Below are 144,179 nucleotides of genomic sequence, written 5' to 3'. Positions count from 1 at the left end.
TAATACGTTACCCTCCTCCATGATAGGCCCTACTAAAACTGAAAATTTTGATTACCCTTTCAGTGACAAGAGAAGAACATTTTCAGCTCAGTTTTAGAGCAGAACTTTACTCAATGGAGAACAATGTTGTTGTGGTCTTCAGTCCTGAGACTGGTTTGATGCAGCTCTCCATGCTACTCTATCCTGTGCAAGCTTCTTCATCTCCCAGTACCTACTGCAACCTACATCCTTCTGAATCTGCTTAGTGTATTCATCTCTTGGTCTCCTTCTACGTTTTTTACCCTCCGCACTGCCCTCCAATGCTAAATTTGTGATCCCTTGATGCCTCAAAACATGTCCTACCAACCGATCCCTTCTTGTAGTCAAGTTGTGCCACAAACTTCTCTTCTCCCCAATGCTATTTAATACCTCCTCAGACCGAGCGAGGTGGCGCAGTGGTTAGACACTGGACTCGCATTCGGGAGGACGACCGTTCAAGCCCGCGTCCGGCCATCCTGATTTAGGTTTTCCGTGATTTCCCTAAATCGCTCCAGGCAAATGCCGGGATGGTTCCTTTCAAAGGGCACGGCCGACTTCCTTCCCCGTCCTTCCCTAATCCGACGAGACCGCTGACCTCGCTGTCTGGTCTCCTTCCCCAAACCAACCAACCAACCAATACCTCCTCATTAGTTACGTGATCTACCCACCTTCCCCCCCCCCCCCCCCCCCATGAACCATGGACCTTGCCGTTGGTGGGGAGGCTTGCGTGCCTCAGCAATACAGATAGCCGTACCGTAGGTGCAACCACAACGGAGGGGTTTCTGTTGAGAGGCCAGACAAACGTGTGGTTCCTGAATAGGGGCAGCAGCCTTTTCAGTAGTTGCAAGGGCAACAGTCTGGATGATTGACTGATGTGGCCTTGTAACAATAACCAAAACGGCCATGCTGTGCTGGTACTGCGAACGGCTGAAAGCAAGGGGAAACTACAGCCGTAATTTTTCCCGAGGGCATGCAGCTTTACTGTATGATTAAATGATGATGGCGTCCTCTTCGGTAAAATATTCCGGAGGTAAAATAGTCCCCCATTCGGATCTCCGGGCGGGGACTACTCAAGAGGATGTCGTTATCAGGAGAAAGAAAACTGGCGTTCTATGGATCGGAGCGTGGAATGTCAGATCCCTTAATCGGGCAGGTAGGTTAGAAAATTTAAAAAGGGAAATGGATAGGTTGAAGTTAGATATAGTGGGAATTAGTGAAGTTCGGTGACAGGAGGAACAAGACTTCTGGTCAGGTGACTACAGGGTTAAAAACACAAAATCAAATAGGGGTAATGCAGGAGTAGGTTTAATAATGAATAGGAAAATAGAAATGCGGGTAAGCTACTACAAACAGCATAGTGAACGCATTATTGTGGCCAAGATAGATACGAAGCCCACACCTACTACAGTATTACAAATTTATATGCCAACTAGCTCTGCAGATGACGAAGAAATTGAAGAAATGTATGATGAAATAAAATAAATTATTCAGATAGTGAAGGGAGAAGAAAATTTAATAGTCATGTGTGACTGGAATTCGAGTGTAGGAAAAGGGAGAGAAGGAAACATAGTAGGTGAATATGGATTGGGGGAGAGAAATGAAAGAGCAAACCGTCTGGTAGAATTTTGCACAGAGCACAACATAATCATAGCTAACACTTGGTTTAAGAATCGTGAAAGAAGGTTGTATACATGGAAGAACCCTGGAGATACTAAAAGGTATCAGATAGATTATATAATGGTAAGACAGAGATTTAGGAACCAGGTTATAATTGTAAGACATTTCCAGGGGCAGATGTGGACTCTGACCACAATCTATTGGTTATGACCTGTAGATTAAAACTGAAGAAACTGCAAAAAGGTGGGAATTTAATTGATGAAAGGAGAAAATATAAAAATGCAGTAAATGAAGCAGGCAAAAAGGAATACAAACGTCTCAAAAATGAGATCGACAGGAAGTGCAAAATGGCTAAGCAGGGATGGCTAGAGGACAAATGTAAGGATGTAGAGGCGCATATCACTAGGGGTAAGATAGATACTGCCTACAGGAAAATTAAAGAGACCTTTGGAAGTAAGAGAACGACTTGTATGAATATCAAGAGCTCAGATGGAAACCCAGTTCTAAGCAAAGAAGGGAAAGCAGAAAGGTGGAAGGAGTATATAGAGGGTCTATACAAGGGCGATGTACTTGAGGACAATATTATGGAAATTGAAGAGGATGTAGATGAAGATGAAATGGGAGATACGATACTGCGTGAAGAGTTTGACAGAGCACTGAAAGACCTGAGTCGAAACAAGGCCCCGGGAGTAGACAACATTCCATTGGAACTACTGACGGCCTTGGGAGAGCCAGTCCTGACAAAACTCTACCATCTGGTGAGCAAGATGTATGAAACAGGCGAAATACCCTCAGACTTCAAGAAGAATATAATAATTCCAATCCCAAAGAAAGCAGGTGTTGACAGATGTGAAAATTACCGAACTATCAGTTTAATAAGTCACAGCTGCAAAATTCTAACACGAATTCTTTACAGACGAATAGAAAAACTAGTAGAAGCCAACCTCGGGGAAGATCAGTTTGGATTCCGTAGAAACACTGGAACACGTGAGGCAATACTGACCTTACGACTTATCTTAGAAGAAAGATTAAGGAAAGGCAAACCTACGTTTCTAGCATTTGTAGACTTAGAGAAAGCTTTTGACAATGTTGACTGGAATACTCTCTTTCAAATTCTAAAGGTGGCAGGGGTAAAATACAGGGAGCGAAAGGCTATTTACAATTTGTACAGAAACCAGATGGCAGTTATAAGAGTCGAGGGACATGAAAGGGAAGCAGTGGTTGGGAAGGGAGTAAAACAGGGTTGTAGCCTCTCTCCGATGTTGTTCAATCTGTATATTGAGCAAGCAGTAAAGGAAACAAAAGAAAAATTCGGAGTAGGTATTAAAATTCATGGAGAAGAAATAAAAACTTTGAGGTTCGCCGATGACATTGTAATTCTGTCACAGACAGCAAAGGACTTGGAAGAACAGTTGAATGGAATGGACAGTGTCTTGACAGGAGGATATAAGATGAACATCAACAAAAGCAAAACGAGGATAATGGAATGTAGTCTAATTAAGTCGGGTGATGCTGAGAGAATTAGATTAGGAAATGAGACACTTAAAGTAGTAAAGGAGTTTTGCTATTTGGGGAGCAAAATAACTGATGATGGTCGAAGTAGAGAGGATATAAAATGTAGACTGGCAATGGCAAGGAAAGCGTTTCTGAAGAAGAGAGATTTGTTAACATCGAGTATAGATTTAAGTGTCAGGAAGTCATTTCTGAAAGTATTTGTATGGAGTGTAGCCATGTATGGAAGTGAAACATGGACGATAAATAGTTTGCACAAGAAGAGAATAGAAGCTTTCGAAATGTGGTGCTACAGAAGAATGCTGAAGATTAGATGGGTAGATCACATAACTAATGAGGAAGTATTGAATAGGATTGGGGAGAAGAGAAGTTTGTGGCACAACTTGACCAGAAGAAGGGATCGGTTGGCAGGACATGTTCTGAGGCATCAAGGGATCACCAATTTAGTATTGGAGGGCAGCGTGGAGGGTAAAAATCGTAGAGGGAGACCAAGAGATGAATACACTAAGCAGATTCAGAAGGATGTAGGTTGCAGTAGGTACTGGGAGATGAAAAAGCTTGCACAGGATAGAGTAGCATGGAGAGCTGCATCAAACCAGTCTCAGGACTGAAGACCACAACAACAACAACAACAACCCACGTTATCTTCAGCATTCTTCTGTAGCACCACATTTCGAAAGCTTCTATTCTCTTCTTGTCCAAACTGGTTATCGTCCATGTTTCACTTCCATACATGGCTACACTCCATACAAATACTTTCAGAAACGACTTCCTCACACTTAAATCTATACTAGATGTTAACAAATTTCTCTTCTTCAGAAACGATTTCCTTGCCATTGCCAGTCTACATTTTATATCCTCTCTATTTCGACCATCATCAGTTATTTTACTCCCTAAATAGCAAAACTCCTTTACTGCTTTAAGTGTCTCATTTCCTAATCTAATCCCCTCAGCATCACCCGATTTAATTTGACTACATTCCATTATCCTTGCTGTGTTGGCAGAAGAGCCAACAGCGTGTTGCTAGAGGAGGCCGAAATGCACGCGTTTAATTACACGCAGACTGGCGTGAGGTCTGGAACAGGTCAGAGAAATAAGACTAGCAAAACAGGAGGTAACTGGTACAATACTTAACTTTAATCCATAATTAGTGTACATCGCTCTTGACGGTACATGCTTCACATAATAATTATCAATTGAATACGGCGCCTTGCTAGGCCGTAGCAAATGACGTAGCTGAAGGCTGTGCTAACTATCGTCTCGGCAAATGAGAGCGTAATTTGTCAGTGTAGCATCGCTAGCAAAGTCGGCTGTACAACTGGGGCGAGTGCTAGGAAGTCTCTCTAGACCTGTCGTGTGGTGGCGCTCGGTCTGCAATCACTGACAGTGGCGACAAGCGAGTCCGACGTATACTAGCGGACCGCGGCCGATTTAAAGGCTACCACCTAGCAAGTGTGGTGTCTGGCGGTGACACCACAATCCCTGTTTTGCTTTTGTTGATGTTCATCTTATATCCTCCTTTCAAGACACTGTCCATTCCGTTCAACTGCTCTTCCAAGTCCTTTGCTGTCTCTGACAGAATTACAATGTCATCGGCGAACCTCAAAGTTTTTACTTCTTCTCTATGAATTTTAATACCTACTCTGGATTTTTCTTTTGTTTCCTTTACTGCTTGCTCAATATACAGATTGAATAACATCGGGGAGAGGCTACAACCCTGTGTCACTCCTTTCCCAACCACTGCTTCCCTTTCATGCCCTCGACTCTTATAACTGCCATCTGGTTTCTGTACAAATTGTAAATACCCTTTCGCTCCTTGTATTTTACCCCTGCCACCTTCAGAATTTGAAAGAGAGTATTCCAGTTAACGTTGTCGAAAGCTTTCTTTAAGTCTACAAATGCTAGAAACGTAGGTTTGCCTTTCCTTAATCTATTTTCTAAGATAAGTCGTAGGGTCAGTATTGCCCCACGTGTTCCAACATTTGTGCGGAATCCAAACTGATCTTCCCCGAGGTCGGCTTCTACCAGTTTTTCCATTCGTCTGTAAAGAATTCGCGTTTGTATTTTGCATCTGTGACTTATTAAACTGATAGTTCGGTAATTTTCACATCTGTCAACACCTGCTTTCTTTGGGAATGGAATTATTATATTCTTCTTGAAGTCTGAGGGTATTTCGCCTGTCTCATACATCTTGCTCACCAGATGGTAGAGTTTTGTCATGACTGGCTCTCCCAAGGCCATCAGTGGTTCTAATGGAATGTTGTCTACTCCCGGGGCCTTGTTTCGACTCAGGTCTTTTAGTGCTCTGTCAAACTCTTCACGCAGTACCGTATCTCCCATTTCATCTTCATCTACATCCTCTTCCATTTCCATAATATTGTCCTCAAGTACATGGAGAACAAAGCGATGTAAAATGGCTTTTGTATTCGACATCTACCGACAAATGTTTTTTTCTGTTTTGTTAACTTTGTAGATCTCTTTCTAACAAGCTGTCAAATGATGGACAATTTAATTTGGTTCACTTAGGAAATCGGCTTCAAGAACGTGAACAATGATTTAATTACATACACTGCTCGCCATTAAAATTGCTACACCAAGAAGAAATGCAGATGATAAACGGGTATTCATTGGACAAATATACTAGAACTGACATGTGATTACATTTTCCCGGGTTCGATTCCCGGCGGGGTCAGGGATTTTCTCTGCCTCGTGATGACTGGGTGTTGTGTGATGTCCTTAGGTTAGTTAGCTTTAAGTAATTCTAAGTTATAGGGGACTGATGACCATAGCTGTTAAGTCCCATAGTGCTCAGAGCTATTTGAACCATTTTTTTTTTTTTTTTTTTTTTTTGTGATTACATTTTCACGCAATTTGGGTGAATAGATCCTGAGAAATCAGTACCCATAACAACAACCTCTGGCCGTAATAACAGCCTTCATACGCCTGGGCAATGAGTCAAACAGATCTTGGATGGCGTGTACAGGTATAGCTGCCCATGCAGCTTCAACACGATACCACACTTCATCAAGAGTAGTGACAGGCGTATTGTGACGGGCCAGTTGCTCGGCCACCATTGACCAGACGTTTTCAATTGGTGAGAGATCTGGAGCATGTGCTGGCCAGAGCAACAGTCGAACATTTTCTGTATCCAGAAAGGCCCGTACAGGACCTGCAACTTGCGGTCGTGCATTATCCTACTGAAATGTAGGGTTTCGCAAGGATCGAATGAAGGGTAGAGCCACGGGTCGTAACACATCTGAAATGTAACGTCCACTGTTCAAAGTGCCGTCAATGCGAACAAGATGTGACCGAGACGTGTAAACACTAGCACCCCATACAATCACACATGGTGGTACGCCAGTATGGCGATGACGAATACACACTTCCAATGTGCGTTCACCGCGATGTCGCCAAACACGGATGCGACCATCATGATGCTGTAAACAGAACCTGGATTCATCCGAAAAAATGACGTTTTGCCATTCGTGCACCCAGGTTCATCGTTGAGTACACCATCGCAGGCGCTCCTGTCTGTGATGCAGCGACAAGGGTAACCGCAGCCACGGTATCCGAGCTGATAGTTCATGCTTTTGCAAACGTCGTCGAACTGTTCGTGCAGATGGTTGTTGTCTTGCAAACGTCCCCCCATCCGTTGACTCAGGGATCGAGACGTGGCTGCACGATCCGTTACACCCATGCGGATAAGATGCCTGTCATCTCGACTGCTAGTAATACGAGGCTGCTGGGATTCAGCACGGCGTTCCGTATTACCCTCCTGAACCCACCGATTCTATATTCTGCTAACAGTCGTTGGATCTCAACCCATGCGAACAGCAATGTCGCGATACGATAAACCGCAATCGCGATAGGTTACAATCCGACCTTTATCAAAGTCGGAAACGTGATGGTACGCATTTCTCTTCCTTACACGAGGCATCACAACAACGTTTCACCAGGCAACGCTGGTCTACTGTTGTTTGTGTATGAGAAATCGGTTGGAAACTTTCCTCATGTCAGCACGTTGTAGGTGTCGCCACCGGCGCCAGCCTTGTGTGAATGCTCTGAAAAGCTAATCATTTGCATATCACAGCATCTTCTTCCTGTCTGTTAAATTTCGCGTGTGCAGCACCCCATCTTCGCGGTGTAGCAATTTTAATGGCCAGTAGTGTAGATTGTACAAAAAATGGATAGACTGCGAGATAAGGTTGAAACAAAAAAAATGGTATTGATCGAATTGATCTCGAACAACTGGCAGAAGGGAAGGAACATTGGGGTCAGGTACTTCGCTCAGCATAATACGGCTGGCTCAAAAAGCGAGAAGCACTATCAAAATAATATTGGTGATTTTCGTTGTTTGATTGAAATGATAGCAGAATTTGACCCTGTCTTGCAGGAATATTGATGGAGGATAAAAACTCAAGAAATCATTACTATTGTTTTGGAAAAAATATTCAGAATGAAATTATAAATATGCTTGCCTACAAAGACAAAAACAGCATTGTTAATTTTGCAAAAGAAAGTAAATAATTCTCAGTCGTACTTGAGTGTACTCCTGATACGAGCCATAATGAAAACGTGACATTGATTGTTAGGTTTGTGAATGTATCAGAAGGCGCAGTGATCATAGAAGAACACTTTCTCAACTTTCTGGACGTCACTTCAACAATAGAAGAAACTTTGATTGAAATCCTTTTGTCGAAACTAAATCAACTAGGTCTCGATATTCATGATTTCAGAGACCAAAGTTATGATAATGGCGCAAATATGGAAGGTCATCGAAGTGGTGATCAGTGCCGAATCCTAAAATGTAATCCAAGACTATTATGCTATGCGCTAACCAGCGTGCTAATCTTGTGTTATCAGATGCGGCAAAATCTACAGCAAAAACAGTCAGACTTTTGGTGTAAGTCATAGAATATACATTGCTTTTGGTGAATCCAGTCAGAAATCTGAAATCTTATTGAACAGGGTACCAATTTTAACAGTGAAGGAGCTTTCAAATACTCAATGGAAAAGTATGGTGGAGAGTGTCAAAGCTACAAGATGCCAGGCAAGAGAAGTAACAAATGCCCTTCTTGAGGTGAGCAAATCGGAAACAAAGAGCGAAGCACACTCGCTTGCTGTGAACGAATGAGGAAACTTAAGAGCCCATTGTAGGTGTTATCATATGGTGCAATCTTCTCCTTGCCTTAACGCAGTAAAGCACTCCAAGCAGAAAACATGGACGTGAAAGTAACAAGTAAATCCTTCGGAAGTTTAGTGACTTTTGGGGATCTCCGTGCAGAAGGTACTGATTAACGCGCAGATAGCTGCGAGAGTTTACAGATTGCGCTAAAATTTCAAGCAAAGAGAATTGGCGAGAAGACGAAGCAATCTGATTACGAAAGTGACGACATGGTTTGCAGGGCACAACTTATGAAACAGAAATACATTATTGATTTTTTTTACCATTTCGTTGACGCAGTATTAAAAAGTTTGAAAGAAAGGTTTGCGTAATTTGCTAAGTATTCCGAAAATTCGGATTTCTGTTTTCTCCAGGGTATTTAAGGTACATACTGGACGAAGAACTGAAAATGCTATGTAAAAAATCCGAGAAAGAGCTAAGTATAAACATAAATAGTGAATGTTCAAAAGACATGGTTGTATCAGAACTTTTGACAGAGAAATTGAAGTATTCAGAGAAAGGGCGCGCAAGCATATGAAAACTGCAGTGTTAATATTTAAATGAAATTGGAAACCTTTTTCCCAACATTTATATTGCCTGCAGAATTTTGTTGCCTACAATGTTTACTGAAATACACCCTTTCAAATTCTAAAGGTGGCATGGGTAAAATATAGGGAGCAAAAGGCCATTTACAATTAGTACAGTAACCAGATGGCAGTTATAAGAGTCGAGGGGTACGAAAGAGAAGCAGTGGATGAGAAGCGAATGAGACAGGGTTGCAGCCTATCCCCGATGTTATTCAAACCGTATATTAAGCAAGGAAACAAAAGAAAAATTTGGAGTAGGAATTTAAGTTCAGGGAGAAACAATAAAAACTTTGAGGTTTGCCGATGACATTGTAATTCTGTCAGACCAGTTGAACGGAATGGACAGTGTCTTGAAAGGAGGATATCAGATGAATATCAACAAAAGCAAAGCGAGGATAATGAACGTAGTCGAACTAAATCAAGTGATGCTGAGCGAATTAGATTAGGAAATGAAACACTTAAAGTAGTAGATGTATTTTGTTATTTGAGAAACAAAATAACTGATGATGGTCGAAGTTGTTGTTGTTGTTATTGTCTTCAGTCCTGAGACTGGTTTGATGCAGCTCTCCATGCTACCCTATCCTTGCAAGCTTCTTCATCTCCCAGTACTTACTGCAACCTACATCCTTCTTAATCTGCTTAGTGTATTCATCTCTTGGTCTCCCTCTACGATTTTTACCCTCCACGCTGCCCTCCAGTGCTAAATTTGTGATCCATTGATGCCTCAGAACATGTCCTACCAACCGATCCCTTCTTCTGGTCAAGTTGTGCCACAAACTCCTCTTCTTCCCAATTCTGTTCAATATCTCCTCATTAGTTATGTGATCTACCCATCTAATCTTCAGCATTCTTCCGTAGCACCACATTTCGAAAGCTTCTATTCTCTTCTTGTGCAAACTATTTATCGTCCATGTTTCACTTCCATACATGGCTACACTCCATACAAATACTTTCAGAAACGACTTCCTGACACTTAAATCTATACTCGATGTTAACAAATTTCTCTTCTTCCGAAACGATTTCCTTGCCATTGCCAGTCTACATTTTATATCCTCTCTACTTCGACCATCACCAGTTATTTTGCTCCCCAAATAGCAAAACTCCTGTACAACTTTAAGTGTCTCATTTCCTAATCTAATTCCCTCAGCATCACCCGACTTAATTAGACTACATTCCATTATCCTTGTTTTGCTTTTGTTGATGTTCATCTTATACCCTCCTTTCAAGACACTGTCCATTCCGTTCAACTGCTCTTCCTAGTCCTTCGCTGTCTGTAACAGAATTACAATGTCATCGGCGAACCTCAAAGTTTTTACTTCTTCTCCATGAATTTTAATGCCTACTCCGAATTTTTCTTTTGTTTCCTTTACTGCTTGCTCAAAATACAGATTAAATAACATCGGGGACAGGCTACAACCCTGTCTCACTCCCTTCCCAACCGCTGCTTCCCTTTCATGCCCCTCCACTCTTGTAACTGCCGTCTGATTTCTGTACAAATTACAAATAGCCTTTCGCTCCCTGTATTTTACCCCAGCCATCTTTAGAATTTGAAAGAGAGTATTCCAGTCATCATTGTCGAAAGCTCTCTCTAAGTCTACAAATGCTAGAAACGTAGGTTTGCCTTTCCTTAATCTATTTTCTATGATAAGTCGTAGGGTCAGTATTGCCCCACGTGTTCCAACATTTGTGCGGAATCCAAACTGATCTTCCCCGAGGTCGGCTTCTACCAGTTTTTCCATTCGTCTGTAAAGAATTCGCGTTAGTATTTTGCATCTGTGACTTATTAAACTGATAGTTCGGTAATTTTCACATCTGTCAACACCTGCTTTCTTTGGGACTGGAATTATTATATTCTTCTTGAAGTATGAGGGTATTTCGCCTGTCTCATACATCTTGCTCACTAGATGGTAGAGTTTTGTCAGGACTGGCTCTCCCAAGGCCGTCAGTAGTTCCAATGGAATGTTGTCTACTCCGGGGGCCTTGTTTCGACTCAGGTCTTTCAGTGCTCTGTCAAACTCTTCACGCAGTACCGTATCTCCCATTTCATCTTCATCTACATCCTCTTCCATTTCCATAATATTGTCCTCAAGCACATCGCCCTTGTATAGACCCTCTATATACTCCTTCCACCTTTCTTGCTTTCCCTTCTTTGCTTAGAACTGGGTTTCCATCTGAGCTCTTGATATTCATACAAGTCGTTCTCTTATCTCCAAAGGTCTCTTTAATTTTCCTGTAGGCAGTATCTATCTTACCCCTAGTGAGATAGGCCTCTACATCCTTACATTTGTCCTCCAGCCATCCCTGCTTAGCCATTTTGCACTTCCTGCCGATCTCATTTTTGAGACGTTTGTATTCCTTTTTGCCTGCTTCATTTACTGCATTTTTATATTTTCTGCTTTCATCAATTAAATTCAATATCTCATCTGTTACCCAAGGATTTTATACTAGCCCTCGTCTTTTTACCTACTTGATCTTCTGCTGGCTTCACTACTTCATCCCTCAGAGGTACCCATTCTTCTTCTACTGTAGTTCTTTCCCCCATTTCTGTCAATTGTTCCCTTATGCTCTCCCTGAAACTCTGTACAACCTCTGGTTCTTTCAGTTTATCCAGGTCTCATCTCCTTAAATTCCCACCTTTTTGCAGTTTCTTCAGTTTTAATCTACAGTTCATAACCAATAGATTGTGGTCAGAGTCCACATCTGCCCCTGGAAATGTCTTACAATTTAAAACCTGGTTCCTATATCTCTGTCTTACCGTTAGATAATCTATCTGATACCTTTTAGTATCTCCAGGATTCTTCCAGGTATACAACCTTCTTTTATGATTCTTGAACCTAGTGTTAGCTATGATTAAGTTATGCTCTGTGCAAAATTCTACCAGACGGTTTGCTCTTTCATTTCTCTCCCCCAATCCGTATTCACCCACTATGTTTCCTTCTCTCCCTTTTCCTACTCTCGAATTCCAGTCACCCATGACTATTAAATCTTCGTCTCCCTTCCCTACCCGAATAATTTCTTTTATCTCATCATACATTTCATCAATTTCTTCATCATCTGCAGAGCCAGTTGGCATATAAACTTGAACTACCGTAATAGGCATGGGCTTCGTGTCAATCTTGGCCACAATAATGCGTTCAGTATGCTGTTTGTAGTAGCTTACCCGCACTCCTATTTTTTTTTTATTCAATGTTTAAACCTACTCCTGCATTACCCCTATTTGATTTTGTATTTATAACCCTGTATTCACCTGACCAAAAGTCTTGTTCCTCCTGCCACCGAACTTCACTAATTTCCACTATATCTAACTTTAACATATCCATTTCCCTTTTCAAATTTTCTAACCTACCTGCCCGATTAATGGATTTGACATTCCACGCTCCGATCCGTAGAACGCCAGTTTTCTTTCTCCTGATAACGACATCCTCTTGAGTAGTCCCCGCCCGGAGATCCGAATGGAGGACTATTTTACCCAAGAAGACGTCATCATCATTTAACCATACAGTAAAGCTGCATACCCTCGGGAAAAATTACGGCTGTAGTTTCGCCTTGCTTTCAGCCGTTCGCAGTACCAGCACAGCAAGCCCATTTTGGTCAGTGTTACAAGGCCAGATCAGTCAATCATCCAGACTGTTGCTCCTGCAACTACTGAAAAGGCTGCTGTCTCTCTTCAGGAACCACACGTTTGTCTGGCGTCTCAACAGATACCCCTCCGTTGTGGTTGCAGCTACGGTACGGCCATCTGGATCGCTGAGGCATGCAAACCTCCCCACCCAACGGCAAGGTACATGGTTCATGGGGGGAAGGATGGTCGAAGTAGAGAGGATATAAAATGTAGACTGGCAATGCCAAAGAAAGCGTTTCTGAGGAAGGGGAATTTGTTAACATCGAGTATAGATTTAAGTGTCAGGAAGTCCTTTCAGAAAGTATTTGTACGGAGTGTAGCCTTGTATGGAAGTGAAACATGGACGATAAACAGTTTAGACAAGAAGAGAATGGAAGCTTTTGAGATGTGGTGCTACAGAAGATTGCTGAAGATTAGCTGGGTAGATTATATAACTAATGAGGAGGTACTGGAGAGATATTTGTGGTACACCCTAACTAAAAGAAGAGATCGGTAGGTAGGACACATTCTGAGGCATCAAGGGATCACCAATTTAGTACTGGAGGGAGACGGGGTGGGGGTGGGGGGGTAAAACGCGGAGGAAGACCAAGAGATGAATACAGTAAACAGATTCAGAAGGATGTAGGATGCATTGTTACTCGGAGATGAAAAAGCATGCACAGGGTAGAGTAGCATGGAGAGCTGCGTCAAACCAGTCTTTGGACTAAAGACCAAAACAAACAACAATAGAATTTTGCCAAAAGTGCCAGTGACCGTTGCCTCCGCTATGAGCCAAACACGTTTGAAGTTGATCAAGAATTATTTCAGGAGCAACATCTCGCAGAACGTCCGCCTGCTCTTGCGATGTTGACAGTGAAATAGGATGTAGTTTTAAAACTGAGTTTTCACGATATTGTTGATGAATTTGTTCGTAAGAAAGCAAGAAAAAGGTGTTCTGTATAAAGTGTGAAAAGCAGAAAACCCGTAATGTCCGCAACTTACAAATCATTTATGTCATGTGAATCTAGAGCATAGTGAAGTGATGAATACGTTTGAGAGTGTATCCTAAGCAATATCTGTAAACAATATTTGAGTTCGAATTCGAAGGATTAGTAAAATTTTATTAACTAGCATACCTATTAAGATTCATTCTTCCATGAATTATTTTATTATCACATGGCCTGCTGTAGTAATTGTCTTTTGATTTATTAGTAGTAAGTCAGCGACGAAACTTAGCTGTTTTAAACGTGGCACAAGTGTATCATCTGTATTGGTGTATGGGCCGGGAGGGGGGACAGGATACTTAGATGAAGAGCGCCGCGGAGGAATTTTGCACAAGGCCCCGCGCAACGTCTGCGGCATTTCACCGCGTTGCAGCAGCAACATGGCCCACACGAATCAATTGGGGAGTTCAAACGGGCGATGCAGTGGGTGTACAAAGGACCAGCTGACGGCAGTCGACTCTGGGGACGCGGTGGCCAGCTGGCAGACACCGAACAGTGTTGTGTTCTCCGTTCTGTGTCCGTCACTACGAAGTGTGTTTCACAATGAGTCCTCTGGACATAGAGAAAATCGACACAGAGATTCTAATAACGGAGGTGGACAAGAGGCCTCGTGTTCGGGACGAAAGAACCGAGAAACAAAAGTATAGAAACAAGAAAGACACAGCATGACATGACATTTTCTGTGAATTATTTCCTGATTTCGCAGTGAATTCACGTAGAGAGAGAAAATTTGTCGGTAACTTTTTTCACTTCTTCATTATTTTAATAATACTTTGGTACGGAGGACCAGTCGGAATTGCAACGCAATTGGCGGTTTACTTCTCCGGAACTCGTTAAGAATTTTTATTCAGAGACTCGTCAACAGTCACAAGTTTTGAGAGACCGTACATTTCTCGTATTGTAGGCATGTTAAAATCTTGCTTCTTCCGACAGAACCTAGCGAAAAGCCTATTTCAGTTGCAGTTATTATGGAATCCAGTAACGAGTTTATTTTTTACGAAGACTTGCAAGGACAAGGCAGATCAAATAATTCCCAAAATTCGCCATAGTATGTATGATTTGTGAAGTATTCCCGGTCTAAATAATAGGTTAGATAGCGGGAAACATGTCTGCTTCACCCATTGTTGGTATAAATATGAGCGTGTAGTTTGTTAATTATTTTGTTGTGAAGTTGTACAACACCTGCAATGGATGACCGATTACAATGAAACATCGATGGCAGCATGCATTAAAATTTCGTACGGTCGTTTCATAAAGAATCTGCAATAACGGTACCGATTCTTTTGCACTGCATGAAATTAAGGCACATGATCGCCTTGGTCACTTACGTCATTAGGAAGACTGATACATCACTAAAAATAGAACCTTAAACAAACCACTTTCAGTATTCACTGCCCTAAAACGGGTTTCTGGATAGTGTGAGATGGTCAACAGTATCAGATTAATTTTTTATGTTTGAAATGAATTACAAGTATGCCTACCGAAAGTAACAATCAGTATACAACAATCAAATTACCGAAATGGTACCTATGAAGGGAAATGCGTATGACAGCTCATATTCTGCCATATATGTACCTTCAATTCTGTTGTCCTGTCAAGCCATTTTACTTGCCTCTCTTACAAAATAATTTGATATTACTTCTCTGTTTCTTATTGCTGAAATATTGCTTCCTTCACCCAAGTTTGTGACACACTCAAATCTTCTCACAACAATTGTGTCTACAATTTTGTGATTATCTCTCTTTCTCTCTCTCTCTGATTCATAATTATGCAGAAGACAACTTGCTTTCGTTATATCAGTAGCAAACCCAAATGTCACATTCGTTGGTCGCTGGTTCACGTGTCATTTGTACGACAATACGCCAAAGGAGTGTACAACGTACCTAAGAGCTCACAACAACGATAGTTTGGAAATTCTTTCCTTACCCAACATTTTATTCCCATGTGGTCGTAGTACCTGTTCTCAGAGTGCAAATGCTTCGTTACCTACAAACACCTAAGGCGCAACTATCTAACTGGCATTTGACAAGCCAGATGGCTCTGGTATATAAAACGTATTTTCGTTCATTTCCACAGTGTTGATTTTTTAACAATTGTGCTGTCTGAAACTTTTCCACTCCTCATCTGTGACTAAGGCAGACACTTGCCTCACAGGTAAAATCGCGCAGCACACTGTTCTCCCTATATCACTGCTGTTGACTTGCTAGATTTGTGTAAGTAGCGCAGCTCAACTATGTGACAACCAGGAGTCAAATACATAAAACAACTTACGGTCAATATCTAGTCATTAATTAATGAATTTAAGTTGATGTTAATCTATCGTTTTTCTATTGTACACCAGAAGGCTCAATGAAACTAGCGCAATTAGGAACTGTAACCGGATATACACAAAGAAAGTGGAGACGTCTGGTTCAGAATCAGTAAAAAGTTTGAAATACATTTACGCTGACCAAGTGGTGTTTTTGGCATCTGTTTAGAAACAAGTGATTCAGTTTCGAGTCTATGCGAAGACGGAATATGACTCTTGGGATATCCCCTGGAATTATCCTTAGCCGAAGACAACACCGGTAATCCAGCAACACACGAGCAGATTTCAATAGCGTCATTAGCTCCACAAAACAAAATAACAGTGAGAAATGTGAAACCCGATATTGGAGCTAAATCATGCCAATTTCTGGATAGTTCTCCAATTTTTCCTCCGTCCCCTGAGCTCGAAGACGTTTTTCAATTCCTTGTTGCCTACCATGCGTAAATTTGGTCCGTGTGTAAATGATACGAACTGTTGCGTAATGTTTGTTAACGATAGCTACCCTCTACACTCCTTACTATTAATAAAGTATTATCTACTGCATGCACCCCACGCTTTTCATTTTAAATTTTACCGACGTTGTCTTAGCTACTAAAAATTCACGTCAACTGAAAAGACTTGCAATACGGCGGCCGAACCCCGAAGGGGATATCCCGGCTAATAAATGCCATACGATCATTTCATTTTATTCACAAGCACAAATTTTCAGGACTCAATATATGGGGTTAGGAATCTGTATGGACCTAGGAGAAAATATTTTATACTTTTCAGTCCATTATAAAAAGGTATTATATTAAAAAGTTTTTATTTAAATAATTAATTTCTGATTTTTAGCCTTGTGTGTAAAATTTTTCAGTCGATTTCAAACATTTTGATGAGATTACAACAGACGTGTTGTAAATTTCAGGTTGATTTCAGTTTCTCTTCACCTGAATTCAACCAATATGTTGCCTCCTTTTACATATGTCTCGCGAAAGAACTGTGAAGCTAAAAATGAGAGAAAGTCGTTAACCTTAAAGGGAAACATTCGCGACAGGCACAGTGGTATAGAAAGCACTGTTCACCACATACCAGACACTTAATCGAGTTAACATGAGTTGTCATCCACTTATAAGCTATGTTGAATGACTTAAGTTTCTTGCTCCATGAGACGTTAGTTTAAAATCAACTGCAAAATTTGTGCTGAACAAGAAAGCGACCTAATAAAATCGTGATAAAAGGGCATTGTGTGGACGCAGGTTCATAGGAGGGAGTTTCTGTTGCGTAACTCATTGTGCGTGCTATGGTTGTATACCCTGTTCCCTAGACAATTACTAACGGCAGAAGGCGGAGCTGAACTTGACAGACGTACACACGGGACCGAAGGCATCCGACAACAATCGACAGTACACGATTGACGCACGTGGCTCGGCATTGTACAGTAACGTTATAGGTGTGGCGCGTTAATGCCGCGTATTGTTAGTGTTTGCTGAGAAATGGATAGTCATCGCGAAACAGTATGCTCACAAGGAAAAGTGTTGATAAATAACGTAGTTTAGTTCTGTCGGGAAGCAGCAGCCGCAGAAGGGAGAGTGTAAGGAGAGTGTGCAATGTGAACGTCAGACGGAGTGGTCAGAAAATTGTGACCCAATAAAGAAAAGACTGAGGAAGAAAACGAAGTGTTTCAACGACTTTGATAAGTGTTTTTAGTGAAAAGAAAGTTCTTATAATACTACGACGTTAGAAAAAACCACCCGTCGAAAATTTTACATTTAGGTGAATGATGATTAATTTTACAGGGAAACGATTAACTTAAGGAAAATTTTGAAAGATTTGGGGTTTCGTTTTTCAAACAAATGTAGAAACAGAAAAAGATAATTATTAGGTTGAAAGGGTAACACATCTTCTCGTAAAGCAGATATACAAAAATTGACCGACTCGGCATAAAATTCCGTTTGGTGCGGATTTAACACGAAACGAAGTTCAGGAAATGGCGAAATGTTACAAGCCCGAGGCAGAATATGTAGTAGATGCAGTACTGAAAGAATCGGATATAAGTTTAACGCCTTCCACCAAACAATCAAACTTATCTGGAATTTAATGAAACAGAAAATGTCATCGAACAATGTCAGCAGCGTTATTCCCAACTGAAACATATGACTACGGCTGCAATACCGAGCATTACGAAAAACGACGAATACCGGCATAGATACGCACTGATGGACGAAGCTACTAAGAGCGTGATTTTCGACTAGAATCAGACATTGCCGGCGAAGTTTCGTCGCGTGGCTCTGAGAGCGTATCAACGAGGCTGATTCAGACCCGACAGACAGCTGCTTCGGACACCGGCAACAGCTGTACTGAGTCAGTAAAGGCGGCAGAATTGTTTGGAGCAGAGCTAGATGTTCAGCCGTCGAATATAGATTAAAGGTAATGTGCACGTTCACTATGCAGCTTCTCGCCACATAACGTTTTACATATTAACTGTTAGATTATAAAAGAAATTTTATTTTCCCACACGTGTCTGTAAAAGGACGTGTGTGTTAATAGCAAATACAATTTATGTTTCTTCGCCTATCTCAGATACTAGATCGTACATACAATAATTCAAATTTATTTTCATTTTTAAGCTTTCCTGTAGAAAATTGTATTAATAGCTAATGTAGTTTTATCTGCTACACGCCCAGCCCAAGGTATTGGATCGTAAAACAACAGTTTTATTTAAATTTCGTACGCTTCTATGTAGGAGAATGTGTTAAATAACAAATGCATACACGTTCGCTTCAATTATTAGATCGTAACACAAGTTTTTTTGCTGGTTTCCTACGCTTTCTTGTAGAAGCATATATTAAGAGCAAATATACGATTATATCCTACACGCACTTGCATTTATGTGTCTTCTGCCTGTCTTGCAGAAAGTTCGTCCTGTATGTGGTCTCATCTTCATTTTACATCATTCCGCAAGATCCTCTGCAGCTACGCAGTGAAAGCATTTGTGAAAGTTAATGGAATGAGTGCAGTTTTTATCTTTAACAACGGAAAACCTGATGTGTTAATGTATTTAATTTGAACTTTGTACGAAAAACTTCGTAACTATAACGTAGCTGTATTGTTCGACCGTAAAACAAGTTTCATTTTCCTATTGTTCATTTCGATTGTTTTCTGCACAAGAATATGTTAACAGAATGTTTGTTTATCTGCTGCACGAATATCAAGTACTGTTGCGTTTTGTTTTTGATTTGTAACAACAAATAGCAGAACACGTCAACAGTTCGCAGAACTATTTGCTGAAACGGCAATTGTAAACTGAACAGGTAGAACAGTCATCTTGGAGCAGGCGAAACCAGTTGCACAACAGATGCGCTACCTCTAGCCGCCAAAAGTCGGGACCAAGGTCCGTAAAAAAAATGTCGGGACCAACTTATCTGCAAATTCGTTCGATGGAGGGGGCAGCAAGCGTCGCATGCGCGCTCATGCATCGATTGGAGAGCCATCTGCCGTCGCTGCAGGGAACTACTCGGGCCAATTAGACTGCACGGCTAGGGGCTGTATGAGTATCGTTTCCGTCAAATGGCGTCTTTCAGAGCTGGCAGCCCATTCCTAACAAAATGGAACTTCGTTGGCGGACAAAAAAACATTTTGCTAACGTCTTTGGCTGTGTGCCTTGCAGGAGCGGGCACGCGTAATGTGAACAGTGATTCGCGCTCGATTCGTGTGATGCTCACTGTATGTTATAAGATAGTGAGATTTTCTCGGTTAAAGCATACTTACCTGGCACAGGGGATACCGTGATCATGAAGGCGGTTCCTCCAGGACGAGGCTCTTCCATTGCACTTCGGTTGGGCTGACCCCTGCGATTACCCCTAATGTGGGTAACTCGGGTGCATAATTTTTGGTAGTCGGGACTGCGTTCGCGCAGACCCGGTCATAATATTATTTAAAATATAGCTATGTAGATGATATGTATGAAGAAGTTCCATCACAAGCTGTTGCCCGCTCCACTGTGTTAGCGGGACTAACTAATAGGAACACTGCGCATACGCAATACGTTTCGAAGGTACAGCTTCATTCTTTGACATCTGTTCTGATTAATTTACGTCGTGGTAGTAGGGACTGAGTCCGTGCAGATCTGCTAGCGTATTATAGTGTCTTGAAACATGTACGGGTTTATTGCGCTAAATGCACTATAGACTCGTGTTCATTTCAAGGCGCGCTTCCTCCGATCGTCCACGGGTTTGAGACGCAAACTGTTCTTCCAAACACGTCGTTGAGGCGATGCTTAGGACATACCGAATTACGCGAATATAATGCGCTATCGAATGTAATGCGCACCCATATTTTAAAAATTAAATTAACAAAAAAAGGAATTTTGTCACATCACTGCTAGGGTATTTTTGTACAGTTGAAATTTATTTTACAATGCTAACTTTACTTCAAATAATAGTGAATGTATACATGAACTACAAAAAACAACAATAATTTATTTTTAAGTTGCCCATTACGGTAATAAGTAACATTTTTATTATTAAAAAAGAACGCCTAACTTCGTTACCTACATGACATACAAAGCAACATAGGCCTACTGTAAATTACAGGCTTTACTCATCATTATTCACTAATCTCCTCATTACTGGAATCCTCAGAAAAGTCTGCATCGGAAATGGATTCATTTCGTCCTTCCCCATCATCCTCGGTGTCGTTCCAGAGCCCATCATCTTCACTGACATCCAGAGTATTTGAAATACAGCAATTCTTGACTGATTTTATTAAGATCATTGGTGCCTCAGTGCATTTCCAGGCAGCCAAAACCCAGTGTGCAATAATTTAGGGTGCTGCACATTTAATTTTTTCTGTCGGAGTCAGTTCTCAGAGAATGTCAACGCAGTGGCTGGAGATGGCGGTCATTGAGTGATTGTGTGTGTGCTCTCGTTTTCTGACAAAGGCTATGGCCGAATATTTAGTTGTGAGCGTGTGACTACTCTACTATGTGCTCAGCTATCATCCTTATGGTGAGATGCTACATGTCCTCATTATTTTTGATTCTCAGAGTATTTGCACAAGTTATCTTGGATTGATCACCACAGTCTAATTTCATCAACACGCTGTCTGTGACTTGTGAATATAGCTGGCCACCTGGCCACACCAGTGGATATCCACGACAGACAAAAACTGCAGGCGATTTCTGTGGGTATCTCTAGCAGATCTGGTCTGCCAATCTGAAGCCCGTCATTTCTCACTGATGTGTAGGCCCTGCTTCTTGGATCTAGTCTCACCAATCTGCTGTGGGCGGGGTCTGTTTGTATGTGCCATAATTCGGAGGATTTTCACGATTTACCCGTAGAACCAGGACTGTGGTGCTCCTCGGCAGGCCAGATGCCACGGGGGATGGATTTCAGAAATTGTGACTGTCTCCCTGCAAGTACATAGTACAATGCAACATTTTATAGACATTTTATTTATTCTAGTACATTTTGGCACTTCAGAAGTAGTTTATATTTCAGAAAGTATGGACGATAACAAGAAGAAAGTTGTAGCAGTCACTGGCAGTTTGTACGCTATATACTCATACATTTCTCGAAAGAAACATCACACAGTATCCTGTGAAATAATACATGTAATACAGTGGATAACAACCGACAATAACGAACAGAGTAGAACCAACATATTATTGTCGGTCACCTATAGTATTGGTTTACACAACTCTTCCGCACCTTATACACTTCTTTCAAGAGGCATACTTTCATCTGAGGTTATTTCTGAAATCAGCAAAGGTATTTTAAATGTGTCTTGCGACTCCAAGAGAATGTGTATTTTTATCACTTAAGTGTGTGTATCAGTTGACTGAAATAAAATAACAGTGGTCTTAATGAAACACTTACACCATTTGGCTTGCTTTCTCCTTCTAAAAACAGTTTGTTATAAAAGATGTTGATGTTAGTACTTACGATTTTTGCTGACACCAGGAAACACCTCTGCTTGCAAGTTCTTTTTTAGATATTTCACAATCTGGCATTGCTGTTTCTTGTACCATAGCTGCAAAGACCGATTTAAAATACCTTCAATATGGTCACACAAATGAATTTTTTTCTGAAACTTCCTTTCAAATTTTGTAGCTTAGTTTTTGTAACAACACTGAGGTCCATAGTTAGAATACTGTCTAGCAGTTTCTCAATCATCTCTTTGTACGTCATAATTTTTTACATGTTGTGATGTTTACCCTCGCACCATTAATGGCAATTTTGTTTGTTGGCATAACCACTGAGATGAAAATACGCTTCTTCTCTCGCCTACAGCTAGTTCAAGAAGCCTTGATTGTCCCTAATTTTAAACACTTCTATAGGCAGAGCCATTTGGTTTTCATCATCATTTTTACTTAACCATTGCACAACCTGTACTTTGTATGTTGCATGTTTAAATCATTATGTAAAATGCTGTGCACACTCTGATTAAAATTCTGTGCACACTGTGATTATACATCCCTACTATTGCTGCAGTTTGGTTTACATAATGCATTGGACTGTTATTTTATTTTATTTTTTCACCTCCTTTATTCATTCCTGTGGGTGAAAATTTCCGGGCCTTCATGGATATTTCAGCCTAAGTGCACTTCCTGTTCCTTCAGAGTTTTTCACCTATAACCTGACTGCATGTGCCGATGGTACAGGATCATTCCATCTAAGTTTGAAATGGTGTTCGCATCTAGCTGCAGCAACACAGTCACCATTTTTGTAAAAGGCCTTCACAGTCACACCATTTTCAGGCCTGCTCCAGTGCTCCATCTCAGCAAATCGTGTACCTACTTGAATCATGAGACAAACATTCAGTGGTTCCAATAATATCATTACACTTTTAGACTAAGCCAAACAGCCCATTTTCTTGTCACACCCTGTATTTTAACACAACAAAGTATAAGAATACTTCATTTACCCACTTCTTTTTGTTAGCGTTCACCCGTCTAGGACAAACTCCGCTGTATACAGGAATTGGCACATTTCATTTTATTTAACACTGAGGCCAGATGCCTTGTTGCCGCAGCTGTCAGTTACCCGAGAGAGGGAGGTTGTGTGTACACATGTCTGTCAATTGTGTTCTTTATGTGACCACATTTTAACTTCTTGCATATCATATTTTCTGAGGTTGAAAATGGGGAACAGCCCAGCATTTGCTTAAATAAACAGAGGAACTGCCTAAAAACCAACCTAGTTTGGCTAGTGCACCAGCCATGGTCCTTAAGCCACCACGCAATTTGATCCAGATCTGACTCACCTTCCTGTGTCGCAAGCTGACACACTCTACCACTACAGTATGAGAGGTGACTGAAATGTTCTCAGCCCACGCACGAAATACTCGTCATAGCCAAATGTCAGTTTAGCAACTAATAGTATATTCCTTTGTCAAATTACATACTAAATTTTTCATTAATCTCTTTCTTTTGTTTCAGACATTGGCTTTAGAAGTGTCTAAGGTGTACACATTTTGAAAAATTAGTTAAGATAGCAAGTGTGCAGCCGTGCATTACCTGCTGGAATAGGCCACGAGTGCATAGAGCTTGAGAATGACATTATGGAAACACTATTGCACTGTGAAAAAGTGGGTGGCAGAATTCAAGGGGGGTTAACACCTCTTTCCAAGATGCACTCCACCAGTGGAAAACCAGTGAAGGCCAGTACAAAGGAAAATGTCACTGCAATCCAGGATATCATCAAGGCAGACTGGCATGTGACAGAATGCTATATTGCTGAGAGAGTGGACATATCTCAGGAATGTGTAGGATACATCATAAGAATTGCATTTGACACACACGAGGTCTCATGTTGATGGGTCCCAAGAATGTTGACAGCAGAAAACAAACACCAAACTGCCGAAAACTTGAATCTTTTTAATGCAGATCCTGTCACATTTCTCAAATGTTTTGCGACATTGGATAAAGCATGGTCTCATCACTTTCAACCCGAATCCGAGGTTCAATCGAAACCGTGGAAACGCCCCTCTAAGAAGAACAAGTCAGCCACATCAGCTGGCAAAGTCATCATCTCTATTTTTTGGGATTCAGGGGTGTTATTCTGGCTGAATACCTCAAAAAATGTGTTCTTTGAGTGTCAAATGTGTTGGTATGATGTCAAAACACATGCTCTTTCATCACATACACCAGTCATTGCAGCATCTGCCATCGATTTCTATGGCTTTGAAATGCTTCAGTATCTACCTTATTTCCCCCTTCTTGACTCACTCCGACCTTCATCTTTGCCCAAAAGCACAAATAACGCCTTTCTGGAACCCATTTTCGATCAGATGGTGTCATGGCTGCAGTGCAGGATTTTTTTTTTCCATGCAGAAAGAAACGTTCTATGAGGAGGGTACAATGGGCCTGCAGAATCAGTGGCAAAAGTGTCTAGCCCAAAGGCATGGTATGGGGCTCACAGATTTGGCTCAAACAATGTGAGCAGAATTAGGTAGATGTCCCTTTCAAGTTCCTAGAATATTTTGCCTGAGATTTAATATAAAGTATGAGGGATTTCTGAACAGCAACTGACATATCAGTGCCATGGCACAGTAGTATTGACTGGCAGTTTGTCAGCTGTTTGATTCCTGCTGCATTTTATTTTATTCCTCACAATGTTTTCACATTTGTTATTCAGGAACAGTGGTGCATGGGGTGCAGTGGTTATTCCCCATTCTGGAGGTGCTGTTACATAATGTAAACTCCCTGAGTTTCTTAATACAACATTCATATAGTTAGATAAATTGAAAATCAGGTACCAGCAAGATGTCTGACATCATAATATTTAAGCCTCTCCAGGATAATATGGCTAAGGCCGGTATTACACTATCAAATTTCTTTGTCCAATATCTTTATCAAAGATATTTGATAGTGTAATAGGGACTTTGTCAAATGTCGTCCAATATTTGATCAAATCTAGGGCCTTGCTGTAGATTTGATCAAAGAAATCGCTTGTCTTCTCTTCACTGCAATGTGACATGTTACCACATGGAGTGCTAGCATCGCTACAGCATTCTGTTATCTGTAGTGTTTTTATAAACATTGCCAGTAAATACAATTGGTGTGTGCCGACAACTACAAAATTAATAGAGATGTATGAAGCTGATGAGGCGCTTTACAACGTCAGGCACCCCGAATACAAAAATAGATTAAGAAGATTCGAGACCTAACCTAGCCTAACCTAACCTAACATAACCCTCTCTTGTGGCAAGGAATCAGAGTGTTACAGTGAGCCTGTCTTCTGAAGATGTAGCAGTTCTTAAGTGAATATTGTGCTTTGTGATATGACGATACACTTCACTGAGCACATACAGAAATGTATGCTCATCCATTCTCAAGTAATTGATGTACCACTTGACGTCTTTCACTGTAAGCTCACGTAAGAAGTTTTGTTGAATGCTTTTATCGTGTCGTCGTAAAACCCATGGCTTCACCCAGATTAGATTAGTTTTTCGTTCCATAGATCCATGCTGAGGAGATCCTCGTGGATGTGGAACACATCAATTTTTTTAAGCTGAAATAACAATACTAATAGTATGAATAAATACATCATTTGTTTCTATTAAAAATTTCGTCAATGGAGTTGGCCACTAGTAAGTCTTTCAGGCTTCTTTTAAACTGATCTTCATTTGTAACTAAATTTTTTATGTTTGCTGGCAAATTATTGAAGATGAGTGTTCCTGAGTAGTTGACCCCTTTTTGAACTAAAGTAAGTGCTTTTAAGTCTTGTGCAGATCATTTTTGTTCCTGGTATTGTATGTAAGAACTGAGTTGTTTGTTGGAAAAAGAGATATATTATTTAGGACAAATTTCATTAAGGAGTAAATATACTGAGAGGCAGTAGTTAGTATACCCAGTTCTTTGAAGAGGTTTCTTCAGGGCGTCCGTGAATTTACTCCACAAATAATACGTATTACACACTTTTGCACTCTTGAAAACTTTTGTTTGCCTTTACGATTTACCCCAAAATATTATACCATACGACATTATGGAATGAAAGTAGGCAAAGTATGCAAGCTTTTTCATTTTTATGTTGCCTATGTCTGCTAACACTCGAATTGCAAATACAGATTTGTTAAGGCGCTTCTGCAGTTCTGTGGTGTGCTCCTCCCGACTGAATTTATTATCAAGTTGTAATCCCAGGAATTAAAGACTGACAACCTTGTACGTATGGTTCCTTTTTTTCCCCCACATCTTTTCCGCATGTGCACACAATGTAATTGCGGTAAGTGCAACTGCTGCGGTTAATAACAAGTTGTTGTCAGCCATCTTGAACTTTGACGAAAAATTTGATGACCGTGTATAACCCTTGTAGCACTACGTCAAAGATCTTTGTCAAATATATTTGACGGAATATTTGATCACATCTTTGATCAAATCTTTGACAAAGAAATTTGATAGTGTAATACCGGCCTAACTGCGCAATCAAATTCTTTTGACAGGTAATAGAAAAATACCACTTGACAATGTTTTGTCATTTAAATTACATATAATCTGATTCGTCAGCCTAAAAACAGCAAGCCCTGTGGAGATAACCCTTTGAAATCCAAACTGAGCCTGACAAAGGATTTTATTTTGAGAGAGGTGTGTGAGTGCTCTTGCATACACAAGTTCCTCTTGTACCTTTGAAGAATTACGTAGTGAAATTGGTTTGCAGTCATTATGTCTTACTAACTTACAGGGGTCTGACAATAGCATATTTCAGTCTGTCTCTAAACATACCATGCGATAGTAATTAGTTGTACATATGAATGAATACATTGCTTGTGTGTGAAAAACAGAACTTTAATACTTTATTTGAGATATCTAATACTTGAGAGTTTTTGGTTTTGAGGGAGTTCATTACATTTGTCACTTCTTTGGCATTATGTAGGACACATTGCATCTTGCATACATTATTTTGGTTTATACTTTGAACTGTCCATGCCAATCCTCTGAGCTGCTTCAAGGAAACTATTATTAAATACGTTGGCTATGAGGGGTAACAATATACATTGTCCTTAGGGAATCTGACAGAAGCTTGCGTAGCGTACACAACGAGTCATGACCCAAAGAGAACTCTTTTGCACAATGAATGTAACATATGTTTGCACTGAATCATCTGGCTTTTCAAGCCATGTGCGTGTACTGATCAGCTGTTGAATATTGCATACGTTGCTGTGAATTGTTGGCAATAGATCTAATAACTCAACTGTTGTAAAACTTTGTGTAACCTTTTGCAGTGACAATACTTAACAACAGTATACGTTCCAGATTTTTATGTTAAATCATGTCTTGTATGCAAAAAATTACCAACACACAGTATTTACGTTTTTTTTTTTTTGTTTTTTTTTTTGTGAACAACATCGTGATATGTTCATATGCTTTAAGTACAAGTCAGTGAAGAACATTGATTAACTACCTTTAAATAAAGGAGTAAACATTTTGATCAAAACATTAAAAATTTACATAATAGTTTCAATTTCAGAGTGTTATTATTACTATTTCACCTGGATAATGTTATAATCATTTGTTTCGTTATCCTGAATGAATTGAGTAAATGAATGTGGTGTGTATGTGAAGTATGAATCACGCAAATTATGAACAACTACATATGAGCAAGCGTGGGAATCTGAATTTACTGCTTTGAAGTGAGTCACATACAAAGGGTAGATGATAATTGTAAAGTAGCTGGTTTTTCTTATCTTAGACACACAAAACTTACTTCAGCCCATCAGATGATTAAAGATGAGGTTAATTTGTTTTTATTTGCTTTTTGGGAATGTGTTATTTTGTAATTCCATGTGAAATTATTTCGGTATAGGGACTGACAGAGAGGGAGAGTACCGTGCTAATTGAATTGAAATATTAAACTTATTGGCTGTTGTGTTATTTTGGCAATTACAGTAGAGATATCTTTCGCACTTTGTTACTTGGAGAGGAATTTCATGCATGAGTCGAGAGGAATCTGGTCAGCTCTTATAACAAGAGATCATGTAACCTGGAGCTCTAGACATTCCTGTTAACAATGAGTTTATTATTTATTGACATTTTGAGTTACTGGGAATAGTTGATCATTTGTGGACAATGTACGAGGGCAGTTCGATAAATAATGCAACACATTTTTTTTCTCGGCCAATTTTGGTTGAAAAAACCGGAAATTTCTTGTGGAATATTTTCAAACATTCCCGCTTCGTCTCGTATAGTTTCATTGACTTCCGACAGGTGGCAGCGCTGTACGGAGCTGTTAAAATGGCGCCTGTAACGGATGTGCGTTGCGAACAACGGGCAGTGATCGAGTTTCTTTTGGCGGAAAACCAGGGCATCTCAGATATTCATAGGCACTTGCAGAATGTCTACGGTGATCTGGCAGTGGACAAAAGCACGGTGAGTCGTTGGGCAAAGCGTGTGTCATCATCGCCGCAAGGTCAAGCAAGACTGTCTGATCTCCCGCGTGCGGGCCGGCCGTGCACAGCTGTGACCCCTGCAGTGGAGGAGCGTGCGAACACACTCGTTCGAGATGATCGACGGATCACCATCAAACAACTCAGTGCTCAACTTGACATCTCTGTTGGTAGTGCTGTCACAATTGTTCACCAGTTGGGATATTCAAAGGTTTGTTCCCGCTGGGTCCCTCGTTGTCTAACCGAACACCATAAAGAGCAAAGGAGAACCATCTGTGCGGAATTGCTTGCTCGTCATGTGGCTGAGGGTGACAATTTCTTGTCAAAGATTGTTACAGGCAATGAAACATGGGTTCATCACTTCGAACCTGAAACAAAACGGCAATCAATGGAGTGGCGCCACACCCACTCCCCTACCAAGAAAAAGTTTAAAGCCATACCCTCAGCCAGTAAAGTCATGGTTACAGTCTTCTGGGACGCTGAAGGGGTTATTCTGTTCGCTGTCCTTCCCCATGGTCAAACGATCAACTCTGAAGTGTATTGTGCTACTCTTCAGAAATTGAAGAAACCACTTCAGCGTGTTCGTAGGCACAAAAATCATAACGAACTTCTCCTTCTTCATGACAATGCAAGACCTCACACAAGTCTTCGCACCCGAGAGGAGCTCACAAAACTTCAGTGGACTGTTCTTCCTCATGCACCCTACAGCCCCGATCTCGCACCGTCGGATTTCCATATGTTTGGCCCAATGAAGGACGCAATCCGTGGGACGCACTACGCGGATGATGAAGAAGTTATTGATGCAGTACGACGTTGGCTCCGACATCGACCAGTGGAATGGTACCGTGCAGGCATACAGGCCCTCATTTCAAGGTGGCGTAAGGCCGTAGCATTGAATGGAGGTTACGTTGAAAAATAGTGTTGTGTAGCTAAAAGATTGGGGAATAACCTGGTGTATTTCATTGCTGAATAAAACAACCCCTGTTTCAGAAAAAAAATGTGTTGCATTACTTATTGAACTGCCCTCGTATACCAAATTTTTGATATTTTAGTGAGAACTGAATACTTACCTTCATAGGGAATAAATTTCACATGGCATGCTGTGCAGTTATAGCTGTTAACTTCAAGAGTCAGAAAGTGACAGTTTGCATGGTAGTTAAATGAGAAGGGATAGCGGGCTATGGGTGCAGAAAGAGGGTGAATTGTGAGGAGGTGACAGGGCAGAGGCGAGGGAACAGTTGGGTGGAGGGTGTGGGGATAGTAGGTTACCATATCTTGAGGCCAGGATGATTTTGGAAGCGGAGAATGTTTTGCAAGGATAACTCCCATATGTACAGTTCAGAAAAGCTGGTGGTGGAGGGGAAGATTTGGATGGCCCGGGTTGTGAAGTAGCCATTGAAATCAAGTATGTTAGGAGACACAATGTGGCTAAAGGCAAAGTGGACCACGGTTTGACAGCTCCTGTTCAGTGTGTTTCTGTAGTTATCATTATGGTGAGTGGCAATCTGTCCTTTTCATAATATTGCTGTTAATTCACCCTGGACTTCCCATTGTCAGACATTATACAAATTTTTTTTAATCACCTTGCTTAAGACAGCACAATATTTCTTGTAAAATGTAATCGGTCTTATTTCTGTTTGTCCTAACAATTAAAAAAAAACACCTTTTCCTTGGATATAATACAATTTTAATGTCTTTTTTTGTCTCTTATTAGTTCCATGCATTGTTTTCTTAATGAAGAATGTGTTCAAGAGTGACAGAAAGCCATCTATAAATAAATTAAATTTGGAATTGATATCTGTCACATTATACACATTCCTTCTGTCACTCCCTGTGAGGCTGCATTGAATCTTTCTATTGCCAGTTCATTAATTATTCTTACTGTTTTCCATGATACCACTACATTGTGATACATTCTGTGGTATGGCAAGTTGAAAGGGCATTCACTACTGGATAAACATTTACATCATTGATTAAGTGCTCATAGACAAATGTGTTGTCTATTAGTGTACTGCTTTCTTGTGTAATTCTGATGGAGAAAATTAACCAAAGAGACACATGTTGTTGATTAACATTTCCTAATCATTTCTTTCATATGAATCATCCATAGACTATCATTTGCTTTCTTTTGTCGGTTGGATGGCATTTGAGTCATTATACTCAAATTTTTGTAAGAATATTCGAAAGTTACCCAGTGGGGGGGGGGGGGGGGGTCTATATATTGTAACAATTCAGAATGACTTTTCTGATAGCAGCAGTTCATGAGCACCAACTTTCAGTTGTTGATCCAAAGCAGACACTACTGACATCATTAGATTTGAAACTTGATGGCCCCCTCCCAACACACACACACACACACACACACACACACACACACACACACACTCCGAAAACTCCTCATTTCTCTACATTGTGTCTACAGAAATTGTTTACTAATTTATAGTTCTCTCTGCTTAACACTTGGGTTAATGTTTGGACTTGGTGATCAGATAAAATAGAACGACTTCTTGACATTCTAGATCATCTAAACAGAGTAGTAGTTCATAAACTTTGCTTTTTTAGTCCTCTTAAATTCTGATGCCTACAGTTAACCTTATTCTAAAAAGTTTATGTAAGGTACTTAATTCATTTGTGTGTGCAAAATAGTGAGTCTTTTTCATCAAATGATTGTGTCATAATCATGGGAAGTACAAATGATGTAGCAAAAAACAAAGCAAATGTCACTATCAGGCACATGAAAGTGGCAATCGGTAAGCTGATTAACACTGAAGTATTTACCATTAATATTCCAGAGACATGATGTAATGGAACAATCTATTGTGAACTTTGAATTGCAAAAAAAAAGGCTCTGAGCACTATGGGACTTAACATCTTAGGTCATCAGTCCCCTAGAACTTAGAACTACTTAAACCTAACTAACCTAAGGACATCACAAACATCCATGCCCGAGGCAGGATTCGAACCTGCGACCGTAGCAGTCCCGCGGTTCCGGACTGTAGCGCCTAGAACCGCACGGCCACCGCAGTCGGCTGCAGAAGACAAATGATAGGCTTAAAACAATATGTAATAAATTTCACAACGTTGCCCTGGTTAATGTCAGCAATCTAGAAAGAGACCTGCACACAACTCATGGTATGCACATTAATAACAGAGGCAAAAAGACTGTCAGCAAATTAATTGTCAAGGAAATTAAACGAAATTCTCCACAAAGCGGTGTAAATAGGTGCATTGCCATGGAATGGCCCAACCTACCAAATCAGAATCTGCCACACAAACAACCACTGCAGGCAAGCCTGGGAAACTTTTAAAGCCTGCTGGACAGTTTGGTAGCCCTACATCATCCTGTGTAGTCCAGCAGGAGAAATGCAGACTTAATGTCATACACCAGAATTTCGGTAGTCTTAAAAACAAGCACAATGATCAGGATATTACATGTCTTGATAAACCTGATATTTTAGTCATAACTGAGTACTGGTACACTGAAGATGTAATCAGCATTAGTCAACCACTCTCCATGAAATTTTGTTCTGCCTTTAGTAGAAAAAACAAGTATGGGGGTAGCATCTGGGGCATGTACGGGTACATTTTTCAAAAATCTATCTGACTTGCTGAAATATGTAGACAGTACATTTTCTGGGTTAAATGGCCATGTAAATACTATAATAACAGGATATAAATATAGACTTATTAGCCAATGATTCAAACACCAAAACTTGTCTGGATAATATAATAACAAACATGACCCATCTTTCCTAGTACAGGAGCCATCTCTGAACACCATGCAATAAAGCTTCAATTGGAGGCAAATGAGATGCCCTTTGTTACTAAAAAGAAACCATGTATAAGCAAAAGCATTATGTATAATGATAACATCAATAGACTGAAATGCTTGTTTGCACACATACCATGGTTTGAGAGTGATCGGTTTTCCTATGATAGCTTTGCTGCTGACTGCTAATACTGTTTTGATGCCACACGCCCAGTTGTAGCCACGAAAGTTAAACAAAAGTATCTGGATAAATATTGATGTCATTGAAGCAAGGGAAAATTAACGTTATTGCACAGCGCAATGTTGAGTAATAGACAAAATGTCAAGCTAAAGGAGGCCTTCAAAACTCATCTAGAATACTATAAAGAATTATTAATGCAGATCAGGGGCTACATTGCAAACAAGCTTCACACTTCACACAATGTTACTACTGGTGTCTGGGGAGTGATATACAGTTTTAGAACAGGCAGAGACAAATGTTGTATGGACTTAAATATTGACCACAATTGGATGGTAGTAAAAGATCAACTTGAAATTGCTAATATATTCAAAGGATATTTTTCTTCAGTAGGGGAAGCTATCAAAGACAAACATAATAACCTGCAGGATAATTTTAAAGGAAATTCATCAAATCATAGCTTATATCTAGCCCTTACAAATTGCAAAGAAATAATTACCATCATTATCTCTATAAAATCTTCCAGTTCTGTAGGGCATGATGGCCGCAGTAATAATGTATTAAAACTGTGCAGATAAAGTATGTCTGTACCTGTCTGTAGCAGTAAATAATATAATAGAGTCAGGCAACTTCCCAGACAGACTAAAAATAGCTCAGGTAACACCAATCTTTCTTCCCAGACAGACTAAAAATAGTTCAGGTAACACCAATCTTTAAAAAAGAACTACAGACCCATCTCAATACTTCCAGTCTTTTCCAAAATAGTTAATAGGTCATATACAGCAGAATTATAAACTTTCTCCAGATGCACAACCTAATGTTTGAAAATCAAAATGGCTTCTTAAAATGTAAATCACCAGCGCAGCAGCTGCTTATTTAATTGAGGAGATAAATGGCATCGAGAACAAGCAACATGTTGCAGGTATATACCTCGACCTTGAGAAAGCTTTCAACTGTGTGAACACCACAATCCTATCAGAAAAGCTATGGAACGTTGGCATCAGAGGCACTGCTCATGACCTAATAAAATCTTACATGAGTAACCGAAAGCAGTCTGTACTGCTTAAAACTGAAAGTGGTGTTCACAAATCCAAAATCACTAATATAAAATATGGAGTGCCCCAGGGCTCAGTATTGGGTCCTCTTCTGTTTCTGATTTATGTAAATAACATAAGATATTGACTCAGAGTTCCAAAATAGTTCTGTATGGGGATGATACATCCATTGTGTGTTAAAAGGAATCATTTAATGAACTAGAAATCCACTGTAATATCGTGACAAATTAAATTGTACAGTACTTTAATGAAAGCCACTTAAATGTAAGCAGTAGTAAAATGTGTCTCACAGAGTTTAACAATGATAGTTCTAATGATGAAATTAAACACATAGGCAATGAATTAGTAAAAAAAGAGCTTAGCGTAAAATTGCTCAGGTTAACAATTCAAAGCAATCCAAAGTGTGACACACATGTTGACACTCTAGCATGTAAGTTGCATAAGAATATATTTGCAATCAATATGATTAGCAAGTTCTGCAAAGACACTGTTGGCCTAAAGACTGCATACCATGCTCTATTTTCCTCTCTCCTGAATTACGGAATAAAAATATGGGGAACAACAACTAGAGCAAATCTAAATAAGCTATTACTACTTCAGAAAAGGGCTGTAAGAATCATCTGTGGAGCAAAATGTAAGGAATTATGTAATAGCTTGTTTCCAAAAACTGGTATACTAACTGTAGTAAACATGTACATTCTAAAAGCCATATTACTTGTTAAAAGACTGCATCCCAACATTTGTTCCAATTTGTATCAGTTCAATACCAGAAATAAAGAAAAAATTTACATTAGCAGCCACAAAACAGCACTCTATGAAAAGGGTCCACAATATGCAGGTTTAAAGATAGCCAATGCACTGCCCAGTCAAGTTATGACCCTACCCACAATGAAGCTTACATTTCACCCAAAGGAATTCCTGTTAGAAAATCCATTTTACACATTAGAAGAATGCCATACTTACATGCGGAATAAGAAGTGCTAAAAAAATATGTAAATTGTGTTAAGCAAACCATTTTATTTGTAATTTAATCATTTTGTTAATCAGTGATGTTTTCAGAAGAATGTGTTTTTGTGCTATGTATCAAGAATTGTAGCCAGTTATTATACATATAAGCAACGAATCACTCGATGTTGAATAAAGTATTATTATTTGTTTGAAGCAGTATGAGTTATTTAAACTTAAAAAGGCTTCTCTCTCACAGTAATTCAACCATCGGTGATAGTGCTCCCCCCCCCCCCCCTCCCCCGACCATATTTTCAGCTATCTCAAGGTTAGGCCATGTAAACTCCACTCAACAACTCTGAAAGTTCCTGCTTAGCTCACCTGACTGCAACACCTCCCCTCTAAAAGCTGTAATAAAGCTGTCATATTACCAGGGAGGGGGCGGGGACAGGGGAGCAACAGCTGGACAGTTCACTTTAAGAATGCAGTTGGATGTGTACAGTGTCGGTCACACATCGTAGAATTCTATTTGCTCATCTCGAGTTCTCTAAAGCTGATGCACACCTCGTAGCAGCTGATGCACACCTCGTAGCAGCTGATGCACACCTCGTAGCTCACACTTGGTCTGGTCAACATTATGGCTTCCTTTGGGCCAGTTTGTGATAAACATTACATGATGTCTTTGTTCATCCAGGGTTGATTGTACGAGAGTGGTTTGAAAAGTTCTTGGAACCGAATAGAAAAAAGTACTTACATCACTGAAACTTTTTTTTTATTTTTCAATGAAGCATCCTTGTAGATTAATGCACTTGGTCCAACTATGTTGCAGTGCCATTATCCCATCTTGAAAATGTTTCCTCCAGGCCTGCAAAATAGTCGTCAACTCCAGCTATCAATTCTTCATTTGAAGTGAATCTTCATCCACCAAGAACAATTTTCAGTTGTGGGAAGAGATGGAAGTCTGACGGATCCATATCAGCTGAATAAGGCTGGTGTGGCAACAATTCATACCTTAGTATGGCGACGGCATGCGTTATTGATCCAGCGTCATGAGTCGCGGCACCCATCTTGGAGATAATTTTTTCATTTCTAATTCTTCACTTAAAATGTGATATACCCTTTCAGATGATATCTGTCAAGCATGATAAATTTCAACACATTTTCAATAGGTGATCCTCCATGACCATTTTGTGCACTTTTGCAATGATTTATGGAGTAGTGACACATCTTGGCTGACCAATGTGCAGATCATCATCTAAGCTCTCCCGACCAAATGTAAATTCATTTGTCCACTTGGCAGCAGTTGAACATGAAGTAGCAGAGTCCCCCAGTGTATTCCGGAAATCGGCATGAATGTCGTTTGCTTTCATACCTTTCTTTACAAAGTACTTAATCACTGCTCGAATCTCGATTTTTTCCATCTTCACAAATCACTACTTGGGAACAACAGAGCCACGTCATTGCCACAGCTCTCTTTCAAGAGCACTGACGTGGCTCGTATTTGCAGGGAACAGTCCAATGAATATCACATGAACAACTCGTTGCACTAGCGCTGACATCTTGTGGTGATTCCGAGAACTTTTCAATCCACTCTCGTATCACTGCAGAACTGTAACAAAGCCCACACTTCTGTGTGTTGTTGCTGCACCTAACGTTTCCGGGTGATTCCTGATACTGTATTCCCTAATCTTAGCCAGAGTGTTATCTGCTCCCTGAAATGTGTTATTTAGTCAATGTTGAGTGGAAGGATAATGGGTCACGAAGTTATTAACATTTTTATTAAAAACACAAACCAGTTTATTAAAACACAGAAAATGATGCAAGACAATTTGAGCAGCTATCCCTGGTATTCACTTCCAACAACACAACAGTTGGTAAATATTACATAACTTTCAGAAATGACTGAACAAAATTAAAAGAAATTATTTTTTGAGAACAACATTAAGTTAAAAAATGGATAGATGCTTAACACAGAGGACTAATCAGATCACAAATGTATAAAATTAACCTGCATATTCCACATTACAAGTTTCAAAAACATACTGAAAATAGCTACTAACAGGTCATTAACATCAGCCATCCACTATCATGTGACTGCAGATAATTAGAATGAAGGCCACTGGTTCCAGCAAATGGAATAATCTGACAACATTAAATTCAAAGTATGATATAAGAGGGAGTTGCAAAGCCAAGCAATTTCCCTTTCTTCACTTAAGTGTGGATGGAAATCGCCGCTAGAGAGATAGATACTCTAAGTAAAGGCATTTATCGTACCCAGGCCTCTTTAGCTGGAACCACAATGTAAACAACAGATACATCAAGCTATCCTGTAACATATGAACTACTTATTAACAATTTGCACTAACAACACAAATAGACACAGTAGATAAACTTAGAAAAAGTGAATGAAACACCTGATTTCAAAATAAACAACAAATTTTAATTATAGGTGCAGCCAAACATAGTCAAACAGCTTGAGAACTGCTAGTTTAGTTACACACATTCACAAAAATGTAACTTGAGTGAGATAATTTAAAGTTTCCATGAATGAAGATATTTACATGTCACAATGGACAACAAAGATAGTGAGTTACAATAGCTACTGTGTGACGCAACATAATCATGCAGACTGCAAATTGATGCTTACCATAATTTCTGAGAGATCGAAGAGTAAGTTGAGAACTGCTCGAGCAAGGGCTGCCATCAAATAGGTTTAAGATGAGTTAGCTGAGAATCAGGAATCAATGGATGCTATTCACAAGTTGCCCCAACACTCTGTTCTTGAAAACCCAGCACCAAAGTGTACACAGACTTCATGCAAATTCAAATGCTGAGAATGAGTAGTGTTCTATGTATTGCACACAGATAGTGCTTTTGAGTGACCAATTTTTATGGCCCCAGCCAACACTCAATCCCACCAAACCTGCAGTGACCAAAAACATAACTTTTAGTACAGGACCAAGGATACTGTCAGCCACGTCGTCACAGCGTTTTCTCCAGCTGCTGCCAAGCACACTGCTCAACTGCCCGTCACTGAGAGTGCCTCCTGGCCGTGACAACACATAAATGCTGGCCAGCAGACCTGCCTTCTGCAGGCAAAAAACAGCTTGAGAAGTGGGAACTATCAGTACCAAAAATGTGCCCATACGACACACTGGAGCCTAACAATTAATGCCTGGTCCTTTTTGCTCAGTCTCTAGTTGGTGCCTCAGTATCCTATACTACTAAGCTAACACTTGGTTTTACAATACTTGTGAACTGGTATCCTGATCCATGTGTTCCCTGCAGGTGTTGTCTCACACACCTCTCCCAGAGTGCTACTGAGCAGTAAGCCAGTCCCCCCCCCCCCCCCCCCCCAGCCAGTTTCTGACCTATCTCTTGAATAATTATTCATGGTCTGTTGTGGCCTATTTTGCTGTACAGCTGAATGAGGTTACTACCCTTCAACAGATAACAGGCTATATGTTTTCTTTAATTCAATGAAAACAGGACTATCCCAACTGTTTCCTTTCTGACCCTTTCCTTGTAACTTCTCCCACAACCTCCTACCTCAAAAAAATGTAATTCAATTTTTCTGGCCTCAGACTCTGCCTCAAGGACAGAAATCTTTGCCTTGTTTTACGATCTTCATATTTTTCACACGACCAACATATCCATGGGAGAGCTTCAAATCAAACCTGCAGAGAATTGTAAAGACAAAACTGCAAAGCTGAATGAATTGTGTGGCCACTTCACAGTTTATAATCAGTGTGCTGAAGAACGATATCATGAAACTTCAAGAAGAAAACAGTGAAACTGACATCAAAATCTTGCCATGATAGTTCAACTCTTTCTGAGAAGTGGACAGAAGTAAAGTCAAAAACATACAAACAGAAAGTGGAAAATCTAGAGAACTGTGAAAGGAAGATAAGTGCAGTGCACAAAAATTACTTTGGATTGGATTGGATTGTTTGGGGGAAGAGACCAAAACAGCGAGGTCATCGGTTTCATCGGATTAGGGAAGGATGGGGAAGTCGGCCGTGCCCTTTCAAAGGAACCATCCCGGAATTTGCCTGGAGCGATTTAGGGAAGTGACAGAAAACCTAAATCAGGATGGCCGGATGTGGGATTGAACCGTCATCCTCCCGAATGCGAGTCCAGTGTGCTAACCACTGCGCCACCTCGCGAAATTAAAAAAAAAAAAATTACTTTCAGGTTCTTTGAAAAACAGAGTGTGATAGAATTGTGAACAAGTCAAAAAGCAAAACAACTTTGTAACTGAGGCAGAAGAAGGAATGTTACTGGCACTGTTTAAGAAACCAAATGCAAAAGTGGTAGAAAAATTTTGCCACCGATAACCTGTTCTCTTGTGACACTACCAGACTCTCATAATGAAAAGGAAAGAAAAAACAGTGCAAAACCAGACCTACGTACTGGAAAGGAAGGGTGAAAATTGGTAATTTCCAAACATTTAGTATCAGTAAAATGGAACTGTATGCAGACAGCCAAGAGTGGAGTATGAGAAAGTAAGTGTTCGATGCGTATCACAGCATAGATGTGTGTCACAGCATTGACTGAGTAGTAATGAGGTAGACTTCTTTATTCCTAAGGCATATTTGTTTAAGAGGGTACAAGATTCACAAAAATTGATATTAGCACATAGTGTTCCGAAAGAGATGGGGAATTCATCTGTGTAAATCTTATGGACCATAACCTAACCATTGTAACTCTCTACAAATCCCTCCCTAAGTCATGGCGTGGATATTTTCTTTGTAAATGATAATGAAAAAATTGTTAAAATCTAAAACAAAAATTGCTATATGCGGGGACTTCGATATGGAAGTGGAAAAAGAGAGCTAGCAAGTCGCTAAGTCATTTGCCTCCTCAGAATGTTCAATCTATATTGTAGCAATAGAAATCCACACTTGATGGAGCATGTATAGATAACTTCATCATTAACTTTGAAAATATCTGTACACTATCAGTATTGTTGGTGGGACCGTGGGTTGCAGACCGTAATCCAATAGTCCTAAGTCTCAACTAAAACAAAACTGACGAACTCTCCTCTAATACAGGTGCCAAATAAGTGGAACAGAATACATCAGTGTCAAACATGAATAAATGAAACAAACTGATATAAAGAGAACATTAAGTTGTACACAGATGAACTTACCAATATTAGGCAAAATATGCTTCCTTGTACTGTGTGTATAAAACTTCATCTAAATGTGGAACTGACCTGAAAGATGAATTGTACAAAGCTTATCTTAAATGTAAGAGAACCTACAGAACTAAGTTTGGAATGGTAAAAAGAACACGGTACGAAAGATGCTCCTAATACGTGCAAAGCTGCAACATAGCTCTTGACCCGAATAAAGTTAATCTTTTTTTCATGGGTTCTGTAGGTGATATAAGGAACAAAATTAAAACTACAAGTACTAATGCAAGCGATCTGTTTAAGTAATGCCAATGTGTGCTTTAAATGGAGGACAATCAAACCCACTGAGACTACAAAAGTAGTGGCAAAGTTCTCAGACTACTCTTGGCTGTCCAGTTATACAGGGTGGTCCATCTGAAGTTTCGGATGAGATTATCTTGAAACCCCTTGGATGGGGCGGGGGGCAAATTTTAAATCTTAAATGGAAACACACATTTTTTTTTAAACCATTGACAGATGGCGCTGAAATCAAGAAAAAAGTAAAATTGGGGAAGAACTCTGATTTATTTAGAATTATCCGAGAAAGACGCTTCAAACCAATAAAAAAATGTACACCAATTCTTTCGTTACACCAAATTAAACTATTTTTGTACAAAATGTACTGTATCCTATTTTTAGCGTTACCTAGGAATGATGACTTGGATGTAGTAGAATGATGTTCCCATGGGGTACTTCATTAGCGTGAGTCCCTTTGCCTCTCACAATTTGGGGTGCTTAATTAATGAAATTAGCCACAAAAAAATTGTTCAAAATTATCCCCATTTGCTTCAATGCAGAAAGTCAATTGTCTGTGAAAGTTGTCCACTGTTTTGAGCAGCACATCTCGTGGTATGGCTGCACGTGCTCTTCGAATGTGTTGCTCCATATTGTTTCTTGTTGTGGGCTGTCTTTCATAAACAATATTTTTTACATAACCCCACAAGAAAAAAATCAGGAGATGTTAGGTCTGGTGAACGTGGAAGCCACTGAATTTGTCCGCCGTGTCCTATCCACCGACCAGGGTATCATAAATGTAAAATGTTCCGTACATTTTTAGCATAATGGGGAACTGCTCCATCCTGTTGGAACCACATTTGTTGCCTAGTTTCTAAATCAACATCTTCCATTAGCTCAACAAATCATCACGGAGAAGTTGTGAATAAGACTCGCCAATAACATTTCGGTCAAAAAAATACGGTCCTATGAACTAACCATTTAAAATTCCACACCAGACCATTAACGACCATTTGTACTGATTGTCAACGGGTCTGTGCCAGTGTGGATTGACAGGGGACCAATAATGACAATTTAATTCGCCACTGTTTTTGAATGTGGCTTCATTGGTGAACATACCGTATCTTTAAAAAAAAAAAAAAATTATTGTCACCTAATGTCATTTCCAAGGCCCATTGGCAGAAATGCACGTGTATCTGAATATTATTAGATGTCATCTTTTTGGGAAACGATCCGCATACAGTTGCGTAGCTGCAGCATAATTTTTATGGCATTCACTTAAAATTAACATCATATCAACAATCTCTGTAGGAGGATAGTAAGCCATGTTTCACTAAAGAATACTTTACTTGCATTAGTTGATCTTTACGGTTCACAATCTGAAAGTGAAGTGACGTCTGATCGTATTGCACCAACCTTTATACTGAGCCATAGTTAACAGTTTGGCCTAGCACCACAGTCGGGCGAGTAATGCAATTGTGAAGAGTTCCCTCAATGTTTTAAAAAAATGTTTCAGACACAACTTTATTACGTTTTTATGGAGAATCCAAATCCGCAATAAAAAATAGGGGCTTCCATTTAAGATTTAAAAGTTGCCCCTGCCCCACCCAAGGGGGCGGGGGCTGGGGGACACGTGTAGTATCATTTGATGTCCCCCTTTGAACTTACGAACTTGTCTTACCCACTATTTTTACTCGATGTATAATTTTTGAGATAATCTCATCCGAAACTTCAGATAGACCACCCAGTAGAATTAGAAAAACAGTGCATATAATTAGTGAACCATTAGCCTTTCTTTTTAACAGGTGTCTGGAGCTGGAGAGTATTTCCTACAATACTAAAAACATCAAAAGTTATTCCAGTGCATAAGAAAAGGAGACAAACATGATCACAAAAATTACCAACCAGTTTCAATAGCAAACATTTTCTCCAAAATATTTGGATCTCTTATTTATAACCAACTAAACACCTACTTTAAGTCACATAATCTACTTTCTTATAGGCTATTTGGTTTCTGTCAGGGAAGAAATGCTGCCACCACTGTTCTCTCAATAGCAACTGGAGTAATAAAAGCCTTCAAGAATAAAAATAAAGCTTCACTTCTTTTCTGTGATTTATGCGAGGCATTTATCTGTATTTATCATGATATCTTACTTGCTAAACTCAAATACTATGGTGTAAAAGACTCTGCATTGACAGTAATTTTATTGTACCTGAACAATAGCAAACAGTTTGTCTCTGTCAGAAACAGGCATTCACAGCTGCAAGAAGTTTAAAACAGGGGTCCCACAAGATTCTGTCCTCGGGTCCAACTGCAGTCAATTATTTACCCCACTGCGTTCCCAACGCCATTATTTGTTATGCTGATGCTAGCTCAGTATGAGAACACATTTGTTCTGCAAGATGGCATGGAATTAGCACTAAATAGGTTGTTATCAAATACACTGCTTTACAACCCTGATAAAAACCAGCAAATTACACCAGGACTGTCAAAAGAGGTAGAGGTGAAGTAGTTAAAATTCTAGGAATTTATATAGACTGTACTTGACTTGTGAAACACAAATCTACCAAATCTGTACAAAATTATCTCGATTTACTTATTTAATGTGGAAACTGAGAAGGTTTGTAACAGAAGGATATTTAAGAGTTATTTATTGTGGACATGTAGAGTATGGACTACTGATACATATATTTAAGAATTATTTATATTGGACAGGTAGTGTGTGGGCTGCTGATATCGGGATGTTCTCCTTACATTAGTGAAAGTTTAAAAATTCAAAAGAAGGTGGTACGGGCAATGAGCAATGCTGGTAAGTTAGAGCACTGAAGGCCATCATTCGTATGGCTCAAAATATTAACAGTCACCTTTTCCGATCTGCTATGCCTGTTCCAGATGACTAGCATTTTGAGCAGGGGGTTGAGTCTCCAATGCCACATGTATCGCTAGTCATACTCTTGGCCGAGTAAACCCTAATGTTTAGACGTGTGCTAACGTACCAGCAATTATTTCGACCACCCGGAATACGACAACAGCCTTCATTCCTGCTTTCCTGACAAACTTCCTCGTGCACACTATATTCTTGCTTGGCTGCTATGCAATGTCGGGTGTTAGAAATAGGAAAACCCTCCTGATCATTGATCAATGTGCAGTACACCCCCAATATATGTCATATCCATGTACTATAGATGTAGAAACAAAAACAATCAGTTTTTGACAGAATAATTTAATTGAAGAGAGAAAAAAATCTACTCACCAAGCAGCAGCAGAACACACACCTAAAGGAGGATTGTAATTAGGCAAACTTTCAGAGCCAGTGACTCTTTCAGGCAGAAGAGATGAAGGAGAAGGAAAAGGGGTGAAGGAAAAGGACAGGAGAGGTCAAAGAAAAGGGGTAGATTTCGGGAAAGTCACCCAGATCAGGGGAGACGTACCACACGAGATGAGAAGGAAATATAAATGTAGTGGCTCAAGTATACAAGCCACCTTCATGCACTTGATCCAGGTATTATAAAATGACTGAAACACAAATACAGGAAGATAACTGTGTGGAAAAGGCTGGCCTGTTTTCATATTACAGTGAGAGAGGTTACAATCCTCGGCACTATGCATTTTGTAACAAGTGCTTGGGATTCTGTGCAAGAAAGTTCAATCTCAGACTGCTTCAAGAAGGCTGGCTTTCATCGTATACTTACAAAGGCATCACACTGGAAAATAAAGGAACTGCAGTTGAACAAAGGCAGCAAATAATGGGGAAAGAAGAAAACACTGACTACCTTATCTTGGATGAACATCTTGAATGTAAAGAAGGTATTGCTATCCACCAATCCATGACAACTGACGAATTTTTGCAGGAACAGATGGCAGAGCAACAAGAAGAAGAAGAGAGGATGAGGATGAACCAGAAATTTTGTCATATCTTACAATATCAAAAGCTACTGAACCAATGGACACAGTTAAGCATTGTGTTTTGAGTTTTGAAGCCGATGAAGAAGTGATGAATGTATTAACTAAGATGGACAATACAGTATTAAAATTCGGACAAAAGAAACAGTCAACTATTGATATGTTATTCTAGCCCTTAGGCCGGTATTACACTATGAAATTTCTTTGTCAAAGATTTGATCAAAGATGTGATCCAATATTCCGTCCAATATATTTGACGAAGATGTTTGACGTAGCGCTAGAAGGGGTATTACACTGTCATCAAATTTTTCGTCAAAGTTCAAGATGGCTGACAACAACTTGTTATTAACCGCAGCAGTTGTACGTACCCCAATTGCATTGTGTGCACATGCGGAAAAGAAGTGGGGGAAAAAATGGAACCTATGAGGTTGACAGTCTTAAAAGTCCTTGGATTACAACTTGATAATAAATTCAGTTGGGAGGAGCACACCACAGAACTGCAGAAAGGCCTTAACAAATCTGTATTTGCAATTCGAGTGTTGGCAGACATAGGCAACATAAAAATGAAAAAGCTTGCATACCATGCCTACTTTCATTCCATAATGTCATATGGGATATTTTGGGATAAATCTTGAAGTCAAACAAAAGTTTTCAGAGTCCAAAAGCGTGTAATATGTATTATTTGTGGAGTAAATTCAGGGACGTCCTGTAGAAACCTCTTCAAAGAACTGGATATACTAACTACTGCCTCTCAGTATATTTACTTCTTAATGAAATTTGTTGTAAATAATATATCTCTTTTTCCAACAAACAACTCAGTTCATACATACAATACCAGGAACAAAAATGATCTGCACAAGGACTTAAAGCACTTCCTTTAGTTCAAAAAGGGGTCCACTACTCAGGAACACTCATCTTCAATAATTTGCCAGGAAACATAAAAAATTTAGTTAGAAATAAAGATCAGTTTAAAAGGAGCCTGAAAGACTTACTACTGGCCAACTCCTGCTACTCCATTGGTGAAATTTTTAATAGAAACAAATGATGTATTTATTCATACTATTAGTATTGTTATTTCAGCTTTAAAAAAAACGACATGTTCCACATCCACGAGGATCTCCTCAGCACGGATCTATGGAACGAAAAACTAATCTAATCTGGGTGAAGCCGTGGGTTTTACGACGACACGATAAAAGCATTCAACAAAACTTGTTACGTGAGCTTACAGTGGAAGACGTCAAGTCGTACATCAATTACTTAAGAATGGATGAGCATACATTTCTGTATGTGCTCAATGAAGTGTATCCTCATATCACAAAGCACAATATTCACTCAAGAACTGCTACATCTTCAGAAGACAGGCTCACTGTAACACTCCGATTCCTTGACACAGGAGAGGGTTATGTTAGGTTAGGTTAGGTCAGGTCAGGTCTCCAATCTTCTTAATCTATTTTGTATTCAGGGTGCCTCACGTTGTAAAGCGCCTCATCAGCTTCATACATCTCTATTAATTTTGTAGTTGTCGGCACACACCAATTGTATTTACCGACAATGGTTATAAAAACACTACAGACGACAGAACGCTGCAGCGATGCTAGCGCTCCATGTGGTAACATGTCACATTGCAGTGAACAGAAGACAAGCGGTTTCTTTGATCAAATATACAGCGAGGCCCTAGATTTGATCAAATATTGGACGACATTTGACAAAGTCCCTATTACACTATCAAATATCTTTGACAAAGATATTGGACAAAGAAATTTGATAGTGTAATACCGGCCTTAAGAAGACAGAGCTACACACTGTATCTTGTTGTGTTATAGTGTAGCTACGCTACCAAGGTGTATGATGTACTGATAGTTTATTGAAATGAAAACCCCTTTCAATTTTGTACATATTATTTTGAACTGTGGGCAACAGCAGCCAAATGTCCACATTTTTATAAGAAAGCAAGAAACACCACTGCGGCTGCAGAAAGTTTATTAAAATGAATGGTTTCACACTAATTTATGTACATCCTCAGGTGAGCTGAACAACAATGTGCTGTTTTAGGGATACCCCCCTTATGGTCAATTTGATATCGTATTTACTCGAATCGAAGCCGCACTTTTTTTCTGGTTTTTGTAACCCAAAACCACCTGCAGCTTTGAATCGAGTGCAAAGTAAGCGGAAGGATGTTGGTAGGTGCCGCCACAACTAACACCTGCTGTCGAATATACCGTAAAACAGGTTGACTTGGGACTGTGGGGTGACTCGGACATTTTGACAGTGTTTTGTTTTTTATTATGTTGGCAGCAGTGGGTGGCCAGAACTGTGTTTTGCTCATTGTTATCGTTTATGTGATGGTGGGCTGATGTCCTCAGGTTGAAGGGAACAACTTGTTATCAGTTTAAGTACTACTTTTAAATAATTGAAAATTGTCAAAATATTAACAAAAAAATGATAGTGAAATAGGAAGGCCTGCTGGTTGTTATGGATTAATAGTGGAAATGTGGTTAATGTGTAAATGAGATCCCCACTAACCTCTAATAATAACACAGAAAGATAAAAATTTAGGCCCATATTTTGGACTGAAATTTTCGATTTTGAAACTGACAGCAAACTTGGGGTGACTTGGGACGTATCGTTGATTGGCAGGAACCTTTCATTAGACTTAACTAAAGAGAGTTGTATGCACAAAAGTGCATTAAAATGAAGTTGTTGGTGTTTCTTATACACATTGGAGTCACTGTTAGTATTTGCTTATTGTTTTATGGTTAGGTTAGTTTATGTTAGGTTACATCACATTTGATATTACTGTGTGTACTTGTTTATCAACGTGTTTGGTTTTGCAGTATAGTTTGAAAAACATATTACTTTAAATATCTACAAGAAAACTGTTAATGTTGTTTCAGATGCCTAGAGAGTATACTGGGAAGGTTGGTGGTAGGCCTTACAAACGATATGTTACGGAGAATCTTGCAAAAGCTGTGGCAGATATTCAAGCAAAAACTTTGTAAGACAAGCAGTTGATAAGTATGGTGTCCCCAAGAGCTCTATTCAGAGATGGGTATCATCAGCAAAAGACTCTCCGCCCAAGAAAGCTGGTGGCCAAACTTCTCTCAGTTCTCGTCAGGAAGACCTCATAGTAAGCAATTTGGTAACTGTGAGTGAGTGGGGTTTTCCCTCGACTTCAATGGATATTAGAGTAATTGTCAAACAATATCTAGACAGGCTGGGAAAAAGAGTGAAAAAGTTTAATAACAATCTTCCAGGACAGGACTGGATTGTGTCTTTCCTAAAAAGACAAGCAAATTCTGTCTGAGCGATGGTGTATGAATATCAAAAGAGCGCGTGCTAGAATTGACCAAACAATGATGCAAGAATATTTTTCTGAACTTCAAAAAAGTTAGATGGTATTCCTCCTGAAGCAATAATCAATTATGATGAAACCAACATTACTGACGATCCTGGAGTTAAAAGGGTCATTGGCCGAAGAGGATCAAAACGTGTGTACCATATAATGGACAGCTCAAAAAGTAGTATTAGTGTCATGTTCTGTGGCACAGCTAGTGGTGAGCTGCTTCCACCTTATGTAGTTTATGGTGCATCACATGTGTATGATACTTGGAGGCAGGGCAGCCCAAAAGGTGCACTTTACGGATGTTCAAAAACTTCCTGGTTTAATGAAATTATATTTTCAGATTGGTTCCATACTTCCATATGTGAAAAAGCTGCCTAAAGAAGTGCCAAAGGCTGTAATGGGAGATAACTTGTCCAGTCATATCTCCATAAATGTTTTACAGAAGTGCAGGAAGCATAACATTAAATTTACATTACTGCCACCCAATTTAACACATCTGTGTCAACCTCTTGACGTGGCTGACTTACGTCCACTGAAGGCTGAGCGGTGCAAAGTTTTAGACGAATGGAAGCTGAAGAATCGGGGTCCTATTACGAAGGACAAATTTCCTGCAGCACTGAAGAAGACGCTCAACGTTATGAATTACAATGACCGAACGAGACACAACTTAAAAGCCAGATTCAAGAAAACTGGAATTTTTCCATTTGATCCACAACAGGCCTTGAAACTCATTCCCAAAACTACATAAAATGAAGGTGACTCTCAAACACTGGACAATGCATTTCGTACATTTTTGCATGACTCGTTCAGAAAGGAGACACAGCAACTTCGTGTGAGACAAAAGAGACTTTCTGTCCCACCTGGTAAAAGCATTTCAAATGTAGATTTGGATGATCTTGATGACTCACACTCTCATGACAATAGTGACGCTAATGCTCCATTACTACCTTCAATTTCTAAGCCTTCTGCTGAAAACAATTTAAGATCAGAGAGTGAAAAATATCCGAGCTATGATAATGACACAGATGATCATCTTTCAACTGACGAATACAATGAGCACACAGATGCCGCAATTAGAGAAACTAATACACCAGTACCTATCACTTCAGAGGATGAGTTAAATGAAGGAGACTTCATTTCTGTAATGTTTAACTATGTTGTACGAAAATCCCAGGTTGTTCTGAAAACATTCATAGGGAAAATATTGGCCATAAAAGATTCCAAAGTGAAAACTTCATTTATGAGAAAGTATCAGAAGCAATCAGACATTTATGTTTTTCCAAATATAGAAGACATTCAAGAAGTTTCTATTTCACAAGTTCTGTGCAAACTTGTTCCCCCTCTTTGTTTGTCGTGGTCGTTACAAGTTCCCGTATGAAACTGCAGGGTACCTAATGTAAAAAAAATCTAATTACTGTAATTAAAAACAACATGAAACAATTCATTTTTGTACTTTTATATATGTGAAACACTATTTTAAGACAATAAATTTCATAAAAATTTCTTTTGATTCTTTTTTAACTTTTCAACATTTGTTTTTAATTTTAATATATCATAATTTTGATTATTTCATCTTAAAAGACACTAAAATTGGTGTCACCTATTTAAAATGAAAAAAGAAAAACATTTTCACAGTCCCCAGTCACCTCTTTGGTGAGGTGAATGCAGTTTTGTGGAAAATCTTTGTAGGTGTCCCAAGTCACTTCACATGTCCCAAGTCACCCCACCCTGCGGGGTGATTTGGGACACCAACAAAAAATTAAATTAAAAATAAATGACCGAATTTAAGATAATATTTGAAACATAAACATAATCTACTGACCCAGACCTAACTTTTGATATACATATCCTTTTCATAAGTTGCATGGCCTCTGAGAAATAGCTAAGGAAACACAAAAAGTGTCCCAAGTCACCCCGTTTTGTGGTATGTAGCACTAAACAGGCATGCTTGGCAGGCACAAAGATAAATACTGGCGCCAAAACCTCTGTGTCAGTAAATAAATTAAAAAAGAGGTAGACGATGAGCTTTTTTTCTCTGCCCCAAGTTTCGACCACTGCATTTTCATACATTATCCAACAAAGGAAATAGAAATCCCGTATTGTTCAAGTTTGAATGTAGCTGTCTTTCAAATATTCATAGCAACAAAAATAAATTTTTTTACACAAAAATACCAACAATACACAAGACTTTAGGATTGTTGCGCGAGTTGATACGGGGGGCTCATTAAGATTTCACGTAGCAGCACCTATTGCTTCATGGAATTTTGTGAAGTGCTTGTTGGTGTTAGTGATCCATAATGAAGCGCTTTAATTATAGTGCCAAATTCAGGAGGGGAGTTATTTCTTTTGCGGAACAAAGTTCTAATCATGCTGCAGGTCTGCGATACAGGATTGATGAGAGCTACGTCAGGTGATGGCGACTGCAAGAGACAAATTATTTGAATGTTGCAGGAAAGCATTTAGTGGACCAAAGTGTGGCCGATATCATGCACTAGAAGTGATTTTAAGCCTCCGTTACACGCACCGCGGACTGTGAGTCCACAGTTTTATCTTTCCATCAACAATCACTTATAAATTCAAGATTTACATTAGCGGCTTTTTCTACCTTCCCCTCCTTCCTTAACGAATTATTGGCAACAATTGAAGTTAGTCATTATTGCCCAGAAGCAGCAGTCTCGTGAGGTGCGGAGTGTCAGTCCGCGTGTGTGCATTCGTGTGGTGCGGTTCTGTCATCAGTTCTTTTACAATGTATTACAGGTAAGGAGGTTTCTTCCTTTATAATATTACAAAACAGACAGTTACGTTTAGAAACTTTTTATTTATTTATTATCCAAACTGTCATACAATTATGAGCCTTTTCATTGATCAACACCGATTAGTGAAATAAGTTATACACTTTTTTTTAAGAATGGTGGATAACGATCATGTTCTGCAGTGGTTGGACGAAGAGCTTGGTAATGAAGAATGTAGTGATCTGGAGTCAATATTCGAAAGTGCTCACTATTCAGGTAGTGAACAGTTGCTGGACTGCAGTGCAATGTATGGGAATATGTGTGTGCCGTGTAACATCTTAGTAAAAAGCACTAGAAGAACAGAACAAGCAAATCCTTGTCAGTAAAAGTGATAGTGACCAACTTGCAAAACGCGAACAGAAAAACAAAGACGAAATACTTCGGGAAATAGACACAAAAGAAAAAAATTATCAACATTCTCTGTGAAGATATAAAACTACAGCAAGACTTGAAATATTTACAGTCATACAAAAGTGCAAATATAACGCATATCGTGCCAAACAAAAGTTATGTCGAGTCTGTTAGGCCTAAATGAAGTGAAAATGTGTTCGAAGTGCCATTAAAAAACAGTTTCAGGGTATTTGAAGCAGACAAAAGACCAGTCAATGTATATGCAAATAGAAAACAAAGTGAAAACGTATTCTGAGTGCCACTAAAAAACAGTTTCAATGTTTTAGATACAGACAAAAGACCAGAAGATATATATGCAAATGAAAACACAAAGAGTGCGTCTGTTATTACAACGAGAAAAAAAGGAAAGAAATTTTCTGACGTAAACATACACCCAGAAAATCACAGTAGTGGACTCCCAAAAACTTTACGTTATGAACGTGGTGTAAATACATGTAGTTATGTGCAGAGTTCGACGTGCAACGAAGAATTAAACATCGAAATCAAAAGTAGGTCACACAAGGAACCGAAAATGTTTGTTTTGGCAGATAGCCATGGCAGGGATGTCGTAAATATACTAAGAAGCATACGACCAGACACAGAAATAACCGGTATCATTAAGCCTGGAGCACCTCTCTGTGAAGTTGTAAGATCTTGCGAAAAAACAGTGACACCTGGCAGTAACTGTGTTATAATTGGTGTATCATAATGAAAGCAAGCATGCGACGAGAGCTCTGAAGGAAGAAATACAAAAACTACCTCTTGTAAACTTTTATGTGGTCAGCCTCCCATTGAGACATGACTTAATACCAAGGTCACGTGTAAACACCGAGTTAACAGCCACAAACAGAAAGTTTGAGAAGATCTGTAAAAGCTTCCCAAATGCTACCTTTATACACATAAACAGTGATGTGAGGGAGTGTTTCACAAGACATGGTCTCCATAGAAACACTAGAGGAAAGAGGGAAATGTGTTCGGAGATACTGAGGAAGATAAAAGGTGAAACTGCGGTGAAGAAAACCACAATCCCACTTCTTGCAAAAACCGAATCAGTACAAAACAGGACACTGTCAAACTCAGACTTAATATCGACAGAGATAGCTAAACCACTGCAGTCAGTGGAAATCACTGTGGGCCTATCTTCTCCAACAAGACCTGTTGGAGATGCTGTTACAATTAATAGTGAAGTGAACACAGATGCAAAAGCAAATGGCAGTTTTACAGTCACAGATAAAATATTAAAAACAAAAACTTCAGCAGAAACAAGATCACCACCTGAAAAAGTAGTAGCAGCAGGCAGCCAAAAAATGTCTTTAAGGCCAAGAAGAGCAGCAATGCAGGAAAAGGACTTTCTATGGTGTTGTCGCAGAACAAGGAGAGTGCCTTCCCAAAAGCAAACTGCTAAACCACCACCTACTAGGAACACAAAGCAGTCAAATCACCAGAAGGATTTTTTATTAACAAGAGGAAGCAAGCAACATGTAAGCTGAAGGCCACTGCATCAGTGTCCTAGTTACCCGCACTCACATCAAATGACAAGGACTCAAATATCGCACAAAAAACAGTGAACAAGGGAAATTGCAAGATAAACAGTCAATCATGGGTAAATACATCTGCTAATAAGTATACTAATGTGTTAAAACTCTTATACCACAATGTTCAATCTCTAGAAAATAAGTTATTTCAGTTTGAATTAGTAAATCTTGAACTAAAAATTGATATTCTATGTGTAACTGAACACTGGTTAGACAAAGACCAGATTATTTCAACTGTGATTCCGGGTTACAAGCTTGCCAGTTATTATTGTAGAAGCAATAGTAAATGTGGTGGAGCAGCTATTTTTGTAAAAGATTATTTAAAATTTACTGCAGTAGAAAATTATCAAAGCTTGGCAAGAGACAAAGCCTTTTAGGTATGTGTTGTTGATTTGACAGGTGTTAATATTTTGGTTGTAACACTATATAGGTCTGGGGACTGGGAAACTTTCATTGAAAATTTTGGAAGGCTGCTAAAATTTATAAAGTGTGAGAGAAAGAAAGTGATTATTTTTGGAGATGTAAATGTAGATTTTTTACAAGATTCAAATCATAGAAATGAAATGTTAAATATGGTCAATAGTTTTGGTTTTAAAGACACAGTCAATTGCCCAACTAGAATTACTGCCAATAGTAAAGCTGCAGTTGACCAAGTTTTTATAAGACTATGTGACCTAAATTATAGCACTAATGTTATAAATATGGGTTACAGTGACCATGAAGCTCAGCTCCTGTCTATTGAACTGAAATCAGACACTAAGTGTGGACCAAAAGCTAAAACAGTTGAACATAGACACTTCAGTGATGACAACATTAGAGCGTTTAGTTTTATGCTGTCAAGGGAAACATGGGGCGATGTATTTAGTAAAACTGAAGTAAATAGCTTGTTCGACAGTTTCCACAATGTATACCTTCACTACTTTCATATAGCGTTTCCAATGAAAAAAAAGGAGGATTAAGATAGTAAAAAATAAATGTTGGGTAACGAAAGGCATTATAACTTCCAGTAGAAAGAAAAAAATTCTTCAGTCTTATTAAGCACAGAAGTACTACTCCAGAATTCAGAAATTATGTGAAAAAATACAACCAAATATTCAGCAAGGTAATAAAAGAAGCCAAAAAAACGAAAAAAATAATGAGTACATCTCAAATGCAAACAATAAAATGAAAGCTGTATGGAAGGTTATTAGAGCAGAAACTGGTACAGAACAGCCAACTTCAGAAAATATCTCTCTTCAAATTGAAAATAACAGACACTCAGATCTAAAAGAGGTGGCTGAAAAGTTTAACATGTACTTTACTAATATAGCAAAGCAGTTAATCAAAAATCAGTATGACGATGGACCTACATGCTTACCAAATTATTTAAATGCTAGTGTTATGTCTATGTTCCTCAAACAATCATGGAAACAGAGGTGAAACAAATAATAAGGTCACTCAAAAACAAATATTCATGTGGACTGTATGGTGTGCCAGACTATGTCTTTAAAATGTCATCTGATGATGTATTAAAACCTTGGTCTTTGAATATATATGTGTGTGTGTGTGTGTGTGTGTGTGTGTGTGTGCGAGAGAGAGAGAGAGAGAGAGAGAGAGAGAGAGTGTATACCCGTCCTTTTTTCCCCCTAAGGTAAGTCTTTCTGCTCCCGGGATTGGAATGACTCCTTACCCTCTCCCTTAAAACCCACATCCTTTCGTCTTTCCCTCTCCTTACCCCTTTCCTGATGAAGCAACCGTTGGTTGCGAAAGCTGGAATTTTGTGTGTATGATTGTGTTTGTGTGTCTATCGACCTGCCTGCGCTTTCGTATGGTAAGTCACATCATCTTTGTTTTTAGATATATTTTTCCTGCGTGGAATGTTTCCCTATATATATAAAAAATTATTATTGGTGTTTTGCCCTTAAAGAGCGCATTTGGACTAAACTACATGGCCAGTTCCTTTTGCTGCCTTCCTTGCTACCCAAACTTTCCTCATTCGCTCGCTGTGTTTCTGTTTCCGGTCCTCTGTCCATGCTTTTTGTCGGCTTTGTGTCTTCGGCTTCATCTTGATTGCCTTTTTGGTTGCCCATATTTCTTTCATCTTCTGGCTGTGATCTTGCTTGCGTTCTTTGGTCCATTTTATGCCTGTTCGTTTGTCACATTGTATCTCATGTAGTTTATTTTTCTTAATGATGATTCTGAATTTTATTCTGTCATTTATTGTGTCTGCTGTTATGTTGAGTTGGTTCAGGTCGTTTTCTACCTCTGCCACCCATTTGACCCAGTCAAAGATCTGATTGGTCAGCCTGTGTGATGGCATTCTGTATAGGTGTCCATAGAATTGTAGTCTGTTTTGTAATCTTTTCTGTGATTGTCTCCGTATGTTTGTACAGTTCCTCTGTAGGTTTCTTGATCCATATTCCATTGTTGTTAGTTGTGCCACATATTTTCCTAAGTATTTTCCGTTCTACTTTTTCTAATTGTCTGATAAGTGTATGCCCTAGGATTAGTGTGGTCTCTGCTGCATATAGTGCCTCGGGGAGCACCACCGTGTCGTAATGGCGTAATTTGGCTTTTTGTGAGATAGACTTCTTGTTGTAATGATTCCACACTACTTTGTATGCCTTGTCCAGTTTAGTCTTTCTTTCTTCGTTTGAGTCTCTGTTATGTCCACTCATTTGTAGTGTTTCACCGAGGTATTTGAAGTTTGCCGTTTTGTAAATCGTGCCATACTTTGTGTTCAGAGATGAGAGTTTCTTTGTGCTCATAAACTGTGTCTTTTCGTAAGAGATCTGTAGTCCAGTTTTGGAAGTGATTTCGTGCAGTTTTTCAATAGCGTCTTTTGTTTCCTTTATACCTTTCGTGACAATCGCCAAATCGTCTGCAAAAGCCAGGCATTTAATCTGTAGGTTTCCTAAGGTTATCCCCTGTTGTGATGTTTCCCATTCTTTTATGACCTTATCTAACACCAGATTGAAAAGGAGATCGGACACCTGTGCGAATTTCAAAGGACTCTGATAGTTCCCCAAAGAACTTTACTTTGGAGGCCGTGTTGGTTATAGTTTGCTCTATGATAGCCCGTGTTCTGTTGTTTACTTTGTATTCTGCTAGAATTTTGAAGAGAGTTTTCCGGTCGATAGAGTCGTACGCCTTTTTGAAGTCAACAAAAGTAATGATCAGGTTCTGTTTGTGTTGTAAAATCATTTTCAGGTTCCAAATTTGTTCCGCACAAGACCGCCCTTTACGGAAGCCTGCTTGGTATTCCCCAATCAAGTGGTCGGTCTGGCATTCTAGTCTGTTCAGTAAAGCTTTAGAGAGGATCTTTTATGTGACCGGTAGTAGGGATATTCCTCTGTAGTTGTTCAGGTCAGTCTTGTCACCTTTTTTGTGTAGTGGGTGTATCAGGGCAGTTTTCCAGTCGTCAGGAATTTTCATGGTCTTCCAAGATCCTGTGGATGTCTTTGGTGAGTTCTGGGTCTTGTAACTTCCAGATTCCCGCGATGATGCCATCTTCTCTTGGTGCTCCACGATTCTTGAGTGGCTTGATTGTTTCTTTAACTTCTTCTAGAGTTGGAGTTTCACTATCTGGATTGTATGTGCTCGTTTCTCTCATCATTTCTTCCATAGGGGGGTCCGTGTTGAGCAGTTTTTCAAAGTACTTTGCCAGAATGTCACAATTATTTTTGTATTGGTTTCTAGGGTTCCATCCGGTCTTCTGAAGCAGAAGTTGGGTGGTTGATATCCAGTCATATTTTCTCTGTAGAAGTTTCTTGTATTGTTCTTCATGAAGTCTGATTCGATCTCTGTCAGTCGCTGTTTGTCATACTGTCGTTTTTCACTGTGAATGATTTTGCTTGATTGCTTCTGTGTTTTCAAGAAGTTCATCCAATTCTCTTGGGATTTTTGGCTACTAAATTTTTTCCATATATATATATATATATATGTGGAAACATTACACGTGGGAAAAATATATCTAAAAACAAAGATGATATAACTTACCAAACAAAAGTGTTGGTATGTTGATAGACACACAAACAAACACAAACACACACACAAAATTCAAGCTTTGGCAACCAACGGTTGCTTCATCAGGAAAGAGGGAAAGACGAAAGGATGTGGGTTTTAAGGGAGAGGGTAAGGAGTCATTCCAGTCCCGGGAGCGGAAAGACTTACCTTAGGGGGAAAAAAAGGACAGGTATACACTCGCGCGCGCGCACACACACATATCCATCCGCACACATACAGACACAAGCAGACATATGTAAAGGCAAAGAATTTGGGCAGAGATGTCAGTCGAGGCGGAAGTACAGCGAATGAATGTCCACTCTTCTCCACATGTGCAAAACTTTGTTGCAGTGCCATACCTTGAAAATATGTTACTGAACTCTGTTACTGACACTACAGTTCTAGGCCTATGGGTACAAGATAATTTAAAATGGGACTGTCATATAAAAGAACATGAGAAAAAACTTTCAAAAGCTTTTTATGCTCTGCGTGTGTTAAATTAAAGTGCAAGCAAGTCAACAGTTATTCAGGCGTATTATGAATACTTCCTTGCACTACTTCGATATGGGTTAATCTTCTGGGGAAATTCAGACACCAGCATAAAGATCTTTAGGATGCAGAAAAGAGCAATCAAAGCTATCTGCAACCTAAGAAAACTGGAAACATGTAGACCACATTTCATCCAGATGAAAATAATGAGCCTACCGAGCCTTTACATATATGAGTGTATCCTGTTCGCAAATGAGTATCTTTTAAACCAAACTGGAGGTAGGAGACGAGATACTGGCAGAAGTAAAGCTGTGAGTACCGGCGTGAGTCGTGCTTTGGTAGCTCAGCTGGTAGAGCACTTGCCCGCGAAAGGCAAAGGTCCCGAGTTCGAGTCTCGGTCGGGCACACAGTTTTAATCTGCCAGGAAGTTTCAAACTGGACATCTTCAACAAAATAAGCATATACACAGTCACAAAACAAGAAACACAAATAATATCCACATGTCACAGAGTAGAACAGCACTGTACCAAAAAGTGTATCACAGATAACAGTTCAGCTGTATAACAGCCTACCCAGTGATTTAAAATCGCAGCAACATAAAATTTTTTTTAAACATAAACTCAAGTCATTTCTAGTGGAAAAACGTTTTTACTTTGTAAAAGAATGTTTAAATTACAAAAAATAGCCTTGTAAACAATGATTATGTAATAATGGTTAAATTCAAATTGCTATATTTGTCTCTTGTAATTTATGATTGTTATCTGTGATTAATTTTGTCTCTCTCTCTCTCTCTCTCTCTCTCTCTCTCTCTCTCTCTCTCTGTGTGTGTGTGTGTGTGTGTGTGTGTGTGTGTGTGTGTGTGTGTGTGTGTGTGTGTGTGTGTGTCTGCTCCTTTCGCAATTTTGACTTGTCCTATATTCAATGTACTGTTTAAGTATGTAATGAATCAAATGGGCCAACAAATAAATAAATGAAAGTGATTCTATCGAAAAATTTGACTTGTATTTTGGGAAAGACGGTATGCAGTGGAGCCATCGACCTCTAATCCAAAACAGAAGAGTAAGAAGACCTCAACATAATATTGTCAAGCATTTACCGGAAGTCATAGGTGAAGCAAAAAATGCCAAGCGTCCAATTGATTGTTTACAACTTTTCTTCACAGATGACATTTTAGAAGAAATTGTTCGCTGCACTAATATTTACATTGCTACCATCTGTTCTAAATATTCCAGAGAAAGAGATGCTGCACACACTAACATTACATAAATCAAAGCTTGTTTAGGGCTCCTTTTCTTGGCGGGTGTGCTACGAACATCACACACAAATTTACTCGATTTCTGGGCTACAGATGGTACTGGAGTGGAGTACTTCAGACTTTCAATGGGCATAAACCGTTTTCGTTTCTTGCTGACATGTCTGAGATTTGATGACGTCAGAAACAGAGCTCATCAGAAGGAAACAGACAAATTAGCTGCTGTCCGATTCTTGATAGATCAGTTCAATGAAAACTGCAAGAAACATTATAGTTTATCAGAACTAGTTACAGTGGATGAAATGCTGGATGCATTCAAGGGCAGATGTGGATTTATACAATACATTCCATCAAAACTGGCAAATATGGTATAAAAATGTTTGCACTTACATATGCAAGGATTTTCTATACCAGCCATTTAGAAATATACTGTGGAAAGCAAGTGGATGGGCCGTATCACTGTGATAACACACCTCATGCTATTGTCGAAAGAATGGTAAAATGCATATCCAAATCTGCTTGTGATAATTTGTTCACATCAATTCCACTTGAGGCTGACTTCTTGGAAAATGACAAGCTGACAATGGTTGGAACAATTCGAAAAAATAAATGTGAAATTGCTCCATTTATGACAGTAGCAAAATATCGTCCTGTGGAATCCAGCAATTTTGCAGTTAGGAAGAATATGACATTGGTTTCATATAAACCTAAGAAAGACAAGGTTGTTCTGGTACTGTCTACTATACATGATGATGACAGTGATTCGGAAAAGTGCAAGCCGGAAATAACAACATTTTACAACGAGACTAAATCTGGTGTGGATAAAGTTGATGAGATGAAATGTACATACTCTGTGACAAGAATTACCAGAAGATGGCCATTTATAATTTTTTCCTCTCTTCTAAATATTGCTGGAAGCAATGGATACATAATTTACAAGAGAAATTCAGATTCAACAGTTCCCAGAAAAGACTATCTAAACGTTCTTGCCAAAGAACTGTTGCATGATTATATGACAATAAAGGTCAATCATCTAAGTACACCGGTGAACAAGAATCGTAGCAAGGAAATTTTGGGATTACCAACAGCTGTAGCTCTTCCTAGACCTCCACAAACAACAGCTCGAGGAAGATGCAACTTCTGTGATAGGGGAAAAAAAAAGACCGACAAGATTTTCCTGCAATGTGTGCAATAAATTTGTATGCCTGTATGTCGGTGCGTATCTTTGCAGTGAAAATGGCAACCCTACGAGTGATTTACTCGAATTGACAGTGAGGCTGTAAACTATAGTTTTCTGAAAAAGTTTCTGAACTAATTTACTTAAGATAAGTGTTGGTTAATATTCATTTGGAAAATCAGTGAAAAAACAGAATGAACATAAATTTCAACGAGTACAATAAATGTTCTTATTGGTTTATGGGTAAATTATGAGTTAAAATATTTTATGTACACTACTAATGCTGAAATACATCGTGTTTACGAATTCACTGTTTTATTTATGTTATCCAGACTCGACTATTTATATCTGCCAACTGTAATGTCAGAATTGTTCATTACAATGGCACAAATAGCAATGCGGACTCTCACTCCGCACGCGTGTAGCGAAGGTAAAAATAAAAAAACGCACGTGTAGCGGAGGGTTAAATGAAGTCCAATATCATCTGTATGATGACACGGATGCTAAATAAATAAATAAAATAATTTGTTAAGGAACAGAGTCAGAAATTCTTGCCTGTGAACGCCGAAATTTTATAAACTATGGCACATGAAATTGCTAGAGAGCAAAAAATCGAAAATTTTAAGGCTAGCCGCAGCTGGATTGATCTGTTTATGAAGTGCTGGGGTTTTTCACTTTGGAGGCGAACTTCAGTTGCACAGAAGCTGCCGAAAAATTATAAAGAAAAACTTCAGCGCTTCATAATTCGGCGGCACACAGAAAAGCAATACCTTCTTGGTCAGATAGGAAATGCTGACCACACTCCTATATATTAAGACAAAGACATGCCGTCAAATTATACGGCTGACGCCAAAGGAAAGAAGACATAAGTGTTCTTACATCAAGGGGTGAAAAACAGCGGATGTCCGTCATGCGTCTTTGCACAGCAGATGGACATAAATTACCCCCATTCATAGTTTTCAAGCGAAAGAATTTACCAAAAATCTGAAGTGTTTCCAAAAGCTGTAATTGTACGAGCAAACGAAACTGGGTGGTTTTCGTAGGACATGGGGCTGGAATGGATTAGGCGTGTGTGGAATAGTTGTCCTGGCGCAATGCTTGGTTTACGCAGTCGGTTGATAGGCCATACAATACCTGCAGTAAAACGAAAATTAGAGGAAAACAAAATGGACTTGGCAGTAATTGCAGGCGGGATGACGTCAATTCTGCAACCACTTGCTGTCTGAATAAACCATTCAAGGACAAGCTTAAACGTAGTACACAGACAGGCTTTCGAAAACCGACAGACAACTGACACCAACACGACGTGTAAAACACGCAAGTTTGTCGCAAGTGTGCCAATGGATTTATGATGCATGGAAGTGTGTTCCAAATCAGACTGTGCAACAAGCATTTAAAAAATGTTCGATATCCAATGCACTAGATGGTACGGAGGACAATGCTTTGTATGAAGAAATGAGCAACAAAGTATCGAGTGATAGTGATTCAGAATCATGACTGATATTTTAAATATTTCGTATAAGATATATTACAAACCTAATAAAATTTTGTTTTAAATTCCAGCGTTTAATTTCAAAGTTATTTTCATTCTTATTTTTTAAGTGTTGCTACTCTGCATCGCACAGGATAGGAAAGTGTGGAGAGCTGCATCAAACCAGTCTACGGACTGAAGACAACAACACACTCTGCATTTGAAGTCATCACTAAAAATTTACAACGAAAATCCGACTGGCAAGACTGTTTGGGATGTATGTCAATATAGCCAACTCTACGCTCTGAATTTTTTCCTACCTGTGACAAGAGATGGTTGCTAATAGAACTTTTATCAATTGTGAATCACATGCAGTATTCTCTTCACCATAAGCATAATACGAATGTAAACATTATGCCATGTTTCCAGAATGACATTTTCACTCTGCAGCGGAGTGTGTGCTGATATGAAACTTCCTGGCAGATTAAAACTGTGTGCCCGACCGAGACTCGAACTCGGGACCTTTGCCTTTCGCGGGCAAGCGCTCTACCATCTGAGCCACCGAAGCACGACTCACGCCCGGTCCGCACAGCTTTACTTCTGCCAGTATCTTGTCTCCTACCTTCCAAACTTTACAGAAGCTCTCCTACGAACCTGAAAGAGCGCTTGCCCGCTAAAGGCAAAGGTCCCGAGTTCGAGTCTCGGTCGGGCACACAGTTTTAATCTGCCAGGAAGTTTCACTATGCCATGTATTCTTTCGTGTTTGCTGCTATCTAATTTAAATCCTGTCTGCCTAATAAACTATGAAACTAGAGTGAGACAACAACAAACGCGGAAAAATATACTTATCATGTCATGTTTATATTCGTATTATTCTTATGCTGAATTGTGATAGAAATGAAGCACGGCAACTGACTAGGTGTTCAAATCTAAGATGACCAATTTCTGTGCAGAATGTAATGTACTAAAGAGGCGTCTGCAAAGATTTTCAAATGGAGAAAAATTTTCGCTAAACTCTCATTATTTGGTTCTTGTTGATCATTATCAAAGAGAGCAGCAGTGTAAGTAACAACAAATAGCAGTCTCTTGCCATTGTTTCGCTAATGAGACAATTCCTCTCTTTTTTTAATGTAAGCGGTGGTAGCGCACACAAATGCAAGCCATGCCACGAGCGGCGACAGGTCGTAAACACTCATTACCAGAATGCGACAAACAATGCATGACACAGTACAATAATGCATTTTCAGCTTAAGAGTGACAAACACCTACCAGTATAACAAAGAGAACGGCACCTATCAGATCGAAGCAAAATAAGCAATTGATTCAAACCAGACGAAGCACGTGAAAAAGGAAGGGTACACGTATAAATACAGACGGAACGCCTGATGCATAGCAATGGCTACCTGGTACAGCTTAACCCTTTCAGACGCTGTGGTTACAATTGTGTACATTAATTTTCACGACGTCTTAACTGCAATAGAAATATTTTTCCTCGATTGGGAGCTGATGTACACATTTGTGAATGTTCATTTTTTCACTGTGCACAAGTGCTGCCATCTGTTGTGCAGCGCTATTAACATATCAACACATTAATGTAGCAGTGCAGAGCAGTTTGTAATCTTTAACCCTTAACTGCTCTAGTGGGGTCCCGGAGTACCCCAGACGATAGAATACAATACATAGTACGTGAATGGAACAACAGATGGCACCTGTGTTCTTGGTAATCCTCAGTGAAGTGCTGCCTTTTAACGCGGAGTGTTGAATGTGGTGTTTCCAGGATTATTGTGTGAGATAAAGAAAAAGAGGTCTCAGAACAGCCCACCAGAGTATGAACGTTAGTGAATGATCCTGCGTTCTTGCAATCTGATGAGGAAACCACAGCAGATGAGGATGAATTTATACTAAGTGATCATGATTCCACCTCTGAAGCTACATCAGAAAGTAGTTGTGAAGAATCAGATGAAGAGGCGTGTATTAGACCTTCCGGTGACTAATATTTTTTTGGAAAAAAGCAGTGCTACAAGTGGTCAAAAGAAGCTCCTCCTATAACTCGTACCCGTGCTCACAATATAGTTAGTCATCTTCCAGGTGGTAAACGTGAAGCAAAAACGATTGATTCAACTGACATATTATCTACTTGGGAACTGTTCATTAGTGAAGATTTATTGCAACTAATACTCACCAACACAAATGTCAAGATACATGACATGTCAAACAAATACAGAGCTCCTAAGCCAGTGTTCATAAAGCCGCTAGATATAATAGAACTGAGAGCATTTCTGGGTCTGCTTTATTTATCTGGAGTAATGAAATCCAAATCACGAAAATGTTGTTGGACTTTTTGCTGATGATGGAACTGGTCGTGATGTGTTTTGAGCCACTATGAGCATTCAGAGATTTTTATTCATTTTGTCTTGTTTGTGATTCGATTGTGCTGCTACAAGAGATGCTAGGAAGGCTGATGACAGACTTGCAGCTATTAGAGATGTGTGGGAACTCTTTATAGACAAATGTCAAAAGTATTATACTCCAGGAGCGTACGTGACAATCAATGAAATGTTAGTACCCTTTCGTGGTAGGTGCAAATTTCCAAGAAGCCAGCCAAATACGGCCTCAAAGTTATGTGCCTTTGTGACTCACGAACATTCTATTTATGCAATGCATTTGTTTACACAGGAAAAGGGACAAATAAAAGTACATTATCAATCCCAACACAGGACGTTTTGAAATTAATAACACCAATTGAGGGAAGCAATAGACATGTGACAGTAGACAACTGGTTCATGTCACTTGAACTCTGTTATCAACTAGAAGCCAAAAAGTTGACTGTATTAGGCACTCTAAAGCAAAATAAACCGCAGATCCCAGACGAATTCAAACCAAACAGAAAGTGCCCAGTAGAATCTGCATTATTTGGGCACAACAAAGGAAAGACAATTTGTTCTTATGTTCCTCGGAAAGGTTGAGCTGTTGCGTTGCCTCCATCTATGCACCACGATCAGAAAATTAGTACTCAACAGAAAAAACCTGAAATGATCATTAATTACAATGCCACAAAAGGAGGAGTGGACGCACTGGACCAAATAGGCGCCAACTATTCGGTATCACGGCGAACACGCAGATGGCCAATGTCTGTATTTTATGCCATTCTAAACATAGTAGGAGTCAATGCTGCTGTCTGGCTTCAGTGCACCAAACAACTTGATGAAAAAAATGATTTAAAAAGAAGAGAATTCTACAAAAGCTTGGAATGGATTTAGTAAAGCCCCATATATAACGCCGAGATGTCCGACCCCTTTCTCGTGAACCGAGAGACGTCATTGTTAACCTTAACATCTTCAGAGCCAGAACCCATGAGGAAAGCAAGATGCTACTTGTGCGCAAGAAATGTGGACAAGAAAACCAAAATAGTGTGTGAAAAATGCTCCAAACATGTTTGCCCCAACCACAGATTTTCAGTGTGACAAAACTGTTTGTAATCATATCCCAAATATGTAAAAATGTTTATAATATTCAGTGATAAAAGTGCAATTCAAAATAAAATTTCCTTAAATTACAGTTTCGTTTTTCTTATTGGGGTACTCTGAGACCCCACTAGAGTATTAGTGTATGAGCATTTCACTAGAGTAGTTAAGGGTTAAAATATCTGGTAGTCCTTGGTAAGCTACAACCCACAGTATAGTTGAGTACCAGTATTGTTGTTTTGCATGAACATTGTAGAATGTTCAATTTATTTATTACAACAATCAATATTCCAAAATCATTTGTTCTAGTCAACAAAAAGAAAAGATGTTTTTCTGTGTGCACAATTGTAGCCATGAGGTCTCAAGGACAATGTTTTACGTAACATTGGGTATCTTGTGTTTTCTTCACATGAAGTGCTTGTTGGAACAGTTTCTTTTTATCCTGACGATTGTATGATATTTGACTGGGATTTATTCAAAACATATGAAGTATGTTGTATTACTAGGTATTGTTATGAGCAACAATTAGGAAAATAGACATAGCATTGAAGCTACAGTTGATGACAATGTCGTTAGGTTTACCATAAATTATTATTTTAGGGAAATACTACTACTGATATTATTATTTGTGAATATTTCAGTTCTGTTCATCATGTCAAAGAAACAGTATTTCAACATTGAGCGAGATGCAGATGCCATTTTAGAGATGCTGCTGAATGGAGAGGTGGCAGATTTATCATCAGATGAAGAATCAGTTCCTGGTGTAGAATCCTACTGTACTTCAAGAGAGAGAGAGAGAGAGAGAGAGAGAGAGAGAGAGAGAGAGAGAGAGAGAGAACAGGGGAGAAACCAATGATGAGTCAACTGCAAATAATGGAAGTGGTGTCTGCAGTGACAATGATAACAACGATAGTGATATTCAAGACGGTGATTCACTTATCAACAGTGAGCTCAGTGATGTAAAATACATTTTGCCAGAAAAAAAGGATTAAGTGGCGTCATCGTCCTCTCTTCTATACTGGATTCATATTACGAATGGTAACAATGTATTGAAGAACAGGAAATACTTTCTCCTTCAACTTATTTCAGCAAGTACATTACCAATGATCTGTTCACTACTATGGCTGATATGACAAACCTATATGCCTTGCAGAGTGGAATAATTAGCAATTTCAAACAAACTACACCAGCGAAACTCCAAAACTTGTTTGGGCTCCATATAATTATGGGAACTCTAAAATTTCCTAGAGTCTGAATGTATTGGGACACAACATTGACAATGCAATTATTCTTGGACAGTATGCCCAGAAATAGAGTCTTCCAACTCAGAACAAATTTACATCTTGTTAACAACATGGCTATACCAGCAGACAATAAAGACAAGTTGTATAAAGTTCGGCCTATATATACTGCCATCCATAACAGATGTCTGGAGTTATCTGTGGAGGAAGAGCTTGCTGTTGAAGAGCCACTTTCAATCTGATAAACCATGTCTTAAATGCAGTGGACAACCACAGAAATATTTCAGGTTTATTCTTGGACTTAACAAAAGCTTCTGATGTGATCGATCATTCAATACCCCTGGGGAAGCTTGAACAGTATGGTGTAAGAGGTGTGCCAAATCATTGGATTAAATCATATTTGGAATATCACTCTCAGGTAACTGAAATTAAGTACATGGAAGGAAATGAACTCCAGGTACAACTTTCAGAACCATGTGGACCAAGTCATGGTGTTCCACAGGGCTCCATTTTAGGTCCCTTTCTTTTTTTGGTCTACATTAATGATTTCCCATCACACATTAGGGATTCTGAACCAGTACTGTTGGCAGATGACACCACTCTATTGATTGAAGGGAATAAAGAAGAAAATCTTACTGCACCTGCAAAAGATATTACAAAAGGAGTGTCTAAATGGTTTACCAGAAACAGGCTAATAGTTAGTCCCCTAAAAACAGTACTCATGAATTTCTACACTGATCAAAATAAAAATCCGGCTCAACGTGTAATATGTATAGATAACCAAAACATTAGTGTTGTCAATGAAACTAAATTTCTTGAGATTTATATCCAGGAAAATCTTAAATGGAGCACTCATATCACATCCCTAAATTCAAAACTAGCAAAAATAAGCTATGTAGTAAGAATTCTCTGCAACAATACTAGTGCAGAAACAGTTTGGACTGTATATTTTTCTCCTGTACATTCAATACTGAAGTACATAATCATTTTCTGGGGAAATGTACACCAGACCAAAACAGTTTTCAGGAAACAAAAGGCAATTATAAGAATAATGAAACAAGTGAGCAACAAGAAACCATGCAAGCCTTTCTTTAAAGATCTAAAGATCCTACTCCTTCCCTCCATTTACATACTGGAAGTGGTCGTGAAAGTCAAAAAAAGCGTACTGAGAAAATAAAAAAACCTTTTTCCTCAAAACAAAAGTGTCCATGATTACAGTACCAGGTCAGACAGTGACAAACATGTTAATCATTGTAACACCACATTACGCCAAAAATGTGTATATCAGGCAGGAACAAAACTTTACAACAGATTACCAAAACATATAAAATCTCTTCCTGAACTACAAAGCTTTAAAAAGTCTGTGACAGCCTGCCTTCTGAAAAACTGCTATTATTCAATCTCACAGTATCTTATGCAAGAAAAAATGTAATTTGTCTCTTTAATTGTCGAAATAAGTTATAAATATACAATATTTCAAAAATTTGTAATTATTAACTGTATAGATCCAATTTGTCATAAAAATTTAAATAATGTATGTTTGATGTTTGTAAAACCAATAGTTAGAAAGATTTTGCGTCCAATATCGTGTGTACAATGTATGTACTGAGAAAGAGATTTATATGGACAAATAAAAAAATAAATTAAGGTTGCATGTGTGTAAGTCTGAGGTGATGGCTACCATGGAGAAGATTGGCAATGAGTCTGATGTGCAATCTGTGAATCTGACCAACACAGCTATTTCATACCAAATATTTGAAACAATATTGAAAATACAAGGAAGGCCTACTACCACAAATATGCATGGCAATAATGTAACTCGCATACCTGGCATCGTCATTAGTCCAAATCATCCAAGCTAGACACTTACTCCTAGTGTTAATAACTATCTTGTTGGAAACATAACTGTGGTTACACAAGCAATGTCCAATGACTCTGCTGTGCTAGCTAGCATTGTCAAAGCCTTTGGTCTTAACCAATGGAAAGACATTGTGCCTAAATGACATCAAGAGTGGCAAGCCACTGATCCTTTGTGTGCAGGCAGTCTCATGTTGCTTCTGCTACAAATCCAATGTATGGGTTTTATCCAAGGTAGCACACCACCACATTATGAACACACAGCGCATATTTTGACAAAACATTTAACAGTAGACGGATCGATCATGGTGGACCATTGCAATGGCTGTGCACTTACGGACTTTGACATCCAGTAATTTCTGGTTGTGGGAAAGTGTAGTGTGTGTACAACAGGAAAATTAACATCAGCAACACAAAGGATCAAATATGAGAAGTGATACCATCCATTACTTGTGAAATGTGTGTGTATGGTATTTACATGTTACTGTTAACTATTGGTCTGTGTGTGTTAAATATGATGCTGAACAAGTAGAGGCCACTATGTAAATTCCAAATTATGCCAACTTTCATTTAAACACAGATTTCATGTGATGTACAGTAAGATATATTGGAATACATCTGGTAAATAATTGAGTACATATGTTGCAAGTGCTACTTTGAGATGAAAATGTTGATACAGGAGAAGAATTGTTGGCAGCCCACAACAAACCAGTATCAGAAGAATAATGACACACACACACACACACACACACACACACACACACACACACACACACACACACGCGCACACACACACACACACACACACACACACACACACACACACACACACACAAAAAAAAAAAAATCACCACCACTCCCAGACAAAATGACTGCAAGTGCAGAAGTGTGTGATTCTAACTTGAGAAATAGTTATGTGGTTAAGAAGGGAGTTTGTAAGAATTGTAACGCTGAAATAACAACACTAAAAGAACGAATTGCAAGCTTACAATTCATAGGCAGTGCTTTAAGAAGCGATATTGATTCACTCAAGAAAGAAAATTGGGATCTACGATTGAAGCCAACACCAAATGAAGTGATGCAAGTCAAAAGTAATAAATTGTCTGAGTGGATAAAAGTGTTGCATAAATATAGTTTTCCAACTGTAAAAAGAACAACAAACTCTGCTAAAACTATCACGTTTTCTGATAAAAACAAATATCATATTTTGCAAATAAGTGACAGTGATAACGACTCTCCAAATGATCGTGAACTTGTAAAAATCAAATGAATTGTGTTTATGCAAAAAAATGCAATACAACAAACACAGATCATCAGGGAAAAAGTGTAATGTACTATTACTAACAGACAGTCATGTCAGAAATCTATCCAGCATGCTCCATGAGAAAAGTCGCGACATAGAAGTGACTAGTGTAGTGAAACCAGGGTCGGGATATAAAAACGTTGTAGACACTAACTCTCAGACGAAATTAATGCCGGAAAATGACTTTACCATCTGTATAATGGGTTCAAACGACATTGCAAAAAATGAAGCAGAGGTTTGTGTGAAAATTTTGCAAAATATTTTTTTACAAGTTAACAAGTGCAGAAACACAGTAGTTGCCACACTGCCTCATAGGCACGATCTAATTTATAGGTCATGTGCAAACAAAGAAATTTGGAAAACAAACATTAAAATACGGAAACTGTGTTCTCAATGCACTAAGTGCAATGTACTGGATATAAGCAAGCTGCATCGAAATCTGCACACTAAACATGGAATATATTTGAACTATGAAGGGAAAAGGTTTGTTTGTGATCGTGTTAGTGAAATAATTAAAGAAAGACTTCTAAGGAATAGAACAATCTATCAGCTTCCTGTACATCCCTACAACAACAGCGAGGGACACAACCTGCTACAGCAAGACAATCAGTATCAAGAAGTGGGAATTTTTACTGGCCACAGATGAAGACAGCACCTCCATAGTTCATGCCAGAAGTATTCTTCAGATTAAAATGAAAGGAAGGCATAGAGAAATAAAGGTAAGTGATGAATTAGGTATGCTAAGCAGAAACCCCGAGTTTATAACTGTCCATCAAAATTTGCAGTCACTGTGAAACAAAATTAATGAGTTAGAAGTATTACTGTCAGATCAATTAAAAGAAGTACCTGTATTGTGTTTTCGTGAACATTGGCTAACTGATGAGATGTTAGCAATCACAAGTATATGGGGTTATGTTATGACATCTCGTTTATGTAGAAAAGTATCTACACATGGAGGAACATATATATCTGTGAAAGACAGTATCAGCTATTGCTGCCTAAAATCCCTCAAAAAATTAGGAAAAGAAGGTAATTTTGAAATTTCTGCTGTAGACGGTGATGATGATGATGATTGGATTGTGGGGTGCTCAACTGTGTAGTTATCAGTGCCCATACAAATTCCCAACTTTTGCTCAGTCCAATCTCACCACTTGTATGAATGATGACAAAATGATGAGGACAACACAAACACCCAGTCATCTCGAGGCAGGTGAAAATCCCTGACCCCACTGGGAATTGAACCCGGGACCCCTGTGCTCGGGAAGTGAGAACACAACTGCGAGACCACGAGCTGCGGACTTAAAAATATTCCTTAACAAACTTGAAGGTGGTCTTGACAATATCGGGGACCTAAACAAAACAGTTATAATATGTGGAGGCTGTTAAGACTCTAAAAATCAGAAAATCAACAGAAAAAATTGCTGATCGACAACAGGTATGAAAATGTCATGTGCTGAAAAACGAAGATTATATGGCATCTCCAAGTCTTCCATAGTATCCAATGAAGTCCTTGCATATTTCAAGAATTATAAAATGATACTTAAAAAAGTGACCAAAAAAGCTAAAGTAATGGCAAATGACTGCTATATAAATAACTCCAATAACAAAATGAAAGCTGTACGGAATATAATGAAACAAAGAACTGACACTGTTTCTCCTCAAAATTCTAGTATTAAATTGAATTGTAACGGCAAAGAAATTAATGATCCTAAAGAAGTAGCAAATGTGTTCAATACTTATTTTAGCAATATATTAATCGTTGAAATCAAACCTAACCTTGCAACACAAACTGTCCAGTATCATCTGTATATACCAACATAAATCCTACTTCACTGTTTCTCTTTCCAACAACCCAGAAAGAAGTCCTGTAAGTTATCAAAATTTTAAAAGTGAATCATTCCATTGAAATAGATGGTATCCCAGACAGCATTATTAAAAAATGTGGAGATCTCATTATTGAACCATTAGCTCACCTTTATAATAGTTCCTTTCAGACTGGAATTTTCCCATCACACCTAAAAACAGCTAAGTTCAAACCACTATTCAAAAAAGGTAAAAAGGATGAAGTGGCTAACTACAGGTCCATTGCTCTACTATCTGTATTCTCAAAAATCATAGAAAAATTTTTTCAAAGAAGAGTAGTAGATTTTCTGGAAGAGCACAAAATACTATCCACAGCACAACATGGGTTCAAGAAGGCCGATCAACTGATACAGCAATTTTTCAACTACTAAGTGAAGCACTTCAGAAACTAGATAATGGTGAAAACATCATTGGAATATTTCTAGATCTCTATAAGGCTTTTTATATCATAGATCACACAAAACTACTGCTTAAGCTTGACAACATGGGGATTAGAGAAACATATAACAACTGGATAAAGTCATACTTAAGCAGTTGAAAACAAGTGGTTGAAACGCAACATCAAAATTTCATAAAACTCACTAACTCTATTCAAACCATGAAACCATTAAATACCATCCAGTTTGCTGATGATACAAGTGTGCTAGTGAGTGGGAAAGAAATGGAAATGCTTTAGAAGTCTACAACAGACACTGAACAATATTGAAAACTGGTTCAGTCACAACAAATTGGTAATAAATGCATGTAAGACAATGGCACTAAATTTCTATAATGTGAAAAAAAGTAAGCAAACTGTTCAGACACAGCTATCTGACAAAGACCTTCAGAATGTAGACAACATTAAGTTCCTGTGAGTATGGCTCCAAGATAACCTTAAATGGGGGACGCATATTGAAAAAGTCTGTAAGAAATTAAGAACTACATGCTACTTACTGAGAATATTAGAGGGATGCTGCAACAAAGATTCTCTGAAAACTGTGTATAATGCCTATATATACTCACAACAGAAACATGGAATCATTTTCTGGGGTAATTCTTCTCTTAGCCAAAAGCACTATAGGCTACAAAAAAGAATTATAAGAATAATGGAAGGTGTAAAATAGAACAAAACCTGTAGACCACTAATTAAAAAGCTAGAAATCCTCCCACTTCCATGTGTATATATTTATGAGATAACTGTGCTTGTGAAAAAATATTCAATGGAAAATCCCACTCTCTTCCAGAAAAACGAAAATATCTGCTCGTATAACACCAGGAAAAAAGGAAACTTTCATTTAGAGCCCACCAACACTATCCTGAATGAAGAAGAAACCCTGAATTATGGGAAAGTTATTTATAATAAACTTCCCCACCACAAATTAAATCAATAAATGACATGGCAAATTTCAAGTCAACTGTTAAGGCATATTTGACTCATCACTGCTTCTATAGCCTCCACGAGTTCCTTGAGGAAGTTCACTAACGATTTGTGTCTTTGCCTTAGTGATGTATCATATACATGTTACTAGATCTTTAATGACTTACCATGTAAATGTAGCTGTAATACAAATATTAATCTGCCAATACAGTACATGCTCTTTCTGCTTTAAAATATCTACTCTTTATTTTTGTACAATATTTGCTCTGTATATTGTAACTCAGTCATCATTTAATGTAGAATTAATGAAGTTAATGCAAATTTAATATTATATTTTGTGATACATTGACTTGTCCTACATCACAATGTACTATTTGTGTATTATATGATTACCAGGACCAATAAAACTCTAATCTACTCTACAATATCAACAAGTTTCATGTGCAAGGAGATATCTAACATTTGTATGGTAACACAATTTTGAACCATCCTGTATACTGTAAATTTTTACACTAGAAAGGAGACAAATTATGACAGTATCAAGTGTGCCCCCCCCCCTCCCCCCTCAGTATTAGGGCTTACTGCAATTTCTCACTAACAAGAAGTCATGCCCAGTCCATCTATGTAGACTATGGAGAAGGGTGATATTCGAGAGGGACAATGCAATGCTGAAATACAGCCACAAAACCATTCAACGTCTGTCAATCTTAATTAGGTGCTCATAAAACAACTTTACCTACACAGTTGTTAACACATTGTTGAAGACACTATTGGAAATGAGGGAAGCATAAGGGTTAACGGGCAAAGCAGTGTCATAGACAAAGGAAGGAGAAGATTAGAAATGAGACAGTACTAAGGAAAAATATGCTGTATGATACAGCAGCTACAGAACCACAGAAAGACTTCGCTACACAATGATATTACAGAAGTAATAAGCTCAACTGGGTGAAGGATGAGAGTGATAAGCTGATGTTACGAACACTGAAAATGTATGTATCACATTTATAATTATTAATGTTTGTTCTAGAAATCAGTAAACATCACCTTTTTTTCTTGAAAAAAACTTCTTTGAGTCCAATTTCTATAACTGGTATTTGAAAATTTAAAGATCGTGTTGTAGAATATGCTTACGGAAAGGGGGTGTATGTCAATATATAGACAGAAGGCAATGAATTTATGTTGCTAAAATTACACAATGGGCTACAGTGTAAGAAAAATGTAAAATACAAAATCTCATCTGATTCCTATGTACTAACATCATTATTTGGTTTGAATTTTGTAATTTGTCATTTTGTGGTTAAACAATTTCTGTGAACTCTTTTTTCACATTGGTAACTTACTGACTGATCATTAAAAATTTATTTTACTTTGAGCTGCAGAGAGCATGACTAAGGAAACCAATGACGTATAAGAAAGTCCACTTTTTAAAAAAACTTATTTTATATATATATATATATATATATATATATATATATATATATATATATATATATATATATATATATATATATATATATATATATAAGCTCAGTTGCTTTTAAATGCTAACAGTACATGTTTACAACAAGCCCATTCATAGCAACAATATAAAAGTGAAGAAAGTGAGCACTAATGCTAAAATAAGATATCCTAATTCTCCATTTGGAAATAACAGAATTTAAATAATCTGCAAAAAAAAGTTCTGATGAGGCACGGATATGTACCTTAGCTTTCAACAGATGTCTTCTTTTCAGGCAGGTGCAGTGATGAAAGTACATACATTAAGCCTAAAATGAAGTTTGGCCGTACAATTGAACCATCCAAAATCATGCACAGTTGATGACCAAAACTATTAAATTTATGACAGTCAATTTAGATTACATATCACAGTTTACGAAAGTAAAAACTGCTCAGATACTTACATTAACTAACACTACAGAAGTTATTTTGTCTAAAAATAGCTAAAAAGTTGCACATCCATCTCTAGTTTTTGTTTTCTTACCTTAATCAATTACTAATTAAATATTGGTTTTATTTACATGGACAACATAGTACAAGGAGTAATACACAACTAAGGATATTGGGAGCACTGCCCCCAGCTGATGCTATAACATACTAGTGGGATGACGGAAACAGCCTTCTATATCTGGTTCTCCATTGCAAGGCGTCTTTTCTTGTGCTGCACAACCATTGTTGAGGCAACAAGGCCTCCAGCCCCAGACGTCAGCCACGCCTCCAGTTGACAATGAGCTTTCTGCCCCGAATGGAGCAGACCTCGCTCGAGAGTGTCGAGGCGGAGAATTCTTCCCGGCTCCGCTTCCATATTCTGTGCCCAGTCTGTCACCTGGCGCAGGCGCTCTCGAAATGTCTGTGGAAAGACAAACTTTTCTAAGCACAGATCTGAAATTAATCCACTTAAGAATAGTTGGTAACATAAGACGCAACTAATGTATCAAATCTGTTCAAAAGAAATGTGCTCTCTTTATAGACAACAACTTCTGAACATTTAAGGAAATTATCAACCGAATTCTTATCAGGATATGCTCAAATATTTGTGTAATGTTTTTCCGTGCATTTTTTCACTTCAGATATAGATGTTCCAGAGGTTTTTGCTCGTGTGTTAAACCATGAACGATCAAACTTTCAGATGAATCCTCCTCCTGAGCAAACAGCATGGATGCATGCACGCACACTGGCAGGGTTACATTCTCTGGGTGGCAGCAGTGTTTAACGCTGCAGCTCTACTGAGGCAAGTGGAGGGAGAGTTGGGGAGGAATTGTTGGAGCCTGGCAGGGGGAGGCAGCAGGTGAATGGGATAGGAATGTGGCACCAGTGAGCTTGTTCTGACTACTCGTGGGGAGTTCGTACAGTGCACAATAATGTGGGAGATAAAACAGTAATAGGGAGACTGCAGAGGGGAGGGTGTGGGAACAGAATGAGAGAGATTACAGTTCACGTGCAGGGTTGGAGGTGGTGCAGGGAAAGGAGCTAGTGGAGTGGAGATTGAGGCCAAGAGGATTGCAGGATTTAACGACGTGTTACAATGAAAATTCTCGTTAACATAATTCACAGAGCTTGGTGTTTGGGGAAAGATGACTGGAGGGATCCAGATGGCATGGATTGTGGAGCAGTCATTGATATCAAAGATGTCTGCAGCAGTGAGTTTCATCGTGGGGTGGTGAACTCTGCTATTGGCCACAGTTTGGCATAGCCATTCACTTGGGTTTATAGCTGATTACCTTTAATCCTTCTGTTATTTATGTCCCAACAAGTAGTTGAGACAAACAATTGCAGGCCAACACTTTTCCTCAAGGCCAAATATTTAGTAAGCATAGCTGTGTCGGGTCTGGCAGTAGCATAGTAGTGTTATAGAATGCATGTTTGTGCTGTAACTATAAATCAGAGTCTGTGTATATCTTTCAAATCATCATTGTATCCATACACCTCACACATGAGTAAATGGTCCATTGTTTGGATTTCATAACACTCACATTCAGAGCTTTCTGACATGGCCCATTTCTTCAGTAGTTGCTTGCATCTGCCAACACCTATCTTAGGCGATTCAAAGTTGTTCACAGTTTCCTTGAGAGGTTCAGTCCTTCAATCTTATTGTTGGGGTCGTATACCAAATTGCAGTTTTGTGTGCACTTGCAGTACATAGTTCCTTCCAGGTTGATTTTGAGTTGAAGCCTTGAATCTCTTCGCTGATTTTCCTGTAAGCTGTCTTGGATTTAGGCCTGTTTGTAGCTGTTAGGTCTTCGTAGATAGGAAGGTCCGGGTTGTCTAGGATTTTTTGTTGTGTTCTTAGCGCTAGCTGTGATTGCCTGATTTCAGTGCATTCTATGATGGCTAGGACATGAAGTCAGGCACAGGGGGTGGCCCTGAGTGTTCCCAAGATTATTTGCATTGTCTCCCTCAGCTGGACATCCACTAGCTACATGTGCATTTCGCATCCACACTGGTGAGCAGTATTCAGCTACACTGTAGACTAGAGCTAGTGCTGATGTCCTCGAAGTGCTCACTCCCCATCCCTACATCATTCCAGCCAATTTCGAAAGGATAGCATTGCGGGATTTTAGTTTCTGTTTTTGTCTTCTAGGTGTGCATTGTATGTTAAGAGTGCAATCTAGTTTCACACCCAAGTATTTAGGCTTAGTCTCATGTCTGATCTGCTGTCCATTCATATAAAGCTGTAATTTTCTGTGATTCTCTGTTGTTAAGGTCCATTTTTGTGTTGATTGTTTTGCTGGGGGCTAGGTGTACGTGCCACTTGGAGTAATATGTGTTCAGGACTTCCAGGTCTGCATTTATTGTTTCGTCAAGATCGCTGAAATTTTTACTTTGATACACGATGGCCAGGTCGTCAGCGTATGCAAATTTACGTGATTTGGTTTCTGACATGTCAGCTATATACAGGTTGAAGAGAACGGGTTCTAGTGCTGAGCCCTGTGGCAGACCATTATTCAGACCCATGCTCTTGCTGTTTATGCCATGAAGTGAGACTTTGATTTTGCTGTGTGTTGACATGTTCTTGAGTAGTGTGTAGGTCTGTTTGCATTTTATGATTCTAGTTAGCTTGAACAATAGCTTTTGCTTCTTTCCAGATCTTGGGGAGAGCACCCGTACTGATACATTCCGTGCAGAGTTTGGCAAGCCACCTTTTTCCTAGAGTTCCCAGTTCAAGAATTCTGGTAGGATCTCATCAGGTCCAGTTGCTTTTTCTTTCTTCATTATCTTCAGAGCCCGTGTAATCTCTTCTGTCTCCACTTCTTTCAGAATGTCCATGTTGGTTGGATTATTGACTAATAAATTGTTCAGGTTTCTGGAAACCTCTTTCTTTTTATATGCCTTTTCATAATATTGTTACATTCCACCCTGGATTTTAGGTTTTTTAAAGTTGTATAATCTGTAACTACTGATACAAAATATGTAGGATGAGGTATGGGTATTCCAAAGTGAAAACTTCGAGACAAATTTTCTGAAGGAAGGGGGAGGTGTTACATCCCAGGACAGTATCCCCTGTGGACACTAAAAATTTGTCCAAGTTCTACATTAGCAGCTCTCGGAAGGCAAACTACCCATTTCAATGACCCATAGCAACACCGACTCAGTCGGTGTTGCCCATAGACTGCTGACTATGGGGAAACCCCGAGTGAGCTGCGGCAAACATGGAAGCTATTGCAGCACAGGGGAATGACTGAGCACCCAAGTCTGCAAGCAAAGCATAATGACATCATGGATCTTGAGAGATATTGTCATACTAGTGACAAAGCAGAGTTTTGTAAGCAAGGCTACATTCAATGCAACAATAAATATTCAGGTGCTGACCCAACAGAAGAGAGCCTCTGAAACGTGAAGTTGCAAAAGTCTGAAGTCACTAGGAGAGCTGACAGCGAGGGAAACCAGAACACATTATGTCATAGCCATCCACACTGCTGCAGAGTGCATGGGAAGTGCCAATGTAAGTATCCCACCCTTCTCATTGCTAAGTGCCGATTGCTGACTGCCCTGTGCATAGCCTCAGCCCTCGTGAGAGTTGTAGCTATCCTGTGAGAGAGAAGGCTATGAAGTTGACCCTCAGTGTGGCTAGCTGCCAACTTCTGATGCAATACCAATGGGGCATGGGGGCCACTATCACCCTACAAGCCTGCCAGAGGCTTGACCTGTGTGACCTGGATGCTGTCTGTCATCTGCCTTTGAGAGTGGGAGCTTTGCTGCTGCTCATTTCATTCCTAGGGTAGACACCAATGCTACCGGCTCCTGTCTCCTTAACGAGAGCCGAGATCTGCAAGTGGACCTGGCTCGAGCTGCAAATCTTCAATGTCAAAGAGAGTACTTTCAAGATCGATATGCAGAGCTGGAAGTTGCCGGATTTTGCAGGTTGGCAGTGGCCCATGATGTAATAGCTTTGCTGAGTTGGCAAACTGCGAGCTGAATGCAAGCTGGCGTTCCACTGCTGACAAGGCACTGCTCTGCCAGCCCGGCCGCAGTGCGACACTTTGAACGACAATCCTGTATTACTGCCTAATAGATATGTTTTTGTCAATGATGTTTTCTTGGTGCTCTCGAGTGCAGCTAGGTCCTCATCAACGCATCCTGCACGGCTCCTGACGACTGTAGGAGTCTGAAACCGGACTCCTATAAAACAGTTTGTTTGATATTGTAACTAAAGTAGTGTGTGTTTAGCACAATTTTTGTCTTCTGCTAAGGAAAAACTACGTGAATTTCATGTCTATGTGAGCATTTACTGATACCTATAGACCAATGTAAGTCATCACTACATGTGCAGCTCAGCAATAGATAATTGCTACTTCAAGTGTTTAATAATGTCTTTCAGTATGGCTCCACTTCACAAGACCTTCCACTTGAATTTTGTTACTTGGCAGGGCAACAGCAAGAAAATTACTGTGTGTGTGTGTGTGTGTGTGTGTGTGTGTGTGTGTGTGTGTGTGTGTTTTAAAGATGATGTAAAGTTTGACATCGTGAGTTAGCAGTAGGCAAATTGTCTAAGTTCAATAAGTTTTGGGGTACTTTCTGAATTGATTAGAAAATGGTTTCACCAGGGTGAATCTAATGAGGAAGCTAACAGGGGTCACAAGGAAGCTAACAGGGAATCTAATGAAGCCCTCTCCTGGAGCTGCAGAACATTTAGTGGGAGTAGATAATGGGGCAGGGAATGAGAATGTGTGTCCTTCAGACCACAGTTAATGGATGCTAGACAATAACTAGAGAGGCTGTGGAGGGAGATTGTGGAGGAGTTGGAATTGACAGTTGGCAGTAAGGCCATTAGGAAGAGAATGTACTCCAATAGTTTGATTTGATTTGAACGTTGAAAACAGATTTAGCCACCTGTCAAGATTTATGAGTAAAGAGGCTTGCAATAATTCTAGGAGCGCGTAAGATGCAGTAGACATCCAATATTGTTAGTAAGCCTCAGTAAGATAGAAACATAAAGAAGAGGATTCCGTGTTAGGTAGCAGTTGTGGTGCAGTGGAAGATCATAACTGCAGGACGTATTAGGTAAGAGCACCAAGTCATCCACATTTTTAAATAGATGTTGGATTCAATGATGTGGCAAAAGAGTTAACAGATTTGTAGTAGGAGGCACTGGGAACAGTGGCAGGAAATGTGCTTATGATATAGGCGGTGACTTGGAGGCAAGATTGATACTCAAACTCTGACCATTAGTGTTTGTTTTAAACAGCTCTTGTGGCATTACAATCAACTATTGACAGTGCTGTGACACACATTAATTTGAGACCTGAGAGGGCACTGATGGCTGCTGGCAAGGCACACATTTAAGTGATGTTAGTTAAGTGTGTCCATAGGTCAGTTTACGTTAGACATGGGTTACACCTGAATAGAACTGGGAAGGGTTGGTTGGTGAAGCTTGTAAATGACAGTATAGTAAGGGGATCTGGGACCACTCACGGCCAAATTATAGTGATAACATATAGAAGGGATAGATCAATTTAAAATGAAGGCAGGAAGATTCCTTTAAACACTCCTCCTCCGGGGACACCACCTTGACAAAGCACTGTCCGTGTGGTTGGAGAGGCTTGCATATTTGCATGAAGCTGAGGGCTATGCCGAAGGTTGAGGACCTACTGCCGGAGAGGCCTTAGCTGATGGATCAGACTAAGAGTGTCCCACAACATCCTGTCTTCCTTATCCACTCCTAGTCCTTACCAAATTCCCTTCCCCAACCCAGTGTATGACGCGATGTGCCAAGGGGTGCGTGGCACATGGAAAGATGTGTCTCAAATGGAGCCACAGGGATACCGGTCAACCTCCCTGAGTAAGTAGCCTTACACCGTGCGGTGTTTCTGTAGTGTGAACTGTGTAGATCCACAAATCTCGTGGGACCGAGATGAACATGACTGATGAAAACAAACTGAGGGGAAAACTGAGACTTTACACACCCAAACATCAGGGTCAGGACTGATGGAATGCACTCCCACTACTGAATCAGGGTCTAGACCTGAGCAAGAAGTGGGAACTGTAACTGAGAAGTTGGACCAGATCAAGATTAAAGCCTTGTATGGGGCCCAGAGGAAGAAACTTCTCAGGGAACAAAAACAGAAGAAATACACTTATTGGAAAGATCTTTGATGTGCAGCAACATGTACGCTGCTTATTTTCGTGTTACAAAGGCATAAATTCGAATTCCACCAAACACCGCATGTTACTTTCCGAAGCATAGAAATCGAGATTGCGACACGCTTTTGTAAGCCAGTCATAGCTCACATCATGTGATCTCGCCAGCTGATGACAGCGTAGGACACATGACATAGTCAGCCAATAGCAAGATCACTCTTAAGTATCGCGAACAGACAAATAAGAAAAGTTAATGGTTTAAATTTATACACATAGTGTTGCTACAAGAAAAACAAAGCTTTGACATATAATATTGGTCTCTAAGATTAACAAGCTGCAAGAGACGCTAAGCTTCCACATATAATGTTGATATTAAGATACATCACACAAATGTTCCAATAAAATTTTTAATAACAATGTAAATGTCTGATCTTCTGGGCTCGAAATTCTTCTAGATGGTCGTTCTCAAAGAGTTGATATTTAAATGAGAGTCAAGCGCTCTGTGATGTAAGAAATTCATCGTACATTCTCGCACATAGTTCACCTTGCGTAAAAGGAAATTTACTCTGAAAGTAACGCTTTTCAAACCACCATCCACAATATTTTCCCGTGACCCATTAGAAATTGGTTCATTTCAGCAGTTGCCAGAGAGCGCCAGATAACAGGAGTCACTGCGCTTGCGCAGCTACAATGACGCAGGAAGCCCGCATATTCGTATGTGTAAAACATTAAAAGATCTTGCATTGTGTCATAAAAGAAACAAGACATCAGAGGATACTTCAAGAGCATCGGAATTTCGTGAACCACACTAAAATGCATAATTCAGCTTAAAGTGCACATTCGTATGTCCAGATGCGGGTGTAAATTTTCTTGAGTACCAGTACTGTATTATCTCATGTTTGAGTCTTTATTATGGCATAATGCCATACGAGCTACAAGACAGAAAATGTGCAGTGAACAGTTGAAACTAGCCAAATGTGTGAAATTAAACACTTCGTTTCAAATAAATTGACTGCCTCACCGCAAAAGATTAAAAAAAGCCAAATGTCTTTAGCTAACCAACAAAAATAACTTCATTGTTCTGCAAGGCAATTAATGCTTGACTGTCAGAAAGGTGGAAATAAAACCTGAACATATTTTAGCCTCCATAATTATGTGAACGTATTTTAATTCAATTGATAGCTTCCCTCAGAAATCCGTTTTGTTTTCATTTAATGTGAGAGCAATAAATGAAGAGGAAACAGCAAAATCACTAAACGTAAACACAGGTCACGTGGAGACTACCCACCTCCCCACTACAACTCAGACTGCTCTGTGGATCAGCCCCCTATCTCCGATATTTCCGAACTGGGGCAGTATTAGATAGTAGTGCCCAGCCACACATCTGTAGCCAGAAGTGGGAGAAGGTACTAGTCATAAGCGACTCAACTGTGCATTCAGAAGAGCCCACCCACAACTGCTCAAACGAATCTAATGTAAACAGCTGTCACGTCACGCTCATTGGAGGCAATTTGTTGTTACGAAGCATTGCATATAGTCTTCCTAAAGCCTTTGACACACTTTGCTGTTGGCAGACAGCTTGGTATGAGTGCTGTGTTTTATTGTTGTATATGGTGTACTTCCTTTGTGACTTAAGTTTTATTTTCGTTTTTTTCTCTCGTTCATGTTTTGTTGCTGCAGTATTATTCTGCAGAACCGAGATACAGTAATATTCTTGTTAGAGTATTGGTTCTTACAAGTCAAAATCACAAAAATTTAACTGAAAACTAAAACAATGAAAAATTCCCAGAATTCTAAAAAATTCCCGAGTTTTTCCCAGTTTTCTCCCAGATGAAAAAATTACCGGGTTTTTCCCGGATCTCCTGGGTGTATAAACCCTGGGGAAAATGGCCTATAAGAATCCCAGGAAACCAGACTGGAGACATATGGTGGAACAACTTGGAAAAACAAAGAAGACAGGTACAAAGACTGTTTAACAAACGTAAAGGACAATGGGCAAAATATTGTGAGGGCCTTGTCAACTACAACCTTGCAATTAGATATGCAAAGGAGGCATCCTGGAAGGCATTCTATGAGGAAGTGGGAGGCACGGCTGCTCAAGCCAGACTTCACAAAATCCTCACTAGAGTACCAACTAATCCAGGAGGTACGTTGAGGAAGGAGGATGGGGAATATACAAAGATAGCTCATGAGACACTGGAATTGCTCCTCAAAACTCACTTCCCTCAATATGCTCTGGCAGATAACACAGACCAGGATGTGATCCCTGAGAGACAATGGTTCTCAGGCATTGGAAAAGAGGACTGGGAATCGGCCAAGGACTGTGACAACTTCAGTAAAATCCAATGGGCTGTAGGAAGATTCCAACTGTTCAAGTCACCTGGCCCAGATAGAATCTTTCCAGCTCTCCTGCAATAAGCAGGAGAGAATCTTATAAGAGCCCTATGCAGGTTATTCAGGGTTAATCTAGCAGCAGGAATCATTCCAAATGACTAGAGGGCAGTGAAGGTTGTCTTTACTCCAAAGCCAGGGAGAATTGATCATACCAAAGGCCAAGGGTATGAGACCAATCAGTGTATCCTCCTTCATTCTTAAAACATTGGAAAAACTGGTTAATGCATATGTTGGAGAGAGGAGGCTAACTAGGGCTCCTCTACATTCAAACCAACATGCATATCAACCAGGTAAATCGTGTGAGACAGCTCTCCACTAACTTGTTGAAAAGATGGAGAAAGCACTCCACTTTCAGGAAATAGCCCTTTGCATATTCCTGAACATCTTGGGGGCTTTTAGTACCACAATCTTCGATTCCATGGTTAAGGCAGCAGAGATGCATTACCTAGGGACCACTATATGTAGGTGGACTAGGGCCATGCTTAGTGGAAGGAAGGTAGAGACCACCACGATAAATGGAAAGATGGTAATTAACACCACTAGAGATTGTCCACAAGGAGGGGTTTTGTCCCCTTTATTGTGGAATCTAGTGGTAAATGAACTCATTGAGGAAGATGACCTTGTCATAGTAATACTTGGCAAATTTACTGACAGACAGGAATATGGCACAAGGTGCACAGGACATTGTGCAAGATTGATGCAGGAAACAGGATCTAAGGGTTAATCCTAAGAAGTGTGTTGTGGTACCATTCACAAAGAAGCATATCCAACACTCAAGTTGGAATCTAAAGCTTTTCGATGAAACTCTACCTGTGAAGGGGATAGTGAAATATCTAGGGGTAACCTTAGATGAGAAACTAACATGGACCCCTCACATTATGAGCACCTACTCCAAGGTGAAAGATTAGTGAGTACCAGAAGGGCTCGTGGTAAAAACTGGGGCCTAAGCCCCAGAGGTAAGAGGTATGTACTGGATATACACCACGGTGGTTAGACCTAGGATCCCCTATGGGAACATTGTGTGGTGGAAGAGGGTAGAACAGCAAGTTGCAGCTAAGGAGCTTGCTCAGGTGTAGAGACTGGCCTGCTTAGCCATAACAGGCAGAATTAGCAACACACTAACCACTGGGATGGAAAACATGCTGGACATGCCTCCATTACACCTTTGGGTCAAGATGGAGGGAGCAGCTGGTGCATACAGACTCAAAACTGGTAAAAACTGGATCTCATGGGGATATCCAGACTCACATACTAAAATAGTGAGTAAAGTAAATATATAAATGGTTGGGGAAATGCCAGCTGACTATATAATAACTCTCAGCTGCTTCAACAAGCCTTACAATATAATACTTGGAACCAGGGAGCAGTGGGAAAAAAGCAGTTCGACACCATACAGGGGACATTGTTTGGTTCACTGATCGGTCGAAATCAGACCAAGGCACTGGGACCGGGGTGTACAGGGGTTCAGCCAAGACTGGAGGGCATCAACTCTTTAGGAAAATGGGCCTCGGTATTCAAGATGAAATTACTGCAATCAGGGTGTGTGTGGAGGAGAATGTGCGTAGGTGCTACAAGGACTGTAGCATCTACATCTATTCAGACAGCCAGGCAGCCCTGAAATCATTGGCAACTCCTGCAACAAGACCTAAGCTTGTTGCAGAATGTCACAGGGTTCTGGTGGAGCTAGGGCAGCAATATGGTAAGCCCAGTGTGGCTCTTTGGCCACTCAGGGATCGGTGGCAATGAACAAACAGACAGATTGGCCAGGATGGGGGCAAAGACTCCATTCATTGGACTGGAACCTGTCCTGACAATCACCAAGGCTATGATCAAACTAGAACTACAGAACAGGCTCAGAAGACAGCACGCAGAATACTGGACCAAGGTCTATAAACAAAAACATGGCACAGTAATGACACCAAAGCTGTGTTTTAAAAGAAGCTCTGTAATCCTGGGCTTGAACAGGAAAGAGATTAAACTCATGGCAGGACTGATGACTGGCCATGGGAAGTTCAAAAAACACCGACATACAATGGGTATAACAGAAGAAGACCCTAAATGTAGGATCTGTGATGAGAGTGAAGAAACTGCATCACACCTAATCTTCGAATGCACTGCACTGGAGAGCAAGAGAGACAGAATTTTCGGGACAACTAGACCTGAAGAAATTGTATTTAACAAAGAACTGGTAAAGGGACTCCTTGCACTATTTAAGGGCATTGTTTGGCTTTACTAGTTATACAGGGAGCGATACTGCACAACTAATACTGTTTCAGTGCGGGCAGTGGTGGGTTAGACCAAAGCTGTTTTAGCCTGCCTGCTAAAATCAAATCAAATCATTCCTTTAACAATGGAAGATAGTTCAGTAAACGAAGAATGCAGATCGGAAAGCACAGTATGTGTATTTAATAAAACTGTTAGGGGAATTAAAGGCAAAGTATCTGAATTGCTAACAGATCGTAACAGTGACATTGTTTATAACTCATAAGGGAATTCTCCAATTTCATTTGTCAAAACCCATCTTGAAATTTTTTTTTTTTTTTTACACGGGAAAAATACACTATAAGAAATGCAGTTACATCTGTAACTACTGTATAGTCTACAAACCATTGTGAAGTGCACAGCATATGATAAATCCCATTGTAGCAGTTATAAAAGTTTTTTCCTGTCCCATTCACATATGGAACACAGAAAGAATGACTTCTTAAATGTGTCTGTGTACGTTGTAATTAGTATGATCTTGCCTCTGCGATCTCTACAGGAGCAATGTATACAAGATTGCAAGAGTAAAAGCAGTCTTGGTTGCAAAGTTATTTAATAACTATAATGTGTGTATTTTGTATAAACGGTCCTATTCTGTGAGTTAGCTGGGGTGTTTAAGGTCCTCTTTCCAGTTTATACGTTTTTATGATGAATGGGCTACATCTTCAGTACCCTTTACACAATTTGATGATGCCCCAAAAGGGTGAAACGTAATACTGATATTAAATAACTTTGTGACCAAGAATGTTCTTTCTGAAACAATTCAAAATCAGTTGCTGTACCACTCTGTCACAATGGAATGGAAAAGGTTTTAGTAGGTTGTAATAAATTCTTAAAATCATCACTTTAAGTTGGTTCTAAGAACTTTGCAAGTATGTTTCCACAGGATGGTTTGCACGTATCTTCAGGTGTCCACCAATCCAGTTCTTTCAGCATATTCGTAGCACTCTCCTGGGAGTCAAACAAACTTGTGACCAAAATGAAAAATACCCTAGTATTCTGTGACTATGACATCAATGAGTCACAGCTGGAATTGGCCAACTCTTACAAATACCTGTCCATATCAGTTTGTAGGGATACGAAATGAAATGATCACATAGGCTCAGCCATATGTAAATCATGTGGCAGACTGCAGTTCACTGATAGAAAACCAAGGAAAAGCAACCACTGTTCAAGGAGACAGCATACAAAACACTCAGGCCTCATACACAGAGCAGTATTCTGGGTTGGGTCTCATGAGCATTTTGTATGCTGTCTCCTTTACAGACTGACTGCATTTCCCTAGTATTCTACCACTGAACTGCAGTCTGCCACCTGATTTACCTACGACTGAGTGTACGTAATCATTTCATTTCATATTCCCGCAAATTGTAACACCCAGGTATTTGTACCATGTTGGCCAATTCCAATAGTGAGTCACTGATATTGCAGTCATATGATACTATGTTTTTCACATTTATGAAAATTTAAAACCAGTTGTCAGTCTTTGCACCACTTTGACATCTTATCAAGATCGAAACAAATATTTGTGCAGCTTCTTTCAGAGAATACTTCATTATCAATAACTGTATCTTCAGTGAAAACCCTGGGGTTATAGTCAATATTGTCAGTTAGATCATTAATACAACACATGAACAGCAAGTGTCCCAACACACTTCCCTGGGGCACATCCACAGTTACTTTTACATGAGTCGATTATTTGACATCTGAGGTAACTTGCTGTGTCCTCTCTACTTTTGATAAGAAGCAGGGTGTGATACTGAGTAAAAAGCTTTTTGGAAGTTGAGAAATTCTGCATGTAACTGACTGCCTTCATCTATGGCTTTCAGTACACCACGTGGGAAAAGTGCGAGTTGGGTTTCACATGATCACTGTTTTTGGTATCCATGCTAATTGGAGGAGGTCATTCTGTTCGAGATTCCTCATTATGTTTGAGGTCAGAATATGTTCCAAGATTCTACAACAAATCGAAGGCAAGGATATTGCGCTGTAGTTTTGTTTATCGCTTCTGATTCCCTTCTTCTAGATGTGTGTGAACTAAGCTTCCTGGGCACCAGTTTTTGTTCAAGGTATCTACTATAGATTAAAATTAAAAGAGGGACTCACTAACAGCATCTGACAGGGATCAATTGTCAAATTTTAATCAGCTAAAATGTACTGAAAGTGCTTTTAAAAAATTGTTGACGCTTGGCCACATGCTGAACTGCTTTTAACTGCAATTAATGCAGTCATTCCTGCCTAGTGCGTGAATCAGCGAATGAGCAGAAGCAACCATGACAAGAGAGCATTACTTTACATTTCATATATTTCCCATCAGTTCAATTAGGAATTAAATTTGTTGAGGTGGAACAGTACCCACTTACGTACATAATATTATGACAGTTCTTGTAGCACAATTCTTACATAATTTTTGAATTTCCCACGTTTTTCTCAAATGGAACTGTTTTTTGTTTTAGCCGAATCATTTAAGCACTTCACTGTAGTTACTAGTCTTATTTTGACAAAGTCTGGATGGTGCATGAAATGGTGCCAGCTGCTGTTCTGAACACCAGGCACACTGATCAAGTTCTCGTAACATGGAAGTTGTTGTTGTGGTCTTCAGTCCTGAGACTGGTTTGATGCAGCTCTCCATGCTACTCTATCTTGTGCAAGCTTCTTCATCTCCCAGTACCTACTGCAACCTACATCCTTCTGAATCTGCTTAGTGTATTCATCTCTTGGTCTCCCTCTACGATTTTTACCCTCCACGCTGCCCTCCAATACTAAATTGGTGATCCCTTGATGCCTCAGAACATATCATACCAACCGATCCCTTCTTCTGGTCAAGTTGTGCCACAAACTTCTCTTCTCCCCAATCCTATTCAATACTCCCTCATTAGTTGTGTGATCTACCCATCTAATCTTCAGCATTCTTCTGTAGCACCACATTTCGAAAGCTTCTATTCTCTTCTTGTCCAAACTATTTATCGTCCATGTTTCACTTCCATACATGGCTACACTTCATACAAATACTTTCAGAAATGACTTCCTGACACTTAAATCTATACTCGATGTTAACAAATTTCTCTTCTTCAGAAATGCTGTCCTTGCCATTGCCAGTCTACATTTTATATCCTCTCTACTTCGACCATCATCAGTTATTTTGCTCCCCAAATAGCAAAACTCCTTTACTACTTTAAGCGTCATTTCCTAATCTAATTCCCTCAGCATCACCTGACTTAATTCGACTACATTCCATTATCCTCGTTTTGCTTTTGTTGATGTTCGTCTTATATCCTCCTTTCAAGACACTGTCCATTCCATTCAACTGTTCTTCCAATTCCTTTGCTGTCTCTGACAGAATTACAATGTCATCGGCGAACCTCAAAGTTTTTATTTCTTCTCCATGGATTTTAATACCTACTTAGAATTTTTCTATTGTTTCCTTTACTGCTTGCTCAATATACAGATTGAACAACATCGGGGAGAGGCTACAACCCTGTCTTACTCCCTTCCCAACCACTGCTTCCCTTTCATGTCCCTCGACTCTTATAATTGCCATCTGGTTTCTGTACAAATTGTAAATAGCCTTTCGCTCCCTGTATTTTACCCTGCCACCTTTAGAATTTGAAAGAGAGTATTCCAGTCAACATTGTCAAAAGCTTTCTCTAAGTCTACAAATGCTAAAAACGTAGGTTTGCCTTTCCTTAATCTTTCTTCTAAGATAAGTCGTAAGGTCAGTACTGCCTCACGTGTTCCAGTGTTTCTACTGAATCCAAACTGATCTTCCCCGAGGTTGGCTTCTACTAGTTTTTCCATTTGTCTGTAAAGAATTCGTGTTAGTATTTTGCAGCTGTGACTTATTAAACTGATAGTTCGGTAATTTTCACATCTGTCAACACCTGCTTTCTTTGGGATTGGAATTATTATATTCTTCTTGAAATCTGAGGGTATTTCACCTGTTTCATACATCTTGCTCACCAGATGGTAGAGTTTTGTCAGGACTGGCTCTCCCAAGGCCGTCAGTAGTTCCAATGGAATGTTGTCTACTCCGAGGGCCTTGTTTCGACTCAGGTCTTTCAGTGCTCTGTCAAACTCTTCACGCAGTATCGTATCTCCCATTTCATCTTCATCTACATCCTCTTCCATTTCCATAATATTGTCCTCAAGTACATCGCCGTTGTATAGACCCTCTATATACTCCTTCCACCTTTCTGTTTTCCCTTCTTTGCTTAGAACTGGGTTTCCATCTGAGCTCTTGATATTCGTACAAGTGGTTTTCTTTTCTCCAAAGGTCTCTTTAATTTTCCTGTAGGCAGTTTCTATCTTACCCCTAGTGAGATAAGCCTCTACATCCTTACATTTGTCCTCTAGCCATCCCTGCTTAGCCATTTTGCACTTCCTGTCGATCTCATTTTTGAGATGTTTGTATTCCTTTTTGCCTGCTTCATTTACTGCATTTTTATATTTTCTCCTTTCATCAATTAAATTCAATATTTCTTCTGTTACCCAAGGATTTCTACTAGCCCTCGTCTTTTTACCTACTTGAGCCTCTGCTGCCTTCACTACTTCATCCCTCAAAGCTACCCATTCTTTTTCTACTGTATTTCTTTCCCCCATTCCTGTCAATTGTTCCCTTATGCTCTCCCTGAAACTCTGTACAACCTCTGGTTCTTTCAGTTTATCCAGGTCCCATCTCCTTAAATTCCCACCTTTTTCCAATTTCTTCAGTTTTAATCTACAGGTCATAACCAATAGATTGTGGTCCGAGTCCACATCTGCACCTGGAAATGTCTTACAATTTAAAACCTGGTTCCTAAATCTCTGTCTTACCATTATATAATCTATCTGGTACCTTTTAGTATCTCCAGGGTTCTTCCATGTATACAACCTTCTTTCATGATTCTTAAACCAAGTGTTAGCTATGATTATGTTGTGCTCTGTGCAAAATTCTACCAGGCGGCTTCCTCTTTCATTTCTTAGCCCCAATCCATATTCACCTATTATGTTTCCTTCTCTCCCTTTTCCTACACTTGAATTCCAGTCACCCATGACTATTAAATTTTCGTCTCCCTTCACTATCTGAATAATTTCTTTTATTTCATCATACATTTCTTCAATTTCTTCATCATCTGCAGAGCTAGTTGGCATATAAACTTTTACTACTGTAGTAGGTGTGGGCTTCAAATCTATCTTGGCCACAATAATGCGTTCACTATGCTGTTTGTAGTAGCTTACCCGCATTCCTATTTTTCTATTCATTATTAAACCTACTCCTGCATTACCCCTATTTGATTGTGTGTTTATAACCCTGTAGTCACCTGACCAGAAGTCTTGTTCCTCCTGCCACCGAACTTCACTAATTCCCACCATATCTAACTTTAACCTATCCATTTCCCTTTTTAAATTTTCTAACCTACCTGCCCAATTAAGGGATCTGACATTCCACGCTCCGATCCGTAGAACGCCAGTTTTCTTTCTCCTGATAACGACATCCTCTTGAGTAGTCCCTGCCGGGAGATCCGAATGGGGGACTATTTTACCTCCGGAATATTTTACCCAAGAGGACGCCATCATCATTTAATCATACAGTAAAGCTGTAGTGTAAACTGATAATCCAATAATGACTGCATTTTAAGAATATGTCAAGGATTATAAACCTGAAATGACAGTGGGCAATCATAAATTACATATTTACAATTTGTACAGAAATCAGATGGCAGTTATAAGAGTCGAGGGGCACGAAAGGGAAGCAGTGGTTGGGAAGGGAGTGAGACAGGGTTGTAGCCTCTCCCCGATGTTATTCAATCTGTATATTCAGCAAGCAGTAAAGGAAACAAAAGAAAAATTCAGAGTAGGTATTAAAATCCATGGAGAAGAAATAAAAACTTTGAGGTTCACTGATGACATTGTAATTCTGTCAGAGACAGCAAAGGACTTGGAAGAGCAGTTGAATGGAATGGACAGTGTCTTGAAAGGAGGACATAAGATGAACATCAACAAAAGCAAAACGAGGATAATGGAATGCAGTGGAATTAAGTCGGGTGATGCTGAGGGAATTAGATTAGGAAATGAGACACTTAAAGTAGTAAAGGAGTTCTGCTATTTGGAGAGCAAAATAACTGATGATGGTCGAAGTAGAGAGGATATAAAATGTAGACGCAATGGCAAGGAAAGCATTTCTGAAGAAGAGAAATTTGTTAACATCGAGTATAGACTTAAGTGTCAGGAAGTCGTTTCTGAAAATATTTGTATGGAGTGTAGCCATGTATGGAAGTGAAACATGGACGACAAATAGTTTGGACAAGAAGAGAATAGAAGCTTTCGAAATGTGGTGCTACAGAAGAATGCTGAAGATTAGACGCGTAGATCACATAACTAATGAGGAGGTATTGAATAGAATTAGGAAGAAGAGGAGCTTGTGGCACAACTTGACTAGAAGAAGGGATTGGTTGGTATGACATGTTCTGAGACATCAAGGGATCACCAATTTAGTATTGGAGGGCAGCGTGGAGGGTAAAAATCGTAGAGGGAGACCAAGAGATGAATACACTAAGCAGATTCAGAAGGATGTAGGCTGCAGTAAGTACTGGGAGATGAAGAGGCTTGCACATGATAGAATAGCATGGAGAGCTGCATCAAATCAGTCTCAGGACTGAAGACCACAACAACAACCTATAACTTGCTAATCACAGTCTTTTCATTGCATACTCCTGAAAGATAGATGTCTTGTTAGCGTACAGACCAAAGGTCAAACAATAGCAGTGATTAATTTTCTCTACCTGGTAAGCAGATGCCTGAAATGAAATACTGAAAATTTAATTTTTCAAATTTTTGCTACATTGACTACATTTTTTCAGTAATCATTGCATTAAAAGAAAGATGCTAGTTCACTTTGAATCCACAGACATAAAGATGTGGAAACAGAAGTTGTTTCACGAAACCTAACTGATCGGCAGTTGCAGTGACAAGAGCTACGAAACTCTACACAGTAACAGATTGAGTAAACAAATAGAGGAAATACCATTAACCAAAGTAAACCTTGTAATTTTATGACTTAATATACTGTGTGATTAACGAGCTTGGGGAGGCCTGAAATCACCAATGTGAATTTAATTTGCGATTTACAGGGTCTAAGTCTCACAGATCTCCACTGGCAACAGTCAACTGCCTCTGTAGTTCTGAATTTTTCAAAAGTTTTCTTTCGCTCTTTTCTGCATTTCATTGAAGTGCGTGGCCCTTTCTCTGTGGAACAATTTTTGCTTTCATTTGTGCAATTCACATTCAGATTTCACATAGAGGAACCTTTTGCATTTATTCCCTCAATCCAATAGATTTGACCAAATGTCAGAGTTTAGCGCAGAGGATCCACTTGTATGTGTAGGAAACATGCAGCAGTCCCCAGCAGTTAGGGAGCCTAAGTCAGTTGCAAATTCTAATAGAATGAAGAAGGTTCTGCTGCTAGGCAATTCACATGGCAGAAGTGTGGGCCAGCAGTTGCAGGAAGTGTTGGGGAATGTGGTACTCACCAGCATTATGAAGCCTAGTGCAGGGATGGCTCAGGTGTCTGTTAACACAGGGGAGTTATGGAGGAATTTTATGAAAGAGTATCAGGTCATGATCCTGGGTGGAGCTGGGAATAGTCTTGATAGGGGATAAGGAGTATGATGTAGGTGGTGACTTGGTAAAGATAGCTATTCAAACTGGTGGCACTAATGTGTACTTCATGCAACTGTTTCAGTGTCATGATCAACCTCATCTTAATGCAGCTGTTAGGCGCATTAACATGGGGCTGGAGGAGCCACTAATGGCGGAGGGCATGGCTCACATTGCAGTGGTGCCAGTTGAGGCTATCAATAGAGCTGCGTTTCACTAGTCTTGGCCTGCACCTCAATGGGTATGAGAAGGGGAGGCTGGTAAAGTTTATAGGTGACAGCGTAGTGGGTGGTGGCGGTATCACTCATAGCAAAATTCCTGTGGTAGTTCGTGTTAGAACTGCAGTCAACTGATAGGTATACCTGTTTAAATGAAGTCTCTCTAACAAAGGGATCACCTTCAAAGGAGGTTAGGTATCCAGGTAGTGAAGGAATTAGCATATTTCATCCAAATACAAGGGGTATTAGAGATAAAGTAAGTGAACTATGTACAAATGTCGACTGACATTATTGGTATATCAGAGCACCATTTTAATAATGTGACAATTCGGAGGCTTCCTTTAACAGGATACAAATTAAGCTGGCTGTTTTTCAAGGTGTTCTTTGTGGAGTGGGTGAGTTACCACGTTGTATGTAAAAAATGTTATTTCAGTCTGTGGACTTATCACAGCACTGCACTGAACAGGTATTTGAATGGTGTGCAGGGGGAGTTGAATTTAATGAAACTAAACTTCTAATTGTTATTTATAGGTCCCCTAACTCTGATTTGAGAGCATTTCCGCTCACGCTAGAGAGGGTTCTTGGTTCACTTTATAGGATGTACCAAAAATTAGTTATATGTGGTGACTTCAGTATTAATTTTGTATGTGATTGTGCAAGAAAAAGGATGTTGGCAGATCTCCTAAATTCATAAGATCTGATGCAGACTGTCTTTTTCCAACCAGGATGCAGAGGAATAGTAGCACAGCCATAGACAATATTTTTATTCAGTCTTCATTACTAGATGGGCATTCTATTAGTAAAAGGATGAATGGCCTTTCAGACCATGATGCACAAAATTTTAATACTGAAAGGTTTTTGTACTCAGACAAATGTTGTATATAATTACAATCTATGTGGAAAAGCTTGTCCAATAGCAAAAGAGAGTTTTTTTTAAACCTCATTAAGGAACAAGAAAGGCAGGATGTTTACAGTGCCGACAACATAGATGACAAACATAATGCTTTCCTTAACACATTTCTCATGCTCTTTGAAAGTTGGTTTCCATTAGAACAGTCTAAATAGGCTACCACCAGTAAAAGACAGCCCTGGTGGCTGAGTACTGGGGTAAGGATGTCATGTAGAACAAAGTGGGAATTACATCAAAAGGTTAGAAAGTCACAATCAAGGTACAGTGCCCATTACAAACAGTACTGTAGAGCACCTAAAAATGTTGTTCGGAAAACAAAGAGTATGTGGGACACAAATAGAATAGCTAATTCACAGGATAAAACTATAACATATGGTCCGTTGTGAAGGAAGTGTCTGGTCAGCAGCACACGGTCGATGATATAAATTCAGTTCACAGTAAAAATGTTTCTGTTACTGGTAAGTCAGATATAAGTACAGTATTTAGCAATCACTTCCTGAGCGCTGCTGATGAATTAAATAAAAACTTAGTTTCTACAGGGAATCATAACTTTCTTGGAAAATGCCTTTCCGAGAGTGATATCTGAAATATTTCTCTGTGAAACAATGGAAAATCCAGGATGGATAGCATCTCCGCTATATGGTGAGTAGCAATTTTCATTCTCATAATATTGATACTCCTCTGTGATACTAACAAAGGGGGAGATTGAATCAATAATTAAATCACTGGAAACTAAGGACTCTCATGGATATGCTGGAGTACCTAGCAGAATACTGAAGTACTGTGCTGCACATGTTAGCTATGTATGTCGTTTTTCCTTTAAGAATGGTCCATTTCCTGAACGATTAAAAGTACTCAGTAGTAGAGTCCCTACATAAAAAGGGGGAGATTGAATCAATAATTAAATCACTGGAAACTAAGGACTCTCATGGATATGCTGGAGTACCTAGCAGAATACTAAAGTACTGTGCTGCACATGTTAGCTATGTATGTCGTTTTTCCTTTAAGAATGGTCCATTTCCTGAACGATTAAAAGTACTCAGTAGTAGAGTCCCTACATAAAAAGGGGGAGATTGAATCAATAATTAAATCACTGGAAACTAAGGACTCTCATGGATATGCTGGAGTACCTAGCAGAATACTGAAGTACTGTGCTGCACATGTTAGCTATGTATGTCGTTTTTCCTTTAAGAATGGTCCATTTCCTGAACGATTAAAAGTACTCAGTAGTAGAGTCCCTACATAAAAAGGGGGAGATTGAATCAATAATTAAATCACTGGAAACTAAGGACTCTCATGGATATGCTGGAGTACCTAGCAGAATACTAAAGTACTGTGCTGCACATGTTAGCTATGTATGTCGTTTTTCCTTTAAGAATGGTCCATTTCCTGAACGATTAAAAGTACTCAGTAGTAGAGTCCCTACATAAAAAGGGGGAGATTGAATCAATAATTAAATCACTGGAAACTAAGGACTCTCATGGATATGCTGGAGTACCTAGCAGAATACTAAAGTACTGTGCTGCACATGTTAGCTATGTATGTCGTTTTTCCTTTAAGAATGGTCCATTTCCTGAACGATTAAAAGTACTCAGTAGTAGAGTCCCTACATAAAAAGGGGGAGATTGAATCAATAATTAAATCACTGGAAACTAAGGACTCTCATGGATATGCTGGAGTACCTAGCAGAATACTGAAGTACTGTGCTGCACATGTTAGCTATGTATGTCGTTTTTCCTTTAAGAATGGTCCATTTCCTGAACGATTAAAAGTACTCAGTAGTAGAGTCCCTACATAAAAAGGGGGAGATTGAATCAATAATTAAATCACTGGAAACTAAGGACTCTCATGGATATGCTGGAGTACCTAGCAGAATACTAAAGTACTGTGCTGCACATGTTAGCTATGTATGTCGTTTTTCCTTTAAGAATGGTCCATTTCCTGAACGATTAAAAGTACTCAGTAGTAGAGTCCCTACATAAAAAGGGGGAGATTGAATCAATAATTAAATCACTGGAAACTAAGGACTCTCATGGATATGCTGGAGTACCTAGCAGAATACTGAAGTACTGTGCTGCACATGTTAGCTATGTATGTCGTTTTTCCTTTAAGAATGGTCCATTTCCTGAACGATTAAAAGTACTCAGTAGTAGAGTCCCTACATAAAAAGGGGGAGATTGAATCAATAATTAAATCACTGGAAACTAAGGACTCTCATGGATATGCTGGAGTACCTAGCAGAATACTAAAGTACTGTGCTGCACATGTTAGCTATGTATGTCGTTTTTCCTTTAAGAATGGTCCATTTCCTGAACGATTAAAAGTACTCAGTAGTAGAGTCCCTACATAAAAAGGGGGAGATTGAATCAATAATTAAATCACTGGAAACTAAGGACTCTCATGGATATGCTGGAGTACCTAGCAGAATACTGAAGTACTGTGCTGCACATGTTAGCTATGTATGTCGTTTTTCCTTTAAGAATGGTCCATTTCCTGAACGATTAAAAGTACTCAGTAGTAGAGTCCCTACATAAAAAGGGGGAGATTGAATCAATAATTAAATCACTGGAAACTAAGGACTCTCATGGATATGCTGGAGTACCTAGCAGAATACTAAAGTACTGTGCTGCACATGTTAGCTATGTATGTCGTTTTTCCTTTAAGAATGGTCCATTTCCTGAACGATTAAAAGTACTCAGTAGTAGAGTCCCTACATAAAAAGGGGGAGATTGAATCAATAATTAAATCACTGGAAACTAAGGACTCTCATGGATATGCTGGAGTACCTAGCAGAATACTGAAGTACTGTGCTGCACATGTTAGCTATGTATGTCGTTTTTCCTTTAAGAATGGTCCATTTCCTGAACGATTAAAAGTACTCAGTAGTAGAGTCCCTACATAAAAAGGGGGAGATTGAATCAATAATTAAATCACTGGAAACTAAGGACTCTCATGGATATGCTGGAGTACCTAGCAGAATACTAAAGTACTGTGCTGCACATGTTAGCTATGTATGTCGTTTTTCCTTTAAGAGTGGTCCATTTCCTGAACGATTAAAAGTACTCAGTAGTAGAGTCCCTACATAAAAAGGGGGAGATTGAATCAATAATTAAATCACTGGAAACTAAGGACTCTCATGGATATGCTGGAGTACCTAGCAGAATACTAAAGTACTGTGCTGCACATGTTAGCTATGTATGTCGTTTTTCCTTTAAGAATGGTCCATTTCCTGAACGATTAAAAGTACTCAGTAGTAGAGTCCCTACATAAAAAGGGGGAGATTGAATCAATAATTAAATCACTGGAAACTAAGGACTCTCATGGATATGCTGGAGTACCTAGCAGAATACTAAAGTACTGTGCTGCACATGTTAGCTATGTATGTCGTTTTTCCTTTAAGAATGGTCCATTTCCTGAACGATTAAAAGTACTCAGTAGTAGAGTCCCTACATAAAAAGGGGGAGATTGAATCAATAATTAAATCACTGGAAACTAAGGACTCTCATGGATATGCTGGAGTACCTAGCACAATACTGAAGTACTGTGCTGCACATGTTAGCTATGTATGTCGTTTTTCCTTTAAGAATGGTCCATTTCCTGAACGATTAAAAGTACTCAGTAGTAGAGTCCCTACATAAAAAGGGGGAGATTGAATCAATAATTAAATCACTGGAAACTAAGGACTCTCATGGATATGCTGGAGTACCTAGCAGAATACTAAAGTACTGTGCTGCACATGTTAGCTATGTATGTCGTTTTTCCTTTAAGAATGGTCCATTTCCTGAACGATTAAAAGTACTCAGTAGTAGAGTCCCTACATAAAAAGGGGGAGATTGAATCAATAATTAAATCACTGGAAACTAAGGACTCTCATGGATATGCTGGAGTACCTAGCAGAATACTGAAGTACTGTGCTGCACATGTTAGCTATGTATGTCGTTTTTCCTTTAAGAATGGTCCATTTCCTGAACGATTAAAAGTACTCAGTAGTAGAGTCCCTACATAAAAAGGGGGAGATTGAATCAATAATTAAATCACTGGAAACTAAGGACTCTCATGGATATGCTGGAGTACCTAGCAGAATACTAAAGTACTGTGCTGCACATGTTAGCTATGTATGTCGTTTTTCCTTTAAGAATGGTCCATTTCCTGAACGATTAAAAGTACTCAGTAGTAGAGTCCCTACATAAAAAGGGGGAGATTGAATCAATAATTAAATCACTGGAAACTAAGGACTCTCATGGATATGCTGGAGTACCTAGCAGAATACTAAAGTACTGTGCTGCACATGTTAGCTATGTATGTCGTTTTTCCTTTAAGAATGGTCCATTTCCTGAACGATTAAAAGTACTCAGTAGTAGAGTCCCTACATAAAAAGGGGGAGATTGAATCAATAATTAAATCACTGGAAACTAAGGACTCTCATGGATATGCTGGAGTACCTAGCAGAATACTGAAGTACTGTGCTGCACATGTTAGCTATGTATGTCGTTTTTCCTTTAAGAATGGTCCATTTCCTGAACGATTAAAAGTACTCAGTAGTAGAGTCCCTACATAAAAAGGGGGAGATTGAATCAATAATTAAATCACTGGAAACTAAGGACTCTCATGGATATGCTGGAGTACCTAGCAGAATACTAAAGTACTGTGCTGCACATGTTAGCTATGTATGTCGTTTTTCCTTTAAGAATGGTCCATTTCCTGAACGATTAAAAGTACTCAGTAGTAGAGTCCCTACATAAAAAGGGGGAGATTGAATCAATAATTAAATCACTGGAAACTAAGGACTCTCATGGATATGCTGGAGTACCTAGCAGAATACTGAAGTACTGTGCTGCACATGTTAGCTATGTATGTCGTTTTTCCTTTAAGAATGGTCCATTTCCTGAACGATTAAAAGTACTCAGTAGTAGAGTCCCTACATAAAAAGGGGGAGATTGAATCAATAATTAAATCACTGGAAACTAAGGACTCTCATGGATATGCTGGAGTACCTAGCAGAATACTAAAGTACTGTGCTGCACATGTTAGCTATGTATGTCGTTTTTCCTTTAAGAATGGTCCATTTCCTGAACGATTAAAAGTACTCAGTAGTAGAGTCCCTACATAAAAAGGGGGAGATTGAATCAATAATTAAATCACTGGAAACTAAGGACTCTCATGGATATGCTGGAGTACCTAGCAGAATACTAAAGTACTGTGCTGCACATGTTAGCTATGTATGTCGTTTTTCCTTTAAGAATGGTCCATTTCCTGAACGATTAAAAGTACTCAGTAGTAGAGTCCCTACATAAAAAGGGGGAGATTGAATCAATAATTAAATCACTGGAAACTAAGGACTCTCATGGATATGCTGGAGTACCTAGCAGAATACTAAAGTACTGTGCTGCACATGTTAGCTATGTATGTCGTTTTTCCTTTAAGAATGGTCCATTTCCTGAACGATTAAAAGTACTCAGTAGTAGAGTCCCTACATAAAAAGGGGGAGATTGAATCAATAATTAAATCACTGGAAACTAAGGACTCTCATGGATATGCTGGAGTACCTAGCAGAATACTGAAGTACTGTGCTGCACATGTTAGCTATGTATGTCGTTTTTCCTTTAAGAATGGTCCATTTCCTGAACGATTAAAAGTACTCAGTAGTAGAGTCCCTACATAAAAAGGGGGAGATTGAATCAATAATTAAATCACTGGAAACTAAGGACTCTCATGGATATGCTGGAGTACCTAGCAGAATACTAAAGTACTGTGCTGCACATGTTAGCTATGTATGTCGTTTTTCCTTTAAGAATGGTCCATTTCCTGAACGATTAAAAGTACTCAGTAGTAGAGTCCCTACATAAAAAGGGGGAGATTGAATCAATAATTAAATCACTGGAAACTAAGGACTCTCATGGATATGCTGGAGTACCTAGCAGAATACTAAAGTACTGTGCTGCACATGTTAGCTATGTATGTCGTTTTTCCTTTAAGAATGGTCCATTTCCTGAACGATTAAAAGTACTCAGTAGTAGAGTCCCTACATAAAAAGGGGGAGATTGAATCAATAATTAAATCACTGGAAACTAAGGACTCTCATGGATATGCTGGAGTACCTAGCAGAATACTGAAGTACTGTGCTGCACATGTTAGCTATGTATGTCGTTTTTCCTTTAAGAATGGTCCATTTCCTGAACGATTAAAAGTACTCAGTAGTAGAGTCCCTACATAAAAAGGGGGAGATTGAATCAATAATTAAATCACTGGAAACTAAGGACTCTCATGGATATGCTGGAGTACCTAGCAGAATACTAAAGTACTGTGCTGCACATGTTAGCTATGTATGTCGTTTTTCCTTTAAGAATGGTCCATTTCCTGAACGATTAAAAGTACTCAGTAGTAGAGTCCCTACATAAAAAGGGGGAGATTGAATCAATAATTAAATCACTGGAAACTAAGGACTCTCATGGATATGCTGGAGTACCTAGCAGAATACTGAAGTACTGTGCTGCACATGTTAGCTATGTATGTCGTTTTTCCTTTAAGAATGGTCCATTTCCTGAACGATTAAAAGTACTCAGTAGTAGAGTCCCTACATAAAAAGGGGGAGATTGAATCAATAATTAAATCACTGGAAACTAAGGACTCTCATGGATATGCTGGAGTACCTAGCAGAATACTAAAGTACTGTGCTGCACATGTTAGCTATGTATGTCGTTTTTCCTTTAAGAATGGTCCATTTCCTGAACGATTAAAAGTACTCAGTAGTAGAGTCCCTACATAAAAAGGGGGAGATTGAATCAATAATTAAATCACTGGAAACTAAGGACTCTCATGGATATGCTGGAGTACCTAGCAGAATACTAAAGTACTGTGCTGCACATGTTAGCTATGTATGTCGTTTTTCCTTTAAGAATGGTCCATTTCCTGAACGATTAAAAGTACTCAGTAGTAGAGTCCCTACATAAAAAGGGGGAGATTGAATCAATAATTAAATCACTGGAAACTAAGGACTCTCATGGATATGCTGGAGTACCTAGCAGAATACTGAAGTACTGTGCTGCACATGTTAGCTATGTATGTCGTTTTTCCTTTAAGAATGGTCCATTTCCTGAACGATTAAAAGTACTCAGTAGTAGAGTCCCTACATAAAAAGGGGGAGATTGAATCAATAATTAAATCACTGGAAACTAAGGACTCTCATGGATATGCTGGAGTACCTAGCAGAATACTAAAGTACTGTGCTGCACATGTTAGCTATGTATGTCGTTTTTCCTTTAAGAATGGTCCATTTCCTGAACGATTAAAAGTACTCAGTAGTAGAGTCCCTACATAAAAAGGGGGAGATTGAATCAATAATTAAATCACTGGAAACTAAGGACTCTCATGGATATGCTGGAGTACCTAGCAGAATACTAAAGTACTGTGCTGCACATGTTAGCTATGTATGTCGTTTTTCCTTTAAGAATGGTCCATTTCCTGAACGATTAAAAGTACTCAGTAGTAGAGTCCCTACATAAAAAGGGGGAGATTGAATCAATAATTAAATCACTGGAAACTAAGGACTCTCATGGATATGCTGGAGTACCTAGCAGAATACTAAAGTACTGTGCTGCACATGTTAGCTATGTATGTCGTTTTTCCTTTAAGAATGGTCCATTTCCTGAACGATTAAAAGTACTCAGTAGTAGAGTCCCTACATAAAAAGGGATAATGTAGACAATTTTAGACCTATTTCTATGCCATCTTTGTTTGCTAACGGTATTGAAAAGGCTATGGTATGTAAGGATAATTTATCAATTTATTTCACATAATTTGCTAAAAAATGTACAGTTTGTTTTAGAAGTGGTTTAACAACTGAAAATGATATACTCTCTTTTCTCCGTGAGGTACTGTATGGATTAAACAAAAGGTTTCGAACACTAGACATCTTTTTTTGATTTGACTGAGGCATTTGATTGTGTTGATCACAAAATATTGATCCAGAAAGTGGACATTATAGAATCCGTGAGGTACTGTATGGATTAAACAAAAGGTTTCGAACACTAGGCATCCTTTTTGATTTGACTAAGGCATTTGATTCTGTTGATCACAAAATATTGATCCAGAAATTGGACATTATAGAATACGGGGAGGAGCTCACAATTAGTTCACCTCGTACATTAATAACAGGCACCAAAAGGTCACTCCCCACAGTGCTGAGAATGACTATGATGTGGGGTCTGAGTGGGGCACAGTTAATAGGGGGGGCGGAGGGGGGGGGGGGGAGGTGCCACAGGGATCAATGCTGGGGCTATGCCTGTTCATTATTTATATAAATGATATGCTGCATAGTATTACAGGTGATTCTAAAATGTTTCTTTTTGTTGATGACACTAGCTTGATAGTAAAGGATGTCGAGTGCAATGCTGGCGCTGTTTCAAACAGTGCAGTTCAAGCAACAAGTTCAAGGCTTGTCAGAAATAATAAACTAACACTAAATTGCAGTAAGACTCAGTTTGTATAGTTTCTAACACACAATTCAACAAAACCTGACATTTTAATTTTACAGAATGGCATATGATTAGTAAAACTGAACAGTTCAAACTTCTAGTTGTTCAGATAGATAGTAAACTATCATGGAAAGCCCATGTTCACAATCTTGTTCAAAGACTTAATGCTGCCACTTTTACCATTCGAACGGTATCTGAAATAAGTGATATTCAACACTAAAAGTAGTCTACTTTCCTTATTTTCATTCACTTGTAACGTATGGTATTATATTTTGGGGTAATACTTCCTATTCTCAAGGATATTGTTGGCTCAGAAGTGGGCGGTTTGGGCAATAAGTGTTGTAAGTTCACAAACCTCTTGTCGACCCCTGACATTGGGCTCTCAATATATATATTCTTTCGTGTCAGTTTTTGGTAACAATAGCAACTTATTCCTAAGAATTTGCAGCTTTCACTTGGTTAATACTAGGCAGAAGTCCACTCAGCATTTGGATCACACTTCCTTGACTATTGTGCATAATGGCATGCAGTATACTGCCGCATCCATTTTCAATAAGCTACCACAAGAATTCAAAAATCTTAGCAGTAATCCACAAACATTCAAATCAAAACTGAAGAGTTTTCTGATGGGTCACTACTCCTCTTTTGTCGAGGACTTCCTTGAAATTTAAGCTGATTCCTGTGTTACATGGTTGATTACATTTACATAAACTTATGGCTTGTAATTTTTTTGGATTCATAAACATTTTAGTTTCTCTCTTATTACTTTTATGTTGTAATTTCATGTACTGACATGTTCAAAGAAATTGGAGATTTGCTCTCAATTTGGTCCTATGAAATTAGACATGTAAAATAAATAAATAAAAAATCCTTTTAACAAAAAATTCACAGCCTTTTCCTTATTGTTAAAAGCATTTGCAGTGCATATTTCTTTGTGCTAGAAAGGTTTTCGTGTTTTGATTCTGACTGGCACAATTATCATTGCTTGGACAACAGTTCCCAGTGACATTAACCAGCAAATCACGGATATACGTCTTCAGAAAAATAAGGTGATGCCAATCGCATACCACATTCTTCATATTGCATCTCCGCAAGATTGAGAATGTTAACTGAATTGGATTCCACTGTGACCCACACAAAACCAGTTTCTCTTAACCGGAATATATGGGGAAAAAACAACAATATTAATTCAGATTTATCTGCACTGTTAACATTTACTGATACTGTGAAAGGAACTGATAACAAATGAGTTGCATAGTCCACTAAATCTTAATTGTGAACAAGTGTATCAAAACTATCAACAGAAACTGAGTATCATTTTACAGATTATGATCAGAATATGTTGTGTATCTGTTTAATGATGTGCCATCAGACAAAACTGCACACCAAAAGTGTTGCCCAAGCACTGTCTGCTTCATCTCCACTAAGGATTTTTCCACACATCTGGTGGGCAATGAAATTGGCAACTTTCAATATTTTACATGTGCGCGTGCCCCCCCCCCCCCCCCCCACACTTGAATAATACATTTGTTTGAATTTCACACAAGGAAAAAAATTTCAGGGCAGATTTTGACTTGTCAGATAGGACCATTTTCTTGTCAGAGCATCTGTGTTCCCCTCCAAAGGAAGCCTTGATATCTTCTTGGCAGGGGGTCTGTAGAGGCCTATACTGAATACTTTTTCCCCCTTGAAAATTCAAACTCTCCTACACATACCAGCCATGCCATATATGCGAAATATAATGTATCATTCAAAAGATTAGACATGTTAAAACATTGGCATGACCAGATATTTGAAGATTGTGCAGAACATTTTGACCTTTCATGGGAAAAAACTTTTCAGTACAGGCCTCCGCAGATTTCCCAGTTAGATTACACGGTATTCCTCTCTAAACTTGACACTTTGGCTAGGCTCAGTTGTTAAGAAATACACGAGGTTGATTTTGTGTGGGGTAGAAGGGGCACTAGCCTGGAATGCAGTACCAGTTGCAGGTTGCCTATCTGACAGCTTCCAGGAGCAACAAAAATAAAGCAGACTGTTAGCATGAACTCTTTTTCAGTTAACAAATCACAAGTACACTGAAATACAACATCCTAACTAAGTACTAAAGAAAAATGAAACTGTATGAAAACAAATAAAATCTTTTCCCACTTCCGGCCTGAATTGGCTCTACTACTGCCATATGGATGGCACCAGAGGTCAGAAGTGCCAAAATGATTATATATCAAGCTTTCTTTTTTTAAAAAAACCTGTCAAGATGGCATTAATGTTCACAGGCAATGATTGGTAAAATTTAATGTGGAACATTCAAAGATGTGTCATATTTTTAGCCATGAAAAGTCTCTCAAAGTAAAAGTAGCATCTACTATGGCCTATAGTAAGCACTAAAATTTCTTCAGCTATTAAACTATTCACATTGGATCAACTGTAAATAGAAAAGCAGAAACTATAATGAAGAATCTACAACCTAAAATGCATCCTATCACTTTGACTTCAATTATACTTTCGTAAGATATACACTGTGATGTTGCACTAAAGTCTCTGTCATCTTACTATACTACCCAGGACTGTACAGACAACATACAGTAAGACAATCATCTGCAGCTTGTGAAATATTTCCTTTAAGCAAGAGTGCTAAAATATAGATAGTAGTTGCTGAGGGTAGCTACCAGATGTAATAACATAAGATGATGTACAGATGCTCGTGTTGAATCCATGAGCATTAGAAGTAGCATTCACTTCCACAGATCATACAACATGTAAGCCATTCTACTAAGTTGATTAACAGTTAAAAAGTTTGTTTCATTAACAGTATAATTATTTAATCATTTGCTGCATGTTTTGTGTTTATATTAAAATGGGATCATTCACATTCTGTAAAATAAAGCTTGTATGTACACTACTGGCAATTAAAATTGCTACACCAAGAAGAAATGCAGATGATAATCGGGTATTCATTGGACAAATATATTATACTAGAAATGACATGTGATTACATTTTCACGCAATTTGGGTGAATAGATACTGAGAAATCAGTACCCAGAACAACCACCTCTAGCTGTAATAACGGCCTTGATATGCCTGGGCATTGAGTCAAACAGAGCTTGGATGGCGTGTACAGGTACAGCTACCCATGCAGCTTCAACACGATACCATAGTTCATCAAGAGGAGTGACTATTGTGACGAGCCAGTTGCTCGGCCACCACTGACCAGACGTTTTCAATTGGTGAGAGATATGGAGAATGTGCTGGCCGGGGCAGCAGTCCAACATTTTCTGTATCCAGAAAGGCCCGTAAAGGACCTGCAACATTCGGTCGTGCATTATCCTGCTGAAATGTACGGTTTCGCAGGGATTGAATGAAAGGTAGAGCCACGGGTCATTACACATCTGAAATGAACGTCCACTGTTCAAAGTGCTGTCAATGCGAACAAGAGGTGTCCAAGACATGTACCCAATGGCACCCCATACCATCACGCCGGGTGATAGACCAGTATGGCGCTGACGAATACATGCTTCCAATGTGTGTCCACCGTGATGTCGCCAAACACGGATACGACCATCATGATGCTGTAAACAGAACCTGCATTCATCCGAAAAAATGACATTTTGTCATTCGTGCACCGAAGTTCGTCGTTGAGTACTGTAAACAGAACCTGCATTCATCCGAAAAAATGACATTTTGTCATTCGTGCACCGAAGTTCGTCGTTGAGTACACCATCGCAGGCACTCCTGTCTGTGATGCAGCGTCAAGGGTAACTGCAGCCATGGTCTCCGAGCTGATAGTCCATGCTGCTGCAAATGTCGTCGAACTGTTCGTGCAGATGGTTGTTGTCTTGCAAACGTCCCCCCATCAGTTGACTCATGGATCGAGACGAGGCTGCACGATCTGTTACAGCCATGCGGATAAGATGCCTGTCATCTTGACTGCTAGTGATATGAGGCCATTGGGATCCAGCACGGCGTTCCGTATTACCCTCATGAACCTACCGATCCCGTGTTATAGGATCTCGACCAACACGATCAGCAATGTCGCGATATGATAAACCGCAATCATGATAGGCTACAATCCGACCTTTATCAAAGTTGGGAATGTGACAGTACGCATTTCTCCTTACACAAGGTATCACAACAACGTTTCACCAGGCAACGTCAGTCAACTGCTGTTTGTGTATGAGGAATCGGTTGGAAATTTTCCTCATGTCAGCACGTTGTGTGAATGCTCTTAAAAGCTAATCATTTGCATATCACAGCATCTTCTTCCTGTCAGTTAAATTTCGCGTCTGTAGTACGTCATCTTCGTGGTGTAGCAATTTTAATGGTCAATAGTGTATTATGCTGAGCTAATAATTTCTTATGTACAAGTGCCCACAACCATTTTGTGGAACACTTATTATGCCTCTACTGCTTGTGATAACATTTTGTTTTGGTACAGATGATCTGAAGACAGTCTTGAAAGCGATAATTCTATTGTTAAAAAAGTACAGTTGTATATGCCAACACTAACTCTGTCCAGGATTGGATGCACAGAACATTTATCTTGTTGGTGTGATGTGAATCTATCTTGTAGCGTTTATTAACATTACATTACAATGGCATTTCATTTTTACCACACAGAAGAGACTCAATGGAAGAACTATTGCAATTATTGATCTGAACAACAGCCAAGATGAAGCCCTCGCCAACTCCAACTGTACTACCTGGTCTAAATCCACACTTCTCTATTCATCCCTTCACCCCCAGTATCTCCAGTGTCTTTTTCAGCCTTCCTTCTTCCCCTTTTCTACTTACATCTTACATTATTACCCAACTATCTCCTATCTACACCCACAGGTTTCATTTTTTATTTCATGTTGTTGTTGTGGTCTTCAGTCTAGAAAGTTGTGCCCCAAATTTCTCTTCTCCCCAATTCTATTCAATACCTCCTCATTAGTTATGTGATCTACCCATCTAATCTTCAGCATTCGTCTGCAGCACCACATTTCGAAAGCTTCTATTCTCTTCTTGTTTAAACTATTTATCGTCCATGTTTCACTTCCATACATGGCTACACTCCATACAAATACTTTCAGAAACGACTTCCTGACATTTAAATCTATACTCGATGTTAACAAATTTCTCTTCTTCAGAAACACTTTCCTTGCCATTGCCAGTCTACATTTTATATCCTCTCTACTTTGACCGTCATCAGTTATTTTGCTCCCCAAATAGCAAAACTCATTTACTACTTTAAGCGTCTCATTTCCTAATCTAATTCCCACAGCATCACTCGATTTAATTCGACTACATTCCATTATCCTCGTTTTGCTTTTGTTGATGTTTATCTTACATCCTCCTTCCAAGACACTGTCCATTCCGTTCAGCTACTATTCCAGGTCCTTTGCTGTCTCTGACAGAATTACAATGTCATCAGCAAAACCTCAAAGTTTTTGTTTCTTCTCCATGTATTTTAATACCTACTCCGAATTTTTCTTTTGTTTCCTTTACTGCTTGCTCAATATACAGATTGAATAACATCGGGGAGAGGCTACAACCCTGTCTCACTCCCTTTCCAACCACTGCTTCCCTGTCACGCCCCTCGACTCTTATAACTGCCATCCGGTTTCTGTACAAATTGTAAATAGCCTTTCACTCCCTGTATTTTACCCCTGCCACCTTCAGAATTTGAAAGAGTATTCCAGTCAACATTGTCAAAAGCTTTCTCTAAGTCTACAAATGCCTTTCCTTAATTTATTTTCTAACATAAGTCGTAGGGTCAGTATTTGTTCCAACATTTCTACAGAATCCAAACTGATCTTCCCTGAGGTCGGCTTCTACCAGTTTTTCCATTCGTCTGTAAAGAAGTTGTGCTAGTATTTTGCAGCTGTGGCTTATTAAACTGATAGTTTGGTAATTTTCACATCTGTCAACACTTGCTTTCTTTGGGATAGGAATTATTATATTCTTTTTGAAGTCTGATGGTATTTCGCCTGTCTCATACATCTTGCTCAATAGATGGTAGAATTTTGTTAGGCCTGGCTCTCCCACGGCTGTCAGTAGTTCTAATGGAATGTTGTCTACTCTTTCAGTGCTCTGTCAAACTCTTCACGCAGTATCATATCTCCTATTTCAACTTTGTCTACATTCTCTTCCATTTCTATAATATTGTCCTGAAGTACATCGCCCTTGGATAGACCTTCTATATACTCCTTCCACCTTTCTGCTTTCCCTTCTTTGCTTAGAACTGTGTTTCCATCTGAGCTCTTGATATTCATGCAAGTAGTTTTCTTTTCTCCAAAGGTCTCTTTAATTTTCCTGTAGGCAGTATATATCTTACCACTAGTGATATGCGCCTCTACAGCCTTACGTCTGTCCTCTAGCCATCCCCGCTTAGCCATTTTGCACTTCCTATCGATCTCATTTTTGAGACGTTTGTATTCCTTTTTGCCTCTTTCATTTACTGCATTTTTGTATTTTCTCCTTTCATCAATCAAATTCAATATATCTTCTGTTACTCAAGGATTTCTATCAGCCCTTGTCTTTTTACCTACTTGATCCTCTGCTACCTTCACTATTTCGTCTCTCAAAGCTACCCATTCTTCTTCTACTCTATTTCTTTCCCCATTCTTGTCAATCGTTCCCTAATGTTCTCCCTGAAGCTCTCTACAATCTCTGATTCTTTCAGTTTATCCAGGTTCCATCTTCTCAAATTCCAACCTTTTTGCATTTCTTCAGTTTTAATCTACAGTTCATAACCAATAGATTGTAGTCAGAGTCCACATCAGCACTGGAAATGTCTTACAATTTAAAACCTGGTTCCTGAATCTCTGTCTTACCATTAAATAATCTATCTGAGACCTTCCAGTATCTCCAGGCTTCTTCCATGTATACAATCTTCTTATATGATTCTTGAACCAAGTGTTAGCTATGTTTAAGTTATGCTCTGTGCATAATTCTACCAGGTGGCTTCTTCTTTCATTCCTTACTCCCATTCCATACTCACCTACTATGTTTCCTTCTCTTACTTTTCCTACTATCTGAATAATTTCTTTTATTTCATCATACATTTCATCAACATCTTCGTCATCTGCGGAGCTAGTTGGCATATAAACTTGTACTACTGTGGTAGGTGTGGGCTTCAAATCTATCTTGGCCACAATAATGTGTTCACTATGCTGTTTGTAGTAGCTTACCCGCATTCCTATTTTCCTATTTATTATTAAACCTACTCCTGCATTACCCCTATTTGGTTTTGTATTTATAACCCTGTATTCACCTGACCAGAAGTCTTGTTCCTCCTGCCACCGAACTCCACTAATTCCCACTATATCTAACTTTAACTTATCCATTTCCCTTTTTAAATTTTTTAACCTACCTGCCCAATTACGGGATGTGACATTTCACACTCCGATCCGTAAAACACGTTTTCTTTCTCCTGATAACAATATCCTCCTGAGTAGTCCCCACCCAGAGATCTGAATGGGGGACTATTTTACCTCCGGAATATTTTACCCAAGAGGACGCCATCATCATTTAACCATACAGTAAAGCTGCATGCCCTCAGGAAAAATGACGGCTGTCATTTCCCCTTGCTTTCAGCCGTTCGCAGTACCAGCATAGCAAGGCCGTTTTGGTTAGTGTTCCAAGGCCAGATCAGCCAATCATCCAGACTGTTGCCCCTGCAACTACTGAAAAGGCTGCTGCCCCTCTTCAGGAACCACATGTTTGTCTGGCCTCTCAACAGATACACCTCTGTTGTGGTTGCACCTACGGTATGGCTATCTGTATCGCTGAGGCACACAAGCCTCCCCACCAACAGCAAGGTCCATGGTTCATGGTTCTTTTTCTTCACATATTTCAATTTTCTCCATTTTATTTCCAAATCCTTCCAATTTTATCTTTTGTTTCAATTTAAACTTTTTCATTCCTTTTGTGGGATCTAAACAATTTAACCACTGTCACATCAAATTCTTTATGTACCTGATAATACCTGATAATCTACCTGATTCAAGTTGCTCAGTGATTCTTTTTTCTTTTCACCAATGGTGCTTTTAACTCCCCCGTCAATCCATAATTTCTCCCTTCTTCTGACGATGGAAGATTTTATTCAACAGTGGATATTTAAGACATAAAAATATCTTTCAGAGTAAATGTAAATATCAGTTTCTTAAAGAATTTTGAAAATGGTGTACCTTCACAAGAATTTCCCTGATCTCTGGACCCTCACGGTGTCCCAGAAGTGATATGTAGATGCCAAACTCGTAAAAATATGCACCAAACTTGTAGAGATCTACTACACAAGAATCTGCCTTGAGAATTTCCCTGAAACAAAATATTATGACAGTTACAAACAACACAATGACAGAGCAGACTACAAATAATAAGAATGAACCAACACATTCAAGTCATAACACAGTGCTAGTTTGGTAAATAGTGCTACATAGTAAAATCTGGAGAACTATGTGATACTTTACTAATGGGCTGTTGTGAAAGACAGCAAACACAACCACTATGTAATCAGTTTCTGGTAAATTTTAAACGGAAGTATCTGTCAACTTAGGATACTCCCACAAAAGCTCAGGTAGCGTTTTAACAAAACTTGAACATTTATTCAGTTTACAAAGTTCCAGAACTAATAACCACATTAACAAAAGTTCGCACTTCTCGTGTTTTTATGTGAAATACCAACTAAATAGAGTTCCCTCGCTGATTGGATAGTGGAGGTTCAGCTGTCTCAGCATAAAGGCTCCCCACGGGGCTGGTGTAAAAAGCTCCAGATGCTAAATGCAATCCATGGTGGTTGACAGAGTCTAGATGCCAAAGAATAGATGGCTGTTCAGAGGAGTAACCTATGCTTCCAATATCCAATTCAAGCACACTAAGGTGCGACACAGGCGGAGGACGACGACGACGACGACGACGACTCGGTCCGCTCCCTTGGAGGGACCACTCAGAACACGGAGTGTTGAGGGATCGCACATTGTGAGTCAAAAGATATGAAATGTGGGAAGACCAGCACAGTTTTCTGTCAAACGTAAGTCCCAAGAATTTGGGAATGTCAGCAAACGGAAGGTAGACAGGGCCTAGATGTAGGGATGGCGGATAAAACTCTGTATGACGCAAAAAATTTTAACAGATGGTCTTGCTGGGAGAAAATCTGAAGACGGTTTCGCTGTTCCATGAGTGGAAGCAATCGAGAGATCCTTGAAGATGTTGTTCAAGAAGGCTGGTCCATTGAGAGCTGTAGTAGATTGTAAAATCATCGACAAAGAGGGAGCCCGAGACATCGGGAAGGAGATAATCGATAATTGGATTTATGACCATGGCAAACAGTACAACACTTAGCACGAAGCCCTGGGGCATCTCATTTTCTTGGGTGAAAGTAAGAGAGTAGTGGTCATCCACACCTCAAATGCTTAAATGTGCGCTCTGTCATAAATTCAAGGATGAAAAGGGATAGCCGACCTCAAAAGCCCCAAGAGAACAGTGTGCTGAAGATGTCTGTCCTCCAACAGGTATAGTATGCCCTCTCCAGACCAAGCGTTATAGCTACCGTTTGGCATTTCCTGAGAAAACTGTTTATCATGTAAGTGGAGAGAGTAACAAGATGATCAACTGTGGAACAATGCTTTCGGAAACCGCATTTGGCAAGTGTTAAAAGGTTTAGGGACTCCAGCCACCAGCCTAAACGGCACTTTACCATACACTCCAAAACCTTACATACACTACTCATGAGAGAGATGGTGTGATAGCTAGAGGGGAGATGTTTATCTCTTTCCAGATTTCGGAACAGGAATGAAGATAGCATCCCGCCATCTTCTGAGAAAGGTACTGTAGGTCCAAATTCGATTATGAAGACGAAGGAGGTAACACAGACTACGGTATGATAAATGAAGCAACATTTGGATGTTGATGCTGTCTCGTCCTGGAGTAGAAGATGGAGAGTGTGTGTGTTGGAGTTCCTGCTTAGAAAAAAATGGTACTACAGCTTTCGCAATTTTGAGATGAGAAAGCAAGAGGTTGCACTTCCACTGCTCGTTTCCTCGGGAGAAAGGCTGGTGGGTAATTTGAAGCGCTCAAAATCTCAGCAAAGTGCTCACCCAATGAGTTAGAAATTGCGACCGGGTTCACTTAAGTACCTCGCATGATTGTTAACCCAGAGGTCAGGGAAAAACTAGACATGCCGGATAATTGTTGAATTCAACTCCAAACTACAGATGAGGGAGTGAAGGTGTTAAAGGAGCTGGTAAAGAAGTCCCAGCTTGCCTTCACCCTATCGCAGATGATGCAACGGCATCGTGCACATAACTGCTTACAGTGGGAACAGTTGGCCAACATAGGATGATGGCGAAAAACGCAAAGAGCACGCCTCCTCTCATGTATTGTGTCATGGCATGCCTCATTTCACCAAGGAACTGGGGGGGGGGGGGGGGGGTGTACCAGGTCAAAGGGGAGGTACAAGGTAGTGAATGTTCTGCAACTGTAAGGATAACTTCCGTAACATGAGTGACATGATCGTCAATGCTAGGAAACTGATGGATCAAATGCTGCTATAGAGGAGAAAAGTGCCCAATCTGCTTGAAACTACCAGTGTCTTGGGTGCATAGATGGCAGTTGTGGCTGTATTCGAAGGACATTCTAATATGTATCAGCAAGAGCAAACCATTCAAAGTGCTGAGCTAGCAGAACAGTACCAACCGAAAGGTCAAAATGAGAGTAGGTTGACGTGGAGGCATACAAAAAAGTAGGTTACCCTGTGTTGAGGCAAACAAGATCCGCTTGGTGGAAGAGAACGATCAATAGGGAGCCTCTCAGACAAGGACATGGAGATCCTCAAAGCAAGTAGTGGGCGTTCAAGTCCTCAACCAACAAATAGGGGGGTGGGAGCTGACCAAGGAGATGAAGGAGATGGGCTCTTGCCATTAGTGTGGGCGATGGAATGTAAATGGTACAGAGAGGTGTATCCAAAAAGGAAAAGACGTACAGTGGCAGCTTGGGAGGAACTGTTGAAGGGGCTTGGGTGATAATGGGTAGTATCATGAAGAAGAATCATAATCCCCCAAGTGTTGGAGTGGCATCAACAGAGGGGAGATCAAACCGGACTGACTGGAAATGAGGGAAGACAAAGCGATAATGCGGACATAGCTTTGTTTCCTACAAACACAAGACGACCAGGATCATAAGAGGATCGACAATTCATCCCGATTGGAGCGAATTCCGCAGATATTCCAATGGATAGACACAGGGTGGCCAGAAAAGGGAAAAATATCACCATGGTTGCCATCAACTCAACGACCGCTGAGAGTTGGCAGCCGACGGCATGGAAAGGCATTCAGCCAAAGGCAGAAGATCCTGATCCATGGATTGTTTGGGGACAGCTCCTGCCGCCAGTAATCGGCTGGTTGATCAGCTGCCAGCCGTGTGTCTCGGCGACACGGAAGACGGCCGAGGGTGGCTACCGCTGGGTGGCACTGTAGAAGACACATGCCGTGGCGGAGAAGGAGAGGAACTTCCTTATGAGCCTTCTTGGAAGCAGGACATTGAGATGGAAGAGGAGTTGATGGATGTGAGGCCTGGGTATGTAAAAAATCTTCACAATAGGTGCTTTTTTGGAAGTTCGGGTGTCCGATTTTGAGGTCTGTGATTTAGCAAAAGCTGATGAAGGTTGAGCCCTAGAGTGAGCTGGTGATAGTGGGGAGGTGGAACGGGTGATCTTTGAGATGGCCGATATGACGACCGCGGCACTAAAGATGAGATTGCAAGTCTGCGTGGCTACCTCCTTAGTAGAGTGAGGAAAGGCAGGGACAGTGCCTGTATTTACCCACTGGGAGCACAGTGGGCTTTCTACTGGCAAATAACTTACCTTTTCCTTCACTCGGATTTCCTGAATAATGCGTTCATCTCTAAAAATAGGGGAATATCTAGAGGAAGCAGCATGGTCGCCCATACAGTTGAAGAAACAAGTAGATGGAGGTGGGCAATCACTGTCATGGGCATCCCTCCTACAGGTAATGCATTTGGCCATATTGGAACACGACTGGCTGGTATGATTAAACAACTGGCACCGATAGAAACGTGTAGGGTTGGGGTTGTAAGGTCAAACTGAAATTATATCATATCCCACTTTAATGTTTGATGGAAGCTGAACTCTGTCAAATGTCAAGAAGTGAGTGCGTATCGCTACCAATTCCTTTTCAACCCTTTTCATGACTCGATGTACGGCCAGTACGCCCTGATCAGAAAGGTAATGTTGAATGTCCTCATCGGATAATCCATCAAGTGATCTTGTATAAACCATCCCGCGCGGTGAATTTCAGGTACGATGTGCTTCCACCCAGGCAAAGAAGGTGTGTAGCAGTGTAATTCGAAGCAAATTATGTTCCTGGAGTGCACCGTCTGTTTCTAACTACAAGGTGCCATTTCGTAACCAGGAACAAGACTTTACAAGACCTACAGTTGCATCAACATCCTTCTGAATAATGAAAGATTTGACTGTGAAGAAGTCTTGACCTTCACCAGATCGAGAAACAACTAGGAACTTTGGCACTCAAAGAAGAATTGTCCATGGCTGAGACTCATCTAGCTTCCTCTTGTGGGCAGAAATTGTAGAATTAGAAGAAACCATTGTGAAAGTATCCACCAGGATTACTGGCATCTCTGGCTGTGCTCTCCTTCCAAGTAGGGACCCTCTCTGAGGGCACTCCCGCCTTAGGTGATTGTCCACATCTCCGGTCACCCCTCCCGAGAAATGGCACATTCGGAAGGTACTAGCTCGGGTAATCATCGCTCCCTGGACGTGGCCTTTACCAAGGGGTACGTACATGTCCTACTTCTCTACCCAAGGCGGGGAATTACACGTTACCCCATCACCTGGTTACACATGGGAACATGTGGGTCAGCCTTTAGGCATGCACAGGGAGGAAAGAACGAGAAAGGGAGGAACAAAGAAAAGGAAAGAGAGAAGAATTGTGTGGTGTCACCGCTAGACACCACACTTGCTAGGTGGTAACTTAAATCGGCCGCGGTCCTGTAGTACATGTCGGACCCGCGTGTCGCCACTGTGTAATCGCAATCCTAGCGCCACCACATGGCAGGTCACAATACACGGACTAGACCTCGCCCCAGTTGTACGGACGACATAGCTTGCGACCAGACCTACCAAGTCTTCCTCTCAATTGCCGAGAGACTGATAGAATAGCCTTCAGCTTATTCCATAGCTACTACCTAGCAAGGCGCCATTTGTATCAGTGCTTATAGCTTACTACTATTCAAGAGATGTATTCCAACAAGAGAATAAAGTTAAGTATATTATTCCAGCTACGTACTGTTCTTCTTATTCATTAATAAGTCTCATGTTCCAGTACTTCACGCCCGTCTGCGTTAGTTTAGCGTGCACTTTCAGCCACTTCGATCTACAAGGTGTTGGCCCCGCTGCCGACACATCAAATTGTCAAATGCCGCAGCGGAGAAGAAGGTAAAGAAAAGAGTCCAGGAAAAGAGGACAAAGTAAGGATAGAGGATTTCCAGTAGAGAGATAAAAGAAGAGAAACCCCGTCTTACAGTCACAAGCGTCCATCTCTGGATGCAGGCACAAAACATATTCCCGAAGAGAGGAAGATGGGGAAGGGGTGGGGTGGGGTGGGGTGGGGTGGGGTGGGGTGGGGAGGGGAGGAAGGATTGGTTGGGGACAGAGTGGGATGTGGAAAGGGAAGGTATGCAGCCCGGAAAGGAATGAGAGCTGCACTAGCTTGGGGCCCCGTGCTCACCACGCATGTATCCACAAAAGAGTTTTGGACCCCATGAGGAGCTGAGGGAATGTAGCTGTCATTTACAAGTACAATGTTTTCGACTTCAGGTCATTTACGAGTGAAAATTTATTTTCTTGGGTATTACTTGCATTAAGTAACTAAGTACAGGGTTATTCTAAGTGATGAACCCATTTTCAAAACTTCGTATTTATACAAGTACAAATCCAAAATGAGCAAGTTTTATACTAATGAAAAGAGGAAGTTTCAAAGTTTTTTGTCATTATGTTTGATATAAATTTAATAATTTGTAATTAGGTTTTAATATTTATTTAATAATTAGAAATGTGATAAATTTTATAAGTGTTCAATGTGGCCACCATTGGCTGCACGGCAAACATTGATGCTGTAGCCAAACTTGCCTCAAACACACAAAAGTGTACTACGGTATATAGATAATTTTCACTTATGGACCGTCTGACAGCAACTAAATAAAACACAATTTTAGTGCCATACGCGTTGGGCAACAGAAACCAAAACATTGCATAAAAACAAGCGTTCAGTGCATAGTGCTGTGGAATGCGGAAAAAACAGCAAATCGGCGCTCATAGGAAGAAGAACAACACCAAAAACGCAACAGGAGCGTAATATGTAAGAAACTGTCTACGCAACCTGCCACTGATGATGCCTTGCAGAAAATAAAGGCGAAACGCGTATGGCACTAAAATTGTGTTTTATTCAGTTGCTGTCAGACGGTCCATAAGTGAAAATTATCTATATACCGTAGTATTACGCGCAACTGAGGAGGACAGGACCACAAAAAAAAACACAAAAGTGTATCTGCTGTTACTGAGTGCATGGCAGCATGGCTGTAGATCATTCAGAGTGGTTGGTAGAGGCGGAACTTAAACAGCTTCCTTCACATAACCCATAAGACATAATCGCAGGGTGTGAGATCAGGAGATCTCAGTGGCCAGAAGTGCAGAGACAAGTCCTCAAGAGCCCTGCGACCAATGCAGTGCTGAGGAAGGGAGTCATTCAAAACGCCTCGTACATCACGGTGCCAATGGGGTGGAGCTCCAGCCTGTTGGAAAATGAAGACCTGGGAATCTTCCATAACTTGAAGGAACAGCCATTGTTCCAACATGTCCAGGTATGTGATTCCCATTATAATGCTTTCGGTAAAGAAAAATGGTCCATGAACCTCTGTACAGTATACGGCACAGAACATGTTGATCTCTGGTAAGTCTCTTTAGTGTTGAAATGGCGAATGTGCATTTTCCAAACCCCATATGCGAACATTGTGTCTATTGACTTTTCGACTAAGGTAGAACGTCGCTAAAAATTTCATGCTGTAGGAATGCGTCATCCTCCATTATTGGTAGCACATAACCACAAAATGTGAGATGCTTTTCTTTTTCATTGGGGCTGAGAGCCTGCACAAAGCTGTAAGTGGTAGGGCTTGTACAGCAAATGCTGTCTCAGAACTTTCCATACAGTTGGTTGGGGTATTCCAAGTTCTTGACTGGCTCTATTGGGACTGCGCACAAAACTTTCTTGAATCTGTCGATCATCATCCTCTGACACATGCGGTAGGCCTGTGCTTTTTCCTTAAACTTTGAAACTTTCTCTTTTCATTGGTATAAAGCTTGTTCACTTTGGATCTGTACTTGAATGCATACGAATTTTTGAAAATGCGTTCATCATTTAGAATAACCCTGTAAATTGTGCTTCATCAAATAATACTAATAATAAAAGTTTTTTTTTTTTTAACAACTTGTGGGTCTAAATTAATAGGGACGAAGTGCTGAGCAGTTAGCAATGATTTATTGGGAAAAGTACAAATTCCAAACATAAGGTGACAGGCTGTATACCAAAATTACAAGCTTTGTATGAACAAAACCATGTAACTTTTTGGCGAAACACCTAATTTGTCTTCTGAACAAAAACTTGAAAATATTGCATACATTAAATCATGAAGTAGGATCATCAGTAGATATTAAAGTGGTTCCAGCAGGAGTTGATCATATCTCAGAAACTGTCAATACCAGGATTAAACTGTTTGTTTTCGACGAACCAACTCTTTTTTTTTTTTTACTGCAATAATAAGTTCCTTATAACAGATCCTTTACAGTGGTATGAAAATGAAGATTTCACCAATGATCTGCACCCAGTATGCTGTTACAGCTTCTCCACTGACAACATAATACTTTTATACTGGCATGTCCATCTCTCGTGACGTCTAGTCATCAATTCTGCATTACGTGGGGGTGGGGCAGATACTTTTGATCAGCCATGCTGAGACTGGTTTCAGTGACCATGAGGTAGTTGTAGCAATAATGATTTCCAAAATACAAAAGTTAATTAAAACAAGTAGAAATATTTACATGTTCAGTAAACTAAATAGAGAGGCAGTAGTGTCATATATCTCAAACAGGAACTCAAAACTTTTGTTTTTTGGCAGGAGTGTGTATATCAACTGCGGCTCAAGTGTAAAAGAGTAGTTGATTATGCACTGGATCAATTTGTATAGAGTGTTTATAAATAAATGGTGCAGTTTTAAAAATTAATACTAAATCAATTTATTATTTTATACGAGCAAACCTGACAGTACAAGCAGCACCAACTGTCCAAGGTTTTCATGGGCCACGCACTGTTCGTTTGTCATGCTTACTACGTAATTGTTTCCGAGACGGCATTGCGACAGAAAATGGTACTGTGTGGTTACAGTTCAACATGAGTTTCATGCATGGTTTAGGAAGGACCCACGCCCAGAATAACAAAGGTAGCTGACACCAACAGTTCATAGGAACCAGATGCCTTTGTATGTGGAAGAGTCCTCCTTGACCTCATGTGTCAGATGCAAATGTTGAAAGAGTGCACAAGGCATTTCACCACAGTCCTCGCAAGTCACTTAGTAAAGCAAACTGGGATTAGTGCATACCCTAACACCAGCAGACAAAGTGAAAAGGGATGACTTTCTTGAAGGACTGCAGTTCAAATGGAGGATGCTGGTTTTGTGTAAAGATTCATCTGCTGCAATGAAGCCACTTCCTGTATAAGTCACATGATGAACACACACAATGTCCATAGCTGGAAAGAGAACAAGCACATGCACTGGTAGAGCATCCCTGTGACTTTCGACAAATGATCATTTTCCATTCAGTGTCACACAAGAAAGTGCCAATTTATCTATGAACAACAAATGGTGATGGGTATCTCATTTTGAGACACGTTGGAAACCTGGCTGTTACCCGAGCCAGACACCAGTTATGAAGATTACATTTTGCAACTGGCAGTGCTCCACCCCAATTTCAGAGGAATGTACAAGAATTTCTCAATCGTGTTCACCACCGATGCTGGATTGGATGTACTGCAGCAGCAGACAACAACCTTCTCCCCTGGTCACCCCATTTGCCAGATTTAATACCCTGAGATTTCTTCCAATCAGAGCTTGAGAAAGTTTACATGCTGCCAATGCCCGTATCCCTTCAGGAAGTGTGTGGCTGGATAAATCACGCACTGCACACCAGAATGGAGAATATGCTACACTGAATATGAGAAGAGTTTGATTACTACGTGGATGTGTGACAGAGGTGAACATACTGAAGGATTGTGATTAATGCATCAAGAACTTGTTACAGTTGCCACTGCTTATGCTGTAAGGATTGTCTATATAAAGCACTAAATTGAATTATTTTTAGTTTTTAAAACCACACTGTTCATGTATAAACATCCTGTATATGGTGGAATAGATCATGATGGGAGGGACTCTCCATGATGTTTTTCTTTCGTATTCATTAGTGTTCTGACTGGTGAATGCAGCCCTCCCACCCTTTCCCATAAATTCCTCTCATGTCAACCTCTTCATCTTAGAGAAGCATGTACACCCTACATACACAATTATTAGTTGGATATTTTCCAATCTCTGTCTCTCCCATCAGTTTTTACCTTCTACAGCTTACCCTAGTACCATGGAAGTTATTCCCTGACATGTTAACACATCCCATCATCCTGTCCCTTCTTGTCAGTATTCTCCATATGTTGAAAAGAACATATGGAGAATCTCCAGTTCCATAGATAACCTCCTCATTTTTTATCTTACCACTCCACATAATTTTCAAAATGTTTCGATTCTCTTGTATTTGAGCTTTCCCAAAGTCCACATTTTACTACCACACAGTGCTCTGCTCCAAACACACATTTTTAGAAATTTTTTGCTACTAGTAAACCTTCTTTGATCAGCAATGCCCTCTTTGCCTCTGTTTTCTCTGTCCCCCTTGTTTTGTCTATCATGTGTTAGCTTTCTTCCAAAGTAGCAGAATACCGGTCTTTTTACAAAACATTATTGAGAAAATCTAACAATGAGAAACTCCAGGTAGGCATATGAACAATATTAGGAAAAGGATAGATTTCTACACACTATAGAGACGACACACTGAGTTGCATTTAGGCACAACAGAAAGACTATTACACATTTAATTTTCAGTCAAAGCCTTTTTCAGAAAAGAAAACACGCACACACACACGCGTGCAAGCAAGCACACGCCAAATATACTCCAGCTGACTGCAGTACGATTCTACTGATGCTAACGTACATTTAATGTGGGACCACAAGGGCAACGTAAGTGAAACTAGCACTCATACGGAAGTGTAAAGAGAGTTATTTTTTATTTGCTCCATTTGCGAGTGGAACAGGAATAAGAATGACTAGCAGTGGTACAAGGTACCCTCTGCCACGCACCGTATGGTGGCTTACGGAGTATGTAAGTACAAACATAAGTACTTATTAGACTGTTCATTCCATTTAACAGGTCCTGCAAACCTTCCTCTCTTTCACTTAGGACAGCAACAAGATCAGCAAAACTTATCATTGATAGCTTATACCTTGAATTTTAATCCCACATTTTTTTCATTTCTGCCACTGTACAGATTGAATGCCAATTGCAAAAGACTGCTTCCCTCCATTACAAGTATTTCAATCTGAGTGCTAGAATCTGAGCATTCCATTCTTAACATTCCCTCTTGGTTCTTATAGATATTGTGCATTGTCCATCTTTCCCTATAGCTTACTCCTATTTTTCTCAAAATTTCGAACATCTTGCACCACTTTACATTGTTAATCTTGTTTTACAGGTTGACAAATCATGTTAATGTTTCTTAATTTTCTTTGACAGTCTTTCTTCTATCATTAAGCCCAATGTCAGAACTGCATTTCCAGTGTCTTTACTGTTCCTGAAGTCAAAGTGATCATCACCCAACGGACCCTCAATTTTCTTTTCCATTCTTCTGTGTATTAGTCTTGTCAGCAACTTAGATGCATGAGCTGTTAAGTTGATTGTGAGATAGTTATCACACTTATCTGTCATTGCTATCTTCAGGATTGTGTTGATATTTTCAGCAAGTCTGATACTAATCTCCAGTTTCATAGATTCTGCACACCAACTTGAGTAGTCATTTGGTTCCCAGTTCCTCCAATGATTTTAGAAATTCAGAAGGAATGTTATCTACTTCGTCCCTCTTATTTGATCACAATTCTTCCACATCTCTGTTAAACTCTGACTCTAATATCGGATCCCCTAAGTCTTCCATATTGATTCCCTATTTCTTCTTCTATCATGTCATCACACTTTAGCATCATTCTCACAATGAGCTAGATACTTTTAAATTGCTATAAAGTGACCCCAAAGCCATGTTTGGGTTGCTTATTAAGCTTACTGGAAGCAATCATACTTGTACAGTAATTGAATTGTGTACCTGAGTAATTGAAATATGAAGAAAAGAAATTGAAAAGGTAAGTTTGTACCAAAGGTCAATCATGACACAGCTGCTTAAATGTAAATGCACAGTAATCCATTAACTCATATGAACAAGCAAAATTAAGTTCAACTGTAAGGATACTGAGAGTAGAAGTCATTGATGGAACTCACTCCAACATAAGAAAAAACATGTCTGCAACAACAGTATTGGATGGCATATACACTACTTTTTCAAAGCAAATATGACCATTATTCCAAAATAGGCAGCAAAGTTAGGTTACTGGCAGCACTGGATTTTTGACCGCACAGCAATTCTGACTGTTTGTAATTTTATAATTATTTCTATGCATGCCAGAACTGACTTTTTTCCTTGTTTTTTTATTCTTATCATAAACTGAAACTAGCAAAAAAATTGTGATGAGAGACAGCTGTACCATTTACAATGTGTGTTCAATCATCGATCATAACAGTGGCTCATATTTTGCTATTACTTTGCTTCTATCATTATTACTAATTGTTGCTATCACCACAATCATTTGACTCTTTTTGCTGAGTATTAATAAAGGTAAATAAATAATCACAATTCAATTTACACTGAGCTATCTCCTTCCTACAACAAATAACCCATTTTTGATTTAAAAGACACCTGACTTATAACTTCAACCTGCATAACACTTCATAACGAATGTTGCTATCCAAGAAAACAGGGCATACTGCTGTACCCCATTCTCATCATATAAATGTTACTGAGCTAGGAATGCAACAACTGTGTTCCCACCACATGCGATTCCTTGAGCAGGATACCTGCCTGAGAACCAAAGAAATCACCCTTAAAACATAGGACTGAACCAGGGGATCTGAGATAATTTTAATTTGTTTCTGGGATTTATTCTAACCAGCACAAAACTGTGTGTATCTGAATAAACTGCGTCATACCTGTATGCTTCCTTATACACTTTTGGAATGTCCACTGATACAATCTTCTGTCTTTGATGGCCAAGGGCACGTGCCAACCAATATGGTAGTTCCATATTAGTACCAGCATTAATATGCTCACTTTCGGAACCCTGATCGAGGAAACCTAGTAAATAAAACAATTTGCTTAATTATCTTGTTGCATTAATTACTGTTTTTTTTTTTTTCGTGTTAAGTGTACTCCAGACTGGAAACAACTCATCAGACTCATTTCACTTTTATGAGTAATGTATTTCAGGTGGTTATGTTGCTGTTGCTATGGTCTTTAGTCTCAAGATCGGTTGATTCAGCTCTCCACATGAGGCAATTAACACTTATTATAGTGCTTCAGCAATACATCTGTCTTCTTCATATGCACTGAGTGTAGTATCCAATTATCTGCTGATTATACCAGTTACTACCCACAGTTCAACATGGAAATTACTGATTATCTTGTTCAACCGCACTAAAGTTATTTGAAAGCAATTCTTTTCTGTAACAATATAGTCGTACATATGAATTAACAAGCATATTAGTTGATTACCTCTCAGTAGTAGGATGACATTTCTCCCATAATATGAGACAATATGTAATTCTCAAGCAATCACGGGTTGGTTTCAGTAAATTTTAATCGAAAGATGTAGTTGTAACATTTATAGTTATGCCAACGATAATGTTTACTCATAAAAGGAAACAGCGTCTGGTGCGAAAATTTCGCAATCTGCAGTATACCTACGATGGGGAAAAAACTAAATATTATAAGGACACAACCAGCTTCCACGCAAAATCCATAAAATCTGAAAGCGAACTGGGTAGAGTTATTTAAAGCCGAACACGCATTTTAAAAGGTCACCACCTGAATGAGATTTCTTTTTAATGGTATATGCGGTCCTGTTTTTCATTTAGCGTTATCGGACCAGTTTGTGTATTACAACAGCAGGAAAATCGGATAACGGCATATAAAAATCGTACCCTTTATACAGACCACTTACCTAAGCGCAACACTTGCACTTCGAATTTACATGGAACACGTTCCTGTGTTGCCATTATATCATCTATCGAAAAATAATCCGGGAAGAAGCTCCTTTCGAAAAACATTTTTCCAACAGCTGACAGATTCAACCCATCAAAGAATAACAAACAAAAGTGACAGGGATTTTCCCGCCACTTTCAAGTTTCAAAGTATTTCGCACAGATAATCCTTCGGCTTCAGCGATATTATCACAGCTTACTGCTGCACACAAAGCGAGATCCCCAGCGGTGGGATCGACTTTTAGAAACCAAATGTGTGGTGATGTAGATTAAGGACCCAGGTATCACACACTGCAGCCATTCACCCTTGTGGGCCCTCGTTTGGGAGTAATTGACGAAAAAAAAATTTCGGAATTTTGCGTGATGGTCAATAGCGTAAAAAGACGCATTACATAGTCCATCTGTAGGTGTAATGGCTAGGATAATAGCTGCAAGCTCCACAGGCAAGGGGGAGGTTGCAAGTGATACACAAAGGGGAATCAGCCAGATGAATGTAATGTAGTCTGGAGATCGTTGGAAATTTACTATTCACAAAATAATACCCTAATGAACGCACTTTTGTTGGTAAATGCAGGTGGTGTATATTCCTTCAGATGTCATGCCAAGAGTGACCGACGTATTTTTGTTCTATGATGTTCTTGGTCTGAAAGTTCATTAAGTGTTGGTATATTTTCTTGACTTTGATGACATCTTTCTCGGGTGTTCCCATGTCTAATGTAGCTATATTCTACGAAGAAATATTTGAGGTGGTAAAGTTCATTTGGGATGTGGTGAACGTCCTGGCTGGCCGGCGCTGTTTCATTTAACGGAAATGCTGCAACACTATTGACTGACCGCTTCCACGGTTTATATGTTTTACAGACGTACAATGCTTGTGCTTTATTATACACATCTGTAAGGTTCAATACACTGTTCTCAGTCGGTAGTGTCAACGTTTGGTACTTGATTTTGAAGATGTGGCTGCAGCTGATGAAGTGGCCAAAAGCATCCAAAATCCCGTTCGCCACTTCCCTCCGCATTTGCAGGGCTTGCGCCACGTAATTTAATTTAGAGTATATATAGATGTTTACGAGAGCCACTCTTTGTATCTCATTAAGAGTACGGAGATTGTGCTGACGTGTAAAAGCACGGATAGTGTTGAGGATTCTTCTGTAATTAACTGCAATGGTCTGCCGAATATTCCTTGTATATTCCACCCAAGACATGTCATGGTGACAGTTTCCTTTATTGGTAAACGTATGGGAACTCCTAATCCACTTCCAATATTCATTATGCCGGACTTATTTCTATTCAGTTTCGCACCAGATAGTTGTTCATATTTATTATGTCAAATGCTTTCTCTATCTCGTCCACTTGGGGCGCTGCTATTGCTGTGTGTAACAAAAATGAAACAGTGTGTTGAGATTCTTATATCAGACTGTATTGTTACCATGGAGTGTAAATACCTTTGGAATGATCATTGGAAGGCGCAGAGTGAGAATTCTGTCCGCAACATGGCAACATCTCATTCGATTCAAGTCACATGATCTTTAAATGGAGCATCATAGCTTGTATAGCACTTAGCATATTTTAAGCGTTATTACTTTGCTGCTACAGATGGATCAGCTTCAGAAGTACTGTGAAACTTTTGTATATGCATTTTACTGTTATCTTAACAGTTTGATACCAGGAACTGAAATTAGCTTATGGATATGAGGAGCAAAGGTACTGTGCTTTTTCGGCATTGTGTTATAGCTCAAATTCCACGTTATTTACGTTTTTCGGTAAGGGAATAAAAATGACAGCCAACAATATTTTTTAGGCTTTCTGTTCTAATTAATAGTGTTACAATTACACTGTAGAGGGCGCAACAGTGCCACAAACAAACAACAGTTTGGAACTATAAAACTGTTACAGTAAGTATGGTAAGCGATTTACCCTTCTGCTTGTCCATTATTGTTTTCAATTTTGTTTTATTTATCATACTGATTTTTACAGACAAGTAAAATATCTATAACATCTTTTCGCCATCTAATCAGAAAAGCAAAACCATACACTATGCACAAAAAAAAAAAAAAAAAAAAAAAAATGGAAGACTAATGCTAGATTTTTGGAGTGATAAAAAGATAAGAGCTAACAACTTCTTTTTTTACATTTTCTATTGCGCTGATTCATATTGTCAAATCTGTTATAATTAATTACAGTGCAATGACACTGTATATGAAACTGCCTCATGCAGAAATAGACATTCACAAGGTTGGTTGATTAATTTGGGGGAGGGGACCAATCAGCGAGACATCAGTCCCATTGGATTAGTGAAGGAATGGGAGTGAAGTTTGCTGTACCCTTTCAAAGAAACCAGGCCAGAATTTGCTTGAAGCGATTTACGGAAATAACAGAAAACCTAAATCAGGATGGCTGGACATGAGTTTGAACAGTTGTCTTCCTCAATGTGATTCTAGTGTGCTAACCATTATGCTAACTCGCTCGTTCACACACCAGGGTTTAAGAACTTGCATAAATTGGAGGAAATTAATCAGACTGTCACGTATAAATTTTGTCTGCATACGAACACTGCACCAATATGTGTACACTGACTGACTGACTGACAGTTTACTCAAGCACATGTGCAAATTTGTCTAACTCTTGTCTCATAAACACATACCCCTAAAATTGCAGAAATTATCTCTACAATACAAGACTTTATTAACCCTGTGTCTCTTTATTTTTCAATGTATAAAGTGCCTCATATCAATATGACATTTAGAATTATACCTTTGTTGTACATATCTATGAAAAGCAACTGGCCCTCCTTTCACATACTTCTCTTTAGCAACGGCAGTACTGCACTATAACTGTTTCTGAAACTGAAATATGTAGAAATGTATATAAAACAAAGCGAATACTTGAAATATTACAATTTCGCTAATACTGAAATTTGTAGGCAGCCAGCATCGTCCCAAAATCATATGATTAGTGTGGTTTGATGTTAAGAACATGCACAGTAGGCTTTGTTCACTCTGTATGTATACTCTGTGGAAGCCTGGAACTTAAACTCATTGGATGTTAGCAGTTTTAATTGTTTTATTTTTTGCTTCTTGATAGCTTTTTCGCCTCTTTAGCATTGTTTGCTTGCAATAAAAATAAAAATTTTCTGAATGAATCGAAGAAATAGAATTCTCTCTCTCTCTGGAATGTACATTTGATATATATATATATTTAATCACCATCATTTAATAAAAATTACAGTTAATAGCACATAAGAAAAATGCAAAAGTAATTCTTGTATCAGTTTTAATATCATGTGGGAAAACAAATGTGTAGTCAGGTCAAACTTGAGAAAGGAAATTCATTCCTGCACGAAACAGAATTCAAGTTGTATGACTTACACATATATCCTCACACTATGATAAAAAATTGTGAACTTCACTAACATATTAAAACTCTGTCTTCAACACACCTGAAACTTGCATATATGCTTTTCACAAACAGTACAAAGCTACTTCAGTAGATATCTCAGGACTCAATTTGACCCTTAAAGCTGGTGTTTACAAAAAAATTATAATCATATGCCAGGCTTAATATATTCACCTCCTGAATAGGTGCAACAGTATCGCAGACATTTTGTAATAGATCTTTACTTCTGCATGCTTACTCTACAAACCATAGTGAAGCGTGTAGAAGGAGGTACCTAGCACTGAACTACACATTAGGGTCTCTTCTCATTCCAATAGATTATGGAGTGCTAGAAGAATGACTCATTAAATTCGATGTGGATGATAAAATTAGGTCTAATCTTGTCTTCTCAGTGCCTATAGGTGCGATATATTTCTAGATTCTTTAATACTGGTTCTTAAAACTTTGTGTCATGTAACAATACTATTTCTTCAACACTACAGCGAAACTGCAAGGAAAGTCTGTATTCCATTAATTCATTCGAAATCTGGAGACAAAACCAGTAACCAAAGAATTTGCACTACACGTAACATATAAGAGACGATTTACTACTTTCATAACTAAAATTTCACGGAATAATTGGCGTCTATGTGCTAGCGTCTGCCAGTTCATGAGTCAAACAAGTCTGTGACCATATATCTCAGAAAGAATTTCATTGTTGGGGGTTGGTTGAAGTTCCGCAGAAGAGGGTGGATAAATGCTGATCGGTAATAACTGTACTATCTGGAAGTAGATTTATGATCTTAGAGCACGGAACTTCAGCATGCCTATAGATTCTTGTCGCCTGTTTAGCACGCTATGTTGTAGATAGACAAAAAATTTCCACCTACCTGTATATGATAAATAATTCCTTACTTAAAAATTTATATCAACATATTATGTTATGGACTGATGTGGAATCACACTCGAAAAGTATCTTCATTTTGTGTTCTCATAACATTTTGTGCCAGCCATGTTGTAATCAGGCAAGAAACTAAATCGAGCGTCTTTGGCCAACACATACAACCAGCTAAAGTTCGATATCCAGGTAATATAGAGATCGCTGAGGCTGTTTCACACCAGCTGTTCGTAGAGCAGCAAGTGACATCAGTGTCAAGTAGCAGTGTGTTTACAAAGTGAGGTTATAAGATACTGTCCATATCGGAAGTAAGGAACTAACAGTTATGAAGTCTATTAATGGCCTAAGCAAAAATGACACTAGTCAATTCTGTATGGTGAATTGCTGATAATTTCAATTCAATTTATTTATCATCCTTGTATTATATGGACAAATACTTGTATGATGAGAAAAGTTTCACCACATGAGCAACAGATGATGATGTTAAGATTCCTGGCTGCAGGGGGAAGTTGCAAGGATCTAGAATTTTCTACCGAAATTTCGAAACAAGTGTTGAGTGAAATCATACTCAACACAAGCAAAGCTGTCCTAAAGGAGGATTCCTTGAAGTCAAATAAAGTAGCTCAATCCTGTAATATATCAATATTGTGACAAGGTACAGATCATATTCTTACTGTTTTAGATGTGTTTGGAACTCAGTATATTCTAAGAAATTATTGGTGTGGCCAGTGAGCTATACTTTGGTTCGTTCCTGAGTCGGAATTTTCAATTTCCTGTCTTAAGCCTACCAGCAACCTGTAACAAACTTTTATATCAGAAAATAAAACTCAATTCTGAGATCTAGATATGGATTCATAGTCTCAAAAGTATTACTTCTAGTGTTGTGGTAGTGAATTCTCCAGTTCACCTCTAATTTACTCTTGTTATGAACTACATATCATATAGGGGGTTCGTTACAGTGTTGAGCTCTTTGTAGTAAACAGTCCACAACGAATTTCCCTGTTTGCCATAAGGTCAGCCACTCATACTTTCTCTATTAAAGAGTTATAAACAGCTGCCTTCTTATCTCGATTGCTTTATTCCTGACTCTTAATTTTCCAAAAATATGTATTACTTCTATACATGTCAAAAAATTTAGTAATGAACTCTCTAGAGTATTTATGTGTATCTGCCACATTAAGTTCACTGCGCACACGCCGACGAGAAACATTAGATGGAACAAATAGCTGATTCAGTAACATTTTTTGGACCAAATTTGCAGCTATCTCCTGTCCACTTTGTACAATTTTTCTATGCAGATGTGGTTAATGCCTGCAGATTTGAGCAGTTGTGCTCTAACTTCCAACTCCAATTTCCAGGTTTGAGCACATTTCATATCTTCCCAAATCTCCTAGGCACATGCTACGATCTGTCTGTGTAAATGTGAAGTGCTCAGACAAATCATTGTGGGTGGACTACCTTTACACAGATAATAGTACATGAAACAGCTTTACAAAATTATGTGTTGATTAGTAATATAATCTTATGGACAACATTAAACCAAACATATAACAATGGTCAGAATACACTTAATTAGAGTAATAAATATTTCTGCATGAATACAGTTTATTTTTTAAAATAAGAAACTAAGTTCACCACAGCTAAGGAAATAAGCTGTTCTCCTATGATTGCTAATGATTCAAGTATCCTGGACTCCATAAAAACTCTTACTAATTAAAATTGTTTGAAGTTTTTTCCTAAATACATGTAATTCTTTTTGTTTCCTTAGGCAATTCACTAAGCAAGATTTTTTGGATGATAAAAGAGAACTTATTTGATATGTGGCTTTCGTGTATAGTTCTGTATGAAAATCGTCACTGTTTCTTGTTTTATAGTTGTCTGACTCTGAAAGTTCGTGGTGTATATTTTTATAATGTTGTATGTGGTAGGAACATGATTTTTAGTTCCTTGAAATTTTTTTTGCGTTTCTCTACATGTCACCACTTCGATTGTTCGTGTTGCTCTGTTTTGAAGTCTAAATGTGTGTTTAGCGAGACTGGTATTCCCCTGAACCATGATGTCATATCTTAATGTGATATGCATAAGTACAAGTAGGAACGTAACACTGCAGCAGTTCTATAGGAATTTTTAAGCATTCTAAGAACATAACAGTACTGACTTAATTTTTAATACTATTATATGAAACAACATTTCAAAATATAAATATTAATTTGCTAGCAAATATATATATATATATATATATATATATATATATATATATATATATATATATTGTTTATGATGCTATTTGCTATGTAGGAAAAAATAGTGGATAAAGTAAATAGGCTCCATGTATTCCCCCTCTTTGATGTGTTGGGATATATATATATGATGTGTTTGGATATATATATATATATATATATATATATATATATATATATATATATCCAAACACATCAAAGAGGGGGAATACATAGAGCCTATTTACTTTATCCACTATTTTTTTCCTACATAGCAAATAGCATCATAAACAAATGTATTTTTATCCTTCAATAGAGCTGACATTTTTACTTAATATAAGCTTCTTTAATGAAAATAGTTTCACCAATTATCTTCTTATTTATGCACAATATATACATCAGCTCTGTTCAGTTATCATAAAATTTAAATCGTTTTTCACTTTCAGATGTCTGGCCTCTCCTATGCAAGAACACTCAATGATAAAAATATCGAAGTCATTATGGAATACTTGCAGTTTATCTCAGCAACAAAGCAAAATAATAAAATAAAATCCAAGAGCACACAAGAGCACAACACCTACTGTAACTTAAGATTGTGTTACGAAAATAAGTTAAATTCCAATGCTGGCAGATCAGGACACTTTTCCCTTACCAACATCGACACCAAAACTTATTTGCTGAGAGACCTTGACCTTGACATCTCATCCCATCCTTTTCCATTTTAGTGACAGCTTACGTGAATACCTGCATTCGTAATGGATTGTGAAGTTTTTCAACATTCTGTTCCTTCTTATCAAGATGTGAAGGTGCATAGAAGGTGGTCTGTGGGCATAGTGGTGCAGTGGGCACCTGGATTGGTGTTGATGATTGCAGTGTAGGATGTTGGGCGCTGGGACTGATTTTTCCCATTCACGCAATGGATTTGAAGTTGTTCCAAGAAAAGAAAGTGTGAGAAATGGGTGAGCTGGTAGGAAGTGTGAGTTGTGGTAGGTAAGCGGATGCCAAACGTGAGGCAGAATGCTAGCCTTTTTAGGTTATCTGATGATTTGCAGAATTTACAACACAATATATGTGCAACATTGGTGTAAGTAAGGATAGGGCAAATATCGTCAGCTGATGAGACAACCCACCGAACGACCAACCAATGGTCATCCTGCTCCAATGTCCCTCCGTTGGATAGTTCATGTGTGTCGCCAGCGGTCGGCGAGCACTGGCTGTCCGCACCTCAGTGGCGTTCCGCCCCCGACTTCACTGCTGCCGCGTCCCGACTGCACTGCTGGTCTATCCCGAACTGACTCGGAGACACACGACGACCCAGAAATAATATCGCTCACTCCAGAGATGGTACAACAGTGCACTTATCGATTCACACTGCTGCTGCTGCTCACGGGCAAGTAAGGCAGGAAGTTAGTGACGACAGTAAATGGAATAAGAAAACGAGGCGGCAGTACCGTAATAGATGACAAACAATAAATGGGATAAACGCGAGCCGTGCACGGCTCAATATCCTGTGGATGTGTGGTAATTGGCTCCATCCCATGCAGTCCACTTTACAACTACCAGCAGTTGCTCAGTGGAAGGGATTTATGAAGTCTGCCAGTAACACAATTTATCGTGAAAGAAGTGCAGTAAATTTGCCATCATTCACTAATGTGCCACCAGGTAACTACAATACAGTGTACACAGCCTTAAAATACGCCGCTAACGATAGCCAGAGCACCGTGCCATGCAGTCTCGGATTATTTTCGTGAGAATGGCAGGATGAATTTTGTACACTCATGTGCTACATGCCATGCATTGATGACACAATGGCAGGGTCTGGGCTGAAAGAAGTCTTCCATTTAGTTTATGCTGAAAAATCAGTACACACGATGTTAACTGGACACTTACTTGTTCAAACAGTTTTAACTCGGATCATTCTAGGATGCATCAGTGGCTCAGAAGGAGGAAAGAGGTGTATTGTCAACATTTTGAGCAATATAGAAGATATTACTGTAAAAGAACTTGAGGGAAAAGCTTGTTTGTCATCAATTTTTAATAAATTCAGGAATGAGTTGGCTCGTCTCAAGGACAATGGAGCTACTACTGATTTTTGAGTGCAGTATTTTAACATGGTATCATTAACGAACACTTTTATAGATTCTGAACATTGTGGTGATTAGAATGGTCAATTGGCTTGTGTCCAGAAAATGATACAATTCTTCCATCCAAGCAGCCATTTTGAATATGTAAAATGTGCTCATCTTTACATGCATGACATGATAGGATTAAAAACTAGCCACCACTTATTTTCAACAGTTTTGCAGGTGAGAGTTCTTTCACCACAAATCGAACTGCTTCCACTTGGGCAGGGATTTCGTCAGACAAGACCATAGAGCGGACTCTAATGCACTCTGTTGAAAGATCAGGTGGTCTGACATGAGGAAGAGGCACAGCCATTTCCGTTCTAGTGACGTGGGTTGGAGGAGCCTCTGGAGCAAATACCATTTGCTCGTCACTGGAGGAGATTACTGTAGTGACTTTTGCCGGCCGGTGTGGCCGAGCGGTTCTAGGCGCTACAGTCTGGAACCGCGCGACCGCTACGGTCGCAGGTTCGAATCCTGCCTTGGGCATGGATGTGTGTTATGTCCTATGGTTAGTTAGGTTTAAGTAGTTCTAAGTTCTAGGGGACTGATGACTTCAGATGTTAAGTCCCATAGTGCTCAGAGCCATTTGAACCGTTTTTTTGTAGTGACTTTTTCAAGTGGGGAGCAGCATGTTGATCTGTGGGTATCATGACAAAATAGGGATGGACAAGACCGGACAAAGGTTTATGAGCGGTTCACTGACCATTCTCTTTTCCCGAAAATGAATTCACTTAGGTCTCTGCCGAGAGGGATAATCAGAAACGAGAACATAAATATCAAGCCTTAGAAATTGGTGCCAGAATAGTTCAAAGTAACATTGGCTCTAATCTTGGCGACATAAATCACTCTAAGAAGAATGTAGTGTTGTTTTTGACTAATATGAACAATGCCGTAAAAGTGCACAGTGAAACAGTAGTTGTAGACTCTCTGACAATTTTCCAAAGGACAGCCATTGCAAAATATAGTGACAAAGATGTTGCAAAGCTTATGGAATGCAACTTATTTCCATTCCCGTTGGCTCTTTTTAGTAAAGAGGGAATGAGGAAATGAGAGAAATCTTCTCTCTATACTGCTTTTCCAGAGGACAGCGATTCATCTTGTGACCTAAGAACGAGTGGTGAATGTGGTGAATGGAGGCTTCCTCCTTCATTGCGTGAAATAGAATGTAGGCACCATGTTTTCCATACTTTGCAGTCAATACATAGCCTATGTTCTCAAAAATTATGGTCAAAATTGTACTTTGGTTTTGATTGTTCTGGTATGTGCTCTAGTGTGGCGGTATACATCGCAAAATTGAGGCAAACTACTCTGCAGCCATCTTTATGAAATTGCATTTAGAAACATATTCAATGGGTTCAAATGGCTCTGAGCACTATGGGACTCAACTTCTGAGGTCATCAGTCCCCTTCAACTTAGAACTACTTAAACCTAACTAACCTAAGGACATCACACACATCCATGCCCAAGTCAGGATTGGAACCTGCGACCGTAGCGGTTGCGCGGTTCAAGACTGTAGCGCCTAGAACCGCTCGGCCACTCCGGACAGTCATATTCAATGGGGTTTACTAATTTCTGAAGCAGATCATGCTCGAAGACAAGGGTATTTCCCATAAATGTGTGGAAAGAGTCTCAGGGATGATTTCACAATTGTGTCGCGACTTTTCTTTTAGAGCCTGTATTCAAATACAGTAGTGGCGTTCCTCGAAAAAAAACGCGTAATTACATAAAAAATTGTTTAAATATTTTTGTGTCATCTCACTTTCTGTGCCATCTTCAAGTTATGTATGAGACAGTATTCTGCACATTGCTTAAACATCAAAAAAATGTTCAAATGTGTGTGAAATCTTATGGGACTCAACTGCTAAGGTCATCAGTCCCTAAGCTTACACATTACTTGACTTAAATTACCCTAAGGACAAACACGCACATCATGCCCGAGGGAGGGCTCGAACCTCCACCAGGACCAGGGGCACAGTCCATGACTGCAGCTCCTAAGACCGCTCGGCTAATCCCGCGCGGCTTTAAACATCAGATGCAATAACTCCCAAAGCAGTTCCTGCTCCTGGGGCTACCTATGATGGAGCAGGGAGTACAGGCACAGTAGAATGAACGTCTTGCCACTTGCTTTAGGAAGACTGAATGGACTTTTATCGAATGATCTACAGTTACAGCACATGCATTTATCAGCACGAGTTGCGGAATGTAACTTAGCGCCATCCCACTGCATCTTCATTATTTGATGAAGTGTATTTGTCTTCACCAAATATCATTGCTTTCTAATCATTTTACAGTTAGCTATCGACACAGTTCTCAGTTGTGTGATTACAGCTAATGTATCTGTTAAACTCTTCCTCCTCCAGCACAGACCCCGCCATTTTTCCCCAGACGCCATCTTGAATTATGTCACAGGAGGAGAGGGTGGGGAGGGTCAACAGCACCGTCTTGTGGTCCTGTTGTGAAGTAGATAAATTGGACTCCAGACCTCATTGTAAACACACTGGTTGGAATTACTGTCTATGACAGGTCTAATTGTTTGAATAGACAATGCATACAAAATAAAGACTTACGTCTGTCCTATGCAGCAACTCAGCACAGACTGACTCAAACTGTTTAAATAAACAATACATAAAAAATAAAGACTTTCGTCCATCCTATCCAAAGCCCAACTGAGACTGAGTCTTTTTCCCTCCAATTTCCAAATGGAGAGAGGAGGGGATGGGAGGGGGAGTGGGGTTAGGTTATTGAGGTAGGCCGCCATCTTGGATCCATGATCTTGAATAAATTGGCAATAAAGCAGAGTGGGGTGGGACGCCAGCTTTGTCCTACTACTTACAGCAAGTAATGGACTAAAGCCAGTATTTGTGGCATACACGAGTGGTATTGACACATGAACATGGCTATGTGATAAGTCTGAAAACTGCCATTACTAGGAGGACGGGCGATTGAAACATGGGGGAAGCACAGGGAGCTCTCTATTAGGCCCCACAGAAGTGCACATCGTTGTGACAGGAAAGGAACTGACTGCACCAAGGGGCGTCCTTTGCTCTGTACACCTCCAGAACGTCCATCGTCAGCATCGATGGGCGTCTCACCGAGACAATTCAGTAAAACACTATCAGAGGGGCACCCATAGGTAATGTCAGAAGCAGAAAGGGAGACCAGCACATCAGATGCAGTCGGGTGAAGGTCGGTGTCTGGAAATGGATGCTGACCGGAGATGGAGGCGAGGAAAGACGTCGAGTCGTCAGGTGCCAGGGCGTCGGACGACATTGGACCATCAGTAGCAGGGTCATCATCCTGTACACACATCCAATGGAGGAAGTCATCAGAAGGTGTAAGGCGTTGTCTCTTCCGTTTTCTCGGCACCTTTGCTTCCTAACATGCTGTACCATGTCGTGTATTTGGGGACTGTCGTCCTGCACGTGGCCAGACGGCAGAAAAGCGGAGCTCCATGGTCAGCAACCATGGGGACAGGACAGACAGCTTGTGCCTGCTGACGGTCATTGCCCATTTGTACTGCCTCTGGCAGCAATGTAGGGGAGACACCCAAAACGTCCATCGCGTAGGTGAGAGGTGTCGGTGCCAGTACCCATTAGTTCGGAGGCAGCCCCATCACGGATGCGTGACATAGAGGTAACACAATGGGCGCCACCGGAAGAGCGACGTCTCTGATCGGCGTCTGAACCACTCTACGTGGGGGACATGGCCTTCCTGGCCTCAACTTGAACAAGTGCGCAGCTGGTCATCATACGTGACGACAGCCCTGCAGCCGGAAATAACCAAGTAGGAAGGCACGAGTTCGTAGTTCAGTTTTTATGTAATGGACATCATTGCGGACATGGTAGGTTTTGAATGTTTTTCACGTTTCAGTGACGTGGCTAACGATGTTGGCGTCAGGTTCAAAACTGGCCACCACAATGTCCGACAGTACCTCAAAGGTGAGTTCGAAACAGCCTTAATGTTTAGGAAGTAAGCAAACGCGCGCTCGTTCGCAAGCAGCACAACAGGCGAGATACAAAACAAGGCGTGCTCGCCTCACCGCAGCCAAAAGACGACTGCCACCTCAACTATCAGGACGAGCGTCCCAGGTAACTCAAATTCTCAACATGTCACGCGCAAGTAGCGCCCCCATCCATTATCTCCACTGCTCATAGCATTCGTTGAGTCCCACAGGGGATCAGAAGACGTGGCGCATCCACACTGAAAGTACTTAGAGCTGTCCTCGCTGACATTCATATTGATACGTGGTCTGTTCTGTCGAACATGCAGGACTTAGAGAATGGTACGAGCCATGGGGCTAATGGGTGGGGGCGCTACTTGCACACGTCATGTTGAGAATTTGAGTTGTACAACAAGTGTGTCTGGATGGCAAAGGCAGTTAAGGCAACCGTTCTAGAGAAGCATAGCGTCTGGGTTCGAGTCCTGATCCGGTACAAATTTTCACCCTTTTCCACCAGTTTCTTTCAATGCCTGTAGGTGGCTGAAGTCCTGATTTCTCGTAATATGGTGTTCCACCCCCAGATAGTATTCCGGACGGACATTAAAACTTCGTCCAAGTTCTACCTTGACAGCTCATGGAACCCAACCTGCCTGTGTGAATGACCAAAAGACTGCCCTCTTGGGGGAAATGCTGAGCGAGTTTCGGCAAAGGCGAAAGCCATCACAACACCGAGGAACGACCAAGCGCCCAAGTCTGCAAGCGAAGCATAATGGCATCATGGAAGCCAAGAGATACCATCATACTAGTGACAAAGCAGAGTCTTATAAGAAAGGCTAGGTACAACGCAACTTTACGAACTCAGGTGTAGAGCCAGCAGAAAAGAGCCTCTGTGAGATGAAGCTGCGAATGTCTGAAGTTACTAGTAGAGCTGACAGTGAGGGGGGGACAATGAAGACACATGATGTCGTAACCTCTCCCGCTGGCACAGAGTGCGGGGGAAGCGCCAACACGTATACCCCACACTCCTCAACAAATGTCGGATTGATGAGTGCTGTTAGTCGAGTGCCCAGTGTGTATTTTTAGCCCTTGTGTCTGTTGCAGATATCCACTGAGAGGGGAGGCTACGGACGGGACGTTGACCCTCGACACACCCAGCTGTCTTCGATCGCTATGGAGTAACGAGTCCAGCTGGAAGGACGCTGCTGTTGCCAGCTGCATTGCCAACTTCTGAGGCTGCACTGGTGTGGCATGGAGGCCACCATCAGACTGCAGTTCTGCTGGGTATTTGATCTGCGTGACCTGGACACTGATCGTCATCATCTGCCTTCGAGTGGGAGGACAGTGCTGTTGTCCATCCCATTATTGTGGTAGACACCGATGCTGCTGGCTCCTGTCTCCCGAATGGGGGCTGAGGACCAACCCCTTCAGGTGGACTTGTGGCATTACTTCTGTATACAAAACATCGACGCCAACGAGTACACTTTGGAGATTCATTTGTAGAGCTGGAGGCTGCTGGTGTTTGCAGGTCGATGGCCAAACTGTGACGCAGTAGCCGCCATCTGAGGCTTCGCTTCACTGGCCTTATTGCTGCGAGTCAAGCGCACATTGGCTTCGCTCCACTGACGAGGGACTGTTCCGCTGGCCTGGCTATGATGTTGGACTTTGGAAGACAGACATGTATTACTGCCTAATAAATGTGTTACTGCCAACGATGTTTTCTTGGCACTTTCGAGAGTAACTAGGTCCTCATCACCACTTCCCATCCGACCGTCTCCTGACAACTGTAGGAATGTGGGATGGGACCCCTATAATAGTTACTTTATGACTGCTGTACCACCAATGGAGAGAACAGACACAACATATCAATGTAAATATGAGTGAGGACGGCTCTAGGTACTTTCAGTGTGGATGCGCCATACCTTCCAAACCCCTGTAGGACTTAATGAATGCTACAAACAGTGGGGCTAATGGATGGGGATGCTACTTGTGCATGACACATTGAGAATTTGAGTTGCCTGATATGCACATCCAGATAGCTGAGGCAGTTAAGGTATCTGTTCAACAGAATAAGAGCATCTCGGTTCGACTCCCGGTCCAGCACAAATTTCCGACCTTTACCATTGATTTATTTCGATACCCTTAGGCGGCTGAAGTCCTCATTTCTCTTTATATAATTTCTTTTCGGTTGATGTACCGCCAGTAGTGTCCGTTCTATCTGTCGTGTCTGACCAAACAGACACCATATTATCAGATTAATTTCTCTAATATTTTGTGGAACGTTGTTCAAAAGTTGGGTTCCTGATACCGAAAATGATTTAGAGAACATAACAGTATGCTTAGTGGTACACTGAGGATTTTGCTTCGTTGAGCACATGTATTTCTGTTGTTCTGCTCAGTTGTGTAAGGGTTAAAGATAAATCAGAGGGAGTGCAATGATTGAGAAGACGATAGAGCAAACAGAAGCTATGATAATCTCTACGCCTACCAGCATGTAGCTGTGATAACTGTTAATAGGCGGGATGATATGGTCGAAATAGCGTACATCGCAAATGTAACGCACAGGAGTATTCGCCGACAGCTCCAGCCAGTGCGAACTATCATATGGAAGTCTTTCTAGGATAGGACCACCTTATTAAAGGATAGGGAATGTCAGTGACTCTACGAGTTTCTACACTCCTGGAAATTGAAATAAGAACACCGTGAATTCATTGTCCCAGGAAGGGGAAACTTTATTGACACATTCCTGGGGTCAGATACATCACATGATCACACTGACAGAACCACAGGCACATAGACACAGGCAACAGAGCATGCACAATGTCGGCACTAGTACAGTGTATATCCACCTTTCGCAGCAATGTAGGCTGCTATTCTCCCATGGAGACGATCGTAGAGATGCTGGATGTAGTCCTGTGGAACGGCTTGCCATGTCATTTCCACCTGGCGCCTCAGTTGGACCAGCGTTCGTGCTGGACGTGCAGACCGCGTGAGACGACGCTTCATCCAGTCCCAAACATGCTCAATGGGGGACAGATCCGGAGATCTTGCTGGCCAGGGTAGTTGACTTACACCTTCTAGAGCACGTTGGGTGGCACGGGATACATGCGGACGTGCATTGTCCTGTTGGAACAGCAAGTTCCCTTGCCGGTCTAGGAATGGTAGAACGATGGGTTCGATGACGGTTTGGATGTACCGTGCACTATTCAGTGTCCCCTCGACGATCACCAGTGGTGTACGGCCAGTGTAGGAGATCGCTCCCCACACCATGATGCCGGGTGTTGGCCCTGTGTGCCTCGGTCGTATGCAGTCCTGATTGTGGCGCTCACCTGCACGGCGCCAAACACGCATACGACCATCATTGGCACCAAGGCAGAAGCGACTCTCATCGCTGAAGACGACACGTCTCCATTCGTCCCTCCATTCACGCCTGTCGCGACACCACTGGAGGTGGGCTGCACGATGTTGGGGCGTGAGCGGAAGACGGCCTAACGGTGTGCGGGACCGTAGCCCAGCTTCATGGAGACGGTTGCGAATGGTCCTCGCCGATACCCCAGGAGCAACAGTGTCCCTAATTTGCTGGGAAGTGGCGGTGCGGTCCCCTACGGCACTGCGTAGGATCCTACGGTCTTGGCGTGCATCCGTGCGTCGCTGCGGTCCGGTCCCAGGTCGACGGGCACGTGCACCTTCCGCCGACCACTGGCGACAACATCGATGTACTGTTGAGACCTCACGCCCCACGTGTTGAGCAATTCGGCGGTACGTCCACCCGGCCTCCCGCATGCCCACTATACGCCCTCGCTCAAAGTCCGTCAACTGCACATACGGTTCACGTCCACGCTGTCGCGGCATGCTACCAGTGTTAAAGACTGCGATGGAGCTCCGTATGCCACGGCAAACTGGCTGACACTGACGGCGGCGGTGCACAAATGCTGCGCAGCTAGCGCCATTCGACGGCCAACACCGCGGTTCCTGGTGTGTCCGCTGTGCCGTGCGTGTGATCATTGCTTGTACAGCCCTCTCGCAGTGTCCGGAGCAAGTATGGTGGGTCTGACACACCGGTGTCAATGTGTTCTTTTTTCCATTTCCAGGAGTGTATTTTCTGACATAATAAAAAATTAAAATTAATATTTACTTATATAACGCACTTATAGGTAGGACTATATCAATACAGTGCAATGCATTTAATAATTAACTTCTCAATATTAAATGGAAAACAAGTTTAGGAATTATTAGTGCCTCCCTTTCCTCTATATAAGAGGGTTGGTACTTTAAAAGTGGCAACTATTTATTTACAGCTCATACAAAATAGATACGTGTTTCAAAGTTTTACTGACCTTCAGACTAGTCACCAACATTGTGTATAACCCGTTGCCAGCGATGTGGAAGTCGTAGGATACTCTTAGCAGTGCCAAAGTGCTGACAGTTCCAGTGGGTGCGGTCTATTGCCCGACGAATTTGTAGCAGTTCTGAAGCGAATGCCGTGAAGTGTTTCCTTCAGTTTAGAAATCGAGTTTAGCTCAATAGGGCTTAAGTCTGGGCAGTGCAGTGGGTGGTATAGTACTTAGCAGCCCCATCAGTCAAACAAATCAGTAATATCTTGCACTGTACGTGCTTGAGCATTGTCCTGCAAAATGATGGTCAGGTCCTACAGAAAGCGTCATCACTTCTGTCTCTAAGCTGGTCGCAGGTTATGTTCCAAAAATGACAATAAATAATATAAAAAATAAATAGAAATGTACATTAAAAGTTTTTATATGAGAAATCATTTGGAATAGGGCATATGTCCACATCAAGCTTTTTGTTCAGAATCACTAATGCTGTAACCCATCAAAATACGTATCTTTCCTGGTGGGATCGCGATGAGAGTTATTATTGAAAATTGGGTCGCTAACACTGAAAGTTTGAGAAACGCTTGTTTAGAAAATTTATGTTCATACTTGTGGCTACAATTATAAGTTCGTACAAAGAATCGAGCCCTGAGAGAGCAGATTCAAAACTAGTGAGCTGCCCAGCTTTGGGTGGATTGTATATTACACAGACAAGACACTCTTTGATGAGAGGTTTAATGTCAATGAACATATACTCGGGCTGTTTTCCCTTCTTTTTGGACGTGAGCACGACCTTGGGGAATAAGACTGCACGTATTCCCACATATGCTATCACACCACCGCCTCATCTATTACATCTGCCTCTAAGAGGCATAGCTGTGGAGATTTCGAGAGCTGGAGGGACAGTCAGCTTCAACCACCCCTCTGACGTACTATGGCATGAAAACGGTGGTCCTGAAATATGTATCAGAACTCAGTCATGTGGCCTGGTAAAGACTGCATGTTTACACAAGTGAGCTGTGTTGCTAATCATTTCCACTGTAATGCTACAACAAGTAGGGACAGCAGATGCCTGGACAGCAGCAGGGCCAGTGGCTTGGGGTGTGTGGACAGATGGGTGGGACAGGGGGGGGGGGATTTGAAGGACGGGGGGGGGGGAAGGGGGGGTCGAGAGAGCGATGTAGGAATCTAAGGGGCTGCAAAAAGGAGGGCTGTTAAAGGCCGAGTACGCTTCCCTAGCACAAGATGTGGGATGCAGTGTGAGTGCCGAGGAGTAGGAAGTTGTGGGGAGGTACGGATGAGAATGGTGGCGACTGTGAAAACAATAAACACTCTGTATGAAAGTAAGAAACAGGATTAGGTTGACGCACAAGTTCATAGCGTTTTTCCATAAGTTTAATAAACACAACAGATAAACATAACTTTAGTTTTTTTGTTTTTGCTCCTCCATTCTCCCCTTACAGTCCAACCATTCTCTCACCTGTGTTGCCTTTATTATCTAGCTTGTAAGCTGTATTTGCAAGTAAATTATTACTTTCTATTTGGGAAAAAGGACAGAAGTTCATTGATGAGAAAGGAAAAATAGTCATTTTCTCCATATTTGTGAGGTGAGTATATTAACAAATATATGCATTATTTGTAGTCTTCCGTTGCGAAATACATGGAAGGAAATTTCTTCTGATATTTCTTCTGTTCAAAGTAGTAAACAGAAAAACATATGGTTCATGAATAACTATCAATTCAATATTGAAGGAAAGTGGCTCTCCTGTTCTGCGAAAGAAAACAAATGTACGAATACAAAACGGGAAATAAAACTGCCTTCTGCATTGTTAAGCGCCTGGAATAAAGTCTTTAAAGTTTCGAGTATAACTAAAGTCTCAGGAAGCAACTAGGCTTAATACATACATATCAATGTCAATCTCTACAATCCAAAATACTGGATTTGAAGTATTTAACCGTTGATTATGATGTTCAGCATATTTCCAAAACACCTCCTGTACTCACGATGTTGGCTTATTTTAAGATGTTCATTTTCGATATAAGAGTAATAATTTATGAAAGTAGCATGCCTATTCTGCGTGATAAACGATGCTGTGTGACCCGTGATCCACGTTCAACGTTGTTTTTTGCTCGTGGATACCTCAGTTTTTGTGGTTGAAGGATCTCTAAAAGGTCTGCACTATTGGGCGTCGTACGGTCTGTCACGGACAATCTATGACAAAGAAATGTAATTTCTTCCTATGAATTAGTGTATCTACTCTCCCGCATGCGTCACAGTTGGGCGTTTGGTGAAGGCCTATCTTATGTAGCTTTTCATTCGTTGCTGCTTTATCGTTTACTGTTAGATACAAGTCGGCTACGACGTGTCACAGTAACATGTCGCTGTGCACATTCCGCCTAACTATACTACATTTTGTATGTGGATGTTTCTCTTCGAGACTATTTCTGTGCTTTGTTGTCATGAGAAGGTCATAATGTTTCCTGTTGGTCAGATTTCCGGCTTCGACGATGCTGTGTCGAATTAGCTAATTCCCAAGAAATACAGTCGCACATGTCGGTAATAAAGCGGAATTCCGGCGATATCAACGGGTGGGTCAAGACTTTGAGGCTTCCACCGCTTGATGAGTTTTGTGATGATACTGGTCCTCCAGGTACGAATTTCCTTCCTGATGCGATTTACAAGTAAGGTTACAGATCTTTTGTGTACTTTAATAAGGTTAAGGCCACCTTAGGACGTAAAATTAATGTATCAAATTTGAGAATGTGTCCTCTAAAAAGAATCCAGCATAGCGCTTGTTGTATACTCTTTGCTAGATAGTCGGATATAGGAAGGTTGCGTCAAATAATTCATCTTGCTTGTAATGACGATCTCTATGGTCTTAACTTTCTGTAGTATGTTCAAGTCATGGTCGGAGTAGAGTATTGAAGCAGCACGTAATTTATCAAGCGTTTGTGAGCAGTTCTTCGCCAGGAATTTGTCTGGTATGGTTTCAAAGGTAACACCGAGAGTTTTGTGAGAATCCTTTACCGTGCACCAGGAAACATGGGATATGTCTCCGATACCACCTCCGATGTGCAAAGCTGTGATTTTAATTCTGTTTAATATTGCTCCTGAAAGAATCGTGAATGTCTGTAAAAGAGTTTCTGCTGGCGTAATTTGCTGTGAGGGTGAGACAGCTACCCATATATCGTCAGCATACGCAATGCATGGGATAGTAACAGAATCGATGCTAAGCCCGATCCCAATATGCACTAAATTGTTCAGTAGCGCCTCCACTGCAATGATGTATAAAATCATTGGCAGAGGACATCCTTGTCGGATGGACTGCCCAATGGAAACTTCCTTTGTAAAATGGCCATTAATGAGAATGCGGGAAGAGACGTTTGTAGTAAGTTTACGTATTAATTCTATGAGATGAGATCCAAAAACTAGTTTCGCCATGCTTTTAAAGAGGAAGTCATGACGTACACGATCATATGCCTTCTCAAAATCTAGAAAAATCAGAGTGCCATGTCCTTTGGTTTCAGCATATGAACAGATGATGTCCCTCGAATCACAGGCAGCTGAGACTGCACTTCGGCTTGCACTGCATTGTATTGGTCACTGGCTAAAACTTGTGCATAACGGTTTGCATCTGTATCTTAATTGATCTGGTAATAATTTTGAAATTGGCGTTCAAGAGTGTGATGGGCCGCTGTTTTCTATCTTCATGCTGTTACATTTTTTCGGTAAGGGCAAGATGATACCTTCCTTGAATGCCTTGAATATTACTTCCAGATGCCAGATTTCATTCGCTGTCTCGAGGAGTGTCGGGCCGAGGAGGTTCCAGTAACGCTGGGTAAACTCACCGCTGAGGTCGTCGGGTCCTGGTGATACCCCTTGCTTTGTACTGTGGACCGCTAGTTGGATTTCGTCCTCTGTGAAAACACGTTCTAGATTTGCATTATCCTCACGTGACAAGCTGCAGCTGAAATTTCTTAGAAAATATCCGCAAGACTATTCATCAACTGGTTGCTTCTTATACAGTTGACTGTAATAGTCTCAGACGTGCGAGATGATGTCACATTGCTTCGTGATGGCATTCTCGACGTCATCAGCGACAGGTTCAATCAACATGGCTTTACATCGCTTCGTCGTTCTCAGAATGTGGTACAGAGAGGACCGTTCTTCGGCGGCAATGTCATTTGGGTGGGCTTGCATGATGATTCCTTCCATTCGTTAGCATTGAATCGCTGTGATTTTCGCTTTATATCATTTGATCTTTACATCGAATCGCGAGAAGGATTGTTAGTGTGACTGTACAGTTCTCTCAAACAGCGGTAATAGAATTCAATAGTCTGTTTCTGCCAAAAGCTTTTTTTGTCGGGCGTATGTCATGATGGTGAGGCGTAATTTGGGCTTGGCACACTGAATCCAGCACTGTAGAACGCTAGCGTAACGACTTTGGTGCCGCTGGAGCTGTTGCCACGTTATGTTCACCTCCTCTTCAATTTGGGCACCCTGCAGAAGGCTGACATTTAATTTCCAGTAGACTTTGCTGTGGTAAATTTGCTGACATTGTAGGTTAAGGTAACACTGATATGTGCAATGGTCGGAGATGTTGACAGGAGCTATGTCACGGTACACAGTGTGTCCCCGGAGGGCATCAGACATATAGATCCTATCCAGCCGACTGGCAGAATGATTGGTTATGAAGATGTACGCTACTCGTTCACCGAGCAGTTTTTCTCATGTATCGTGAAGACACATGCCTAAATTAAGTGTTGAAGTTCTACACATCTGTTCGTGTTAGGAGTTTGGTTTCTGTGTTAAGTACACAACTGAAGTCACCACCGAGAATGAGATGTGCATGATAAGCATTAAGAAGTATGGAAACCTCGTTTTCATAAAAATTTTAACGT

At 39.9% G+C, this 144,179-nt stretch overlaps 1 protein-coding gene and 1 non-coding gene across 2 annotated transcripts; one reads left to right on the top strand and one right to left on the bottom strand.

The window, feature by feature from the left end:
• The first annotated feature begins 19,553 nt into the window (after positions 1-19,553).
• LOC126264097 (U1 spliceosomal RNA) lies at positions 19,554-19,716 on the top strand. The gene has a single exon (XR_007546924.1). It is a non-coding gene; the product is annotated as a U1 spliceosomal RNA (small nuclear RNA).
• A 52,747-nt stretch (positions 19,717-72,463) lies between these two features.
• Positions 72,464-122,536, bottom strand: LOC126262987 (DNA replication complex GINS protein PSF3). Its single transcript, XM_049959941.1, has 4 exons — positions 122,352-122,536; positions 121,342-121,486; positions 109,094-109,223; positions 72,464-73,300 (listed from the first exon to the last, which is right to left on the bottom strand). The coding sequence occupies exons 1-4, from the start codon at positions 122,455-122,457 to the stop codon at positions 73,073-73,075; spliced, it is 609 nt and encodes a 202-aa protein (XP_049815898.1). The 5' UTR covers positions 122,458-122,536; the 3' UTR covers positions 72,464-73,072.
• Positions 122,537-144,179: the final 21,643 nt, after the last annotated feature.

The sequence above is a fragment of the Schistocerca nitens genome, chromosome 6 (genome assembly GCF_023898315.1).
Source record: "Schistocerca nitens isolate TAMUIC-IGC-003100 chromosome 6, iqSchNite1.1, whole genome shotgun sequence".
In the NCBI taxonomy this organism is placed as follows: Eukaryota; Metazoa; Arthropoda; class Insecta; order Orthoptera; family Acrididae; genus Schistocerca; species Schistocerca nitens.
This window is presented reverse-complemented; position numbering and strand designations above follow the sequence as displayed.

What these genes read in the sequence shown, in the direction of transcription:
- LOC126262987 (XM_049959941.1), bottom strand. Translation starts at nt 122,457, where the DNA reads ATGTTTTTCGAAAGGAGCTTCTTCCCGGATTATTTTTCGATAGATGAT. An exon ending in AGTGCAAGTGTTGCGCTTAG is followed by an intron (nt 121,487 to 122,351) that starts GTAAGTGGTCTG and finishes TTTATTTACTAG; the next exon opens with GTTTCCTCGATCAGGGTTCC. An exon ending in TCAGGGAAATTCTTGTGAAG is followed by an intron (nt 73,301 to 109,093) that starts GTACACCATTTT and finishes GTCTTTCCACAG; the next exon opens with ACATTTCGAGAGCGCCTGCG.